General features: G+C 38.6%; 9 protein-coding genes across 14 annotated transcripts in view; 6 read left to right on the forward strand and 3 right to left on the reverse strand.

Moving 5' to 3' along the window:
* The window catches only part of LOC105443495, an 8,458-nt gene extending 8,408 nt beyond the window's left edge, over window positions 1–50 (forward strand). Inside the window, exon 3 of the mRNA XM_030989570.1 lies at window positions 1–50. This exon is cut by the window's left edge and continues 5,466 nt beyond it. The gene's annotated coding sequence lies outside the window, so the exon portion shown is untranslated.
* Window positions 51–7,198: 7,148 nt separating this feature from the next.
* Window positions 7,199–18,142, reverse strand: LOC575998 (secretion-regulating guanine nucleotide exchange factor). Its single transcript, XM_030989573.1, has 10 exons — window positions 18,056–18,142; window positions 14,908–15,037; window positions 13,937–14,086; window positions 13,044–13,132; window positions 12,539–12,710; window positions 11,546–11,623; window positions 11,091–11,255; window positions 10,373–10,548; window positions 9,566–9,602; window positions 7,199–8,560 (listed from the first exon to the last, which is right to left on the reverse strand). The coding sequence occupies exons 1-10, from the start codon at window positions 18,086–18,088 to the stop codon at window positions 8,400–8,402; spliced, it is 1,191 nt and encodes a 396-aa protein (XP_030845433.1). The 5' UTR covers window positions 18,089–18,142; the 3' UTR covers window positions 7,199–8,399.
* A 44-nt stretch (window positions 18,143–18,186) lies between these two features.
* LOC373538 (Nf-Y-A subunit) lies at window positions 18,187–32,106 on the forward strand. The gene is given in 15 exon segments (XM_030989572.1): window positions 18,187–18,279; window positions 20,456–20,618; window positions 21,376–21,445; window positions 21,447–21,524; window positions 23,457–23,513; window positions 24,380–24,478; window positions 24,905–24,950; window positions 24,953–25,066; window positions 25,810–25,856; window positions 25,858–25,906; window positions 26,482–26,562; window positions 28,658–28,740; window positions 29,277–29,450; window positions 30,251–30,460; window positions 30,785–32,106. Coding segments are annotated over 14 exon segments (1,362 nt in total). The 5' UTR covers window positions 18,187–18,279; window positions 20,456–20,499; the 3' UTR covers window positions 30,920–32,106.
* A 3,016-nt stretch (window positions 32,107–35,122) lies between these two features.
* Window positions 35,123–43,811, reverse strand: LOC576632 (forkhead transcription factor M). 2 transcript variants are annotated; one of them, XM_030989574.1, is made up of 7 exons: window positions 43,679–43,811; window positions 40,936–41,803; window positions 40,249–40,337; window positions 39,437–39,589; window positions 38,193–38,418; window positions 37,758–37,871; window positions 35,123–37,073 (listed from the first exon to the last, which is right to left on the reverse strand). In XM_030989574.1, exons 2-7 carry the CDS (start codon window positions 41,744–41,746, stop codon window positions 36,214–36,216), a joined length of 2,253 nt encoding a protein of 750 aa, XP_030845434.1. In that variant the 5' UTR covers window positions 41,747–41,803; window positions 43,679–43,811; the 3' UTR covers window positions 35,123–36,213. The 2 variants fall into 2 exon arrangements, with proteins under 2 accessions (XP_030845434.1, XP_797015.3); XM_791922.5 differs by having other exon boundaries at window positions 39,437–39,595.
* Window positions 43,812–46,839: 3,028 nt separating this feature from the next.
* LOC105443494 lies at window positions 46,840–54,040 on the forward strand. Its single transcript, XM_030989576.1, has 3 exons — window positions 46,840–46,974; window positions 50,534–50,734; window positions 51,652–54,040. The coding sequence occupies exons 2-3, from the start codon at window positions 50,555–50,557 to the stop codon at window positions 52,702–52,704; spliced, it is 1,233 nt and encodes a 410-aa protein (XP_030845436.1). The 5' UTR covers window positions 46,840–46,974; window positions 50,534–50,554; the 3' UTR covers window positions 52,705–54,040.
* A 765-nt stretch (window positions 54,041–54,805) lies between these two features.
* Window positions 54,806–63,255, forward strand: LOC115925529. The gene is made up of 3 exons (XM_030989577.1): window positions 54,806–55,567; window positions 56,303–57,081; window positions 57,740–63,255. The coding sequence occupies exons 1-3, from the start codon at window positions 55,219–55,221 to the stop codon at window positions 61,484–61,486; spliced, it is 4,875 nt and encodes a 1,624-aa protein (XP_030845437.1). The 5' UTR covers window positions 54,806–55,218; the 3' UTR covers window positions 61,487–63,255.
* A 2,151-nt stretch (window positions 63,256–65,406) lies between these two features.
* LOC764183 (mucin-5AC) lies at window positions 65,407–92,007 on the reverse strand. 2 transcript variants are annotated; one of them, XM_030989578.1, is made up of 3 exons: window positions 91,195–92,007; window positions 74,182–74,335; window positions 65,407–69,224 (listed from the first exon to the last, which is right to left on the reverse strand). In XM_030989578.1, exons 1-3 carry the CDS (start codon window positions 91,384–91,386, stop codon window positions 67,942–67,944), a joined length of 1,629 nt encoding a protein of 542 aa, XP_030845438.1. In that variant the 5' UTR covers window positions 91,387–92,007; the 3' UTR covers window positions 65,407–67,941. The 2 variants fall into 2 exon arrangements, with proteins under 2 accessions (XP_030845438.1, XP_030845440.1); XM_030989580.1 differs by lacking the exon at window positions 91,195–92,007 and adding an exon at window positions 81,070–81,190.
* Window positions 92,008–97,570: 5,563 nt separating this feature from the next.
* Window positions 97,571–114,317, forward strand: LOC581516 (twinkle protein, mitochondrial). Its single transcript, XM_030989581.1, has 13 exons — window positions 97,571–97,639; window positions 100,484–100,788; window positions 101,328–101,572; window positions 101,869–102,056; window positions 102,572–102,728; window positions 103,715–103,836; window positions 104,734–104,905; window positions 105,750–105,884; window positions 108,207–108,280; window positions 108,847–108,961; window positions 109,824–110,015; window positions 110,665–110,793; window positions 113,110–114,317. Exons 2-13 carry the CDS (start codon window positions 100,506–100,508, stop codon window positions 113,332–113,334), a joined length of 2,037 nt encoding a protein of 678 aa, XP_030845441.1. The 5' UTR covers window positions 97,571–97,639; window positions 100,484–100,505; the 3' UTR covers window positions 113,335–114,317.
* Window positions 114,318–125,318: 11,001 nt separating this feature from the next.
* The window catches only part of LOC100892229, a 13,214-nt gene continuing 1,918 nt past the window's right edge, over window positions 125,319–136,614 (forward strand). For 2 of the 4 annotated variants that reach the window (XM_003728742.3, XM_011664014.2), the window contains exons 1-7: window positions 125,319–125,414; window positions 127,688–127,898; window positions 129,155–129,325; window positions 129,929–130,031; window positions 131,445–131,570; window positions 134,566–134,755; window positions 136,096–136,273. In XM_003728742.3, the coding sequence (XP_003728790.2) occupies window positions 125,370–125,414; window positions 127,688–127,898; window positions 129,155–129,325; window positions 129,929–130,031; window positions 131,445–131,570; window positions 134,566–134,755; window positions 136,096–136,273 (1,024 nt within the window). In that variant the 5' untranslated portion in view covers window positions 125,319–125,369. Of the gene's footprint in view, window positions 125,415–127,687; window positions 127,899–129,154; window positions 129,326–129,928; window positions 130,032–131,444; window positions 131,571–133,520; window positions 133,708–134,565; window positions 134,756–136,095; window positions 136,274–136,614 lie in introns of those variants that run through there. The other 2 variants (XM_030989582.1, XM_030989583.1) reach the window with 2 other exon arrangements.

A 136,614-nucleotide genomic window follows, 5' to 3' on the forward strand; every position in this document is an offset into this window, starting at 1 on the left:
TAAGTCTTGTGAGAATTAAAAATGCCAAATGAATGTGTAAACAAATCAAAGTTTAGTGTATCAATTCTTTTATAGGGTGTAATATACAAGAAAGTTGCTAGTGTTTGTGAGTGTTTAGTTTTTTTGTTTTTTTGTCTGTTTGTTTGTTTGAGTGAATGTGTGAGCGATAGGGTGTGAAGATGTGTGCGAATTAGTGTAGTATTCCCAGACATATACATGTACTGACTCGCAATGCCAATATTAATAGAAGAAAGTTGCTGGTGTTTGTGGATGTGTTTTGTTTGTTTTTGTTTGTTTGTTTGATTGTTGAGTGAATGTGTTGACAAGATAAATTGGATTACTTTGAAAAAACAGTGTCATTACACAAAAAATTAAACTTTCCCTCCTCTGTTTCATGCTGTGAAAACAAGTAGACAAATATATGCATAAATTTGCATATTTTAGCTTCATTATTTTAATACTTGTAATAAATACATAAGAACATCATTATTTCAAGGCTTACATTCTAAACTGCATTACTCTCTACTCAAATTATCTTTTTACATACAAGAATCATCTTATTCAACTTCAAAAACGTGTACAAAAGCCGAAATCACATTTTTTGCATAAATTAGCATAAATTACCAAATATCTCTTTTATTTGTAGTTTTTGGGGTTGGCAAGTGGAAAAAACAAAATCAGCACCAAAAAGTACCCCAGAATCATGTAATACTGTGTGGTTCGGATTCGTGGACCACGGAATTGAAAAATGGCTCACATTTTCAGAAGTCAGCCTACAGTCTATTTAGTTATTGATCTATAGTGATTAAAGTGCATATATTTCATATAATAATAATAATAATAATAATACAATATTTATATAGCGCAAAATAAACATAAGTTTCTCTTTGCGCTGTACAAGCATATATATAATCACATAAAATGAATCAACACAGAGAAATATACAAATCTTATACTACTAAAATGACTAACTTAACATAGTAAATAACATAATAAAGAGATAGCTAACATGGTCAAAACAAAACAAATATCATCCTCCATCAACATAATAAGGCGATCATGGACAAGATTTGGTGCATTGAGTTTAAGAGTTTAATAATAATAATGATAATAGTAATAATAATAGCCTAATAGTCCACTCCAAATTTTATTAAACCGAAACGGAAATTCTTTTTGCCCAATTGATCGTGAGCCCGGCAGCCACTGAGCAGCGCCAGATCGACGTTGCTCTATCCCTTACTGTTGAACGCCTAACAAGGTAGCAACAACTCTCATCTTTAACGTCTTTTGGTATGACGCGGCCGGGGTTCGAACCCACGACCTCCCGGTTTTGCAGCGGACGCTCTATTGACTGAGCCAACACTCCGGTAACTAGTGATTTCTATCTCCTTCAGCTAAATAATGATATATTTCCTGGTTTTTGTGTGTTATCTGATGCCTAATAAATAGGGTTTCAGTGCCTTACTCTCATCAAAAACAAATTATGCCTGCAGTCGAACTGTAGGTTGATGACAAGTTCAGAATGTTAAGGGGAGCAGGATTATTTATAGGTGTAATAAAAAAAATGGTGTGGAATTACAAGGAAATACCTTTAAATATCGCTTTCTGCTTCTGCAACTTCATTGTTTTCCTTCATTTTCCATGAATTTTGCATGACCATGGTAAGCTGTGTTAATGAAAGGTAGCTAAGCATACAAATAAATAATGACACCTTACAAAAACAAATTTGCCAAAATATATTCTTGTGGTTTATTCATCCACTACATGAGGTTTTCATAAATTCACAATACACCTGACAGAAATAGAGACAATTCCTTCTGAAAACAAAAAAACCTCTTTCACACTTACGACCTAAGCGGGCTAAGTGCAGACCCATTCTGCTTGTTTCAGTTTCCTAAACCTATTTTTAAAAAAGAGAAGAAAAAAATATGTGTGGAGATAATCTAGACTGAAAGAGTATTCTTCTAAAAATATACCCCTTTCACATTTATGTCCTAAGTGGGTTAGGTGCGGACCAACTTTTAGTTCTATCTGCATCTAAAGGCTACCAATACGCATCATTCACATTGCTTGTTTCAGGTTCATGAACCAATATGAAGAGAAAAAATGGAGTGAATCCAGCCTGGAAGAAATTAAGAATGAAAAGGGTTAACAAAGCAACTTAAAATGCAAACTTGGGCGATGCAGGCAAGTGGCATCAAAGCCATGATACTGTATTCATTTTACGGTAGTTTTAATATTGCAAGATTTACACTTGCTAACCTCTGCATGCTAGCTAGTTTTTGACTGAAAAAATGGTATGTGCTCCGCATCTAGTAGATTAGTTACAACTTTCAATACATAATTGACAATTTATTTCTATTTAAAAAAATACACTGTAGAACATATTGCGGATATATCTCAAACTGTACTAAACAGAAGGAAAACTAAACTTGGAGTAAAATGAAAAATGAAACCTTTCCTCTGTTTGGAGCCAGAAGGGCGTTAACTCATATGCTTTAAAGCCCCACTGCACTACTTATAGCTACTTGCGCCCTCTATACAGCCAACAATGCCTAAGCGGTACCCGTTGATCCCCCATGATGCCCTTTTCCTTAAGTGAATTGAGAGCTGATTTGATGAGATGACCACCTGCCAGTGATCTTGCAGGGAGGTCTAATCCCGTCATGCCAAACTAGTGCAGAAGGACTTGAACACACAGTTAATGCCCTACAGGTTCTGGACAGAAGATTTCTAAATATGAAACTGTCAAATGCAACTTGTAAATGATGGTACATTTGATAAAATAACAGTTTTAAGGAGGAATTTGATGATTTAAAAAAAATCATTGTAAAATTAAAGAGATGTTTTTTATTGTATGTTACATTCTCATTTTTGATTTCAGAAAATGTAAAATAAAAATCCAAAACAAGATAAAAAGAATTAATAATTTATGTCATTTCTACATGTACTTTAAAATATTTAATATCTAAACAAAAGGAAATAATGTTATAAAAGTAGATTGTTTAAAAGCATTGACATATATTGACAGAAATGACTAAGATCGGTAATATGTATGTAGTAACATAGTCTTCTATATATGGCAGATAAAGCAATAAAATGCATTAATATATCCATACAAATTGTATATTAATTCATGATCATAAGATATAAGAATATTTCAAGATAAGGACAACAAATTTGAATAATATGAATAAATGTAAAATATGAATGAAGCTAATTTGTAATATTATTGAGCTTATCAAGTAAATCCTTACACATTACAATAATGATGAATCATCATTTTTCTTTCAATTTAACCTTCATCAATACATGATTGTTACATTTTGAACTACTCATATGAAGAGAAAAACAGAACTTGCAATCAACGGATGAATAAAGGAAAACTCTGAAAATCATTAACTTTTGCCAAAACAACTAAATACATGAATTTAAGTCATGTTCCCCAGAAAAAGTGAATTGAGAGTAAAACACTAAAAGTAACGAAAGCTAGTTTCATCATAAAATTATGCAAAATAAGTAACAAGAGAAAACATAAAAACTATTGAAGAAAATATAAAAACCGGAACACAGAAATCAAAGGTTAACTAAACACATTGCTATACTTGCGCCTGGTTGCAACTGCTTCTCTTTTCCATTTAAAACTGAATCTCCCATGTGGTTTCTTTAATGACATTGTAGAAAAATAGAATGGGACACGATTCTTGAAAGATAATTTGTGTACAGTTACAATTGCTATCTTTTTTTTCTTCAAAGAATACTAGCAGTTTAGTGTCACATTTTTAATGTTATATTTCTATATTTGGATCCAGAATGCTGTGAAATACAAAGTGTACATTTCTCGAACAGAAAGGGCAAAAGTCACTGGGAAATGTGAATCCGTTTCTGCGTAAATTGCGCCGTTCATGAATAAGAGCGATACATGTATAATCAACAAAAATCATTGAAGTCTCTAAATTGGCAATGCAGAGTGCAGTGACATTCACAATCACTCTTTTGGTTTTTCAGAGCTTTATCAGGGAAATTCTTTAATTATTCAGCACAATAATTTACATTTCAACTGAAGATTACATAAATACACATCTACAAAATTTATTTTTCTTGTTAAAGAATGAACCATAAACAAGATAATTATCTTTTTCTATGAGTTGTGTTAATATCAATTTAAAAATAAAGAAACAAGACAAAAAAACATAGTTCATAGCTTATTTCACGATAAGAAAATATTCTTAAGAAAAATGTTATCCTCTACTTACTGTATTAGAGATTGGCTGAATAATATGTGCAATATAAAGGGGAAATTTTGAAAAATATGTGTTAATTACTGTTGTTTATATATATGCATTCAGATTTATAATTGATCACAAAGTATCCATGTTTATCTGATATTTGTTATGTGCATTGATATATCCTGCAGTATGAGAAGTCTTACTTTCACAGCACTTATTCATTGCACAGAAAGAGATAAAAAAAGAAGGAAAGGTAAATAAACGAAGAAAAACGGAAAAGAAACATTTGCTAAAAACTCTGATGGGGTACCTAATAAGAGATTGACAAATGGAAGCACAGATGTCAAGAAGATTAAAACAGTTGTGAGGAAAGAACAGAAGAAAAAAGTCAAAGGAAAAGAAGAAGATGGATATGAAGAAGAAGAAAAAAAAGAAGAAAAAAAGAAAAAGAAGAAAAAGAAATACAGGAAGAAGAACTTAATGAAGCAAATACTACAGGGGGAAAGAAAGAGGCAAGAAGAAGTGAGATAAAATGAGTAGCATCAATAATGCATGTTATGTCCAATAAAGCAAGAACTTCAATGAATATACAATGATAGATTTTTCTTCATATTACAAAACTAATAATGATGTGACATATTCTATTCAGCTCAGATCAATATCAACAATTCTACCACTGTCCTGTTTTTCAAGTAACGACCACTTGCTCATCTTACACTAGCTCATCTTCTTCTTTTTTCTTTTTTTTTCAATATCTTCCCGACACTTTCCATTCCTCTGATATAGTTTCTCTGATATATACCTGTACATACATTTCAAAATATATTTCAGCATTGCAATGAAAATAGATGATATTTCGTCACATATGGCAGTTAAGTTGCAAGAAGACAACGACTACAACAACAAAACTCCTGAGAACAACAAGTGTGTGTTGGAGATTTTGTTGACTTAAGAGTTAAGGCTTGTTCAGATATTATGCAGAAAAGGCAGTGCGTTTTTTAAACGTTTAAACAGATGGCAACTGCACGCAACAAAGGACTTGTCCGTATTCAGTGAGCTCTATGTGATGTCCATTACACTTAACGTCATCACGTTTTAAAATCGCTGCAGTTTTAGCCGTGTCACATCTGAACAGGCTTCTATGTATGTTTCTGTATATGCTTCTACAGAAGCATGTGGAGTTAATAAAGCTTTAAAAAGTCTCAGCATCAAGAACAATGACAAATATTTCTTGGTATGCTTTAAGCATAACACTACAAGGTCCGACTATGATCGCTTTAAACAAAACATTTGGTATAGATTAATATTCAAACGTGTAAAATCTTACAGACCAGATTTTTGAATAGTCATATGATTGATAAAATTTACTTTTCAAGGATTTCATGCTTCCTTGAACTCTCTTAAGTCTCGCAACGCGTCTTCTACCTGGTGAAGACATGGCAGGTAACGTGCTTTAAGGATGATGTAGCGTCTCCTCCCCTTTTCCAGAGCTCGGGTAGTAACGAAGTGTTCTACCGACTTACGCTCAAGCTCAAGGATCGCTATATCTGCCTTGGGGGGTCTTACCTCCTAGTCGCCTCTTCGAGCTCTCTACCACGGAGAAACTTGAGGGGGGTCGGCTCAGGTGAGAGTCGAGGAAGCCCTCCTTGAGGGCCAGCTAATAAAAGACCACCCCAAAGCACATTGGTGCTCGATCCACATGTATGTCCGTCCCCGTGGAGAATTGTAGTGACATTAGACCACTAGTTTGATTATCTATGATTTCACTTTTTATTTTCACTAGTAGAGTTAAATGCAGTAAAATTATGGTTGTTAATATATTATCTTTATATAGAACCTAAATCAGGAGGATAGTGGATGCTAAGATTTCCATATCGAATATAACCGCCATTTCTACGAAAAGCGGATTGCTGGAGGATCATGAACAGTGTAGTGTGCGCCAGGTTAAATGTCATATTTTTATTTTCATATTGCCTTTATTTCTATTAATTTCAAGAATCACTCTGGTGTCAAATATTTGCTCTCAAGTCAATTACTAATTACCAAATTCCTGACTGTAATGCTGCATCCAACTCTACCGGAACACGTATGAACCTTGGTCCAGTTTGTCAAGACTGTCAGGAGTCAATGGATATCCCATAGAAACACGTGTTAATAATAAAACACACTTTTCAAATGGGATGTCCATGAAATTAAAGATTTATAATGGTTTTTGAGAAAAAGCCCCCTTACTTCTTACTCAAGCAGAACCCAAAACCGTATCGGAATCATAACTTTAACCCTATATCATTGACAAAATAAAGCATGGGTCAAACGTCGCCAGAGCAAACGTTGGATCTCTGCAGGGTAATGTAGGTGATGCATGTTCGTTTATCCCGGCTGCATCATGCATCTCAGCCTTGCTTAGTCATCCATGAGACTGAAAGTGTAGCAACAGCTACATGGTGAGTTCTTGCCCGTGAAAAAACACCCTTGGTGCTAAAACCAAGCCTTGGGGGACTCCAGAAAATAAGAGCAAGGGTACTGACAGGGGTAACAAATTAGTCATGAATACTTTTAAGCCGCAACATTTACCTTGATCATCTGAACCACCCCCCCCCCCCACACCCCTAAGAAGCGGCAAAAAATATCTCACATAATTTGGACCAATGGTCCAGGGGGGTGTTTCACAAAGATCCTAAGTAGAACTTAACTCTAAGTTGGACTTAAAAATTATGGACAGCCATTGGAGTCTTTAAATGAAATATATTCAAAAGCAGAAATTCAAGTATTTTAGACTTTTTATTAATTCCACATCCAGAACATGAAATCTCCTTGATGATAGAAAATATGAATGATTTCAATAAACAATGAATGCCTTTCAAAATAACTTTTACAAAATATTTTCAAAGATGCTAATGGCTTTCCATATTTTTTAAGTCCAACTTAGAGATAAGTTCAACTTAGGATCTTTGTGAAACACCCCCCCTGATAATGTAGAGGTGTCGTAGTACAGTGGATTCTTTATCGAACTGTGGATCAAATGGTCGTAGTTACGAGTCTGGTCACAACACTAATCAACAATTGCTACTCTCCACCCAGGTGTAATAAATGGGAACCTGGTAGGAATTTAGTCCTTGAATGCTTGGAGTGCCTTAGGCCAGCTGGGCTAAAGCGAGGGTAATAATAGTACTATGTAGGCATCTCCTGGATGAATACATGCACAATCAAAATCAAAATAAGAACCTGAAATGCTATCAAAAATATTGCAAAATGATGACTTACTTATCTAATGATGTTGGGTCTTCCTGATCTTATTCAAACATTTATATCATTGCTAAAGTGAAAAGAACTCAAATTCAAGAATTGTGTAAATAGACCAGTGGCAGTGACTCCTGCACGTTATGTACCTGGTGAATAAGCAAAAGCCAGTCAGAAGAATAAGTTTCATACTCCTTTAAAGCAAACAATTAACTCTCTTTGCTACTGCGTCTAAATGCCTATAAGTGTTTTCATAAAAATATATTTTACAATAAAATCTGTTATTTTACAATGTATCATACATGGATATCCCCGTTTTATGGGAAATATCACACTACATAATTATGCACCTTGCATTGACAGTTAGAAGGGCATTAGCTCAGTGTTAAACAATATGAGTTAGTGCCCTTCTAGCTCTTAGTGGCTGCTTTGGCATGAAGAGAATGTCCTCTTAACACTTGGCCTTGTACACAATAAAACACGTTTTGATACCGGAGTCAGATTGAGTAGGAGGGGTGAAAGGAGACACCCCTCACACCGTAATACAATCCTACAAATACTGAGAAAGCAAAAAAGAGCCCTTTTCTTGTATAAGTGTTATCATCCATTCTTTAAGACACCTCTTCCCAATTACCTACTTCACTAAGTACTAACAAACCCAGATAATGCCCACGTTTTTAAGCAAGACGTACAACATCTCCTTTTCATGTTCTTTAAAAGTTTCAACTCTGAACTCCTTATACTTTAATCAGATGAGGTTAAAAGGGGTGCAAGGAAGTACCCCTTGCACCTGAGTTGGATTATGTTAAATGGGTACAAAGACATACCCCTCAAACTCTTCAAGGTGTTTCTCCTTTATACGATTTCTCGATACCAGTTCATTGTACCCACAGAACCTGAATAGAAACCGAAGAAAGAACCTGAGGAGCATCACTGGCAGAAGGCAAAGCAGTGTCCAGCACCGACCCCTACTTTAGATGCCACCTGCCCATCTAGGCCCTGGACCTGCTTGGGGAGGAAGACATTGGTCTTGGTCCCGTCCGCACACATCCCGTGTTCATTCCAGCCCCATGCAAGCAACTTGTCATCCTCTGAGGGTTGTTTCGGAGAAGAAAAGAAAACAGGAATTATACTTCATGCAAGTAGAGTGGACCAGAAAGGAAGACTGTTCAAATTTCATTTATGTTCATTTATTTCTTATATTTGTACAGGGCCCCTCCTAGGCTCCTAATAAGCTTTAATTTTGTAGGCGTCTTTCCACTGTATTTTTGTAAGTATTCATTATGTTTATTGTTAATTGTTATGTTTTTAATGGAAAAATAAATTGAATTAAAATTGAAATATTAAAAAAGCAGACATTTTGACAAAACACCTACTTTTGCGACAATGTGTAAAGAGACCACTTGTTTATAAAGACTACATTTACTTTTTCCTCTTAATAATGTTTCATTTGAAAAAAATATTATATGGAATATGTATAGAGTATAGACCTGTACTGTCAGAAACCTGTACATAAAGTTAATCTGCTAATAAAGACCACTTTTATTGTCTTCCTTGAGAAATCTTAGGTTGTTACGTAGTTTTAAGAATTCCAATCTTATGAATAATAAATAATGATAATGTATTTTGGAGTATCAGTAATAAACAATGATATCAGAGTGCCATATGTACCCTACAATGTCCAGGGGAGGGGCAGAATCTATCACTTGTACAATGGCTGTGATATATTTGTTGGTTTTTGTTTTCAGAGGGGCAGACATGGAGAAAGAGAGAGAGAGAGAGGGAGAAAGAAAGAGGCATACATGTACATATAAATATAGAGACAAAAAGAGAAAAAAGCAAGATACAGGGAAGGAAAGTGATAAAGAAAGAGAGGGAAGGAGGAGTTTTAAAGAGAGAAAGAGGCAGGGGAAAAGAGAGAGAGAGAGAGAGAGAGAGAGAGAAGGGGGGATGGGGGTAGAGAAAGGCAAAAAGAGAGAGGAGGAAAAGGGTCAGGGGATAAATCAACAGAATGTATCTATTCGGAAATCAACATCCTTCCTCAAAAGATTTTAAACTCAATGAAAGAAACAAAACAAAGTATCATTTCTACTCACTTGTTATGGCTAAACTATGCTCAGCTCCACATACAATCTGAATGATAGAAAAAGATGAAATCTTTAAACAAGAGACGGAAGGATACCTTCACTTTATACCATAAATCAAATCTCTTGACTAAAATCGGTCAATATTGAAATGGGTAAGTTCAAGATACTCTGTCCCGTATGTCACATACCACATTTATCAATATTTATATCCCTTCATTGCATTGAACCCCTGTTTTATCAGCGCTTTTATCATGCCAAATAGAAAGTGAAAGACACACCATTGAAGTCGATTCATGTTAAAAACTCTTCAATACTTTGTAAAGTATGGGATAAAAAATTACCGAATATCCTGGACTTGCCAAAAACAAATGCATTGAGAATTGTACAAATATGAAAAAGCGAACAATCTGGCTTGAAGTTTAAGGGTTATAATAAAGATTTCTTAATATTTATTTAAATGTTTTAATGATACAAACAGGAATTTATGTCATTTTCATTTTTGTGCCCTGTTTCTCTGTATTACAAAGAAACACATTGTGAAATAAGCCCTCGCTCAATCATTCTTGCCTATCATAATTTATCATACTATAGCACACTTGTAACATAAAGGCAAATATTCTGTATCTACTGTCACATTGTGGATAGTTACCATAATGCTGAACTATGATTATACAAGGCCTAAGGGCTTTATTCATGCAGTTCCCCTTTTCATTGTCAAATTTTAAGTATGATTTATTTTGTATTTATATTAATTATATTTTGAAATCGAGAACGACATAGATATGAATATGAATAATAATTTTAAAAAGTAGGTACCTGCTTGGCATTTTTTAGTATGCTTATTTCAGTGGGTACATGGCAGCAATCTGGAGTTGTGGTTGTGGGCGTGGCGTTACTCTCTGACTCTGCGCTTCCATTGGATATCGACTTTGCCGCTGGTCTCCCAAGCTGGCCGTAGTCATTCCGGCCCCACGTGTAGACCGACTCATCCTCTAGAGACAAATGAAAATACATCTGTACTAGTTTGGCCAGGAGGGATTAGACCACCCAGTATGGCAATTGTTATTGAATGTTGTGGTGGTTATTTTACCTGACTGCTATGAAGCATAAATGCTAAATGGTCACTGACAGGTGCTATCTCATCAACTCAGCTCTCAATGAACATAAGAAAAAGAGGTTCATGGGGAATCAATGGGCACCACTTAAGCATTGTTTGCTATATAGAGGGAGCAAGTAGTTTTCTATATAGAGGGAGCAAGTAGCTATACGTGTAAGTAGTACAGTGGGGCTTTAATAGATGAAGTGATTTTGGCTCAAAATGATTGGAACTTGCCTTAAAGAATGAAAGTTTGATGCTTCCATGGAGAAAAGTATTAGACTAATTAAATGTAGCAATTACCAAAAAAGAGATTTCCAACTTCCGGCTTTGTGATGCTGACTATTTCCCATGGGGCATCATGGATTTCGACATGTACATTGCATGCGATAGGTGGCGCACCATTCTGCATATACAAAGAACTAATACGAGACTCACCTGTTATAGCTAGCATGTGTGTCCAGCCACTGTGGATGCCTTTTATCGTGAGACCGTCAAATAGGGCAGGGTCTAACCTCTTGGGCGTCGAGATGGGGTTGGAGGACTTGGGTTGGGCAAGTTGACTCCATTTGTTACAGCCCCATATGTACAGTATACCCATGTCTAGCAGGGTAAAGAATAATAAATCATTGGTTAATTTGTAAAAGCATGAGCAGTTATTTATCTATCTAACTGATTACTCTTACTCAGACTAGGAATCATTCAAGAGTCCCATATATTCCAGTCTTTATTTTAGTAGCAGTAGTAGTAGTACTAGTAGACTACTACTGAATAACATACAGTTCCTGGATAGTTTGGCGAGTACCATACATAAAGAATACCTATGCTAGATATGGAGTTAGGCTTGCTCGATACTGGGGTAGAATCTCATGACTAAATAAACGTGGTCTTACCTGATAAAGCGGCACTGTGATAAGCTCCTGCAGCTACCTGCACAAACTTCACATCCACGTCATCCTCTTTCACAGGAACTAAAGATTGAAACAAAGAACAGAAAAATATGAAATAAATCTGTTTCCGTGTGCAGTAGGTCATATTTTGCTGACACCAAACCTGATGGAAGGACCCTTCATTTATGTACAAGTCTCACGGATAGCAAGCCCATTGTCCCATTAAAGGCATTGTTTACCAATGTTAAATCTGAGATACATGACCCTTCGTGTTATCGGTGTCTGATAAGGTGTGAAATTGAAGCCCTAAAAAATTGTGCTTCAAAATGATCATAAAGTGCCTCCAAAAAATCTTTGAGTGACCGATTTTACCATACTTAGGAAAACAAATTTTTTGAATTTTTATTTCCAATAATATTTTGATAATCAGACAGGTGATCGGCTTGCAAAATTCATGGGGTTCCTGACTGATTTTAAGGTTTATATTATCATTGCAGCATGAGCTTAATCCAAGATTTTATTTTAGAAACTGGGACAAAGTTACCCAATCCCTTTCAGAGGGAGTAGGCAAATTCTCAGCAATCTTTTTCTGATGTGTAAATAACCCCTTGGGTATGCATGCCCCTTCGCTCCGTTATTGCCTAAATCTGACTTTTTTTTTCTCCTCGATTAAAATACCTTTTTGCCTCAGTCACACCTTTGCGTATTGCTGCGTATTTATGGCAAGCCGTTTTAACATTTATTCCTATTTCTTGATATCAAGAAATAAATTCTTCACATCAAGAAATAATTTTCTGTTGTAAAGCAATGGTAATTCTTGATATCAAGAAATGGGAATAAACGTTAAAACGGCTTGCCATAAATACGCAGCAATAACCAAGCCAAATACGCAAAGGTGTCACTGAGGCATAAAGGCATTTTAATCGAGGAGGAAAAAAAAGTCAGATTTAGGTGTAGCTGAGGCATTAGGGGGAATTCCCACATGTCATGGCTTACTGTGTACAGGTTTGTTCCATTGGTGAGGGACCCTCATTTTGCTATCCGTCCAGCCTAGTTGACCCTTCTTGCCGGCTCCCCATGTCCAGAGCTGACCGTCCGTTGATACGGCCAGGGTGTGCCTCAGACCTCCTGATATAGCAGCAAACCTCGGGCAATCAACACCTGAAAGCTATACATAGAAGAAGATGTACTGAATGTTTGTATAGAATGTATATATATTTTACATAACAACCAAACATATGAATATGATATAACAGAATATATGGCATTCAGGGAGAGAACATTTCGATCAAGATTGTAAGAGAACTTTGTGAGAGATAGATAACATAGGTGCATAATACACATACAACACAAAGCCCATGATCGGAAATTAAGAAACATCAATTTAAAAAGAAAAAGGTAACAAAACATGCAAATACGGCAAAAAGGGAACAGTTGGCATCTCTGGTACTTGTGTATTTTTAGCAAAAATTACACTTTTATGACACATTCTTGCTCTCACCTCAATCCTTCTCGGCTTTGTGACAATACTCTCTTTATGTGTCAGCTGGCCGTGTGTATTTGACCCCCAGCAGAGCAGCTCATCATTCTCTAAATACAAACAAACAATGGCAAAAAAGGAGAGAGTCATTAGGAAATACCTTAAAAAGCAAGAAATGAGAACATCACAATTTCCGCAAAAAAGGTCCATAGGACAAATTGAGCAGTATTGTCGATTAAAGGTAAAGACCAGTATTGGAAACGCCCCAATTTCAAAAAATGAAATGGAAGCTCTCATTACCAATCATGTGAAAGAATATGTTTTGACTAATACATGATGATAACAAATTTGCCGGAAAACCCCTACTAATTCATATATTTGGTAAATTTGTTTCTCTCATGGTTTGTGAGAGATATAGGGTAGTCCCATATACATCTTTCTGTGTATAGTGCTTGTAACTTTACGAAGAATGGGCCAAATTTCTTATCATTTTGATGATTCCAGAACCTTGCAGATGCTAGATGCTAGATGATCAACCTTTTCTGATCGATTCCACAACGTTTCTTTCACAATGCAATCGCATGACCATAACTGGTCTTTACTGTTAAAGGGCCACTGTAACCCAAATAACATAGCCTTTCAAAGCATGAATACACCTTTACTTATTGATATTCCAGCCTCCAATTTGGGACTACACGAACATGTGGCATACAAATCTGTCCTGATTTTTATGCTATTACATGCCATATTTAGAATATTAGGGCATTTAAAGAGCCATGCTTTTCAGGGAACATATTTTTTGCTAATGTTCTTCCACATTTGCATAATAACAATGATAACGCTCACAAATCATTTTTCACCTCTTCCCAGAACTCAACCTTCTCTTTAAGTCTGAAAAAAGAAGCTGTATGTACCTGTTATTGCTACTGTATGATTCCATCCACACACGATCTGTTTGAGGGGTCTGAGGTCTGGGACCCGCACCAGTTTGTTGATATCAGAGGTATGACCCAGGCCAAGCTGACCCTTGTTGTTACTGCCACATACATGCAGATCCCCATTGCCTGATGAATAAACATTAAGTGGTCAAGAATAAATCACTTATGGTATGACTGCTCAGGGAATTCTCTCTATTCCAAACACACACAGATATGGATTTACTTCAAACCAAATTTTGCCTATAAAGACCACTTTTCTTGTCTTCCTTGGGTGGTCTTTATAGACAGGTTTCACTGCACTATCAACAATAAAAATAACACAAGGTTTAAATAGATCAGTTTGTTGATATATCTCAAAGGTATTCCCTCATGAATAAAACAATATTGGTCATGAATAAATGAATAAACATTAATGGTAATGAAAGAATGCAGTACCTATTAATCATTACAGAGAACCAAGAAAAGTTTGGGTTCTGGCAAATATGCAAAACAAGTTGTAAGCTCAATCCTTATATTCCATTGTGGAAGAAAATCATAGACGTAAAGTCACATGAAAATGACTGCTCTTGAGATTCCCTCTTATTCCGAACACACACAGATAGGCATGTACTGCAAACTAAATTTTGTAGCCACAAACCTTATAATTTCTACTCATATCCTGCATTAGACCGGTTCACTGACTAATTTAAATGTTATGCATACTTTTTAAACAAAGGTTGTTCTTAACAACCCAAAAGCTTGCATGAGGCTTACCCGACATAACAACAACTAATGTATGCAGACTTGATTCCGAGTATTGTGGTTCATTCAATAATTAAAGATTAATGGACTACCTCGTTACTAGGTCCCCAGGAAAGAAATATCTATAAATTTGAATATATTACGTATAGAATCAGCTGACCCTCATTCTACACACAAAAAATGCTAACCCTCATTCCTTTTGATACCTGTTAGGAAGACTGTGTGACCACCTCCACCCACGATGGTCTTTACATCTTCTGGGAAAGTTTTGAGATTCTCAGGCAAAAGATGATCCTTCTGATGTCCCAGGCCAAGCTGCCCATAACTGTTAGCTCCCTAAAAGAACCGACAGCATATATTTCTCTGTTAATAACAATAATAATAGAGGATGCTTGCAAAGTGCCAACGTCTCTCACACTTTGACACATCTGGCACTCAAAAAGGTTACACTTGAAGATGAAGCTGAAGGGTAGTCCAACCTGCTTCAAATTGTTTTTTAATACAAGCAGAAAAATGAGAGAAACAGGTAGTTGAAAGTTTGAGCAATAGCCACAAAAGTTAAGGTCTATCAAATTTGCAACTCTGTGATGCACCTTATGAGCAACTCTCCCATTTGCTTTGAACTGAACATCAGAAAGGATTAGATCCGTTTCATTTCTGCAATAATAAAAGGTGCTTACAGTCTAAAATTCATAAATGATTTTTTGCAAGAAAAAGGAATATATAGTTGTGGAGTTGCCAATTTGCATTTAAATTCTATCAAAACCTGCAAAAAATATTTTGCTCAAACAGAAAAATGGAGGTCCTCAAAAAATTTGGACCTTCAGTCTTTTAAAACTTCAAAACTTCTCTTTCAATTATTTCTCAGATTTTTATCAAACACTGGTAGGAGGAAGCACGTCATTCCCCCCACCCCCCCCCCCCCCCAAAAAAAAGGGGGCAGGGGAAAAGGGGGAAGGTAGGAATAGTAAGGCTTCTTTGCTTGTCAGAATTTACCTTTTGAAGGTACTATGTGTCCCATCTAGATACAATTTTGAATGAGCGCCAACATTTTAGGGAAAAGAATGGACAGGATTGAACTGTTTTTCTGCATTGTTCAAAGATCAGCTATGCGTGACATTTTCGTGGCTCTGCAACCCGAGGGTATAGTGTATAGACTCCGTTCAACACGTCAGCAACACCGACACAGATTCATGAGACCCAGCTCCAACTCTGACAGCTACAGGCAAATTTTCTTCCCAAGAACACTCCGGGACTGGGATGAGCTCCGTACCAACTTCATTGAACTGCCCTCTGTGGAGAAGTTCAAGGGAGCCATCAGTGCCTAAATCATAGGAGGAACTGTTTTTACTCGTACAACTTGTATATACGCACTAAGCATTAATCAATCATGACCACTATGAGAGACACCACACCACAATATCCTCGTTTAGTTGCTGAAAAGGCTTTTGACGAGTACCAGCATAGACGTAGACGTAGACGTACGTTTCGAAATTGCATGCGCGTCTTGCGCGAGGGTGTTTTTCAGACCCTCGAATGCGTGACGTCACACATATTGCGTGACACTTGGTAGCTCTGAAGTCTAGATACGATTTTGAACGAGCGTCAACATTTTAGGGAAAAGAATGGACAGGATTGAAATATTTTTCTGTAATGACATCATGGAGATGAAAGTATTGAAACTTTAAAGAAAGAAGGTGGGGGCCATTTCTCAAAACAATCTTATAGGTCTAGATTTCTATTTTCTAAGTCTGCAGTGAAAAAAAAATACATGGGGGCTCAGGGCGAATTTGCCCCCAAAATGCAAACTGTCAATGTGTCACATAGATCTACGCGAATTCCAGACAACTCGCCACAAAGACAACCCGCCCCAAGACAACCCGCCACAATACCCTGGACATCTTGCCACAATACCCTGGACAACTCGCCACAGGTGAGTTGTCCAGGGTGGGGTGCCTTTTCGGACAACTCGCCACACTTTTTTCCCCTCATGATTTCTAGATCTAAAATCCCTCATCTTAGATGAAATTGTCATTTTTCATGATTTTCGTGCTTTTATAAACACAGTCATTACAAAGAATAAAGAATAAAGCTGATTTCCCTTGCAACAATAATATATTTTTGACAAACCGAAGGCGTACGATCGCCAGATCATTGGGATAACTTGGTATTTAGATCTAGAGGTCTATAGCAGCTGCATTTTTCTGTCTCAGAAATTGTTTAATGGTAGGATACTGGAAGCAGTGGTGTACTGATGGGGGGGGGGGGGGGGGGGGGGTTATTTGACCCGCGAAATAAAATTGAAATGTGATTTATTTCTAGATTTTCAGGGTTAGTTTCGTCAGAGGCGGCATTCTTCATTGGGGGGGGGGACACTGTGCCCCCACTTTTTCAGGTTCCCCTAAAGTGCCCCCTTTATCCTTTGTACATGTCCTTTTTCCCTTCTGATAATTTTTAATGGTAGGAATTCATGAAAGGGTACTGGAAGCACTGGCCTCCTGATGGGGGAGGGGGCAGTTGACCCGCGAAATAAAATTGAAATATGGTTTATTTCTAGATTTTCTAGGTTAGTTTCGCACAGTCCAAAATAGATTCTTGTTGCGGGTCTTGTTACAAGCGCAAGGTAAATCATCTTTATTCTTTAGAACAGCTCTCAAAATACTCACAATTTCCATGTTTTCTGTCATGACTGTGTTTATAAAAGAATAATGAATACATAAAATGACAATCATGAAGATGAGGGATTTTAGATCTAGAAATCATGAGGGGAAAAAAGTGTGGCGAGTTGTCCGAAAAGGCACCCCACCCTGGACAACTCGCCTGTGGCGAGTTGTCCAGGGTATTGTGGCGAGATGTCTAGGGCATTGTGGCGGGTTGTCTGGGGGCGGGTTGTCTTTGTGGCGAGTTGTCTGGACCCCATCTACGCATAGCTAGCTGCCTGTGACAGTGTGAGACCTCAAGTTTTTAGGCCAGCTGTAATTAATGCATACAATAGTACACAGTGATGACAGATCGCCAAGACATTGACAAATCCATGTTGTGTTCACGTACAACACAACACAACACAGCTCAGACAAGACAGTCACGTATCACTGCACAGCACAGATGTTCATTCAAGTTCAACACACACAAGTCACAACTCAGTCTCAGGCCCACTGGCACACGCACACCACCAAACTCAGTCACATCACAGTCAGTCACAGACAATCAAAAGTTGACACGTTACTCGTTAATGTTAGGACTGATTGAAACACTAGGAAGGTATTTGCAGGGCATCTGAATCCTGAATTCAACTCTACGGTTGTAAAAAGCTACAACAATTACACCTTATGTTCTTTGCCACATAGTCCTTACCCACGAAAAAACTGCTGTGATGGGCGCTGCCATGTTGGATATCCCGTCGACCCTTGCGCGATCACTGATATGGAAATTATATGCTAATTAGTGTGTCGTGGTAATTTACCACTCTGGATTGGCCAGCAATGCGCTTCGCGTACTGGACAATCGCCATAGCGTTTTCCTATTCGTTCATGGCTGCTGCTCCTGTACCTTCGGCCAATCACAGAGTTTTTGCACCTGTAAGTTGTCCATTTTCACTGGATACTGTACCCTTCGTAGTATGAGTGGAGAGAGTGTAGTCCTAGCGGGAATTTAGAAGTTAAAAGAACACGAAATCATGTGTAATTTACCTGAAACGATAGGAAAATGTGTGTTCTTTCGTATGAGAGTGCACAAACTGTCTTTGTAGATATTGCATGCGAATTCGTTGGGTTGCGCTGATAATGGCGCGTCATATAATATGTTTGTGAACGTGTATTGTATGCGACGGCAATCATGGCTATGAATGATAATGTGTGAGTGAGTGCACAGTGTGTATTCTGTTTGTGAGGAAATATGTTACAATATGCCAGATGGCCAGATACCATGCAGACGTGAAACGATTATATTGTTAGAATAACTTAGATGGTTTAATGTGTTGTAAATTTTGAGAAGAGTCTTTTTTGATGATTATGTTCATTGTTCTTGAGTAGACCCTAGACTGTAAAAAGTGTAATAATATCGCGAAGTTGACAAACGGAGATGAGAGAAAGATTTGTTTTGAATGAGAATCCCACTCCGTGATTGGAGGGATACCATGTGTGTTACCAAAATGTCCGGTAAAGGGGTACTTTTCACGCACCAAAGTCCGGCTCGTAGTACCAAAAAGCCTGTTTTACACACCGAACTTGGGGTGGGGGGGGGGGTGTTTTCAAAAGGAGGGAACATGCATAGAATCTATGCGTACCCTAAATAACACTGAGGGGGGTGGACATGGGGGGGGGGGCGGGATGAGAATAAACTAGATCAGTATCATTACTAGTCTAGATAGTGTGACAATGAAATTGGACACTTGTCTCTTGCGCAAAGCTATTATTAATTATCACTTTTTGTCAAAATGTCCAATTCCATATCAGTGATCACCACATTAGTCTAGATCTAGACAGAAAAATGATAAAATCCATTCCATGTCCTTGGACTTTTGGAGAGATTTTTTTTGTTTCATAAAAAAGAAATCTAAGGACATGTAGATCTAATTGACTTCTATTTCTAATTCAAGACAGGGATTGAGTGAAGCCTGACATAGTCTCAGCGGAATTACAATTACAATTTCCCCAAACAAGTTAGACTGATGTTTTTTGGGGTCCAGCATGTTACACATACATGTACACTCACAGTCACAGTCTAGATTAGATCCTAGATGTACTTTACAAATTAATTAAGTTTGTGTTTTATTCTCGACAACCTTTCCATTTTGTTTCCATGGAATGGTCCATTGGATATTATTGCCAATATTGTCCACAAACGCAGATTAAAACTTTATTTTGTTTTCTTTGAGTTTGTCTTTGGCTTAATTTGTACAAATCTAAAAAAAAATGCACTTATTCTTTGAAACGGCCATGTGTATGAGCTCTCATGTCAAGCCAAGTAAATTCGGTATAGAATGAAACGGTTTTATTTAACAGCAGACTTACAATACTTAGTCTTATACCATGATGAATTGATTTTATGATGAAGTGACTATTCCCACACTCCAGCACTCAAACTTTTAAAAATGTTTTAATTGATCCACATGGGTATCTCTTTATCTGCTAAAGATGTTCAATATAATTTACAGCAAATAGCAAAAATCATAATATAGACTAGAATCGGTTGAAATTGGAAAATAAATCAGCATGAAGTTTGGGACATTGTGCGCGATCTCAAAATTTGATGTTAGACGGGGATGGACAAAGTTTACCGGTATACAAAAAAGGAAGAGTCCAAAATTTGTGCACAAGAGTTTACGGAAGATTTATTAAAAATGAGAACCCAGTGCCCATGAATAGTTTGCTAATCACTCAGACTTGATAGTTTGTGCACCATAAATATGGTATAATTTGGTCCATTGATAATATCATGCGCTGAGCCGCGAAGTATCAAATGAATCCATAATTTTCATAATGACAATATTTTTGTCTGTGCAAATATATCAGTAGACTTATGGTAATTTACAGGACAAGGAGTTGATGGTTTACTAGTATGCTACATAAATCCATGGACTACGGTAATTAACTCTTGCCTTTTTGTCAGGGCACAATTTAAACTTGATATGCTGTAATTTAATGAAAACCAGTCTCAATTTTTACTTTGTGTTCTCTAAGAGTAAGGGTTTACAGTAAAAATAAAAAAAAATCATCAAATGTCTCTTTACTTCTTTTCATTGATTTCCATCAGGAATAGGTTCTACGTTAGGCCCAGTCGACGAGGGACTAGGAATTATGGAAGGGAATACAGTAGCTCAGACATTGACCGCTGATCAGCTTGGTCAGATCCAGACCATTCAGACCCAAGGTGCCCAGGCCGGCGGTCAGCAAATCCAGTTACAGCTGCAAGGGCAGCAGGTAAGGTTTGACCGACCACTCACATATTCATGTCCAAGATCATCTATAGCGTAACCTTGTACAGCATACATGTATCACTTGGTAGTGGTGCTATATTGAAGAGCTTCTCTTAAATTCAGTACTGGGAAAAAGGACGAAAAAAACACAATAAAAAACAGCCTAGACATTCCAGTATTTTATTTTTTATTTACAAACTGTTCTGCACCAAATGGAAAAGTTCTCCCTGTGAAATTTGCCAATTATTCAGGTTCAATTACCTTTGCAAAGTTGATTGTGGCAGAAATTGACAAAGCCTCAAAAACAGGTTATTATGTGAGTGAGACTGTGTGTTACTGTTGCATGTATAGCTAACCGCATTTAGCAGGCGCCAGGCGGTGGATATTGCTGTCAAATAGCATGGAATTATTCATGTAATGAGTCGTCCAAATGATTGATTGATTGAAAAGGTTTTATTATAATTGCACTTTGCAGCCAAATGGCTGAATTATGTACAATTTACATGGGCAATAATACATACAAATGTGGTTTGATATTCTCACAAAGTATAAATATACAGTATGACTAAGGCAATAACAAACAAACTGAAGTTAAGTTTAAAATATATTTTGTGAGGTGGCACAAGAGTGGGTCAAAGGATGAGCAAGCAGGCCCTTTGCTCTTACACACTCTCAGACACGTTCTTAACGAACTGCTCTCATTTCGCCCCCCCCCCATACTAATTCTTATATCTCGTCATTCTAATTCTCTATGACCAGCTGGTGCAGGTAGGCGGGGCTGGACAGATCCTATCCGGGGGTCAGCCAATCACGCTGCAGGTCGCCGGAGGTCAGGCTGGGACGACACAGCTCCAGCAACTTGCGCAGACGCTGCAGGTCGTAGGGGCAGGAGGTCAAGTCCAACAGGTCAGTTTTTGTTTCATGTCGAAATCTTGTACAAAGTCCAGGGGGCAGTTTCACAAAGATCCTACGTGGAACTTAACTCTAAGTTTTACTTAACTATGGCAGGCCATTAATGCCACAATTTTCTCTCACCATTTACTGGCATTGGTCACTCAAGGGACATACAAATCATGGTCACAAATCTACAGAATTTACATTTGTTGATAATTCATTATTGAAGGAAAAAATATTATCTAAAGATCAATATTGAGAGACCAATAGTGAGAGCAACAAGTGGCACGAATGGCCTGCCATAGTTACATGTAAGTCCAACTTAAAGTCGATCTTAGTCTTTGTGAAACACTCCCCAGGTTTCTAGGCACATAGCTCTGCCTGTCTTTTCATGTATCCCCAATCAGATAACTTCAGCTCTGAACTATGCATCAAGCTTACCATTCTGCAAGAACCGGCCTTAGTTCAAGTTCAGATTGCACCATACTCCATGTGCCCAGAACAAACAGTAAAGCTATATAAATAACTTTGGAGAAGTGTCGTAGTCGATTGGTTTTAAAAGCCCTTGGCTTGGAATTCAATGGTCACGGTTCGATCCCCGACACGGCACTAATGTCCTTTGGCAAGGCATTAATTTAATTTTGCCACTCAATACCAAAGAGAGAAATGGAGACCTGGTAGGATGACAAAAATATTTATGTTAGTAATTGCCTATGCCCTCAAGGTGACCATATGGTAGGAATACTCCACAGAGAGTGGAGATGGTGCACATTGTGAGTGAATGAATCTAATGACCGGGGTAGTAATATCTGTAAAGCGAGACAGTATCTTGTATTAAGCGCTATATATCCAGATTATTATTATTATTATTATTATTATTATATATACAATTATATACCTCACTTAAGAAATCCAGCCATCTGATTGGTCGAATTGCATTCATAAACTTCAACTGTTCCTGTAAAATTCTCGGTAACCATGCATAAAACATTTCAATATTTTTAATAACCATGGTTATTAAAAAAAGTTGGTCAGCCTCCATGGTTACCCCATAGGTTTACATGTTAAAAAATGGTTTGAGCGATGGAGGATGCCGTATGTGTGCGAAGGATTGGTCGGTAATTTCAATACAATTGAATCTCGATCGATCTTACCGACAATTTTATGTTTGCATTGTTGACATGAAGACGAAAATAAACTTTCAAAAACAAAAAAACAACATCTGCCGATAGATCTTGATCTAAGTTCGTGCCAATATGCATTGCAAAAGTAAAAGAAGAGTCCGTATATGGAGCTTTTGCGAAGCACTCATCACACGCGAAGCCGGTTTCAATCCATTTTAATGTATATATTGGAGAAAACTGCCAAGCATGTTAACGACGGGCCATAGCCGAGTGGTCTAAGCGTTGGTTTTCGGTACACCTCTTGTTGTACGCAAGAGTTCGAATCCCGTCTTCGACAAAATTGATAAATATTTTTAATTTTTTCATTTTTTAGTCTATTTTTTTCGGCATATAAAAGTATTAATGACTGCTTTAATATTCGAGAAATAGTTGTTTTCATACGCTCTCGGGAAGGTTACAATTGGGCTATTCCCCTCGGCAAGCCTCGGGAATAGCACAATTCTAACCTTCCCTTGAGCGTAATAACAACTATTTCTCTCAAAGCAGTCATTAATACTATACTATAAACTTAGCCCCTAATCCAACAACTAAGATAAAAATGAGTGCCTGAGCAAATGGCAGATCATGAGGTGCCTGAAGTCTAAAACTTGAAATAATAGAAAGTTCTTCTGTATTAATTTTGTTAAAGCCACAAAAACAGGATACCTTATGTGAATTGCTAAAATCGTGTGTTGTTATTCAGCCTTTTTCCTGATGTGTAAACTTGTAAATCTAGACGACTCACAGAACTTGTCCTGTGTACATGAAATTTGTTTTACAGATTCAGCTTATTCCAACTCAGCAGCTACAAGGCGCCAACCAGGCAACACAGGGTCAGGTAAGAAGGAGAATTATTAATAAATGAAAATCATTTTTATTTCAGCTCATATCACATCATGATTTAACACTCCTGTTCCCATTCAAAGGTTCAAATGTTTGACGTTATCTCATTTTTTGCTCAGGCAGCTGCTGTCAGTGTATAGTGCAATTTTAGATAAGTCCTTCCAACTGAAGTATCATTTTAACCTGAGAGAAAGATGCAGATAAAATGCCTTGTATGAAGATATATAAACTGGCAAGAGATTTGAAATTATGACTCCTTATATAGATAGGGCTCCTCCCTACCTATCTGAACTCTCAGGCAACCATCCCGGTACTCCCTTCGCTCATCTCAAGGCATCACGCCGAACCATCCGTCTTCCAAGATGCTACCCACACTTAGTGACTGCTGCTACCAAACTGGAAAACCTATTTCTCCGCAACCAGCAATCTCTCAATACCTTCAATAAATATCGTGAAACTCACCTCTTCAGTCGTCCGACTGTGGATCACAGGGTTCGCGATTCGAGTCCCACCACTGCACTAATGTCCTTTGGCAAGATATTAATCTACATTTGCCACTCTCTACCAAGGTGTTCAATGGGTACTGGTTGGAGAAATTCCTTGGCGCTGTGGGCGCCAAAATTGGTGGCCTAGCAGAGCCAGGATAATATCGAAGCGCCATGAGTACCTAGCTTGGTGGATATGTATGCTATATACATGTAGATATTCAATATTAATATCATTATTATTATTAACTTATTTGTACATTGAATTTGAACATGTATATGAAAAATGCACTTTATAATAATTACTTTATTATTATTTGCTATGTAAATACATTTTTATTATTATTATTATATATATTTTTTCCTTCTCTTTCAGACACAAGTGGTGCAGACACAGAGCTCCACTGCACAAGGACAACAACAGCAGCAGCAACAACAGCAGCTACAAGAACAGACACAGCAACAAGCTCAGCAGGTACATACACCAAGAGCCAGTTTCATTAGATATGTTCCTAGTAATGGATTACGCTAATAAGCCAGTATTATGATTACAGTTTGTGCATGTGCAGAAAGAGAGTCATCTAATGACTTGTATTTATTGTATACACGCCATGGTGAGCACACAGGTATGATTTCAGGTAGTGTGTCCATCAAAATAAATAAGCATACATGCACAAATTAATTAAATGTATTCTATCCATTTACATTCAAATTATACAACCCGGCAAGTTCAGACATCAAATCGACATGCCCTCATATGCACTGTTGGATGATATGTTTCCATCACCTTTCGCTACACTTAGTACAGTCCTAGCAAGTTCAAATGCCCACTTAGATTCGCCCCTACCAGCAGTGCACCGACCTGCTCATCCAAAAATTACCATTTATTCTATCCATCCAGATTCAGATCGTACAGCCCCAGCAAGTTCAGGCAACCAACCAGCAGGGTCAGCAGGTGCAACACATCATTGTCCAGCAGCCACAGGGCAACACTCAACAACAGGGACAACAGCAGCAGCAGCAGCAACAACAACAGCAGCAGCAACAGCAGCAGCAGATACAGGTAAGATTATTGCTGAAACAAAATTGTATGTTTGTTGGGAGAGGTGGCTCTATTTTTTGTATAATCATTTTTTTTTTTTGGGGTGGGGGGGGGGGTGGTCTAGTGGTCAGTCTTTAAACCAACTCTGATGGATTCTGGGTCAAATTGAGGTGCATCTTTTGGATGTTGAAGGTCAGCTCCGAGATGTAAGTAATGAGATCTGATTAATTCATGTTTGTAGAAAACACAAACAGCGATTAGATGAAATCAATCAAATAAAAGGATCATAAATAAGTCAACCCCCCCCCCCCCCACGGGCCAGATATGAGGTATGTTTGTTCGTTCTTGTTTCCTTAGATCAAGATAGTTATGTAAAGTTCCTTAATTAAATTAAAATAAATGGCCGTTTCATTAACAAAGGCCAGGTCTTCATCTGTGCAACCCGTTCCGCCGCACTGCAAGATGTGGTCCATCATCTGAGTCTCAGTCGCAGAGAGTATCTCCTTCATGGGCATAGCCCCATCTTGCCATATTGACCTTACACCGCCCCATTCTCGTCCGCATTCGATTTAGCAGACGAGAATGGGGCGGTGTAAGGTATGGGGTATGTGCAAAGTACATATTGTGAGGGAAATTAGTGGGTTGCCTTGGATGAGAAAACAAATGATTCCTTACTCGGGCTTAATTTAGTTACATTTGGAAAATAAGAGTGTCGTTATTTTGATTGATTTTAATTCAGTTCAATTTGCACCCTTTATATCTAGTTGCAGCAGCTTATAACTGCAGACGGGCAGACGATCTACTATCAGCCGGTCGTTGCCGGGGACAACCAGGTCACCTTGCCAGGGACTCAATTGCAAAGTGAGTGGCAAAAGGACTTCATTCACCTTGATTCAGATTTGTTTTCATTGAAATATTGTTCAAGACAATGCTTTGGAGACTAATAATGCCTTATTTATGATATTTGCAATTCTCCACCCAGGTGTTAAATGGGTACCAGTTGGTAGGAATTCCTTGAATGCTGTGAGCACCGAAAACGGTAGCCCAGCAGAGCCTGGATGGTCAGTATTGTAGAGTTCCCAACCCTCCATGAGAATTTGTTTTTTTGATACGTCACTCTTGTCAGAGAAATCGTGTTGGAAAGAGCCATGCACTTATCAAAGTAAAACGCAAGAATGAACAGAAAGCTGAAATCAAACAATATAAACAAAAACCAAACTGAACAAGGCACAAATATAACAAGCTTCCCTGATTATTCCTATTATGCTGTATGCAGCTGATAGAAACCTCCCGATTACTGAAATAACCCTCCCTCCGGTAGCGGAGTGCCTTGAGCGCCTTGTGTAATGGATATGTGTGCTCTAGAAATAACCAATGTTAATATTATTATTATTATTATTTATAAAAGACCCTTCACTCTGACTTTCACTCGACAGGTACCACAAGCGGTACTGGAGGTGGTGCTGGTGATAACAATGGAGTTATGCAGTTACAGACCACTAACCAAGTCCAACAGGGTACAAACCTTTTTTTTCCTCTTTTTTTGTTTGCTCTTCCAAATTTTGATTATACTTACCTGAACTGATTCAAAGACACAAGATAAGAAAAAAAATGTGAAAAACAAGGACATTTTGTTGATTTCTAGAATCTTATTGTCAGTATCTCTTTCTCAGACACAGAATTTGAAATCGCGCTCCTTGAATTAATTAGGGTGTCACCGAAACAACAAACAAATTTCTTTTTCTTTCTTTTTTTTCAACTGGGTACAAACTTCTTGCATTAACATAGCTAATCGCTAAAATTGTAACATTTTTTATGACTTACTTCCAATCACTATGAACATCACTGACAAAGAAAGCGGACAAAATATACAGTTCCTCAGGTAGACAAAGGAACATCCCTTCACTGCTATTATGTAAACAGGTGAATATGCATGTGACACCTGTTTTACATAATAGCAGTGAAGGGATGTTCTTTTGTCTACCTGAGGAACTATATATTTTGTCCGCTTTCTTTGTCAGTCATTTTCATAGTGAATCTTGTCATTTCTCAAACTAACCAATTAAAAAAATAACCTTTCATAAATGAAAGCAATCAAAAGAAATTGCTCTACTTTCTTTCAGACTGCCTAACAATACCATTTTGTGATCCAAAACCTTTATAGAACAGATTTTTTTTATGCCTCCGTTACAAAGTAGCTGAAGGCATTATGTTTTCTGGTTGTCCGTCCGTCAGTACGTCTGTACGTCCCATTCTCGTGATCACGTTATCTCAAGAACCAATCGATGGATTACCGCCAAACTTGAGTCATGTATAGAGTGGTGAAGTGTGATGTCATCAATAATCTATTTTTAGAATTTCTCAATTTTCTTTTCTTCATTTTCCGAAAGAGCATCAAAAATAAATGCCAAAGGTCGAAAGTCATTTGAATATGTTTAGTATTGGCTGAGATATGACCATCTGAACAAAAAGATTTCACATAGGAGCTCAGTGTTTTTTTGCTCTGGTTCATAATGTTATGAATTACTTCCAATCTTGTCATTTCTAACAAATTCAGAAATTGACCTTACAGAAATGAAAACAATCAAACAAAATGGTCTACTATCTTTCAGACTGCCTAACAATACCATTTTGTGATCCAAAACCTTTACAGAACAAAAAATTATTAGTCTTCTTCTTTCTTTTCAATGTTTTTTTTTTAAAGTTCATGTAGGAAATAATGGTTTGCAGATAGCCTTGTACTAATAAAACTAACATTACTCTTTTTTTTAATTGAAGCAATTTAATGAATTTGAATGGAAGCAATTTAATGAATTATAAGTCTGTGCACAAGAGAGGCCTATTGTGCAATATCTATGCATGTGTAATGTGTTATAAGATATTGAAAAGTGAATCAATATTATACTATCTATCTGTCTGTCTTTCCGTTTGTCTATGGACATATCTATCTATGCTGTGTCTATCCTAGGTCTATGGTCTATCTATTTATCATATGTGTCTGTCTATCATTACATCTATGTATATCATTCTATCTATCTATCTGTCTGTATGTCCGTTTGTCTATGGACATATCTATATATGCTGTGTCTATCCTAGGTCAATGGTCTATCTATCTATTTATCATGTGTCCATCTATCTTTACATCTATCTATCATTCTATCTATCTATCCTTCTGTATGTCTGTTTGTCTATTGATCTATCTATATATGCTCCATCTTTCTTTCTATCTATCTATATACATTGTATATATCTTTCTATCTATCTATCTATTTTTTTTTTCTTTATTAATTTAATTTCCACATTTGGGGTGGATTACCCTTTCAACTTAGGTTGTTTTTCAAAGGGGTCCACACACATCTAAAAACAATTACATATCATGTCAACAAACGAGCAAAGAAATAAACAATTAAATACATGAGATAATTATACTAGAAAAATCAGTATGGGTACATTTGGGTAATAATATGTTTCCAGTCAAGGGAGATAATATACTTCTTAAATTGTTGAGCTGTGAGTGTGTGTACAGATGAAGATTTCCCCATTACATTCCATATTTTGGATCCCATATATCCATCTATTCTCATGTAACTCTATTTCTGTTTCCTCCCTTAGCTCCAGCGAATACAGCAGCAGCCAGCGGCAACCAGCTTCTGCAAGTGGCTGCAAACAACGGCACAGACAACAGCATCGTCATGGTGAGTTACACATTGAGTACATTACAGTCAAACCTGCTTTAGTGACCACCCGTATAGTAAGACCACCTGTCTACAAAGACCACATTTGTTGTTTCCCTTGAAAATGGTTTCTCATTGAAACATGTACTAAAAGAACCTGTACTTAAAGATACTATGTCCGTTTTGCAGCCAACACCAAATTCTGTAGAACTTTGCAGGAAATAAGAATATGTCATGTATGTCCTATCTGTGAAATTTAAACATTACATTAGCAGTGTCCTAGTATTCAAATTATTGAAGGAAACCTGTTTACTTTACTAGACTCCACTGTCAGACACTATTGAGTGACTGACTGACATCTTTTTTTCTATGGTAATAACATACATAAATTGAACTGAAACAGGTACATAAGAACTTGTCTACATCAATAACCAACTTCTTGTAATGGCCAAAATTAAATTGATTGAATCTTTGTGCAGCACGAAACGTACGTCCATTCGGTACAGTGGTCATGATGTGGTGTAAACTAACCCTCTTGGATTTTCTATTCACTGTAGATGATACCAGGTAGCGGGGGTGTTCCCACTATGCAGAGAATTCCTCTACCAGGAGCGGAACTACTTGAAGAAGAACCCTTGTATGTGAATGCCAAACAGTATCATCGTATTCTCAAGAGGAGGCAAGCTAGAGCTAAGCTAGAAGCAGAAGGCAGGATTCCCAAGGAGAGAAGGGTATGTCTGAGAATCTTTCAGCGTTTGTTAAATTTACCCAACGCGAATAAGTTTTCTGTCAAATTAACAGTGTTGTGCCAAATAAATATCTTGGAATAAGACTGTCTTTGAAATTTACAGGACCAGGGTAATAAATAAAGAATCTGGGGCTTCTCTCTATCAGACATGCCCTCCGAAAAATGGAAACACCCCATATTTTGATGGATATTCCGTTCTTGTATTTTATCTAGCGATACTGTTCCGTTATTTTGCCCAGTTGCCTTAGCTTGTTGTTTGCTGACAATGGTGAGGTACAAACCTGAAAGCAAGCCTGCCAATATTCACGTCCAAATTTGAAATCTTCCTATTATGTTCTTATAAAAGACCATTTAGAGAGCTTTGATTGAACTAATAAGTTGTATAGCTTTATTGAGGCACTGTCAGTCGGACATCTTTGTAGTCATGTATTTTCATGTATTATACAAGTACTCATTGTTTCATAACTGACCTGGCATAAGTCATGGGTTGCAGGTCATTCTATATTTAGTTACATGCTTGTCTGTATTTGCAGACTCTGTTAACTAGCTATCACTACACTTCCTTCTAGATATACCTCCATGAGTCGCGTCATAACCATGCGATGAATCGAGTCCGCGGTGAGGGGGGTAGATTCAATTCTAGTGAAGGGGAAGAACATCTAGTATTAATGTTCAGTTATTTTGCCCAGTTGCCTTAGCTTGTTGTTTGCTGACAATAGTGAGTTACAAACCTAAAAGCAATCCTGCTAATATTCATTTCCAACTTTAATATCTACCGTCCAGAAATACCTCCACGAATCCCGTCACAACCATGCAATGAACCGAGTCCGGGGCGAGGGTGGTAGATTCAATTCTGGTGAAGGAGAGGAGGACATGATCCCTTCGCCCTCTATGTTGAAGTCCTCTCATCATCAACTCCACCGACAGCAGCAGCTACCTACAATGGTACAGCTACCGCAGGGGATGACCCTGGCTACTGGACCTGACGGACATGTACGTTGATATAGTAGTAGGCCTCATGGAAGACCACCACTAATGGTTAAATGTACTACCCTGACTGTGTAAATAGCAGATATGGATAGATAAATAAATAATTTAATAAATATATAGATGGTTATATAAATAAATTATTAATTGAATGAATGAATAAATGAATGAATAAATGAATGACAAAGAAATAAATGAATAAAGTTATTAATAAATGAGTACATAATAAGATGAAATAATAATAAAAATTGATATATATATATAAATTAATAAATACAAAATGAATTTTTAATCTATTTTGATTGTTGCCTTTTCTTTTGTATGATGTAGGTGACCCAAGAAGGAATGATCAACCTCAGCATGCTGACAGGAGGCGGGACATCCACCTCAGCTCAGGTTCTCATTGGTCAAGGCAACACCATAGCAACATTAGCGGCCAATGGCGTGAGAGGAGTCTCCCAATAGTCCCACGGCAGCGGTCACTTTAGAAAACTTTTTGAAGAAAGCGAGGTTCTCATCGGTCAAGGCAACACTATCACAGCGTTATCGTCCAACGGTGTGAGAAGAGTCTCCCAATAGTCCGAAGGCATTGGCCACTTAATAAAACTTTTAAAAGAACGCAAGGTTCTCATTGGTCAAGGCAACACCATCGCAACGTTATCGTCCAATGGCGTGAGAGGAGTCTCCCAATAGTCTGAAGGCATCAGTCACTTTAGAAAACTTTTTTAAGAAAGTGAGGTTCTCATCGGTCAAGGCAACACCATCACAAAGTTATCGTCCAACGGTGTGAGAAGAGTCTCCCAATAGTCTGATGGCATTGGCCGCTTTAGAAAACTTTTTGAAGAATGCGAGATGTCAAAACAAACCGTCAGTGTGTTATCGTCTCATTGCCTGAAAGTGGTCTCGTAATAGTGTGACAGGAATGGCCAATTTGAAAATCTCTGTAGAACTGCTCGAAAGAATGAACGTGGCAAAGGCAACAGTGTCATCACTGGGTGAGGGGAGTTTGGACGCGACTGTCACCAAAATATGTTTTGAAGCCGTTGACAGCAGTATGGACTGCAAGTCTGCTGACCAAAGCTTCTTGTTGACACTGGCATGAAAGGTCAGATAGGTCAATAATTTGTCCACCTGAAGATAATGATATTTTACCAGGATGGGTCCATTAGATGTTATGAAACTGTTGAAACCGGTATGGACTGCCACTCTGCGAGATGCCAACCAATGCTGTCTTGTTCAAAGGTCACTGATTTGAAAGATCAGCTAAGTCAATACCTTATCCACCTGAAGATAATAATAATTCACCAGTGATAAAACACCTTTATTACTCTCAGACACTATGGCTACTTATGAAATGATAAGATCTAAAGCTCATTGCAAAGTAATGGAATATTGAAAGTATGTACATGTTTAAGAATGTGTAATATATTTTCTATAGCTAGGTCTTTTGCATAAAGATTTGGGTTAGGACACAACTTGAAGAAAACAATAAGCTCAACTTGATTTTCAACCATCAAGGATCTTGCATTTAGGATTTGCATTTAATTTCTCAAGTTGCGGCTAAAGGATACTTTTTATGTAACATGAACGACAAGGGAGGTTGCCTTCAAATGAGTAGGAAAAGCATCTGAATGTTTTTCTTTTAGTTTGAGGCTCGTTATTATGCACTTGACCAATTTCAGGCTTTCAATTTACATTTTATTTATGGCAGGAAATTTGCTAGTGTCTTTTTATCCATGTCTTGAGTTTATGTATTATGTATGTCTCCAAATGTGCACAGTGATGTAAATGTTATACATTGTAAATATGACCTGCACAGTGTAAAAACTCAGTTGATATTCACGTAGGGAATACATGGTTATGACTTGTTCAGATATAATGCAGGAATTTTTTTGTTTTGTTTACATGATGATGTTAAAGACCGTCAATACTACTGGGCCAGAAGGGATTAGACCACCCAGCCAGGTCACTGACTGATGGCTATCTCATTAACTCAGCTCTCAACTAACATGAGAAAAAGAGGATCATGGGGGACCAACAGGCACTGATTGGGGAAGTTTTCTATATAGAGGGAGCAAGTAGCTACAAGTAGGACAGTGGGGCTTTTAGTGTAAGATGCTTCACGTTTTTGTATCTTGTAGCACAGAGCTCAGTGAATACGCCCAAGTCCTTTGTTACAGGTGGTTGGCATTCATTTTACACATTTTTTTAAACACTGTTTTTTTTGGGGGGGGGGTGGGGTTTGCAACGGTTTTCCACCCCATATCTGAACATGTCTTTAAAAGTATTGTATAATTGGCCAAATCCAACCTTATTTGCTCATTGAATGAACGCAGAAAAATTAGAGAAAGAGATTAGGCTTGGTTTGAATGAAATTTGATAAACAACAAAGGTATGAATTTGAGAATAGCCAGGTGGTAGTATGAATCCTATATTTTGTTCCTGCACACAAAATAACTTGATGGTATTCAGTAACTTTGCCTCTGATTCTCTAAACAAATCCTGGATTTAGCTCATGCTGCAATCATAATTATAAACCTTTAGGTCAGAAATGAATCACATGACTTTACAAGCCAATCGCATGTTTGATTATCAAGATATTTTTTATTGGAATTCAAAATTTCAGAAACCGTTTTCCCAACGGTTTTGAATAGTTTCTTATAATACTAGTCTATTGGGGAAAATGATGATGGTTAAAACCGGTCCCTCAAAGATTTTTACTTTTTTGAAGCACAATTTTTTTAGGGCTTCAATACTACACCATATCACAGACTGATAATGCGTAGGGCCGTGCATCTCAGATTTGTAAAATTGGAATAGAATAATGAGAAATGACAATTTTTGAAATAATTTTGTTTAAAAACCTGGCTGTACATGTATATAGATATATGTGTTGCATATTTTTTAATATAAATGAAAAAGAAGATGAAAATACATTTGTGTTTTAAGCACTGAAAACTCGAAACTTGTTGTCCATGTTCTTTCTTTGTTGTTTAATTGATTTGTTTGTTGATATTATTGCTGTACATGTAGCTCGCTATCCAAAACTCTGACTCAGACGGGTCTGGAAATTCATTTAAAAAAGCAGATTAATGTGTTCTTTTTCTTCAGGGGTGATAGTGAGCACTAAAAGAAAAATAGGTTGTTGTTTTTCCCCTCAACCACGCCTCCCTTGAGTAAAAAATAAAAGAGGATTCGCCAGAAAAAATGGCACATTGGGATTTTGAGTAAGAAAAATTGGGAAATAATAAGGAAGGATAAAGAAAATAAGGGAAAAATCTGGAAAATTGGGATAAAATCGGAAGAGAAAGAGGAAAAAAATGGGTTGAAAAAAATCATGAAAAATCACCCCAAAAAATCAGGAAATAGATTTAAATCAGGTTTTTATCAGGCCTGTTTCTTAGAGGGCTAAACAGTTCTAAAATTTCAAGTCCTGCTAAAAAAAAGACGAACTCGTCAAGGAGAATCATACTTTCTATCAATACAAAACAATGACAGAAGAAAAGATAAACACATTTTTCCTTTTTTGCAGACGCTTTTATTACCAGTGCAAATTCTAGATTTTTAAATCACATCAAAATTATATATATTGCTATGTATACCTGTACATATTTTTGTTTACACTTTGTATGTATAAAATATAATGAACACTACACAATACATGGATCCTTTTTACACTGTACATAACAAATTAGCTTTCTTTGTTGGGAAACAAATGCATATGTATATACATGTACATGTGTCAAGCAGGGACTCCTTTAACATAATGAAAATGAATGAATGAAATTTGAAACACTACAGGGCCCCGTTTCATAAAACTTATCAATAACATGCTAAATTTCTATATCAAATTTGCCATCGGCCAATCAAATGCCGCATTGTCAAGCATCAGACATTTATCGACAGTGAAAAAAATACACGGGGGCTCGGGGTGAAATAGCCCCCGAAATGCCCAAAAGAGCCCCCGAAATTTTGCATAGAGCTCAATGCAAAACAAATTTTAGAATGTTATTTTCATGCAGGCAAGCTTGAAAAGTAGCCCCCGAAAAATAAATATTAATATTTTCCCTGCTACTTACTCAAGACAATTCCACTTTATTTAAAGGTAATACAAAGTTTTGGGAAATTTTGAAAATTGAGTGGCTAGTGATTCTTTACAATTTTGAAATATTTGTATGCCCTGTGGATGTATCATAAGCACTAGAAAAAACAGAAAATCAAGAAAAATTGAACATACAAATTTCAAATGGCGCCTACGGCCGTACAATGGTAGCTGCGACCATGAAAATCTCAGAATATGGATTTGTGATATATAATTTCCAAACAGGAATAGCTAATCGGTTGATTTCAGTCAAGAAACATTGTTTTATAGCTTAATTAATATCTTGACCTTGAGAGGGAGCTATCACATAAAGAGTGTATTATTTATAATTTCATAACTTTAGAATCGATTTCAACCGTGACAACGATCACTGAATATTGTAGGATCGCATTTGAACCAAATTCACGACCCCATACCAAAACTTTGTATTACCTTTAATACAGTTGAGCCTCGTCAAAAAGAAAGAAGAAAAGAACTCTCTTTACAACAAGGTAAAATTCACTAGTCTCACTTCTTTGAATTCATGTCTGAACAAGCCTTTAGTGTACTCAGGAAACAATTTTTTTCCTTCATTTTCCCATGGCAATAGTAGAGGTGTAGTGCAAATCCATTTATTTTCCCTCCCTTCAATTTCATCCTAATGTGTCTAATCCCTCATTTCAAACAATTAGTTTGATATCCAAATAAGACTCGAAATTAACCGTAAATCAAACCGCATATTTTCTATACTAAATTATAATCTTCTCATATTTTTAGATAAATAATAAAAAACTAAGCTTCCCATATTTTTCTAATAAACAGCTATCTGTACATAAACCAAGACACAACAAATATACAATGAAATAAACAGAGCTCGAGCACACAACAGATGAAATCACTGTTTAGTTTCCATCTACATGTACTTAAATAATCATGCTCAAATCGTTGATATGTGCAAAATTGTACATTTTCACACTAGCAAATAAAGTGATCTACATGTACATGTACATAAGGAGCAAAATCACGTTGATGAAATAAAAATAGAAGAGGAAAAATACAGTTGGCAAGTTGAAGATAAAAATAAGATCTTTCATAAAATGTGAGTGGTAGCTTAAGGTTATCATGCATTTTTGATGATATGGCACTCCCTGACATTATGACCTTTCTAGATGTCACTGAAAAGAATGATTAAAAATGAGACAGAAAGATAAACGAAGCAGAAAATATGAGTAGAAATAAAACTCTGGTTTGAATATCTAAATACATGTATCATAAAGGAAGAGGCATACACACATACAACGTCATATTTGTAGGCCTTCATGACACATATAACAAACAAATTATCCAAGGCAAAAAATGTTGAGGTAAATGTTTTTACCATTGAGCCCCTTTCAGATATGAAGCGGTAAACGCACAGGGACCTTTTTGTGCACAGTTGTCATTTATTTACACTGAAAGTTGTTTTTGTGGCAATTTACAGTCCGTGTCATATCTGAACAAGCCTTCAGGACCTTCCTTTGCTTCAGAGCACATGTCTGATCACCCACAAATCCCCACCTGGGTGATGTACAAGACTTCCGGTAAATGATTTCATGTCAAGAGTCCTTATGACAGGCATGTATTGTACAAGATCAATGGCGTTTACAATTTTTGGTATGAAATTGTGAATCTATTCAATCTATTTCACAGGGGGTGGAGAGTTGAGTAACCAGCTCATGTTTCCAACATCGATGTTGTCAGGATCTACATCAAAGTTCACATCACCAAACATCTTCTCAAAGCTTGAGTTCAGCATAGAATCCTTCCCGGAATCCTTGCCCTCGACATATCTCTTGGGTGTCATCATCCGCGATTTGCGGGAGCTGCGCATCCCTCCTGACGTGCTTGGAATGTTCCTGTTCACAGGGGATAACATGTGGTGCCTGGGAGTGTTGGAATGTCCCACTCGGTTATTAGGGGTGAAGCCTGTCTTGAAGGGGGTGAAGTTAAAGTCCATGTCCTTTATGGAGAAACCTGAGTCGGGGACGGGGGAGAACCCTCGGATGGGTGACAGCCAATCAGGGCAGGCGCTCTTCGGAGGGGTCTTCAAGAGGTCATCATCAACATCCAACCCCAACCCAAATTCTGAAGATAACGAATTCTCCTTTTCACTGTTGCATTTTGCCTGAGCCATATTTTTCAACAGCTTGGAGTCCCTCACAAGAGAAGCCCTGCCATCATCCCCCACACTGGAATCGGTGCTTCCATACCCAGAGTCCAGTGTAAATCTTCCAAATGCACCACCGGCCTGTTCCATTCTCGTAAGGGGGGTGCTGTCAGAGGAGTTCAGCTCTACTTTAGGACCAGTGCTCTTGGGTGTATTGTCTTCAGTAGGGCGGGGGAGAATCAATGAGGTCATGTCAGAACCTGGAGGGGCGTTGTCCCTGTTCGCAGGAACGAGTTGGCCCGTCTTAGGGTCAGTGGTGAAGTAGATAGGCAGGGGCACCAGGGCATAGGGTGGGGTTCCTTTCGGAAGTATAGGAGGTACACGCTTCGAACCTGGAAAGTGCAAACACACACATAAACAGCACATTCAATAATGGTTCTGAGCATACAGGAATGGACAAGAATACTTAAATGGCAAATGGTATAATCTTGAGGAAGTTGCTGATGTAAAAATGCAGAGTTTAATGATGCACAAATTTAGGCAATAGCTGTGTTATCATTGGTCTCATTAAATCCGCAGACTAATTACACCAAAAAATTTGTTCACATGTACTTCCATAGAAATGCTGAAATGTATATCTAAGAGCCCCTGAGACTGAAATCAGAGTGACAGAAAAGGACCATTTGAGATTTGTTCCAAAATGACAATCATAACCTTTTTTTCTACTTCACCCTTTATACACGAATATGACCATCATTTCTAAAAAATGGAAACGAACTTCAAGCCCTAGTTAGAGTCATATTAAAAGAAAATCATTTAACGCAATTTACGTCCACTTTGTTGTGACAGCCTCTTATTTTTTCCTGGGCTTTGTTCCCTGAACTTCTGTTGGTATTGATTGATTTTTGCTTTTTTTGTCTTCTTCATTCTTGTGATTTACCTGATGAGTGCATATGACGAAAAGCTTTAAAATATCTGTAATTCTGTATTTTCTTCGATTTTGTAGATTCATCATCTGTCTAATAGGTCATTTAACCAGAATTCCAGATGCAAACAGTGAGGAAACAAACTCTTACCTTTTATGATTGGCCTTGAAACCATAGGTGTTGAGGTGAGGACCGGTGCTCTGTTTATCATGGTCCCATCTTGGGCTGATAACATGGGCATTCTGCTAGGATCGCCGACCAGAGCTAGGATCAGACAAAACGTCAAATCAATTGTTATTTTTGTCAATTCATGTTCACGATTCCATAACAGAATTCAATAATACTTGATATTTAGGTATGGGACATATTATGGACTTCCCCAAAATATTTTTTAACATTACATGTACTGTACATTATGCGGATGACAAATAACAACTTTGTTTCGGACTATAGGATATACAGGTACTTATCCGATACTAGACTAAATAGCAATCCTTTAGTCAAAATATCACTCTTGATGGCTGATGCATACTAATATAAAACACATTAATTTAAACAACAAATTTTGCAAATTATAGAATTTACCTTGCATTTGAAGATTTGCCATTGCAGCCATGTCAAAGGAACCTTCAGGAGCAAAGCATTCAGGAATGCCAGCCGGCATAGCCATCTCTTCATGAACTATGACCTTCCTTTCGGGCAGCCTGACCACAGTGCCCGGTCGTAACGTCCAGAAGGCAGGTTGACCGGGACCGGACGGTGCTTCGCGGACAAAGATCTTGTGCAACGAGAGGTTGTGACGTATAGAATTCTGTTCGGGAGAAAGAGAGGAAAATAACAAGAATTAGTAGATATACCACATGTCAAACTAAATACTGAATCCATTCTGATACCTTTGACAAAATGTCTCTACAAGACAACTGTGAAAAGGGAACCCAAATTGCTCTTGTTTGATCCTTTTTTTTCCCCAACAAATAAATAGGTTCCTGCGTGGACTAGTCATGAGATGACTAGGTTTCCATCATATCATTCATCAACTTAATTCAGCAAAAAACTTTTGCAAAATTGCATCTAATTTCAACTTGACCTGTTTTGCAGGTTTTCATTCAAGGCAGCTGGAAAGAAACTATCCACAAAAAACTCCTTGAATAAAAAAAAAAAGGAGCTATCAATAAATTAAATCTATGTTACTTGTTGTAAAATTGTTATACATAAAATTGATGAACAGTTGAACATACATGTAGTAGGGTGACTCAAAGATAAAGTTGAGTTCTGGTCATGCGATTGCATTGTTAAAAAATTTGGTGGATTCGATCAGAAAAAGTTGTTCATGTAAAATGTTGGTGTGTACTGTAAGGTTCTGGATTCATCAAAATGATAAGAAGTTTGGCCCAGTCTTGGTATTAAAAGTAAAAGTGGCCTTTGCGAATAAAATTCAATATTCATCCTAGCTGACTCAGATAGATTGAATGCTAACAGAGCTGGGGGGTGTTTCACAAAGATCTTAAGTCATATTTAACTCTAAGTTGGACTTAATAATTATGGAAAGCCATTAGCATCATTAAAAATATTTTGAAAAAATTATTCTAAAAGGCATAAAATGTTCATTTAAATCATGGGAGATTTCATGTTCTTGATGTGGAATTTATGAAAAATCTGAAATACTTTGTTATGCTTTTGAATATATTTTATTTTAAGGCTACAAATGGCTCTCTATAATGTTTAAGCCCAACTTAGAGTTAAGTTCAACTTAGGATCTTTGTGAAACACCCCCAGGAGCATTAAGCAACAAAGCATTAATCTAGTTTAGATCTGAGGACTAAAATTACCTTCCAGCCAAGTTTGGCTGTCCTGAAGTATGGAAAGTGTGTCTCAATCCAGAAGTAGACATCTCTGAGCGTCAGCTTGCCTTCTGGTGCACTGCTGATGGCAAACTGGATGAGGGAACTGTACGAGTAGGGTGGCCTCTCTTTATGAGGATCCTGTGACTAAATTACAGGTAAAAAGTCGCAAAATCAAAATATAATTTCCTTTTTGAACTGAAAACTTATCAGAATCCTTAACTAACCTCTCCACTATGAAAAATTATCATGACATACAGAGTAAAAAAATCAATACACTTATTCTTAACAGAAGAATGAAATCATTTGTATTGCTCAAGGCACTTCACAAAGAGTTATGCATCAAATTTTGATACATTAAAGGCATTATTAACAATGTTAAATCTCAGATGCACGGCCCTACGTGTTATCAGTGTCTGTGAAATGGTGTAATTTTGAAGCCCTAAAAAAATTATACTACAAAATGAACAAGAAGTGCCTCAAAAAAGTAAAAAATATTTGAGTGACTGGTTTTACCATACTCGTTTCCCCAATAGACTGTAGTGTTATGAAAACCGTTAGGAAAACGCAAAATGTGATTTCGATTTCCAATCATAAATATTTTGATAATCAGACAGGCGATCGGCTTGTAAAAGTTATGGGGTTTCTGACTGACCTAAAGGTTTATAATTATCATTGCAGCATGAGCTAAATCCAGGATTTTGTTTCAGAATCTAAGACAAAGTTACCCAATCCCTTTAAAAGTATTGGGAAATATCTTTGCTATTTAAAAAAAAAATTCTACCGTAATGGAAACTCACCTTGATGTGTGGAAGGGTAATAGGATCAAGATCAGGTGCTGACATTCTTCTCAACCATGTGATGTTGGTCAGACTGTCATCTTGGTTTCCTAAGACAAATACAAGACAGAAATGAACTAAATAAATCAATCAATTGTAAACAAGAATAGAAATGCAGAGTGAGAAAATGGGTTGATAAATCTGATCTAGAGTACCGGTAGACGAATCCTATTTTTGAGAACTTTTTTAAAGCAAATATCTTGCCATTTATTTGATGGAATATAAGGTAGTTATTTAAGGGCTATTAATTATATGGAGTAAAAAATCTAGCACAGCAGCTGAGCAAGAACTAGACTATTATCCTGAAAAATTAAAGAATAGACAAGTACAGGTACTTGCAGATAGCGACAATAAAAAATTTACCCAATCTCTCTTTCTCTGTCATGCTAACCATTCAAAACAAATCTAAATAATTTTGTAACCAATATCGGTCCTTTCTAGAGTCAAATATTAATTAAAATAATGATTGCACAGCCAAAGTATGATTCGCTTTGGAATGGACAAATGATTTGATACTTTTTGTAATTTTTAATTTTTGTTTAGAACTTGAAGTTTGTTTCTAGAATAAGACTACACATGGGGGCACAATCTTGTAACTTTCTTCACATAAATAAGGTTATTCAGATCTAAACTAATGGTAATAATCACCTCTTGCAACAAGACTTATTCTGCTGGTCTGATCAGCAATGTTTAGACTTAGTCCTCCAGGTGTGATCTGCTCAGCGATTCCCGAGTCTTCCCGCAACGCTCCTCCAGCTTCGAATCCTCCAAGACCTAACCCCTGCTGCTCCATCATGCGCAGGTACCTGGACTGGAGAAGCAGGTTCTCTCTCTCCTTGGGTGATAGGTTCTCTCCTCCCAGGAGACTGACCTGCTTTGGGGTCATGGAAAGGTCAGGGGTCACAAACAGGGCATCCTTCAATTGTTTCTCCTCAGTCTTCACATTAACATTGCTGATGTGATGTGGATTGATCCGGGACCTGCTCTGGCTCGAAACTGGGGTCGACTGAAAAGAGTTCTTGAGGGATGGCGTTATAGAGGTTGGCTTTGGCGTTGACTGACTGCTTGGGGTGGGCTTTGACGTGCTTGTTACTCTCGGAGTCGATCCGCCCATCCGCTTCTTGGGCGGCCGCAGGATGATGACTTCTTGGGCATGTCGACGCTTCCTCTGTGATGACCCACCACCAGAGTCGCCTCCAATGCTGCGCTGAAGGATGGAACTTTTCCTTGAAAGTGGAGTATCAGAGCCTTTCTTTGAAGCAGATCTGCTGTTTGGTGTTGTGTTCTGACCAACAGAGAACCTCGCTGTCAAACACTTGGGGCTCTTTGCCTTTCTGCTCCGGGGTGTAGTGATACTGAAGACAGAATTGTTCTTGCGTTCTGGTGAATTGCTCTCATCCAGGATGGTCTTGATGGCTTCCGAGAGCTCAATAGTTTCCATATGATTTGAAGTAGCCATCTTCTCGTAAGTCTCTAGTTGAGATGTTGGCTTGGGCCACAAAGAATCTTGGTTTCACTGAAACGAGTAAGAACAGAAAAACAAATCTTTAGGTTTGAAGAATAATCTTTTAGATTATTGAGTGTCATTTACTTAAGTTTGGGCCAAACTGAAAATCAGTTTACTTGATAGTTCCACTTAAATACTATGATAAATAAATTAACATCTCCTAATGATAGTCAATTATAAAAAAATCTCTGCATGCAACTTAGCCACTAGATCTACAATAAAAAACAATCTAGGTACTATTTGTATAGATGTATCTACCAGTAGATCTAATAATTGGTTGATTTTTAACTCCCTCAAAATATTACAAAATATGTGTTCAAAGTACACAAAAATCTATGTATTCTTTTTATAGGCGCTCAATCATGTCTTTAAAATGTATAAAGATGTACATATTCACACACCAATAACTGGAAAGACATGAAAGAGGAACTAGAAATTAACCCCAGTTCCAATTATCAATTTTCTTTAGAAGCGTGTCACTCAGGGCTGAGCTGAGTAACAGAGTCTATCAAATTTATAAGACAAGCTAAATTGCCCCATTCTCAAGACATTCATTTGGGGCGTCGAGTTAAGAAGCAATTTGACCAGCAATCATGCATCATAATTAATTAATAGTGAGCAACTTTAATAAGGATAAAATCAAGGTTAAAATCATGTAGTGCGTTGTCTGGAAGTTCTGATTTCTGGGCTATATAATGTAGTCTAGCTAGACTACATGTAAATAAGAATTGTGAATATGCACAACAAGCAACATTTGCTCGCAGTCAAAATTTAAAATTAAAATTTGATTTATTTCCCCATGTAATTTTTCTATCAATTCTTCTTTTTCTCCCCCCCCCCCCTTCTTCATTTTCTTCTAGACCTACTCTGTTTATCAGTCTATTTTGTTAGTTATAACGCTTAGAGACTTCGGTGGTAAGCGCTTTATACATGTACATGTAAGTAACGTTTTCATTATTATTATTATAATGTCCTTAATAGAAGAAGAAATTAACGAAGAAGGACATTAATAATAATACTAATAAAAACATTACTTAGACCTAGACCTTCTATATATATAGGCGCTGTGTGAGAGTGTGAGTCAGTCCTCCAAGAGTCTAATTATTTGAGGGAGATTATTTCTAAAAAAGATAATTAACAGTCATTTCTTACTTTTTCTTTGACTTTGTATTTCAATATTTGACTCTTTTGTCTTTGACTTTTGAGATCACTGATCTGCTGAGCTGAGTACGAGTAGATCTTAATGTAATGATACAACAATTCAACAACTGTTTCCCTCCTCAGCTTGGCCTCATCCTCCTTCTTCCATTTAAAATATTAATATTATTTATACCTGGCTCATCTCAGCTCGGCTCAGATCTAGCTTTTTGCCAAGGGGGGGGGGGGGGGAACCAGTGGCAGATCCAGGATTTTCCAAAAATCTCACCGTTTAAGAACTTTAAGTTAGATCTAACCATTCTTTTTTTCTTCACTTTGTCTTTGCCGCCTGCCGAAACCCCCCCCCCCCCCCTAGATCCACCCCTGCAGGTACACTGATATCAGTATTACCTACAGCAAAATGAATCATTAAATTGTTCATGTAGCTCAGCACAAAACAGGAAATAAAAAAATGACGTGTCACGTACTGCACTGAGTTTCTTTCTTCAGGTAGACACTGCACTCGCCATCGCCACTCGCCTGGCCTGGCCGACTGGCCACACACAGACGCCACAAATACACATACGTACACACATCGCATGCAGAAAGCACTGGGGCAAATGAATGAAACACTCGTCAACACTGATTTGTAACGTGTTTTCTCGTCATTTGACGAATGTCTATCATGAAATTTCAGTAAAGTAACAACATTTGATTTCAATAATAATCATAACTCAGAATATTTACCTCTTTGTTCAGCAAACGCTGAGAAATTCAGCTGGAAATATACGGACTTCCTGGCATACTTCGGAGATATTTACAATCAATCGAATTTAAACCTCCAGCCTGTGAATGTTGATTAGCCAATCACCGCCGCGTATTGATCTACCTGTCTCGATATTGTCGCGGAGGGCGACAGACAAAACCTGTGGAAAGGTGAAGTTGGAATTTTTGGGGTCATATTATTTTGAAAGCTTTCAATAATAATATTTTGTTAACAAAATCATGTTTTTCAATGGTTCATTACTTTGTTTATACATGCATTAGTTTCTGAAAGTGGTGAATTTAAACAAACAAGTAAAGCTTTACTTTGACTTTCATAATTATAATATGAGAATAAATCAATATTCGGTAATGAATGATTATGTATCAGCTCTCTTCCCTTCCGATCATCCCCCCATGTAATAAATAAAGGTATAAATAGGCACACTGAAATCTCAAATTGAGCTAGATTCGGATCACTGTGCCTTTAAGTACTAAATCTCTCAATAGTGTCAAACAAATTGCCTACCCGAGATGATGGGCCATTTTTTTTTAAAGTCTGCATAAAATTCTTGTTCAATATTGTTTAAAGTGCTCCATGCATAGTGACTTTTAATTTGGATCTGTTTTGGATGGTATCTTATGATAGGACTCAAAAAAGAAGGGGAAAGGGATAAGAACAGAAAATAAAAGATCCCATCGAACCTTTCACCAATTACTATTTAGTAATTTATTTATTTAGATCCGATCGAGAGATATTGGGGACTTCACTTACGGGTTAAGAGAGAAATGAATAAAAACCTATGAAAAAAAAATGTCGTAAGTACATCTATCTGACATCAATCGTTTATTTATTTAATTTTCATTAAAGTAAAATAAAAGCAAATGAACATTTTTACAAAAAAACAAATGATAATACACAGCAATCAATATCATCGACAATGTATACAAAATGTTTCACTTTTTATAATTTATATAAAACTAAATAAGGCAAACTTTAAAAACGAAAGCATATGATGGCCTTGGGAGACAAAGTTGCCAGTTATGTGTTTAATTAATTGTTATGGAGCATAGATTTAACAAAAAAAGGATACTGACAAAATCGCAGCCACGTGCAAACTCGAAGCCTCTTAAAAAACAACCTTCTTTTGTCATATGTCTTGTGAATAATAATAATAACAGCATCATGATCATGTCGATTTTTCAAAGCTAAAATTTAAATACGATTTCTTTAAGCAAAATTATAGAAGATTAAAATGAGGAAATTGTGCGAGGCTTAAATCGGATTCATTTATAGGCTTGGGCCAGGAATTGGTGTTTAACGAACTTTTTGCTCGGCTACAAATGGGCTCAGTTTGATATTATCTGCACACTTGCCTGTTTTTATTAATCATATTTTATTCGGCATAGCCAAGTTCATCTTCGACATCTGGTCCGCGGTCATAGCCTTCTTTGTAATAATTTTTTAAAGATGAATTGTGAATCTGCAAAATAAACGAAATATAAAAACGTGAATAAATCAGCGATATTCAAGTCCATTCAGTAAAAATTTCATTACAGTGACATGATAAATCATGGCTTTGTTAACAGGGGAAGGGAGTGGTCAGCATTCTTCTCATGCAGCAGGTATATATAAACACATGTTTGGACTAAAGAGTCTTTTCAACATGTAGAAGAAGGAAAAATACCAAATGTGAAGGTTTGAGCACCATTTCTACCACTTTCTGGAAGACAACTAAATAGATAACTTTTTGGCAAACAGCTGCCGCTCGATCGGCCCCGCTGCTCTTTAAAAAAAAAAGTTGTAGCCACGCCCCAGTGACAGTTTCACTCTTTTCATAGAAACATGCAGGGAAAACAGGACTTAATTATTTAAAAAAACGATTTTTGAGAAAGTACACTTTAATATATTAGGGGTAAACCGCAAATACAGCAATTTAGCAGTTTTAGCCGAAACTGGAAGGCATCCACAACTTATTCAAATTGCAATAAACTTTTTTTTTTTTTTTTTTTTTTTTTTTTTTTTTTTTTTTGGGGGGGGGGGGGGGGGGGGGGGGGGGGGGGGGGGGGGGGGGTCACGAAATTTTAAATTTGACATTTTGCTCCGTTGGGGGGGGGGGGTAAGGTCACCTTTTTAGGTCAGCCATTGGCATTTTTTTTTGGTTTTAAAAAAAAAAAAATTTAATAAAAAAAAAATAAACAAAATATATAATATATATTTTGGCCCGGGGGGGGGGGGCACGTCCTTGTTTTTCAGTACATTTTGGGCGAATTTAGGGCTGATTTTAACATATTTTGTTTGGGCCGGGGGGGGGGGGGTGGGGGGGGGGGGGGGGGGGGAACGGGAACCCCCTGTGCCCCCCCCCCCCCCCCCCCCTGGATCCGCCACTGGGCCTACATCAATGAAGTTTAAGACATACAATACAATACATGATCTTGTTTGAACTTGAGATCTTGAATCCTCAGAATTTGTTCCTTCTATTTTCTGTTATTACGTATTCGTAGGGGGAGGGGGTTTTGGGTTAACCCCCCCCCTTTTTTTTTTTTTATTTGTGTATTTTGGAGGAACCCCCCCCCCCCCCTTTACAAAAAAAATTGTTAAAAAATAATGTTAATGGGTGACCTAAAAAAGGTGACCTAACTCCCTCCCCCCCCCCCCCCCCCCCCCCCCCCCCCCCCCCCCCCCCACCCCCCCCCCCCCCCCCCCCCAACGGAACGAAAGGTCGATCCGGCAAATTTTCAAATTTTTGGGACCAAACAAAAAAAATATGACAAAACATAGCTGGTAGGGGTCTCTCCAAATTCCAAATAATTTTCAAAGCATGTCAAAAGCGAAATGAAAGTGCGCCCTCTTTGGATCAGAATTTGCGGTTAATACACCAGTTTACAGTTGTGTGCGCCATTTTAAACAAAGCCAATGACCTAGAAGTCATGTATTTATGCGTAAATTAAGATTGCGCCCATGCAAATTATGATGATATCACTGCCTGCGCGCTGCGTTGTGCGCGCATATCATCATTTGCATGGGCGCAATCTTAATTTACGCATAAATACCAGAGGTCAGAGGTTATTGGCCCCAATTTTGGGGCCAATAACCTCTGACCTCTGTCTGCTCATGCGCACTGATACAACTGTAAACTGGTGTATTCAAAACAAAATCACGGACGGAAGTTGGAAACCATATCAAACACTGAAATATTTACAGATGTGATGCCTAGTGATGGTACTCAGCAATTTCTCCGATAATCCTCAAAATTTTAACGGGTTAACATTCTACTTAGGTAAGAATTGATGATACAATTATGGTCTTTGTTACTTTTTCTGTAGCTGTCACAGAGTTCGGGTTTTATTGTAGGCAGTCCCACACGTTTAAAATGCTGTTGGATTTGTGCCAGCTCGATTGACAAATTTTAGTTTCAGACTCACACTCAGCTCAGTCTCAGAGAAGCAAACAGATTAATTGACTAGAAATTACATTCAGACAGTCAGTATTCCTGATTCAACATTATGTAAATATGTGACTTATTTTGTGACTAACTCTTGATCTTGTGACTTGTCAGAGAGAGAGAGAGATAGATTCTAAATCATTTTTGAATGCCAATGATTTTGACAACAACATGTGCATAGATTCTAGACCTAGATCCTGCAGATTTAAGCATTTGACAAAACCTTTCCCAGTTTTGTTTTTAATTTGAAATAAACTCTTGCCGATGTATGTTTCATTTTCAGTCTGTACTCTGGTTAAATCCTTCCACTCGCCTGACTGTCTGTGACACTGACTAGCCTTAAGGTAGGGTCCCTAATGACCGCATGAGGGCGATATTGCAAAATCACCCTCTGGCTGCATTGGACTCTTTGTCACCAGTGAACATGCTTTTGTGCAGTGTGTGCCAATACGAGGGGCGGATGAATTTCACTTTCTTTATTTGTGATTCACCTCTCATGAATATTTATAAGCACTTACCTTATTTGGAAAACTTTACAAAGCTTCTGACATCAGAATCACCGTCAACCCGATCTGTCTTTGTCTTCAAAATCACCTTTGAGCTCAGTAGTAAGAGCAATTTTGACCGTGTATGAGCGATTATTTGTGCTGTTTTTACGAAATGAACTATGAGACCGGTAGGGACCACCTTAAAGTGTGGTATTATCGGAAAGCTTATGTAATTTGTGATTGAATGTTGACAACTCCAGAGGCCCACAAGCTTTCAGCGATAGAACATACCAGTGCTAATGATACCCTTCCCGCCCCGGCCGGGTTCAATTTTGAGAGATTTCGCGTACGGAAGTGGGCAATTAGTGGCAGTGCCATTTTTGGCAAAAAAAAAATCTCTTTATTGATTAAATTTGTGATTTAGGGTAAGTTCTCAGTGAATTTGCTTTGCATATATGATGTATAAGATAAATCAGTATACATCTATCGCCATTACGGGAATTTTAATTGGAATTTTATTTTTTCATAATTATGACTACTTAAGGCCAGGGCTCTCTCGAAATGTTTTTTTAATGATATTATTCGAGAGAGCCTTAAACGGCTCCCATACCCCTGCACGGAGAGGCATGTAAACAAAACTCAAAAGTGGTCCAAAATCACACTTTCGCGCACCCGACCAATATTGGACAGTGGCTTTGATAAATTTTGTCGTAGTTTTGGTCTTAATTACCGCTTTAATTTCAAAATCGGATCTAAAAATAACAAAATAAGAGCAATTTTCTTACCAGACCGATACAGCTCAGCTCCCTTTTCACGTGTACCGTGTGAATTCACGATGTCTACACAATGGTGATGACCTCTGACTGGCACTTCCGTAATTGTGGGTAAATTGTGCTGCTTCCGTATAATGCGCTGTATGAGTGTTATTCAGCGCATTATACGGAAGCAGCACATTTACGAAGTGCCAGTCAGAGGTCATCACCATTGTGTAGACATCGTGAATTCACACGGTACACGTGAAAAGGGAGCTGAGCTGTATCGGTCTGGTAAGAAAATTGCTCTTATTTTGTTATTTTTAGATCCGATTTTGAAATTAAAGCGGTAATTAAGACCAAAACTACGACAAAATTTATCAAAGCCACTGTCCAATATTGGTCGGGTGCGCGAAAGTGTGATTTTGGACCACTTTTGAGTTTTGTTTACATGCCTCTCCGTGCAGGGGTATGGGAGCCGTTTAAGGCTCTCTCAAATAATATCATTAAAAAAACATTTCGAGAGAGCCCTTAAAGGGAAAGTCCACCCCCAAAATAAGTTTGTTTCGATAGAGGCAGAATAATAAGAAAATCAGGTGAGCGAAAGTTTGAGCAAATTCTGAATGAAAATAAGAAAGTTATGAATTATTGAAGTTGTGATCAATCAAATACAAATTGGCAACTCTGTGACTTATCATACGAGCTCTCCTTCATTTGCTTTGTGCATGATATTCCATAAAATCATGTTTTCTTCGTTATTGATGACGGAATATATATTTGTTCCTTGCAGGGGGAGTATAGAAACATATTTGCAATTATTATATTTAGGGTGCATGTATGGTTGAAATTTTTCTTGAGGGAAAATGAAAATTTTAGATTTTTTTAGTACTGAGCAAATGGAAGTTGAGCTCGCATGATACGTCATAGAGTTGCCAATTTGTGTTTGATTGATCACAACTTCAAAAATCCTAACTTCCTTATTTTTAATCGGAATTTGCTCAAACTTTCACTGACTTGTTTCTCTCATTTTTCTACTCCTATTAAAACTAACTTAATTTCAGGGTGGACCTTCCCTTTAAGGCTAACACTGACAGTGAAGCAAATTCTCTGTTCCAACACTTAGGCCTACTCTTTGTCATAATCTGCCTCCTTCACTCCTGAAGATTCTTGCAGATGAAAGGGGTGTGTGTGTCACAAACAGTAGGGGCGCTGGTCTGAGAATGAGGATCGTCCTCATAAACGCGGACTAAATGTGCGTCCTCATAAACAAGGATCGTCTGCATTTTCGCGGACGGTTTTTTTCATCGGCGCTCTGCGGGTTTGGGGTTATCGAACCACGTGCTGGCAATGCCAAATTTGGATTCCCCAGGAGAAAATAACCCTAGTTGACCGTCTACTTTTATGGGTTGTCCGTCTTCCCAATTTTTTATTGCTCATAATGTGAAGGTCTCTGTACAAAGTCAATGTAAAATGCATCAAGAAAATCATCCTGGAATCCGTTTTTTGCATCGCCAATGTGCCGATCAAAAATATGGAACATCTGCTTTTTTGCAGACGATCCTTGTTTTTTAGGATGCATTGGTCCGCATTTACAAAGACGATCTTCGTTTATGAAGACGATCCTTATTCTCGGACCAGCGCCCCTACTGACAAAGGACGTGAAGTGCTGAGTGTCCTATTTACATAAGGTGCAAGTAAAAAAAATCTTCTAGTCTGGTTCTGGGGTTAGCCACTGCATTTTGTCGGTAGTTGACAAAATGCTTGTACCAATGGAGCCTTTACTATGTCTATTGGTAGAGAGTTCCATGCACGCAAGGTCATCCTCCTGTGTTGTTCAGTTCTGGACCTGGGGAGCTGATACCCTTCAGGGTGAACTGTCCTTGATGGTCTTGTCACAGGAGTGATGTGGTTTGTTCGGCCAAAATCCACAGTCTCATTGTGGATTTTGTAGAAGAGGGCTAGTCTGGAGTGCTCTCTATGGGTCTGCAGAGAAGGCCATCCCATTTGTCATTTTCTCCAACGCTTGATGTGTTATGGTAGCGATGAAGGACAAATCTGGCGGAGCGTCTTGAATTGATTATACTAGTATTACACTTGGCATTCTAATAAAATTGTGTCATCTTTTTATTCTTCTCCTTGCTTTCATTTTTGTAGGGCTATCCTGATGACATCACAATGCCTCGTACACGCTCCTCCAAGAAACCGGGATGCTTCAATCAAGTGAAACCCACGTTGATGTTTACAGAAAGCCCTGCAGAAAAGCTACCCAGACGTCTTTGTAGTCCCACCAATGCAGCTGATAACCCTATCACAGCTCAGGTGCTTTACTTGGAAGATGGCCTAGAAACCACATGGGTAGGTCACCGTAGGCACATGCACATACAGTGTAGCTGCATTACTATCCTGGCTGTGTAGTAAAAACTGTTTAGACGACCTCTATTGATACTCAACATTTCAAACACCCCTGTACAAAACTTGAATGAGTTCCCTTTAAATCGGTACTTTAGTGACAATTGATGGCTCCTAAATAGCAGTAAAATACAATCTTTTCAACTTATCGATGTTAGAAAAATACTTTGAAAATTCAAATCGTGAGTCTACTGTCAAACTTGCCGATCAGCCACTTAATATTCATTTTGTGCATTAGTGTGCCTTTGCTGCCTATTAGCACGTACTACAGCGCTAAAGGTCAATATGCTTTAGCATTGACTCTATGCTTTGCTGGAGTGACCGTAGGTGGATGTGAAAGATAAAATTGAGCAGTGGAAAATATGCAATGGAGCAGAGAGTGGGTTCGCTTGGGAAAACTCCAAAAGAGCTCTCAAAAACTTAATCTGTGCATCAATTTTCTTGCCATTTGAAACTACCTTCATTAAGTTCATTTTACTACATCTGTTCTTTGTATGCGCCAGAGACATACTGTACATGTATGTCTTATCTCACATTATCACTTTTGCTGTGCGCTGTCACATTTCGATAGCAACCTACAATGTATTTGAACAGTGGGAAACAAATATGCATTATCACATGGTGTCATTTGACAAATTAGATTGACTAAGTTTTAGAACCTGTTTTATGGTGTCATATTGCCAACAATATGGTTTTATTTGTTGTCATTGATTGTAAACATCAGAATTATTATTAGTAGTATTATTGTTGTTATCATTATTAGCAGCATCATTATTGTAATTATTATTATTGTTATTGTTGTTATTACTAGTAATAATAATATCATAATCAATAATCATTATTATTATATTCCTGTGTTGTAGGTATCTCCTCAATTTCATCCTGCCATGCTTGACATGGAGGAAGCCCCAAAAGGGAGGAGGAGAAAAAAACAAAATGGAGACATCACTGGGAAATCGGCCATGGAGACCCAGCACACCAAACGGAAACGGAGACCGGTCCGGAAGTCATCATCGACCACGCCCATCCCTAGTGAGAAGAGGTTCCCCAAGGGATTCCAGCCCCTCCATTTTCTTGGCGACGCATCTAGGAATGGAAGGGATGGAGATCAATCATGGAGGAGGATGGTGGTGGAGGATGAGGACGATGATGTAAGAATCGATGATGGAGATGATGATGATGGTGTTTGGTTGGAGGATAGCACAGTATTTAGGAAGGAACAAAGGACGACTAGAAGGGGTTCATCAACTAAGAGTATGTTACAAAGATTTGAGGATGAGGAGGAGATGGAAACAGGAGTACATGATTATTCTAAAACTTTACATGATGCCTCACACAGACTGCGTGACCAGGGCAGGGTCAAGACTGGCAGGAGCTCTGTCACTAGGTCAAAAACATCATCTGTGAGGGGTTGGCATGACAACAAGCATCATTCTTACAGGGATGGTGATGTTGATGAAGGTAACCTTCACCACTCTCGGCTAACAGCTCTGAGAGAGAAACCCTTGACAAGCAATACCCATCAGAGACATCTCACCAGCAATCATCCACATGACCTTTCTGTTTCACCCGATGAGAATTTCAGCAGACTTGACGACATCCGTGACTGGGGCCCTGGCGGAAAGGACACCTATGGCCAGAGTCCACAGTTTCATCAGAACAAGAGAAAAGCAAGAGGAGGAGCCGCGAGGAAGAAACTTGAACAGTTTGCTGCAGAATCGCATCAATTCCTAGACACCGAAGACCAAAACCTTTTTGCAGATCTGAATCGAACTGGACAAGATGGATTAGAAACTAGGGGAAAGGTTCTCGCAGCTGACACACCGGTGTCAGACTATGGGTTGCGTGTCACTTTGAGACGGAGAAGGCAACTGCTACCGAAACATTATACTGAGAGGTTACTCTTGGACTCGTGATAACTGACACACTAAAACTGATTATAAGAAATGTGTTGAAATAATACCACTTTTGTTATATTAAAAATGTTAAGTTATATTAAATTGTATAAATTTTGCAATATGTTTTCTGCATACATGTACAATTGTACGTACAGATATGGTCAGAGCAAGTGAAATTGAATTTGCATTTTCAATGCAGCTGCACAGCAGTACATACTGTATTGACAATGACGGATGGCAAAATACATTTTGAGAATCAATATCAGCAAGATACATCTTTATTAACAAGTTAGTGCTAGAGCCTATATAATCAGGAATATGTTGATGAAAACTGATGTGCAATTTATTTGCTTAAAATACACATGTTAGTTGTGAAAAAAAGAGAGATATTGGAATTAAACTTTTGAATGTGGTCTCATATTATTTCCTTTTGTATCTAATGACAATACAGATTTTATTTGATACATCATTTATTGTGCATTATTAACCAAATGAGAGGTGGAATACAAAACTCCAGTGTAGTAGTGTACATCCTGTTTTAAACCAATGCACAATTATTTTTTTCAGTAGAATTGATTTATGATCCTCCTTGAGCCTAGGTTCACAACTTCACAGAATGGCGCCTAAAATATTAGTTTGGAGTTCCTTTCTATTCTGATTTTTACACAATAAAGATCAAATGTTGTTGTTGTTGTTGACTCGTGGTATCTTTGAAGCAAAAGTTATAGAACAGTATGAGATCTTGTTCAACAAGTTTGGCTTTAATTTCCATTTTGCTACCAGTACAGTAATTTTTTTTTTCTTTAAATAAAGTGTAATAATATGCAAAGCACTCTAGAAGGACATATTTTATTACGCAAAATCGCACAGAAATGCACTACATGTATTACATGATACATGCATTACTTCAGGACAAACTGCACAGTATAGTTCTGTAGATGGACTGCAGTAGTTTTGCATCGGGGGTTAATCCTAAGTTGGGAAAGAATACATTTTCTTTGGAAGTGAAAAGTTAAACTAATTGTTTTAGGTATGTGGTCAAAGGATTCTCTTAATCTGATGGAAATTAGGGAGATCTGATTATTAGTGACGATAAATTTACATGTGATTTGTATTTGTAAATATGTCATAGGACCATTACATTGTATATGTGTATGTGTAGCAAATAATGCTATGATATTAACTCGTGTAAGTCGGTGACTCAAAGGCATTTGTGAATGCAACTAAGTTATAAGTGTACATTTGTATTTCAAAATGTTACTATCCAAGAGAAATTATATTCAGAATATTTTTGCAACGCGATGTTAACTGTGGAAAATTAAAAATATATTAATGGTCAGTGGACATGATGAAATCTTTCTTGATTCATAAATATTTTTTGCTTAGAATGGACGTCTTTTTGTATTACACTGTTAAATGGCAATCCCACCCTGTAATAAGTTCATTTGTATGAAAGCAGAAAAGTAAGAGAAACAGAACGGCGAAAGTTTGAAATAAATTGGACCAATAATGAGAAAGTTTTGAATGTTTGAGATGTGAGATCAAGACATCAATGTGAGTCTCAAATTGACAATTTTGTCAGCGGATTTTGACGCAGTCGTGGATAACTTTCCTGTTTGTCGCTCTGTCTCCTCTTCTCGCTCTCTCTCTGTGTCTGTCTCTCTCTCTCTCTCTCTCTCTCTCACACACACACTTCTCTCTTTCTCTCTCTCTAACTTCTCTCGCCACTCTCTCTCTTTCTGTCCTATATTAATATCTCCCAGAACATTTTTTTCTTCTTTGCCACCCCTATTTTTTTTTGCATACCTATATTTCTATCAAACCACTCGGACTTGGAGACATAAATGAACAGTAGGGTCTCTATATTGACATTACTAAACATGAACGGGAAAGAGAGAGAGAGAGTGGGGGGGGGGGGGCAAATTTAAGTTTAGAAAGGAAGAAAGAAACTCGTTCCCCTTCTAGCATTGAGCTCTCTTCTTTGGGGCTCTTCCCCCTCTCTATCTCCCCCTCTCACTGCTCTCTCTTTATCTCTTTCTCTCACACTCTTTCTTTATCTCTTTCTTTTACACTCTCTCTCTTACTACCACCCCGTTTCTCTGTCTCTCCCACATAGACTGTGGGCTGACACCTGAAAATCACCCGTTTCGTGACCCATCATTTAGCACCACACTTTGTCAGCTGTAATATTTTCTTAAAAATAAGCAAATACATCTGAAACCACTTGCCAATCCCAACTCTTACAAAATAACATGAAAATGAATAAAAACTATCCATGATTAGTGTATATGAATATTAGTGAACAGCATGCATATGGACCCTACACACACACAGCAAGCCCATGTACATATGCATGCATGTTGTGTTGTGTGTACGTGTGTGTAGCTTCTCTATGTATGGGAAGTAGACAGTCCAGTATACAGTGCATGCAAACTGAGCAGGCTCGTACAATGATTCAGGTTGGTTGTCCTACATAAATATTGTATGTGTGCTGTATACATGTAGCCTAGCATGTAAACAACATGGACAAGGATGGATGTGAAGGCTTCTCAATCAATATCTGCTACCAAAAAGGCCTTTTGTTGTATGCATTTATGTTCTGATCAAGATGGAAAAGTCATAGTTTTTCAGTCTAGAGGATGGTCCAAGTTTCTGAACTGTTGCCTTCGCTGGATCAAGATTTCTGGTTCAAGAGAAGCTGATATTGCAAGAAAGACTGCCAATCAATTGAGCATAGACCTTAATAGCCCAAATGTTGAAGATACACCTCTACCAAAAGACTGCTACGCTGGTTATCATCTTGGGTGCTACCAGACTTTTTGTCATGTCGGAAAGATTCAGAGGGCAGAGTCAAGAAAGAGGAAATGTGATGAAAGTGAAGGTAAGTCATACTCCAGTCCAGACTTAACTGTTAATAAGAAGAGTGTGCATGGATGTAGAACCAGAACAAAGGTCGAAAAAAGTTTGCATGATCCATGACTTGAGTTGACTGACAACAGCTCAGAATCATTCAGATCTGAACAGGGTGGCAGTGCAGTGATGCATGTGCATTAGCTTTAGAGTAACCCTTACATGCATATGATAATATTTGCAAGACTTTGCAGTGTTTATGTTTATCTTTCTGATAACGCGGCTGCTGTACTACTACTACTAGAGCTACACTTGACTATTTATTTAGATATACCGTGCACGTAATGTTGCTCGTTAGATGATCGACGCATGACTGAGTACCGTACCTCAATGTACAATGAAACTGACTTAAATTGTTGAAAAGTACTTTAGTATGCAGAATTTTTAAATATTAAATGGTGTATTCTTAAATAATTAGGCAAACATGTAGTAGATCTACATGTACATTGTTTGGAGGCTAGATCAAAACCTGGTTTTCTATGAACTACATTTATCTCGGTCCAAGGTAGGCCTACTGTATGCATTTCTTGAAAAAATGTTATACTGGTGATACATTTTAGGACCTGATTACTCTTCTTGTTATGAGTATATGAAATGTAGAAATTAAATATTCTCATATATGATCCTAGAAATCTACCACATGCTACATTGTAGCTACCTAAAGGCTGAACTTGTACCAATTTTGGTTTAATTTTTCTTTTTTCAGATGCTGATGTTGAATCTTCAACAGAAGACATCGATGTCCCATCGACATCTGCTCCACCCAGGAAGCTTCTACGCTCCAGTGTGTCCCCAACAAAGTCTCGCAATGTCCTTCCTAAAGAGTGCATCATCTGTAGGAAAATGCGATGGCTCACTGACAGGATTAGTAGTAAGAGGTATCCTATCCCACTGGTTATGTGTGAGCGGATAAATGCAGCAAATTTTCTGCAAGCAGCTGAAAAACGGAAACATTCACGCATATTAACCCAGATACGTGGGAAGGACATGGTTGCTGTTGAAGTCCGGTATCACAAACTTTGTTACCGTGAGTTTGTGAGATGCGTCTCTAAAGAAGATCAGCTTGACACGGATGCAGAAAGTATGCACTTGTATAGTGCATCATTCAGTGAACTCGCTTCAATTGTTCAAAAGAGAATTGTTCAAGGCAAGGAACTCCTTCGTCTGACAACTTTGAAACAGATGTTCATTAAGATTGCAAAAAGAGTAGAGGGAGTAGATGTATCTGGGTACAAAACATCAAGACTCAAAAAGCTGCTTAAAGATGCATTCCCTGAGCTTCTCTTTGTGTCACCACGGAAGAAGAATGAGAGCGACATTGTTATGACATCGGAGATGGAGGCAGAAGCCTTAGCAGAACAGGCAGTTCAAGACCAGTCCACCAGCACAAGTGAAGACTCGCAATCATCATGTGATGACGAACCCAAACAGATTTCTACTGACGCCCAACATGGGCAGCTTCGTACACTTTTCCATGCATCACAGGTTAGAAAAACTACTGGTAGTCACTTTGTATTTTTTGTGAACACTTTATTTTCTGTAAAGCATGATTTTATATTTGCAGGTGCTGAGGTGCAAATGAATAAGATGTACGTACAGGTTTTAGGTGCAACATTTTAAGGAGGAAAACAAGATTCCAAACACATGAGCATTTTTTTAAGGAACTGAACATATGATTTTGATGTTGTTCAATAACATAGATTTTTACATTTCAATATTTTTTCATAAATAATAAGTTTTTATGGAACTTTTAACCAAATGTGGACAAAATATTGTACAATACTACGAGTACATGTATATGTATTATACTATAGAAAATAAGCATTTGATTTTGGGGCATCAATTAGAAGGAAAAAAAACATGTTAGTGAGTTTATGATTACCCCTTACAATTACTCTTAACTGTGTCTGGTTTGAAACACAGAGTTATTGCATTAACATGTACATGTATGTATTTGAACTGTTTTTTTTTAATAATTAGGCAGTCAGAGCACAGTAAAACTGAAGCCAAATATACATGTTTTTTTTTTTTTTTTTTAATTTGGAGATTTTTTTATTCATGAACAAATTTACATGTAGCATGCCCTTCCTAACAAATTGCTAAATGTTTTTTTTTCTCCTTCTCCCTGTGCTTTTTTATTTAGATCCTCAAGGAGAGCATTCAGTCTGCATGTACCAAGCATCGAGAGCAAGTCAAGTGGCCTCCAGTTGCAAGTGACCTTTCTCTCCAGTCTGCCGAGGAAGCAACTCCAAGCATGTTATTCAACTTCTTGTCCTGGGTTGTAGATGCATCAGAAGATTTAGAACTGTCAGGTTTTGTAAGAACAGGTGTAGATGAAAAGAGAAAGTTACTATCTATTTGTCAAGATGTAATGTATATGAATTGTAAGGGTAAAGTAATCTTTCCTAAACACTCATCACTAGCCATGACAGTTAGACACATGACAGGGTCAGCAAAGCTGATTGGCATTCTGAATGGCCTCGGACATTGCACGTCACATTCGATGGTCTTAGAGCATGACACTGCCCTTGCCACAAAGCAGCTTTCAAGAGGAGATGAAGTTTTGCCAGAAGGTGTGACACCAAAGTTCACCACGCTAGTCTGGGACAACATTGATTTCTCAGAAGAGACCATATCAGGAAAGGGAACAACGCATTCCACTAATGGTATTCTGATCCAGAGTGGAAAACCTGAGGTAGTGAATGACCAACGCCCATCTGTCCCAAGATCCCATAAACGGTCAATTACTGCCCCTGCTTCATCCCTTGTATCATACTTTGGTTCAGGGAAGAAGGGTCCAGCACCGTTCGGGCAAGACCTGGACATAACAGAAAACCGTAGAGAATCATATCTGCTGTCGGCAAAGAAGAAGGAACTAGCGTTCCGCCTATCTCGCATTCAAGGACAAAGAGGTTCTTTACTCCCAAGCTGGACTGGATATAACACACAGTTGGACCAAGCAAAGCCAAAAATATCCAGTGTATACTATCTTCCAGCCATTGATGCCTCGCCCACTCTAATGGACACGATCAATACAATTCTAGTGAAGAGCGTAAAGATATGCACCCTCCTTCAGCAAGAGTCCATCGTCATTGTCTGTGATCAGGCCATTTACAGTAAGGCCCAGCAAATACGCTGGAAAGATGACCACCTCATGGCTAGAACTGTCATCAGAATGGGAGAGTTTCACACAAGCATGAATTTCCTTGCAAGTCTTGGGAAACGTTTCAGAGATGCTGGACTACAAGACATAATCATTGAGAGTGGACTTGTTGCTGAAGGTTCTGCAAATGGAGTTCTTTGTGGGCGTCAGTATAACAGGAGCATAAGGATGCACAAAATCGTTAGCGAAGCGATGGAACACTTGCGTTGGCAGGCATTCATCAAATCCCATGATGGTGATGAAGAACAAGAGGAAGCATCCAACACTGTGGAAAAGCTGCAAGCTACTTTCCCATCACTCCTCCACAAGCAACTTGTGAATGATGAAGAGTTTGGCAGCTTACAAGCAAGGTACGAAAAGTTTGTAGTGGAAAAATCTTCTTCGCCAACATTTGCCTTCTGGTCCTCCTATATAGACATGGTAGAGCACCTGCTTCTCTTCATCAGAGCAACAAAAGAAGGAAATTGGTTGTTGCACTTGTCTTCTGTGAGAGGACTGCTTCCATGGTTTTTCGCATATGACCACATCAATTACTCGAGATATCTACCAGCCTATTGGATGGAAATGAAGCAACTCCCCGAGACTCATCCATCTGTTCACAATGCATTCCTCGAAGGCCAGTTTGCTGTCGTTCGCCAAGACAGGCATGGATTTGCTGGGATTCCTGGGGACCAGACAATCGAGCAAACAATCAACAGAGACACGAAGACTCAGGGAGGAGTAATAGGGTTTAGTAACTCCAGAGGTTCCTACCACAGATGGGTATTGTCTCATCATATTAGAGCAGCCATACAGCACCAGTGTGCAAGCATGGCTGGGAAGAGTGATTCGTCAGCCGCAGTCAAAGATCTCCAGCAGCACCGTATCAAGAAAGATAACGAGGACATTCAAGCTGTCTGTGATACGATTGAGAAAATGGTAAACCCATTTGAGGAAACCAGTGACTGTTTGTTACATATATCATCCGGCATTGTTGCTACAGAAGAGGTTAAGAATGACTTGCTACTTGCCCATAGCCGCGGTCAATGTGAAACCGAAGAATATCTTCAAGAGAGACTTCAGTCAGGGACCAAAGACCTGTTCATCACAATCAAACAGAAAAAACTCAAAACCTTCACAACAATGAAGAAGAAGGAAGCATCAAAAAAGCTATGTAAACAGGGAAAAACATCTGCCGATAAGAGTATGTTGGCCAAACTGCTTATTGCTTCCCGGAGTCGAGACATTGACATCCAAGATCTGATGAGGTACACACTAACAACTTATCCTTTGGCCTTGGGAACAGACGAAGGGAACTTGGTTAAAACCAACAAAGCCAGTTTGCTTCGACATTTTGAAGGAAAAAGTGTTTCAGGTTCAGATGAACCAGTTATCCCAAAAGGAACAGTTTGGGTGGTTGATGGAATGGCCCTCATTCAAGAAATGGGTGGTCGCATTTCGTCATTAATGACCTTTGGGAATCTTGCTGACTGTATCCTCAAAAAGCTCATAGGATTGGCTAATAATTTGTACTCCAACTCGATCCACTTTGTAACTGATCGATACCCGTCCATTTCAATAAAAGGTGGAGAGCGAGGCAAACGAGCAGCCGGAGGAACAGAGAGGATAAAGATCTACAGCAAAGACCAGCCTATCCCTCTTCAGTGGACGAAATACATCGCATGTGGTGCAAACAAGGAGGAATTAGTGGAGTTCTTGTTCAACACATGGAGACAAACCAGTCCAGATGAGTTTAAGAATGTGGAAGTATTTCTAGCTCATGGAACCACATGCCATTCTCTCTGCCCTCAGAATGGGGAATTAGTCGTTTGTGATATACCAGACCTCCACGCAGACCACGAAGAAGCAGATACTCGGTTACTTCTTCACTGTGCGTATGCATCGCAAAGACAGGCTTCCTCAGAAGATGAGACACAAAAGGCAGTCATTATAAGGAGCCCTGATACTGATGTCTTCATCATTGCCCTTGCTTTGGTTGGAAACATTCAAAGTCGTGTTCTCTTTCACACTGGACGAGGAACTCAGGCTCGAACTATAGATTTGACATCACTCTCAGAGGATTTAGGTACTGATGTTACCAATGCCTTAATAGGGCTTCACTGTTTTACAGGGTGCGACTCTGTAAGTGCATTCTATGGCAAAGGTAAAATCAAAGCTCTTAAGTTAATGTTGGAGGAGAGGAGATTTGTACAGGTATTTGGTGAAGTAGGACAACATTTTGAATTGTCTGGAAACCTGAATGAGAAACTAGAAGAATTTGTCTGTGCTCTGTATGGACGCAAGGAAGAAAAAAGTATCAATCTAGTGCGGTACAATATGTTCAGGTTAGAATGCAAGTTTGAACATTCACTTCCCCCTAATCAGGACTCATTGCATGAGCATGCTAAGCGAGCCAACTACCAGGCTGCTATTCACAGGCGAGCCACAAACAAGTTAATAAATGCCCCGAATCCAACATGTTGTGGTTGGGCAATGGAAAAGGGTGACCTTGTCATCAAATGGGGAAACCTTCCTCCTGCACCAGGAAACTTTCTTGGGCAGTTGAAGTGCAAGTGCAAAAAGAGTCATTGTAGTACAAGACAGTGTGAATGTCGTAAAAATAAGATACCGTGCACTGATATGTGCAATTGTGAAAGATGTGAAAATCAAGTTGCTAACACTGCTGAAGAGCAAGAAGAAGAAGAGGAAGAAGAAGATGAAGATAATGAAGACTCTGATTTTGAGTAAGAAGGAAGGGTGTCATTGTTGAAAAACAATCCAGTGAATAAGTTCATTTAGTTTAATATTTCGACACCTTGTAAATTACTTGTTGGTACATGTATGTTGTATTAATAGTATTTATTATTCATATTGCTTTTGTGTTGCAATTTGATGCTCCACAGCTGCAAATGGGATTAGAAGTTGAAATAATAATACATTTGTTAAAATAGCATATGTTCCACATATCATTTTCATCATGTGAAATTATTTTCTTGTGAATTATTCCAAAGGTTAAATGGTAGAAGAAATGGGGGACTCAGATGATATGTTGTGTCATTGAAAAGGATGCAGCAAAGGATTTTATTAAGTTTCATAAAACTTAATAATGCGTTTATATTGACAAGAAGTGTTGGGTGATCAATACATTTTGATGCTGCATAGCCGGGGAAAAGTAATAGCATGGGCTACTAGTATCCGATTTGGAAAGCATGTATCATTTGCTGTATGATATTTGTGTGTCCCTGATTTATTCTTGTGAATTTTTCAGATTTTGTTTCTCCATAACTTATTTTCATGCATCCTCATTGAACACCAACCTACTTTTGAAGCATATTTTTACAAATGACTGAAATGATTTCACTTAAATTCTCTTACTGCGTTACATTACAGATTGGTGTGTAAATGATTGTTATACATGTACACTTCAACTAAAATGAACTCAAAAGTATGAGAAATTCCTGTTTATACAATAACTGCAGTTACGTTGTATGATGTATTGCAGTATTTTAAAGATACGAATGGGGATTGATTAAATGTTGTTGCTCATGTGTAAAACTCCATTATATAACACAGTGAGACATTCACTTGTAATTTGTGTAGCATTGTATTGAAATTATTTGTCCCCTCTAGATGAAATGGGAAATTTTGCAAGAATGTGAATACGAAAACCCAAAGCAAAGAACAAATATTGTATTATGCTTATTATAACTTGAAATGTAAGTACATACAGTGTTCACTTTATGTCTGAGAGGAAAGTCAATACATGTATTTCTTATTTTTCTTTATTAATCACCTGGAGGAAGTGTTAAATGATCAGATAGTGACAACCGTTCCTAAATGTAGGAGGGCACCAACTGGTGGTATGAATTGGACCTGTGCAAGATGGGTCTTAATAAGAATGTCCAGTATGCTTTTTGATACTAGTACATGTTAACTTATCTATGTATAGGACTTGTTTACACGTATGTCCTCAATCCAGCTACTGTATACAACATGAACACATACTTTTTATGCTAAGATCTGTATATTTCAGAAAAGTTTTTTTGTCAACATTTATGTAAATATCCTCACTTACATGTACAAGTGATTATTAGTGTTTTCACTTGTCAATATGAGTATCTGGTTTGTGAGGTGTTTTTTTTTTCTTCTTCACTAAGTATGCTAAGCATTACAAGTACCGGTATGGAAATTGAAATGCAGTGAACAGTGCAGAGTGCCAAACAGACATCCGTAAAAGACATGTTATCACTTCTCTCAACCTTTTTGTGGGGGGTGGAATATTTTTAACCATTTAAAGTTTATCATCTTTGCTCTTTGCCAAAGATTTTTTTCTCTCTGTTGAACAATCGATGGGACACCAAAACAAGCAAATATGAATCATCATTGTCAAGTATATTACATGTAGCACTGACATAAAATGAAATTATTTTGTTTGTAAAAGAAATTTGAAAGCATGCTTCAAACTCATAAGTCTTGTGAGAATTAAAAATGCCAAATGAATGTGTAAACAAATCAAAGTTTAGTGTATCAATTCTTTTATAGGGTGTAATATACAAGAAAGTTGCTAGTGTTTGTGAGTGTTTAGTTTTTTTGTTTTTTTGTCTGTTTGTTTGTTTGAGTGAATGTGTGAGCGATAGGGTGTGAAGATGTGTGCGAATTAGTGTAGTATTCCCAGACATATACATGTACTGACTCGCAATGCCAATATTAATAGAAGAAAGTTGCTGGTGTTTGTGGATGTGTTTTGTTTGTTTTTGTTTGTTTGTTTGATTGTTGAGTGAATGTGTTGACAAGATAAATTGGATTACTTTGAAAAAACAGTGTCATTACACAAAAAATTAAACTTTCCCTCCTCTGTTTCATGCTGTGAAAACAAGTAGACAAATATATGCATAAATTTGCATATTTTAGCTTCATTATTTTAATACTTGTAATAAATACATAAGAACATCATTATTTCAAGGCTTACATTCTAAACTGCATTACTCTCTACTCAAATTATCTTTTTACATACAAGAATCATCTTATTCAACTTCAAAAACGTGTACAAAAGCCGAAATCACATTTTTTGCATAAATTAGCATAAATTACCAAATATCTCTTTTATTTGTAGTTTTTGGGGTTGGCAAGTGGAAAAAACAAAATCAGCACCAAAAAGTACCCCAGAATCATGTAATACTGTGTGGTTCGGATTCGTGGACCACGGAATTGAAAAATGGCTCACATTTTCAGAAGTCAGCCTACAGTCTAACATACACTCTCGTACTACCACCCCGTTTCTATTTGTCCCCATATCTATATATCACAGAACCCTTTTTTTTTCTTTGTCTCCCCTATTTCTTTTGGATATCTTATCTTTCTATAAAAACCAAAGACTAGGAGACGTAAATGAACAGAAGTTCTCTATATTGACATGATTAATTATGAATGAGAAAGAGAGAAGAAGAGAGAGAGAGAGCGCGAGCAAGGGAGGAGGGGGGCTGATTCCCTTTTTAGCATGAATATCTCCTTTTATTGAGCTCTTTCTTTCTCTCTTCTTTCCTCTCTCTCTCTCTCCCTCTGTACGTTCATGTACTCTTGTTTCAACTCATTCCCTTTCTAGCACGGATCTCTCGTCTATGAGGCTCTTTTCCCGCTCCCCTCTCTTTCTGCCTTGCTCTCTCTCCGACTACCCCTTTACACTTTCTTTCTTTCCCTATATCTAACTGCTTTTTATTTGCCTCTAGTTCTTTTGGATACCTATCTTTCTATCAAATCACTAGGACTAGGAGATGAAAATGAACAGTAGGTTCTCTATATATATAATTGACATGACTAAATATGAATGAGAAAGAAAGAAGAAGAAGAAGAGAGAGAGAGAGAGAGAGAGATAGCAAGGAGGGAAGGGGGGGGGGGGGGGCTGATTCCCTTTTTAGCATGAATATCTCCTATAGGGCCTAAAATAAAAACCTGTTGCATTGCCCTTTAGGTGCCAGAACATGGGTCGGTCGGTCGGAAAAGATTTTTTTAAAAATTTTTTTCCCGCCCTCTTTTGGCTGATATTTCTCAGTTTTTTAGCTGGTGCAGTGTATGGTATTAAACTATAAACACGTACAAGAGGCCGGGGTCTACTTACACTCGTATACTAGGATTTTAAAACTAGTGCAAAAGACGGGTGAGAATTTGTGAATAATTTGATTTTATGCATTTATTTCCCATTTAAACAAACAAAATACATATTTTTGTATTCATTAATATAACAAAATCTAAAAAACGGTAAAAAAAAAAAAAACTTTTTAAAACGCCGACCGTAGATTTTCAGATTTTTGGGTCGGTCGCAAAGGGCAATGCAACACGTTTTTATTTTAGGCCTAGTGCTCTTTCTTTTTCTTTCTCTCTTCCTTCCTCTCTCTCTCTCTCTCTCTCTCTCTCTCTCTCTCTCTCTCTCTCTGTACTTCCCCTCACACTCTCTTTCTATCCCTATAACTGTTTTTCGTTGCCTCAAGTTTTTTTGCGTATCTTTCTTTCTATTAACACCCTTGGACTAGGAGACGTAATAAAGAAACAGTACGTAGGTTCTCGATATTGACGTGACTACATATGAATGAGGTATTAATTTTGACAGCATATGATTATTAGAAGAAAGGCAATATATCAAGTGTACACAACTAAAAACAAGATAATGCATGTAAAATGAAATATAAATTTATTCATTTGAAAGCGAAGCTGTAAAACACATACAGATAATTCATATTCAATAATAATCTTGAGATGTATATAATTACATCATGTACATGTATATATCAAAATAATCTTTGAAAATATCGACCCCAAACTACATATTTCTACACAGAAAATTGAGAAACCCGCGTAACTGATCCTATAAATTTTGTTTAACCAAAGAAACATCAATCCCATCTTTATATTATATTTCCAATTAATCTTTATATTTACCTTTGAAGACCAAGCTCGTAGTCTACTGGGCATTACTGGTAAGAAGTATACTTGGAAAAACAAAAATAGGCACAATATATTTTGGTTTGGATTTTCTAGAATCCGATATTTGACATGTTTTGTCACCAAGAAAAGGACTACATATCTTTTTAACACATGAAAATGATCGTAGAAAGATACGTTAGGCATAGAAGTGCAATTGCTATTCAAAGTCTTATTATGACTATATTAATTCTCTTACCACTTTACATAATAATAATGATTTTGAAAGAACAGAAGTCATAGACCATGCATACTTTAGAAAAAACTGACCCTCAACTAAATCTATATAAGAACTTCATTATATTCTAGAGAAATAAATGTTTCAATTGCCGTGTATATATCACCACCGTATAAAATTGTAATGGCAAGATTTAATTATGCATTTAAAAAAGTCGAGAAGTTGTGATAGATTTCAAAAATGTAAACATCATTAAAATATGGGATATTTTCGTGACTACTGACATTGATCAATTCAACTCAAATTAGGGGATTTTTTTTCTCCTTTCCTTGAAGAAGCAATGAATGGATCTAACATTTCGTAGGAATCCTAATTCTATAAAGAATGTTTCACATATAAAAGAAAGCAGACCTTAGCATATCTGTTATCAAAATGTTTTTACGAGCAAGAATCCTGCATTCATGATTTCAATTGAAATGTAAGTTGTAATTTATTCAAATTTCTACATAAACGATTCTTCCGGTTGAGAAGATTTAAACATGTACGAGAACTGCTTTATAATTATCTGTTCTCCCCAATCCCCATTCAACTGCAATAATGCGGTACAGTGTACTGGGATTTGTATTTCAACAGTTACTAAATAATGTTTGATGTAGTCATAATAACCACTGGCATGCTTGTATAAATCTATGCCACACCCCGTTACGCATAAACAAAGAGAGAGAAAAAAGGAACACTGAACCAACAAATTTGTCCAAAGCAAGATAAACAAAAACCCGAAAATACTAAAACCTTACCAACTGAAGAAATGTGAAACAACAACAAAATTAAAAGTTTGTTCAGTAACAAAATCTCTAACTGTTGATTTGTTTTTTCTAGTAAGCATGTAAATAATTGAAATGATGAGGTATAATATACTTTTCCCTGTATTTTCCTAACAAAGAGGTAGACATGCATTTCTTAACAATGACCACTTCGGAAGAAGCATGTGGTGTTTTGAAAAATTATTTTGTGCATAAAATTACTTCTGAATCGGTTAAATCACATGGATGTGTTCCTATTCCAGCACAGATATTGGTCGGTCTATATAACTAAATGATTCAATAAACCATGCAATGTACTGTTTTTCTAATTATTTGAAAATTTGCATTATAAGAGAGAATGCAAGAGGTCCTATGGTTATGTACGTTTTTTTTTTTTTTTTTAAATATATACACCCGTTTTAATTGTTCATTACACATTATTTGAAAAATTAAGGTCAGGCAAGGAGGTCCGAAACAGAGACACAATGTACTTTCACTTGTACATGCATTAAACATAGATAGATAGAGAGAGAGAGAGAGAGAGAGAGATGAAGAGACAGTGAGATAAATATACAGAGAGAGAGAGAGAGAAAGCAAGTGTGAGACAGAACGATTCCTAGAAATTCTAGAATACTGAAATCATAATGATGGCAATTTGTCACACTGTCAATTAAAAAAAAAAACCAATATGAGCTCAAAGAGGGTACGGTCTATCAAACTGTCATTCTCATCGGTCATATCATGTATTAACCAATCAGAAACTGCCACGTCATGATGTGATGTCTTGATCCTGATATGCTATTGGTTAAAACACTCCAATCTTGAACATGATTGGCTGATACAGAGTTCTATTTGAATGCAAACTTTGGTGATTAATATTGACAAGTACTGCCGGGGTCAAAACATTGACAAAAGATCAAGATAAGTTGAAAAGAGGTAAACCTTTGGGTACCGGTATACATAAGCAAATTGGAAAAAGCAAAGTTTAAAAAACATATTGGAAATTGATTATATCAATGTATTAATAATATGCATAAAAACATTTTGAAATATGCATAAAAAACATTTTGAAAAGGTGGGCTCACTTCTGCAGCTGATGTTTACATAGGGAAAAGATTGCATTTACGATAAATAATAATTAGACAAAATTGATCAATATTCTTGAACCTATTATCCAGTTCTGATTTTGTGCCATTTGTAATATAATATCACTGTATAACAGTGTTTATTTTATTGAAAATGTGTCTTTATAGGGGTTTGGTTTTCATTCGCTTTCGGTCGTTGGTGGAGGGCACATGCTGATCTGCACTAGGGGGTCTAGTAGTACTTTTGTTATTTGATGTTGACAAATCTAGAGCTTGTGATTGGTCGATGGCTTGTAACGTCACAGTCGGGGATGCTATTCTGCCCGGCTGTGATTGGCTTGAAAATTCTGATGGGGTGGTTGGCAGCGTTGCTGGAGGTAACGTGCGCGGATACCCGTACGGGATTGGTTGAAATTGCCCGACAACTCGCATTGTTCTGTAAATAGGAACGAATTTGTAGTAAGGTGACGGGTGAAGCTGACACTGGCCACCCAAATAGGGATACGGTGAGGAATGAGGGTCGGGAGCAGGGGACGAACTGTGTACTGAGCATGATGTAGAAACGGATGCACTCTGGGTAGGCGCAACATGCGTTGTCACCGTGCGTGGAGCAGTGGTTGTAAACGAGGTCGGCAGGGTCGTTTGCAGAGTTGATGGTGCCGGGTGCAGAGTTGATGGTGCCGAGTGCAAAGGGCATGGTTGTACTGTATTTGCCGCGGTTGACGGTTGGCCCGGTGCAGGAAGACTTGGATGCAATGATGATGCTCCGACCATATGGGATGCAGCTGCGTAATACTGGCCGTTTATAGCGGTGACGAGTGCAGACGTACTCGTGGATGGACCCGCTTGCGACGGTGGCAGAAAGGTGGGATCATTTCTTGAGGATGATTGACGAATACCTTGAGTATTCGAAAGGGAAGATGGCCCATGGACCAACGGAGTATTGCTAAGGCCAAACGGTGCCGTGTGCAAAAACGCTTGCAGTCCTTGGGGTGGTTGTGCAGTGTGCAACGCGGGAGGTACCCCTAGAACTCCTGCTGGTTTGCGGTCAGTCCCAGGTTGCCTCCTTAGAGCCGAAAACGGCGCAATCCACGGAGATGCCGCACTGGGTTGAACCAGAGACGAATTCGGCATTTGAGGTGCTCCCGAACCGGCGGGCGTTGGAAAGTGAGGTACTCTACCCGGCAGTGATATATTCCCTTGAGTTGCGTAAGTTGTCCGCACCCTTTGCCGACACGCTGTGAGGTACTGCCGAAGCCTCCTTCGGAAATCTTCGAATAGGATCGCACCGTTCTCGGGTACTCGGTCCAAGAAGCCTTCCCGCTTCATAAGACACAGCGCGCGCCCATTCATGACAAAGTCTGTCTTGTTCACTTGCAAGGCATATTTCGCTGATACCGCCTCCAGCCACCTTCCGACGTGCAATGCCGCCCATTTCCGAGGATCTGAGAAAGATAATGCAAAGAAAGTAGACTTTAATCAGTACACACAACCTTTGCTTTCAAAACACTCAATGTAGGTACACATCGCGAGGAACACGTGAATCTAAATTCAGATTATTAAAGTAAACTCATGAGTTTACAAAATTTATTAAATAGTAGTCAGGTGAAAAACATGCGTGAAAATAGAGATAGCAAACCATCCGGTTAACCGATAAACTGATGATAAGCACAAGTGCCGATAAGTTATTCCTGGAGAAACGTAATTATATTAACAATCCCACGTCTCCAAAAATTCAATGATCATGAAGGTACACTCCAATTGTATAAAAGGTTTAGCTACATTTTCTTCCAGGCTTCAATTTGTAAAAGATATAGGTTTTGGGGTATGGGTATAAGGTTTATATATTTGGTCCTGGGCCCCGTTGCATAAAACTTAGCATTGATGGTAACTTTGCCATTAATGGTATTGTAGATTCAGTGGTAAGTTTTATGCAACGGGACCCTGAATTGAAGATAACAATTCTGCTGCAGGAAATTACCGCGGGGGCATATGTTGAATAACAACCCTCTGTCAACGACAAAGGCTTAGTGTTAGGCTTGCAATTGAATTTTAGATAAGTCTGGGGTTAGGCTAAAGGTATAGACCAGTTTTGGAAACGCCCCTCTCAAAAAAAAATGAAAGGGAAGCTCTTATTACCAATCATGTGAAAGAATATGTTTTGACTAGTCGTGATGATACAAATTTTGCCGGGAAACCCCCTACTAATCGATATATTTGGTAAATTATTATCTATCCAGTCCGGATAGATATAATAATTTATCGAGTAGTTCCATATACATCTTTCTGTGTACAGTGTGTGTAACTTTACCAAGACTGGGCCAAATTTCTTATCATTTTGATGATTCCAGAACCTTGCAGTACACACCAATACTTATATGCTAGATGATCAACCTTTTCTGATCGATTCCACAACGTTTCTTTCACAATGCAATCGCATGACCAGATATGCTCTATAACTTTAAGGGAGAGTATTTGATCCAGAATTAAAGTTAGGAATTCGTTTAGTGTAGGATCATGACTGCGGAGGAATAATCGCCGGAGTTTCTGTCGTACGACCATCATAAATGAGTACGGCCATATCCATACACCGCCATCAAAAGCAATATTACGGATGAGTAATGGTAATTGGTTGCTTCCATGAGAAATTGAGACTTTTGCTCAATATTCCAAGTGTTTACGGATAACCATCATACTATTCAAACTTAAATTGTCTCTGGATTGTGGATTCTACAGTAGTATCATTTTACAGGTATTTTGGGAAACTATGCAACTGCACTTTAAATAGTCTGTGGGCAAAAAAGAAGAAATCAAACTATAATAATAATAATAATAGTGTTCAATCTCTTTCTTGATCTTTTGTAAGGATAAGAGACAAACTTTGAGATATTATTGTATTGTTATGTCACCTCAACTAAATGATATCGTACTATGAAATACAAATAAGTCAATAATCTGCCTACATAAAGCAAACGAGTCGAACGTGGTCGGATTTGTGTAATAGATTGTTTGAATGTGTCCATGCCGTGTCTTTAACTACTCATTCTTCCTAAGTATCATTTGAAATGTTCACATTTGTACAAGCATTGCTTTTTAGTGGACCCCTCTGTTTCCAATATGTATTTCCACATTTTTGATGGAAATTTGTATGATTGATTTGTAATGTTTTGTTGGAAACATAAATAAATTGAAATTATAATTTAAATTGTCTCACACCAAAATGTAAGGGAATGTCAGGGACTCAGGGTGTGTCTATAAATACATACATACACGTTACCAGCTTTGATGCTGAATAGTATTCATGAAGATGGGTCCATACGAGACTTTATTCTGGAATGTATAAAGAACGGTATACGTTGAACAATCATATCGCTGTCGGGAGCAGCGTTACTAGACGGGCTTGGCGATTGCCCTACGATTCCCCTCGCCCCTCCGCCCCAAAGCTTATTGTGCCCCTAACACATTTTGAGAACACCTTTTATTGTACTCCCCCATGCTGCCCCTTAAACTGTGTCGAAATTGCAGTGTGCGATAATGCATTGCATTTCCCGGCAATACATAATCTTCGTATGGACAGCAAAGACCTATTTAAAGGTGAAATTCAAAGAAGATCACAAATATGTCAATTAATGTATCACTAGAAACTGGTAATTAAACTAACAGATGGCCATCGTACAAGTTTTAGGTCAACTACATATCGGGTGATTTATAAAAATACAAATACAACCATCTCCATAGCAGCTGGGATATACGAGAGATTCGCCGGAAAAATAACGATGTTTGAATGACGTCACTATATGGACCAACACTGCCCAAGCAGACGACATCCCATAGGGAATTAACATAATTGCAAGGCTATTGTTTCTTCAAATTATAATGAGTCTAGTGTATATAAATGTAATGGCATGTCAAACCATTCAAAAGGGGATATGATCCGATTCTGACAACTAAAATCTTTTGCTTGTAAATACACAGGATAGGGGTTAATTAACAATCAAATTAAGAAACCAGACTTTCAAATTGAAAAAACTCCGGAATGATATTAAGGACGGCATTTTTTCCCTCTAGAAACGCCGAACATACCCCGATGTGTGCAGCTGAATAAACAATGGCGTCTTATTTTGTTTACAAGCGACAGATTCCTTAATTTTTGCATCGCTGCATTTGTCATCAAAATAAAACCATGCGCGGGGTTTAGAGTGAGGCAATAGATTATACATTTAGCCTGACGGTAATGAAGTAAGAGAAAGAACTCAAGAGAAGATGAAAACACAGGCACGGAAAATGTGTGAGATGTCACGGGACACCGTTTGCTTGTGCAAGTCATGTCCATACTGTGATCTCACAGACTCACACATCTCAGCAGCGTTCGGAGAGCTCTTCAGGTGCTATGCGTTTTGTAATTTATAATAATCATTACTTCGAATGTTTCTAAGCATTGAATTTTGATAACGTTGTCGAATCAAAGTTTCAACTTTGCAATAATGAAAATAAAGTTAGTTTTTAAAATCAATGAATATCTACTTTAAGGAGAGTAAATGTAGTTCCTTACATGAAAAAAAACCAAAAAAAAAAACTCGTATGGACGCCCCCTCCACGTGGTAGATCAAACATGTTTCAATCAATCTACGTGCCGTGTAAAGCAGATACAACTGATTACAACAAATTGCGGGCTTTAGGTTACAGGATCTGGAGCATGATTGATTGAGCAATCAAACACAATACATAAAACATTAAAAGACAAATATTGAAACAACCAATAAAACACCCATATACAAACAGAGGCAGAATAGGAACTAGGGTATAGAATGTTGACTTGTTCGAATAATTTCTAATCTCATGCAAAGTTGTTTAATATATTATTTTGGCATCACGCCTATAATATAAAACACAGATAAAAATGTGCGACGACTGGATCTATGTCAGTGGCGTAGTTCTGATCTAGACAGTTAGGGACACTTGTACCGGGGGGGGGGGGGTCTTCTGTTCATGATTCTCCCGCCCGCCCCTCTCTCCCTCTTTCTTTCTCTCCCTATCCCTCTCTCTGTGACTTGTTCACTTTTCTCAGGTCCACAGAGAGTCAGAGCATCTTTCGGCCGACCAAGCCTTTTTCGGTTCTATTATGTGCCCCAGCGACATCTATTGTTCCCTGATAAAATTCCGACACTTATCACATTCCTACCTTCAACAATAGAAACCTAGAAAAAAGCCCCTTTTAAATTCTAGCGGAATATGGGCCAAAGCCTTTAAACTTTAAAAGAAAACAAAATAGAAACAAATATCGAGGTACCTTTTTGTGTCACGAAATTGGCCTTGCACGATTTTATAGCCACTATCATCAATGCATACATACTCATGCATGGATAAACACAATAAAAGAGGGACATTCCCCGTTTTATGTAAGATTTTTTTTTTTACCACAATGTTTGTTCCGGTTTGATCATGTCAATGACTTATAATGTATGGTCCAATGTATAAAGTATAACGGGATAAATGAGTGGAGATGTCACGATATAGTTAAGTTCGTTCACTTCCTTTCGATGCTATATATAGGGTTTAGGATTCGAATCCCCGCCTGACACTAACATCATTCACTCCCTCTCAATCGAAAGGTTGGGTGGGGGGGGGGGTGGGGTGGGGGGGGGGGGGGTTGAATCCCAGTCCCACACTAACGTCTTTTTGCAAGACATCGAACCACATTTGCCACTATCCACCCAGGGGAGAATATAGCTACGTGGCAATTGCTGGGGTAATAATGCAGGGCACACAGGAAGAGAACCGGTAGTATTAATACTGATGTACATGTAGATACCCTGAGTAAATAAGACCCGATTTAATACAATAATAATAAAATCCTAAATCCTAACCTGACAATGCAGAGTGGAATTTATAATCGTATTTTCATTCTCACTATTTCGTTTAAAGGGGCTGTAGAATGGGAAATACTGGTTGGCGACATCCACGTCTTCTTTTGGACAACTACACGTAAACTAATGGACTTGATTAACTGGGTCAGCGCGCACTAGCGTTCGCGAAACAGACCGAAGTTCTCCTCACACTTTGGTTTCGCGTATGTTGCACGGACGCGAGTACGCAGGCCTACTGCGGTCGCGTCGTACTATACCCGATTTCTCCCCGAGTTCTCCCCGAGTAGGCCTCGGGAAAGACGCATAGTCTCGTCATGATGCTACAACCCCATTAATACATATTTATACTTATATATATATATATATATATATATTTCTTTTAATCTATAGAAGAGTGGAAAACACAAATCGTTGTTGCCGTTTTGAGGAGGGGAAAACTGATTTATTTAGACCTCTAAAAAAAACCTGAACTACCATGGGACTGGGTTAACTAATGCGTAATATCATCATTCATAATTATATAATGTGCTCTCACCTGCGGGAACGTGTGACATAATAGGAAGAGGAGAAGACGGTGATTTCGATGGTGATTTCGACGATCTCCTGGAGTCTGCGTTGTCATGGTTACGTGTTGACAGATGCTTCATCGCGACCCCGTTCCCGTCATTGACATTCATCCATTTCTCCATCTGTCTCACACACAAAAATAAAAGCCCAAAGAGAGAGAAAAAAATTATAAAATGGGTTTAAGAATGTAGTCAATGAGAAGCCTCGAAATGGAATGATGGATCAGGTGTATGTGCATTTTTGTTATTAGGGACTTTTAGATTCGCACGAAGACAATAGGTCTACGCTACGATCGACGTCCTTGTAATGCACTGCCTTCAATGGACGTCACACGCATCAGTCCACGCAAATCTAAAAGTCCCTATTGTAACCATAAGCACGGGGAGTGCATTTTGGTGATAACGAACGTTAATCTTATAAAACAAGTAATACGTGGTTAGCTCGTGCATTGGTGATAATAATGCACTGCACTTGCATGGTTAAGTCACAATGAGACGGACAATGAACTCGCCAAGTCTCGTTCATTACCCTATACTGTGCATATGCACTGATGCACTCACAAACAATGTCATGTATTATAATAGTTAACACCTTGGTGCGTTTCACCAAACTTGTTATCAGTGACAAACGACAGTTTTTGTTATAAGCTACTGAAATCCTTGCTTCTGATTGGTTGTCAACATAATTTTCACTGATTTTTGTCATTTTGTCATTGAAAAAAAGGTTTTGTGAAACGGTCCCTTATGCTAAACGTGTCAACTAGACAGCAAAGGGACATTTATCAATTCTCCACCGGCTTCCGACATGTCCGAAGAGGATTTCACAGAGGAAGCAGAAGAGGGAACCGATTGGAACTTATATGGGAAACTTTTAAATATCAACTTGTCAACTATTATAGCATGGATCATTATTTATCTATACTAATAATCTGGATTTATATGGCGCTTAATACGAAAAACCGTAGCTATCATTACAAATATTATTACCCCGGTCATCGGATGCAGTCACGCACAATGTGCACCCTCTTCACGCCTCTGTCAAATCAGAGTCTGTGCTCGCAGACTGGTTTGGCGGTGTGACTGAGTAATGTCACTATAATCAATGTCCGTATATAATGATCATGAGTTTTGGACTTGCCAGATGCAAGTATGGCAAATGCACTGCTATATACATGTAATTATTAAAGGGCTCAGGTATACATCAATTATAATGTTCACTTTAGCTTTCTTTCATTCACAATGTATAATCAAGAAATTCCTTGCGTTATTTGACAGTTATGTCATCGAACAAAATAATCCATGTCATTGTCATGGTCAAACCATTGTTTCTGACTATCATAATAGTTCAGGCAATGTATATGTATACTCAGGTAAATTGACACACCCATTGGCACATGTCGACGTATTAATTTTACGGAAATGTCGACGCGTCAGTTTTTTCAAGATACTTTCGTTTTCGTCTGCTTTTAATACAGCTGTTTTTCTTTCTTTACTCCCCTTTTTGGCATCGTTTTTAGTTCAGCAATAATACTGTGGAGCCATATCCTTGCCGTCTTTCATTTCAGCATACACCACTGTAAACAGCATAACGAACATCAGTTTTCCATAAAAGAAATACGGTACGAAAAACAGGGAAACAATGTATTAACACCCACTCAAACACAATCTTTGTCTCCTAATAACAGTAGGTTAAAGGTAAACAGTACATCATGACTGTAATAAACTGCCATACTGCATACTTTACGTATAGTATTTTATTAACAAGAGAAAAATAAATTAAGGGGGCACCAATTAAATTTGTATTCGTGTGCGGACCCGGCAATATTCTCCGTCATCCCCGACCCCCCTCCCCATCTCTCTCACTCTTTTCCACTAGCTTCTCCATTTTCTTAACATGGGTCCATGCTCTTAAAAGCATCAGAAAATATAATTCGTTCTCATCGCCAATAAAATAATAGGAAGAAAAATATAGTCGCCATGTCATGTAGCTGTAGGGGCATACATAATAATACACACTTGACTGACAATGATCTCGTTATGAATAAACTCGTATAGAAACGTGTGAAGGACGTGGATAAAAAAGTTCTTTGTCTACACGGTATGTCGATCTCTGTTTTGCAACACAAATGTGTTCCTTTTACGCAAGAAGAAAACAATCCTTCTAACATAAAGATACTCATTATGCTCGCCATATAGTTGGAGGTATACACTTCACAATGAGCTTGGTCTGCAGAAACTCGTTAAGAAACGTACAATGGACGTAGGAAAAAAAAGATGTTCACACAGTGTGTCCATGGATTGTCTCAGGTGTGTCGATCTCCAGTTTTGCAGTAAATTAGGCCGTACGGCGTTCACACAAACAACTTCGCCTTGAAAGGTAACATCGTACCAGAATTCCTCGTCTGAACGTATAGGAGCGAGATAATAGGTAAGGTAAGATGATTCCGTTTAAGATAACACACAATTAATGTTTCCACAAATTAAATGTAAAATGGGAAATTAATAAGTAGTCGCCATGGCCTGCTCTACAGGAACCCAAAACACACGATGTGATACATGTACATGTAGGGCTTTAATACGTGTAAAGTGAGTACCCGACTTGAAGTGAAACATAGTCTGCAAAGACAGGCTGTTTGAGACTTCCGAAGGCGAAATGACTCAGTGGTAGAGCAGTAGTCTCTTACCTGGGAGGGTCCCGGGTTCGAAACCAAGTGGACGTGCTAGTGCCCGTTGGTAAGGGGTTCATCCTGAGTAAAATTATACCCAGTCCCTCGAAGAGAGCTTAAAGCCGTCGGTTCACTGGTTGCTTACATACAGTCACGCTGTACAGCAGGCATACACACACTTTCTCATAGCAGTCGAGTATTAGAATAACCATAACCATTACATTTTTAACAAAACCACAACTCCACAAAGCCTTGAGCCTAGCCTAAATCTGCCAGTCTCTGACTGTGTTGGTATAGTCCCGTCGAAGTCGAGTAATACAGTTGCTGTGGATCAAGTAGTCTGCAAACTGTGCGTAGTCTCACAGTTTAGTCCCTGACATGGGTCTGAGAATGAAGACTAGGTGAAACATGATTGGCTGGTACAGGAAGAGATATGACCTCAAAGAGCAAATTTTTATCCCAGTGGTACGGTCACGAACCCGGATGTGGCTAATGCGTAATTTATATGACTGTAAAAACAAAACAACAACACCCCTCCCCGTTTCCACTTTCTCCTGACAAACACACTCACTCAAACGCCCATGCACAAATACAAACCGACACTCCCTCTCTCTCTCTCTCTCTCTCTGGACCTATATGTACGTAGGTCCATGCTCTTTCTCTTCCCTCCCCCCTCTTTCCCCTTCTCCTTCTCCCTATCTCTACATCCCACACCTTTCTCCAATCCCACTCTCCCCTTTACCCGGTTCCCTCTTGGCCTCTTCCCTAACCCTAACCTCTTCCCTAACCCTAAACCTACCTCTTTCCCTAACCCTAACATATTTTTTTTTGGTTGACGAAATTAAGCCTGGGTTATACGTCGGAGCATTTGAAAATCATACTTTAGTTTAAGCCAGTAGGCCTTCTAAAGACACCCCCCCCCCCAAGAAAAAAAATTAGTGGAGGGGGGGGGGGATCATTACGCGAATCAGAATAATACACGCTAATAATGACATATTGAATCAAGTAGAATAATCATAGTCAAAGAACAATGTAAAAAAAATAATATCTTAAAACAATATGATGGAAGGGGGAATTACGGTCCACTTGCAAATTTCCGGCAATACAACTTACAATGTATTGTTCGCTTCCGTTTGGTATTTCCTCATAGTCATAAGCATACTGACTCATCCGAATATATATATACCCAAAATCTATGAAAAACTAGAAACTATCAAAGAAATTATGCATCGATTTCCTCATTTCCAAGTATTGACATTGTATAAGCCCACCCCCGCATTCTAGATACACAAAATATGTCATGATAGTTGTAGTTTTGTGATTGGTCAAGATAGTAGGGAGTTTGCGCCTTTGAAAGTTTTCTTTTTCAATCAATTATTATGGCACTACATGACTGTACTAGTCTGTGAGTCACCACCACAATCATCATCATTGCCATCACGATCTTCACTATCATCATCATCATCATTATCGTTCTCCACCACCATCATTATCATGAATCTCTTCATGTAACCAGCTGCGAACAATACTTGTTGATACCTGGGCCCCGTCTTATATAATTATAAAGAGTTGCGATTAATCCAAATCAATATATCGGTTTACTAACATATTCAAATTGTATACAAAAGTCGTTCTTGACTACCCAAAAGCTTGCCCGACATAGCAACAAGTAATATATGCAGACTGGATTACGAGTATTGAGGTTCATTCATTAATAACAGGAATAACTCAACACTAGGTCCCCGGGAAAAATTCATCGTAAAATTAGTAAACCGGTCTATAATTGCAAGCCCTCCAATCAATTGCAAATTTGCAGTCTTATATCTCGTATGTACAGTGGTGAAAATTGCACAATATATACATTAAAAAGGAGACACAACATTATTATCGTCACCATTTTTTCAAAATCAGTATCATCATCATCATCATCCTTATATTAAAATGAACAAAAATGACATTCCTAATACTTTTGGAGACCTAGATGGAAATGTTACCTCCCGTATATCAACGAACTCATCTATGGAAGCAGGAGACCGTCAAAAACATGGATATACGTCGTGTCGTAATTCGAATTGCCACACTACCTAAATAATTACGTCGTGTAGTAATTTGAATTGCCACACTACCTAAATAATTACGTCGTGTCGTAATTCGAATTGCTACACGACGCAATTCCGAATTACTGCCCAACGATTTAACGTCATGACGTTAAATGAATTAACTACACGACGTTAAATAATTAAGGTCGTGTAGCAATTCAAATTACTACACGACCTAAATAATTACGTCGTGTAGTAATTCGAATTGCTACACTACCTAAATAATTACGTCGTGTTGTAATTAATTACTGCTCAACGATTTAACGTCGTGTAGTTAAATCATTTAACGTCGTGTAGTTAATTCATTTAACGTCGTGTAGTTAAATCAACCAATGAGACCGTTCGTAATATCGTCGGCCTTATGCCAAAAGGGCCTTAACTGCTTTTGGCCATTCCGAGATAATCGCGTTTAAAGGTTTTGGCCTCTCTAATAATCAAAAGTTTGTGGTCGTTTTTTTGCTTTTGAAGCCAATTTCGATAAATGTGTTAGGTTATTAAGTTTTACATGAAATGTGTTAAATTTGTTATAAAATATTCAGAATCGTACATGCTATGTGCAAAAAACATGTTAGGGCCTTTTTGGCATAAGGCTTGAATGTAGCGTATGTTAGCGTATGTTATGCCAGAAGGGCCGTAACCTACTCGGCATTATGCCAAAAGGGGCGTAACCCACGCGGCGTTATGCCAAAAGTGCCTTAACCTGCCGTTATCGTACGCGTAACTATGCGCGTAACTATGCGCGCGTACGCGCGCATAGTTAGCGCCCTTTTGGCATAAGGAAATTTTCTTGTTTCGCAACACCTTTGGTTTGCCAGAAAGGCCCTCCTAACGCAAATGGATCATCCGTGTAGGTTAAGGCCCTTTTGGCGTAAGGAAAAAGATGAGATACGCGTTAAGGCCCTTTTGAAATTCATAATTATCTTCATAAATAAATCGAATTTCAACAAGTGAAGCACATCATTTTAAAGAGAATGATGAAATCTACAAGGTGATATTAATAACTCAATAACCCCCAAAATCGGGTTAAGGCCCTTTTGGCATAAGGCCGACGATATATGCGATGCGAAGACCGGCCACTACTATAGCGCGCACGAACGCGCATCGTATACATATTTTTGGCGCGCAAATATGATCTTCGCATCGCATATATTACGAAAGACCTCATTGGTTGATTTAACTACACGACGTTAAATTAATTAACTACACGACGTTAAATGATTTAACTACACGACGTTAAATCGTTGAGCAGTAATTAATTACAACACGGCGTAATTATTTAGGTCGTGTGTTAATTCGAATTACGACACTACGTAATTATTTAGGTCGTGTAGTAATTTGAATTGCTACACGACCTTAATTATTTAACGTCGTGTAGTTAATTCATTTAACGTCATGACGTTAAATCGTTGGGCAGTAATTCGGAATTACGTCGTGTAGCAATTCGAATTACGACACGACGTAATTATTTAGGTAGTGTGGCAATTCAAATTACTACACGACGTAATTATTTAGGTAGTGTGGCAATTCGAATTACGACACGACGTATCCGGCGACGTATATCCATGTTTTTGACGGTCTCCTGCTTCCATACTCATCGACACTGTAGTGAACAACAACAACAATAGAAGCAGATCAAAGGAGTTTGTCTAATTTTCTGATCTGCGAATAAAATAAAACCACATTGTAAACGTTTAGTACGACCTCAAAGTGTCCAAGAGAAAGATCCAATGACTTACAAAATGTGCAAGTTACCTTGTGGAAACGCTGGTCATGTAGTTTTCTCGAATGCAATATTCAGTATTTCGGACGAGACACCAACGCCAATACACCTCATAATAAATGTTATATACCTCTCTTTAGAAATCTAGCCCTCTGCCTTACAGTTACACGCACATTGATACAGTATACACGCGACCTATACCCACGTTCTACAGAGCTCGTATAAATATCACCCTGCATTTAAATCAGCTTGTATCCTTATTCCTTACTAAAATAGAATTACGATTTGTTTAATAAAATAAATAAATACACATTGTATGTATATAATGTGCACATTTTTTTAAAAATATGAGCAAGTTTTTATGTTACTTACAGTGATGATGCAAGTATCCCATGTCCTTTGTACACTATTGTAAGAAATTGTAAAGTATACGTCACCGTTTCAAAAACTTCATACATGGTGCGACAGCGACTATTGTGAACATACCTTAGGACCCAAAATCATATACTGTGAACTAACAAAACAAAAATGAACGCAGACGTCAGGATATTGCTATCAAGTCCCCCCCCCCCCCCCCCCCCACCAAACCACATATCCCGAGGCATGCTTTAGATAGCTCCCGGTGTTTTGCCATTTTGGATCATATTGCTTAATCGCGCCGATGAGCAGGACAATCTTCCTAAATAATTTCGATACACAATACCAAACAAACTGATAAATAAATGAAATGACAAATTGAGGTCTTTAAACTTTTATCTCGTCTCACAAAGGTCCAATACAAATTGATAGCTTTACAAAATATCAATGGAATTTACTTTTTAATTTTAGTTGGGGCTTATGCCCAGCCCTAAGGCTTAAAGATCACCTCCAGTACTGGTAAAAAAAATATAAAAAAATTCTCACAGAATCAAACGAAACTTACACTGAATGTTCAACATTACAAATAAATGACATGTGCCAAACAATTTTGGAAGAAAATGTATACTGGCTGAGTAATGAGCATAGAAAGACAAGGAAATCAAGGTAGTACTAGCCCCGACACCATGTGTGTTGTCCCATATATAGCTTTCTATGTGAGTGCTTGTTACTTTACCAAGACTCGGTCAAATTTATTATGATTTTCCAGAACCTTGCAGTGCACACCAATACTTACATGCTACATGATCAACTGTTTCTGATCCTTTCCACACCTTTTCTTTTACAATGCAATCGCATTACCAGTACTAAAGTTTATCTTTAAAGTTAATGACATTTAATTATTATACAAGTCATTTAATTGAGCATGGGAAGGTGCCCCCCACTAAATAAGTTATTGTGAAGAATCAAAATCTTATAAAATTTTAGCACCCCCCCCCCCCCCCCTCACTCGCCAGCCCCTTCTCGCCAGCCCCTGTACCCATAACTCGGGCTACGTCATTCATACTGTCTTAACACGGTTGAAACAGTATTCAGGCATTATCCGACTAGACAACGTCTGCAATCACAGACTACAAAGTTATTCTTTGTTCCCCGTTGGTTGTATTCTCTCACGGGGTCATGTCAGGTCACCGGGCATGCGTCATAGAGCACCTACATGAACGCGGTTTCCGGCGAATTTCGAAGAAACGAGACAATAACATAGCAGTATCTTGCCGTGACCTACACAATGCAAGGTGACCTTTCATACAAAAATAGACGAATGGAGACATTTAGCCAATAGCGAGACCGGATGCATTCAGGTGTAACAAAGTTGTATTCAAGGCGCAGATTTGAGGTAAATAATGGATGCTCCATTATGAATACATTTACCTCGATTCTATTTGTATTGAGTGCCGAAGTACAGAAATACGAAGTCTACATTATTTAGTGATATAAGACAAGCTGGACCTGGAGTAAAGCCAAAACACACATTATTGCCGTGAGAATTATGTTACACAAAGGAGCCTGGTTACACGAATATAACACAGCGATAAATAAGAGCGTTGCCACCTCTGAAATATGAATTTCTCTTTCAGCAGATTTCCCCATTCGTGTTTTGTTACTTGAATGCAGATCGGGTTTCTACTCCACATTGATGGCAATGGGAATATAGAAATCAAATGAATAAACTTTTCAGTCGTTTTACACATGAACTGGGGTCTATATCGCAAGGAAGATACACGTTGTTAGAAGAGTCTCTTTGCGATTTCGTTTACATGTAGTTGCAGATTAAAATAGAGTAAAACTGACAAATGTGAATCAGGGGGTCATGTTTATGCTTATTTCGCCCTTTGTTATTTCGTTCTCTTTTTTTCTTTTTTACATATACGCGTACATACATGTAGGTCAATGTAATATACAAAGTTACAAACTAGTACTATAGTTGCAAGCAAACCGTATAGTTGCGAGTATTAAAGGGAAAGTCCACCCCCAAAATAAGTTTATTTCGATAGAGGCAGAATAATAAGAAAATCAGGTGAGTGAAAGTTTGAGCAAATTCTGAATGAAAATAAGAAAGTTATGAATTATTGAAGTTGTGATCAATCAAATACAAATTGGCAACTCTGTGACTTATTATACGAGCTCTCCTTCATTTGCTTTGTGCATAATATTCCATAAAATCGTGTTTTCTTCGTTATTGATGACGGAATATATATTTGTTCCTTGCAGGGGAGTATAGAAACATATTTGCAATTATTATATTTAGGGTGCATGTATGGTTGAAATTTTTCTTGAGGGAAAATGAAAATTTTAGATTTTTTTAGTACTGAGCAAATGGAAGTTGAGCTCGCATGATACGTCATAGAGTTGCCAATTTGTGTTTGATTGATCACCTCTTCAAAAATCCTAACTTCCTTATTTTTAATCGGAATTTGCTCAAACTTTCACTGACTTGTTTCTCTCATTTTTCTACTCCTATTAAAACTAACTTAATTTCAGGGTGGACTTGCCCTTTAAGCTACGCGTATTACCTCGTCGTATTGTTTTGCATCGTCTCCGCCTACCTATTGTACCCCTGTACGCAAACTCGCATTCCTCCCCCACTTTACCACAATGTTTATAAATCCCCGGTCCATCTGTGACTGGGTCAGGAGCGAAAAGGACATGTTGTTGTTGTTGTTTTAGTCTTAAGGGCGTGTGTCATTCAATTATGAATATTTACGCCGAATTCATAGTCAACAGTATTGTAGTCTTATTTGCAGACACCGTTACGCACAACGACCGACAAGGGTTGTTTGCAGGCAAACCATGGTATCAGTGGCGGATCCATGATTTTCCAAAAATCGCGCCGTTTTACTGTTTTTTCTTCTTTTTTTCTTTCTCACTTGGCCGCCCAAGGGAGAGGGGGGGGGGGCTAAACCGCCGACCCCCCCCCCCTAGATCCGCCCCTGAGTATTGTGCCATATCGTATTCCATTGTGATGATTATGTACATACATGTAATTGTAGAACAAGAATTTAAGGGCAGCTAGGAGAGTGAAGATTCACGACAAAGTCACGTTTTGCGGTGAATCTTTTTAAATTTCATGCAGCATATTTTGGGGGCTGCAAATATTTCACGAGGCACACCTCTATAATATTGATTGAACCAAATATAGCAAACGGATGTGTGAAGAAAAAAAGTTTGCTGATGGCAAACCAAAGCTCGTCTTGGACAATGAATATACTGACGAGTCCAATGTATTTGGTCACTATTTTGGTGTCCCATACGACAAACGTTACCAAGTAAATATACATCAAAAGTGCTATTTTACTAAATATTTTATCTGGGGAGTGTTTCACAAAGACTAAGATCGACTTTAAGTTGGACTTAACTATGGCAGGCCATTTATACCACTGGTTGTTCTCACTATTGGATCTCAATTATGATCTGTAGATAATATTTATTCCTTCAACAATGAACTATCAAAAATGGAAAATTCTGAAGATTTGAGACCACAATGTGTAAGTCACTTGAGAAACCAATGCTCAGGAATGGTTAAGGGAACTAGTGGAATAACCAGCCTGCCATAGTTAAGTTAAACTTAAAGTCGATCTTATTGTTAAACACCCCCCTGATCTAGGTTTTTGTATTATATGCAGGGCTTTTGAAATACAATCATGAGATATACTGAAATCTTTATAGACGTGGTTTGTATTGAATGGGGTGACACGTAACTTTTCGCCGCCGGAGCAGACAATACTTATTCACAAGCTCTTGTTTTCATTTTCATGGGTTATTTTGTATTTTCATTCTAATTGAAAGCAGTGACTCTCTCGGGTAAGGATAATTATACAGAGTAGGCGGGGGGGGGGGGGGGGGGGGGGGGGGGGGGGTCTGGGCAGACCGGACGGGGAGAAGAAATCTACAGAAACCGGACATGCACGAACCAAATCTATTTTCTTTCATATCGAAGGTCATGTGTATTTTGTTTCCTAAATATACATATCCAATTCAGCTTCTTAATAAAGATCTATCAATATTGACCGATTTGCACTGATAAAACGCGGAGGTTTCATACTTCAACACAGAGTAATGCCTGGGGCCGTAGTCCAAACTTCTGAATCCGAAAGAAGCACACGCAAATACCCCTTTCAAAATATACCCTCGAACGCCCAGTTGATTATAAATTTGCTTTTTTAAAGCTCTTTTATAGTTGTTGACGCTGAGGAAAATATTTAATGTTACACATTCATATTAAAAGTTCGACTGATTTAACGGTTCCACATAATATTTTTAATAAAAGTTTGAACAATGCATACAGTCATGTACAGTATACCCTACAATAGATATTAATTGAGGATTATGAGGAATGGACTTTAGATTACAATTACATGTTCATACTTCAAGGCCCATCGATATACCATTGTTCCACATATACATGTAGATAGTTAGTATAACAGTTTGCGCAATCCATATAAAGAGACAGATGGTAAATTACATTGCTTATAAGCGAAGGTTGAGTTCTGGGGGAGAGGTGAACAATCCAGTAATGTTCCCTGAAAAGCGTGGCTCTTCGAATGCCTTTATATTCTAAATACGACACGTCACAGCTTCAAAATTAGGACCTCATTCTTATGCCACCTGTTTGCGTAGTCCCATACATCTTTATTTGTACAGTGATTGTTACTTTTATCAAAAGGGCCAAATTTCTTATCATTTTGATGATTCCAGAACCTTATATACAGCACACACCAATACATGCTAGATGATCAACTTTCCCCGATCGATTCCACACTGTTTTTTTCACAATGCAATCTCTTGACCAGAACTCAACTTTATCTTTTAATAGAAAGGACAATTCCCAAAACATTGCAGGGGTATAATACTTCTTTCTAAGAATGATGGGAATTTTACAGAAAGTCCATATTTCTTTCCGTTTATCCCTAACCTTTGGAACTGCTATACTTGAAATTGACTTGGGTTGTATATAAATATAGCCTTTATGGGAATCAAGTACAGACATATACAGACTAAAACAAAATGACCCTCCATCATGGAATCGCAAAATTACCAGGAAAATGGTTCCAATGTTCCTCCTCCGAGGCACTAATAAGTTGTCTTGTTTGTTCTACAGAGAAAAACAGTCGATAAGAAGTCGTTATCAGTGATTGGAGATGATGAACGGCTATAGAGGTGACAGGGTCTCCCGTATATAGGTTATAACAGCCTACTTCACACGAACGCTTTAAGGGCAATGATTTTTCATTTTCTCTTCTTTTTTTTTGCGGGGGGGGGGGTATTACTATAACACGATCACGAGATTCATGACGATCGCAAATGTTAACTTGAGCAATTTAAAAAGCCTTTTTGAAAAAATGCGAACATAGCAATGGCGTATTACGTAATATTTGGGATGAAAATAATGAACAATCGTGAACAATCGTATTATATACCAGTGTTACATGTTTATTTTTGTGTAATCATATTTGATATTTTATGAACGTACATAATTTTGTATAGGCCTATCTATAAATGTCTGACACGGCTCTGATGGAAACCAGTTTTGTCACTGTTTGGGACTTTTTACCGTGTAAAACTGAATATGAACGAAGGATTCAGTGACAGTCTTTCCAGTCGTATACTTGTAGTTGGTATAATGTCTTTCTTGACGGTATGATCATGGGGATATTACATGTCAAGTCAATGTTTACCATTCTCCTTGAAATTTGAAAGAAATTGACGGGCAAATTATACCAGTTTACAACTACAAGTGAATGTGTCAAAGTGTATTGAGAATCAACGAAAATACAGTTACAGCCAGCGGCGAGCCGTATAGATTTAAAAAAAACTCTAAACCAGCTGTTGAAAACAGCAGAGCATTTGCATGAAAGGTAAGGAAAATTAGTGAAATAACTAATAGAACAAGTATTATCCATCATCTCGCCATGACGCCATCCATGAAAAAACAAAAAGAAAAGAGAACGAATTTGAATCAATCAGTGTCTGCGCAGCAAGACTATGTTCATAAATACTTACATATTATTTACATACACGTGTGTTGGAGATTGGAATCGAAGCAAAAGTAATCACCAGTTTTTTTTTTATCAACCATCGATAAGCCTTACTAAAAAAAAAACCTCTTGTAGGGGTATTTTACACAATGAAATATTTCAAGTGCATTGTTTACTGGGGGAAAAAAAAGAAACATGGGTTACTCGGATAGTTGCAAAGCCTACAAAAGTACGGATCTTGGGACTTTTTATGGGGAAGGGGTGGTAGTAAAGATGAATGTACATTGTTCAAACTGTCCGATTAGAAGGAATGATTAAGAGGGGCGTTCAAAAACTATATAATTATATAAAAACCAAATTTTTCATGCGAATTGAATTGACGGGGAAAGTTCGTATTCGTCGACATGAAACTACATTTCTTGGTAATTGGTCGCGTCACAGTTACCATGCTTCCTTTTCCCAACTCAATTATTGTCTGGTAGAATCGAACTTTATGACGAAACAGTGGTTTTAGGGACATATCCCATTGGTATGCACATAATAGCGGATCAAGGGAAGAGCCTCCCCTCCCCTGGCCAAACAAATATTTTGATAAAAAAGAGGGTAACGTTAATTTTACCTTAAACAAAAAGAAGAAGAAGACGGGCCCCTTCCCCTGATAGTCGCCGCTAAATATTTTGGGGCCCCCTCCTCGCCGCCGACTGAATCCGCCCCTGGGTATGCATAAGATATAGCATGTGCCCCCATTTGACATGATGTATTATTTAAGAATATAGACATTATTAAATGGGGAAGCCCAACCAGATATTTGGTTGGTTTCGATAAAAGCAGAAAAATGAGAGAAATAAATGAGTGAAAGTATGAGCAATATCCCATTAAAGATATAAGGAAATTTATGATTTGTTTAAAGTTGTCATTAGTGGAAATTGGAAAATAAATTGGCATCACTGTGACGTATCTTGCAAGCTCATCTCCAATTTGCTCTGTACAGAAATTTTCATAATTTTCTTAGTAGTTAGATGACGGAATAGATTTGTTTCATACACAAGTTGTATACAAATAAATTTGCAATAATTACATTTAGATCAATGTATGATTGACAAAATTCTTAACGTGAAACATATTTCGTTTTTTAATTGTTTTAAGAGCACTTCAAAATTGATTATTTTTTCTTAAAATTCTTGCATATTCCGAACATGGGATAAAATCCATCAAAAATTAAAGGTAATTGCGTAATGTGAAAGGCAAAATCCACCAATCAGTTGGTATTGTTCTTTACTTACAGTTTAGATGACATCTCATCTCGAATTCTCGATATGAAGATTCCTAGACCCTTGTCGGTATGTTCAAAAATATTCCAAACGCAAGAAAACAGCAAAATTTACCAATCTGTTCATAATTTCACACCTGACTCCGACGAAATATGCGTCTATCGGTAAATTTAGATACCTATTTCTATTGGTTATCTCAGATCTTCGAAATCTTACCGATTTTGTTGTTCTTTATAGATATGAAATTGTCCGCGAATCAAGGTCTCGCGCGAGCCATAATCCAGTAAAGGGTTTGTTTTACAAAGTGATATTTTCCTCTTTATAACATGCGTTTTATGCAGTTCACCATATACGTGTACATGTACATACCAGCATTTTGCACTTTCTCCAATAATAGTGCGTATCATAAATCACGATAATGTAAGCCAAATATAGGATAACATGGTATCTTTAATGACGCGGGGGTAGGTAGGGAGGGGAGGGAGGGGGGGGGGGGGCTGTGTTTGCCCAAACCAGGGACTTCGGAGACATGTCCCTGCCCAAACCTAGTGCTAGTGTACAGGCCCAAACCATTGCGAAACAGTCGTGTCTGAGCCATGAGACTACGCACGGTCTACTGGCTCTACTTGTTTGACACAGTCCTGAGACTGATATAAAAGGCTCATCTCAAGAGTTTATGGAATTGTGTTTTGAAGGGAAAGTGTCAGATAAGTGTCTGTGCTAAAAGACTTCCCATCGCCTGCATTCCACACCTCAAAAACGTTCGTTTCATTTTATCATATATACTGTTTTGTTTTTGTTTGTTTATGGTATATTATTTCCGATACATGTACATGTATTTGTTATTACAAACACTGGTACCCTCTCCTGCAGAAGAAAATAATACTAGACCTATCACTTATGCGGAGCCAGAATTATTTATGATCTAAAACCAGACACTGTCAAAAAGTGTCGATTTACATGAAGTCACATTATTTACAGACTCACTGATCACAGTTTGGGATGCTGCCCCCCCCCCCCCCCCCCCCCCCCCCCCCCCCCCCGTCCCTGGCCACGCAGGCTGCGTTATTTTTTTCTGCGGCACCGATTGGGGCATGGTGCGTGTTGAGCCCATGGGAAGTACGTTCTTTCCCTTCTGAATAGTGTCTGCACGTACGTGAGACTAGGCATGTTCGCTAGCGCATATTAGCGCTGCGAAGAAGTTTGAATATCCATCGCGAACTATGTGTTTAGATAAGATTCCTCTTCGTTACAGTTAATTAAGTTTTATTGACTAATTATTGTGATGTTCTCCTTATTGACGTGCTGCCTCCTCTTCAGATTTCCAATTGCATTTTAATTGTTGATGTAATGATTTTCCATTCGGTAGTGGTCTAGTGGATTACATGTAACACTATTAAAAACAGACCTCTACTACTAGTACGCACACGACCACTATTAGTCTGTAAATCAAGACCCCTTTTGAAAAAAAAGCCCCAATCTGTGCCGCAGAAAAAATAACGCCTCCGGCTCGAGGGCTGGGAGTGCCAACACAAGTCACCAATATGTACGCTGTACATTTACTCGTATATACTACATGAAGGGGTTGAATTGCATCATTTTGATTTGAGTTTGCTGTATTTAATCAATTTATTTATATTTGTAGTATTGCAGGAAGCCAATAACATTTTCCTGGGGTTTTTCTTTATTTGTTCTCTGTTTGTTGTTGGTTTGTTCTCACACTTTCAAAAGGTGTGATGTGATACTAGTAGAGGTGTGTCGAATGGTTTCAGCAATTGACTTGAAATGCAAAGGGCATGGATTCGATACCCGACACGGCTTGAATGTCATTCGGCAAGGCATATTATCTACATTTGCCACTCCATATCCAGGAGGGAAATACAGGCCTGGGCCATGTTACATTTGTCATCAATGGAAACTACCATGGTAACAGGGCTCAACAGCCAATCAAAATCAAGGTTTCCATGGTAGCAACCATTGATGGCAAAGTTATCATCAATGGTAAGTTTTGTGCAATGTGGCCCAGATAGGATAACAAAAGTAATTGTCACAGTGACTATTATGGTAGGAATACTCCCCAGGAAGTGATGATGGTGCACAATGACACAACTACTATGTTAATGATGATGATAATAATGATAATAAAATCAATACTGATATTAATGACAATGATCATGATAATAATGACATTAATGATACTAATAATGTAAATTATTTTCATTTCATTATTAGAACTATATTCATTATCATTATAATCATTATAATTATAAATAGTATAATATGTGTTATAATTAAAATCATTGTTATTATTATTAGTGTTACATGTGTTATTATTATAAATGTCATTATCACAATTTATCATAGAGATCCACACTTGACCACAGACATTGTCATAATGATAAACATATGAAGTCTTCATGTTTGTGATCTGCTAGGACAAAGTGTAGTACCAGCCTGCCTAAAAGTGCCTAGGCCTATATATAGGCTACAGTCCAGCATCATGTGTGTGTATATAAAGCAAATCATACCCTGTATTTTTTCCTATATCAACTTCCAAAATACTGATCTAGAGATCGAGACTTGACTAGACCTACAAAATGTTTGCACTTTACAATTACAGCAATTTGCAAACTGAACAAAACTATTATTAAATATTTTATTAGAAGTCATCCAACAACACAGCTGCATGTATAATACTACCTATATGCCTAATTTAAACCAAAAATAACACAGCACTATGATTTATAAATGAAAAAAGTACAAATACTAATGATTAAAACCAAACACGAACAAAGCAAATGCTACATACATATTGAACAATGGAGTTGACTCACCATTTTCTTACGGTGATGACTGTGTCGTGGCCCCGGCGCGTCCCGCGGACTAGTCGATTCGGTCTCGCTGATGTCATCCGGCTCTTGTTTCACGTGTAATATATCTAGTTTAGCAGATTTGGTGGGTATTTCTCCATTGTGTTGTTCCTCGTGTAAAATAGTGGTAGAAATCGTCATTACTTGGGGCTTCATGTCTATGCCATTAAATATATTCCAATGTAAACGAGTGCGAGTACTGTAACTTGTAAGGTAGTTCGAACGCTAAACAATGCCTAATGGCAATGCTACATGTACGATGCATGCACTATGCATACGATCAAACGTGTACGATGTGGCCCTGAGTTTCTACACGTAAAATTACATGTGAAAAGGCGAATGGGAACTCACTGGGACAAGTCACGGTCATTCAATACACACATCCGGGTGGGGTGTCCACACGTCCAACAAATATCCGCATTCATTTAACGATCGATACGGTAAGCGAACTATTTCCTTTGAAGTACAAGTAGTAAGCTTGACAAAGACAAAGGTAGGGTTATCAAAAGTCCTTTTCGGCCAAACCTTCACCAGACAAAATTGCCTACAAACCAAAATGAGGAAGCTCGGTGGACATTATTGTTGCTTCTCGCCCCCGCGAAACAGTCAAGTGGTCTATAGCTTAATTGTATGACTCAAATATGAAGGAAAAAACTTGCCTTTTTATGTGAGCATTTATCGCGGTGCTTGAGTGGACTTTGCATTATGCCAATAATAGATTTGCCATTTCGAACAAAAAAACAGACGCACTTTTCGGCGTATATGTTTTCGGATGTACGTACAGTACGTGGTAAAGTCTTTGACCGCGATTGACGGTTTCTTTACTTCCAATTCCACGGGAAGTGCTTATTTTTTCTACATTTTTAGACACGTCTGAATTTGGAAAGAAGGGAAGAGTTTATATCCGGGACAAAAATCGAGGATACTGGATATACCAGACACATTATCTGGTTACACTTTCCCTTGTCTGTCTATATTATCTGTCTGAAATGAATATTCTTTCAGCTCTTGGTTATTAATCAGTTGATCTACCCCGCCCCCCCCCCCCTCTCTCTCTCTCTCTCTCTCTGATACCTACTCCACATCCGGTGTTTGATGATCGCCACCGGACCCCTCCACCCCTCTCATGTGTACCATCTAATTAATAAGACAGTATACAACACTCCTTATTTTGCTCTCATTCTCTCTCTCTCTCTCTCTCCCCCCCCCCCCCCCCCCCTCTCTCTCTCTCTCTGTGAAACCTACTCCACATCCGGTGTTTGCATCAACAATAATAACGAACCACTGAGCCGAATAAACGTCTTTTTTCTTTGGTTGAAAATAAATTCAAAGCGAATCCGTTATTGAAAAAAAAAATCCACAATATAAATAGGCTTATATAATTTAGTCAAAATAAGACAGTTCAAAAGAAGAAACCCAACAAAGTAAACAGAGGCCCAACTAAAATTCAGAGAGACAACGGCGCCAGGAGTGGGGGGGGGGGGGCAGTGTGGGGGGGGGGGGAGTTGCCCCCCAATCAAAAAAGTGTGGGGGGAAAACGCATTTTTGCCCCCCCCCCCCCCCAAAAAAAAAAAAAAAAGCCCCGGCCCCCCTCCAAAAAAAAAAGCAGTAAAGGAGTAAACATGGTTTGTAATTTTAACCCAAAAGAACATAACAATAATAAAAACCTGAATTAAATCACATAAACAATTCCATTCAAAGAAAAGGAAAGTTCACAGGAATTGAATTTCATAAACATTGCGCATGCCACCTATATCAATGGAGGTCTTTAAAATAGCGATACGCGCATATCGAGGACATTATTGTGCGAGAATGGGAAAGCGTATTTTTTTTGTTATAGGGGTGAGAAGACATGAGCCCCTGAACGCTGGCGTACTGATGGGGGGGGGGGGGGGGTATATTTCTTATTCGATACCAGCGATTTACGAATATTGCTGTTATGACATGATTTTCCGGTATTTTTTCTCCATTATGTTTGTAAGTCATACCTTTTTATGCGTTTGTTGGAAAATAAGAAATTCCCAAATTACAGTCGGGCGAAAAATACGCTTTAATATTTAGTTTAGAAGCATTTATGTCATAGTCTGCAAAAGTGGCTGGGCTCGAGCCCCCCCCCCCCCCCCCCCTCACTTTTTGAAAAAGTATGTTAAGGAGAAAAAGAAAGAAAGACGGAGAGAAAAAATAAGTGACCTGCCAATGTCACAAATAAGGTAGAAAAAAGGCCCATCTGACCGTAATTAAATGCCTAAAACCCCAGAGCTTACGGGGTCTCCGCCCCCGAGCCCCACCAAGGGCCCTAAGGCGGTCCCCTGGATGCTCATCGGACTGTAATTAAGTACCTCAAACCCCTGAGCTTCCGGGGACTCTGCCCCCTGGACCCCACCAAGGGCCCTAAGGCGGCCCCTGGATGCTCATCTGACCATAGTTAGATATTAAAACCTCTGAGCTTCTAGGGGCTCTCCCCCCTGGAACACGTCAATGGCCTTAAAGAGGGCCCCTGGATGCTCATCTAACCGTAATTAAATGTCTAAAATCCCAGAGCTTCCGGGGGCTCAGCCCCTTGACCCCCTGCCGAGGCTCATGCCCTGGACCCCACGCCAATTTACGCTCTACCTGATCGTTAATACTCCACTTTGAAAAACGTTCCGCGGGACTTGCATGTAACCTTCCGAACGTTTTTTCTCATTACGTCACTGCCCCTGGAAGGTGAGCCCCCTTGAATGCTTGCCCCACCCCCCCCCCGAATTCCAAACTGCTTCCGGCGCGCCTGCAGAGAGAACATTTTTGTAGAGGTATGGGGAAGAGAACAAGCTAGGAGGGATACCACAAGGCATATTATTACAGTCATGACTAGGACAAATTCAATCCATGAATAAGGAGTAAGGAGTATTCATTTTTTTTTCCCAAAAAAAAATTGAGGGGAGGGGGTTAACCCCCAAAACAGCCCCTGCGTACGCGCCTGACCAAACCTTACAACGCGTCTTGGAATGGTCCTTAATTATTTTGAAACAGCATTTGATATCTGCATTGACATTTGTATTATGGTTATTGTATAGGCCTACTATTATGACATGATATGCTATGTAATACAAAATCAATCAAACAAACAAACAAACATAAATATAGGGAAAGAGAGAGATGGAGAAAGAAAGAAAGAGAGAGAGAGAGAGAGAGAGAGAGAGGACAAGGGAGAGAGAGAGAGAGGGAGAGAGAGAGAGAGAGAGCAAGGGAGACAACGAGAGAAAGAAAGAAAGAGAGAGAGAGAGAGAGAGAGAGAGAGAACCGGGAGCCAAAGAGAAGGGGGAGGGGTCAATAATATGTATTTCAGTGATCAAAATAGCACACACACACAAAGGCTTTCAACGCTTTTGGATGCCTCTGTGTGTGTGTTTGAAGAAAAATAATTCTCGTTCTAGATACACTTTTTCACAGGGAACGTAGCGTGTTTTCATTCATAAATGGAAGCATACTTGTTTAGCTTTTTACTTTAGTCTGTTTGCCTCAAATTTTCTTTAAACTCGTCAACTCGTCATTTGTCGTGTTTACCGTCTTCTAATATCTGAATACAGGGGCGGATCTTGTTTTTTGCCAAGGGGGGGGGGGGGGGGGGGGTTGACCAAAAGAAAATCCAAAAATCGCGCCGTTTTAATGTTTTACTTTTTTTCCTTCTCACTTGGCCGCCCAAGGGGGGGGGGGTGGTTAAACCGCCGAAGCACCCCCCCCCTAGATCCGCCCCTTGGATAAGTTCTTCCTTCTATAGCCTTAAAATGGAATGCCATATTGCCATTATGATAGGACAAAGTATGATGGCATTTTCCCCTCCTCAAAGTTAGGCGGAATTCAGTGAGAAAGAAAATGGAGTCGTGCCTGAAAGGTGCGGACATAATATCGTTGCTTCGATAGAACGTATTTCGTTTCAACATGCATGACTTCATCTATCTTGTTTCCGACAATTATATTAGTAGGAGTAAAAAAGGGAATATAGAAAAAAGATGAAAATATACCATTGCATTTTCCTCGAACACCAACGCAAAAGTTTGTGTATATCCATTCCCTAATACTAGCTGGTACTATTAATCTGATTGTCTTCTCATTACTAAGAAATTCTTTCTGTAAACAATTCCCTGCAATACCTTATTAATGTTCAGGGAAATTTGTGTCAACTGTTGATTGCGTATAGATCTGAGATTGGAATCGCTTCCTTCCTTTCTGTCTTCCCTTTTTTCCTCCTTTAATTTCCCTCCAATGAGTACCTTCAGGGTTGTCTATAAAAAGAAACATGGGTATTGTTTCACGAAACTGTCCTAAGTACACAATAACCGGAAGGAAATTAAAGGGGAAAAAATGAAAACAAGGAAAAGGAAGAGATTTCAGTCTCAAATCTGTAAGTTCACCGACATACACGTGCATCATTGGAAACTATACTACTGCTATTACTGCTGCTACTACTACCACCACTACTACTACACTTACTATCACCGCTACTACTTCTACTACTAGTACTACTACCAGGCGCGTACGCAGGGGGGAGGAGGGGGGGGGGGTGGTGGGGGTTGAACCCCATTTAGTTTTTAAAATAAAAAAAATTGTGGTCCTGGGTGACCCCAAAAGCTGACTTTACCCCCCCCCCCCCAGACGCGCCGGTGCAAGTTTGGGATGGGGGGGGGGGCAAACATTCCAGGGGGCTCAGATTCAGGGGCAGTGGGGTAATCACCAATTATTATTATTTTTGTTTGGGGGGGGGGGGGAAGAAAATCTGCATCACCACCACTCTTACAATACATGCAGGCCCCGCGGAACCTTTTTCAAAGTGGGGGTATTAACGATCAGGTAAAGCGAAGCGAGTGGAGCGTACATTGGCGTGGGGTCCAGGGGTGGAGCCCCCGAAAGCTCAGGGTTTTTAGACATTAAATTGCAGTCAGATTAGCATATGGACACTGCAGGTCACTAATTGGCCGGGGATCCAGGGGGCTCAGCCCTATGAAGCTCAGGGGATTTAGGCATTTAATTACGGTCAGATGAGCACATTTTGATACCTGAATTTTGACACTGGCAGGTCACTAATCCGTTCTTTCTCTTTTCCTTTCTCTTTAACATAATTTTTCATAAACTTTTTCGTTTTTTTTTGGTTTTTGTTTGTTTGTTGTTTTCCCCCTTGCCCCCGCACTTCCGCCGCCCCTGAATATAGTGCTTGATAATAATGTTTCTAAGCGCTCTAACATTAATTCCCTAAGTATTCGCCGGGCTACTGATAAAGTGCTTTGGCATTTGAAAATTTTCTTCCAATTACAAACAGCTGAACATCACCTTTCAATAAATCAAATACGAACTCTCGCTATCACCTCTTGTAACCTGAGAGGTAGGAGATTGTATTAATGTCAATATTCTGAGTATGAAACGGTGCGCCTCTGAGCGAGAAATAAAAACGTTGTCATTATTTATACCTCAGAGTCATTCACTGTTTGTGCCCTCTGTAGCAATGTAGGCCTATATCATGCAAATTTAATCGAATCGAATTTGCATGGAAGGAAGGAAAATGATTTCCGCGTGAAAATTACGTTAGTTTTGCTCAGACTTGACCCAGTTTGAAAGATATTACCCAATACTTGTAAAGGAAAAATAAAATTCCCTATATTCTGTAACATGAGTGTGCCTGTTTCATTATATATATATATATATATTTATTTATTTTTTCGTTTTGTTTTTTGTCTGTTCATTCAGGGTTCAAAGCTTGGTCTTTTTTTTCCTCTCTCTCTCTCTCTCTCTCTCTCTCTCTCTCTCTCTCTCTCTCTCTTTCTCTGTCTGTCTGTCTGTCTGTCTGTCTCTCTCTCTCTCTACAGGTGTCTGTCTCTTTCTCTCTCTCTCTCTCTCTCTCTCTCTCTCTCACCCTCTCAAAATCATTTCCAGATAGAACACGATGCTCTTGAAATAAAGGGAACAGAAACAAATAAAAAATATTGCATACGCCTATCCTTGGAGCAAACGTGTCTCGAAAGGGGTCCCAAAGGGGTTAAGTCCTAAGGAAGATCAGATGACTATATAAACCAAAAAAAGAGACATATCGAAAGGAAAGAGAAACAGCTACACTCATGCCTGCACTCATGTGATTCGGCCTTCATTGGTTGTTCAGAATGTTCAGAATGTTAAAGATTGAAGTTTAACTATTGCTGTTTGATGTATAGTCAGGGCAGACATATTAATATAAACAAGGGCAAAGGATTCTCCAGCACTAAACAGAAAGGGGAGGGGCAACATGAGCAGCGCGCGAGAACCAAGCTAGCAGCATGCGAAAGACCCGGAAATGCAAGGTCGCGCCATTTTCAAAACAAACCATAGAACTTATATGGTTTGGCATGGGGACAGAATTTGTTTAGAATTGGAGAGTTATATTTATGTCTTCAAAGTAGCTGTGAGTATGAAAGTACTGATGTAAATATACTCAGTTATATTCATGATCTAGCAGCAGGCAAAATATAAACGTTATTTCCCCAATGTCGCTGAATTCTGAAATGTTGTGAAATCATGTGTTGTAGTTTTTAATGTACAGTCCCACTCGTTAACTGTCATGTCGGTAGGGATACAAATTGTGTGTCAATATTTCGAGAGTTGTAATACATTTCTGATGAGATGAAGATATGTGTGAGGGGAAACCAGTCCATTCACAAAGCATGCACACATTTGAAGTAATTTGTGTCACTGTATCTAATCTAACTCTGACTGACATTCACTCTGAGTCTGAGTGACTCTGCCTCTGGCTGAGCAGGAGTAAGGCCTAAGGGGAGGGGGGGGGGGGGGGGGGGGGGAGTGGGATTGGGGAATTGGGTACAGACGGGCAGCAGTTGCAGTCGTACGAGTAATCTATATGGACCGTAGAGGTGCATGCCATGACCCATTTTAGAGACAGTCTCTCATTTCATATAAATTAACTGAATAAATCTTTCAAAAGAAAACCAGCACCAGCCGTCAATCATCATGCAGGCATCAGCACAGTTATTAAATATTGTTTTTACCAGCCGATATTTTGTTGATTGTGTAAGTAGAGGTCTACAAAAAGTACAAGGACTAAAATCTAAATTGTAATTTGTGTGTGAAGGCTTGAGTCGGTACGGTCGATCACACCGGGACCCGACCGTTGCCGTCGGGTCCCGGTTTCGTTTTTGAGAACCGACGCTCCGAAAAAAATAATGAAACATGTAAGAAATTGCAGTTTTGCACACCACTAAAATCATTCCACCATAAAACTTGAGTATTTAATTGTTACCAATCATATTCTAGCTCATCCTGAATCAATCCGAACTGCTGATATAAATATGGGTTGCAAAGCAGTTCGACCCATGGGGTTGTTGTTGCCAGCTGCTAGCTAGCTACTATACTGGCCGGGTCTCTCGGCAGGATAATTAAACCAGGTTGAAAGAAACATTAATGTTTGAATAATAAAACGGCCTTCTAAAAAGTATTTCTTTGCAACATACCGATCGAATAATTTTTAAAAGACAAAATATATATTTTTTCTTTGATTTTGAACACCGCATGCTTCTTTTGAAAGCTGAAAATTACTTAGTAATCACAAGAAGTTTCGATACGGATAGCTGTTGCAAGGCAAGTTCAGACTAGTCTCGGAAAAATGCGCAGTGTTCCTCGTCGTTAGCTGTAATGCGTGCCAGAACGAACCCAAACAAAGACGTGATCGTAACGAGAAAAAATCATTAAAAACTACGAGAGCACAATTGGAAAGACAACTACTCAAAATTATCGTAAGCAGATACATATCTTGGAGGAAGAATACAATAGTTGTCCAAGAAAAGCCACAGAAACAGTGATATTTAAGGAGTTACTATAGGTACAATCATTATCGGAATGGGCCTTCTGCTCTGAATTACACGTGTTTAAATTGAACACGAGGCTAGATCGAAAACAAATACCGCCCTCTACGGTAAAAGCAGTATAACAAAGTATTCGAGTATTTGCAGAAGGCCCCTTGCGATAAAAATGTACCTAGTTATTCCTCGATTATCACATTTTCTGTGGCATTTCTTGGGCTATTATTGAATTCTTTGTCCAAGTAATGTATCTGATTATGGTAATTTTGAGCAGTAGTTCTCTTTCCAATTGTGCTCTCGTAGTTTTGAATGATTTTTGTTACGATCAAGTATATTTGTTTTGGTTCGGTCTGGCACGCATTACAGCTAAGAGGTGCACTGCGCATTTTTCCGTGACTAGTCTGAACTTGCCTTGCAACAGCTGTCCGTATCGAAACTTCTTGTTGTGATTACCAAGTATTTTTCAGCTTTTAAAAAAAAGCATGCGATGTTTAAAATAAGAGATAAATATTTCTTTGTCTTTAACAAATTATTTGATCGGTATGTTGTAAAGAAGAATTTTTTAGAAAGCCATTTTATTATTCTAACATTCATATTCTTTGACCCGATTTATTCAACCTGCATGAATCAAAATGGCGGCTCGAATGTTGTCTTTATATTTTTGCTCGAGTTTTTTTATTTTTAGAGGCACGATAATGCCACTAAACATCGCCAATCATGGATGAAAAATAATGTCAAATGGAAGAATATACCAGTCTGTGCCGAGGTATGCATGTGTTGATTTATTTGACTGATAAAAAAGGTCACTTTTAAGGGACATACTGATGATATGCGCTTTTTATAGAGGCAAGTGACAGATCCTGCGAGCTGATTTCGGGACACCGGGTCCCGATCGGTGCAAGGCCGTCGGGACCCGGTTTATGAAAATCCCGACATGACTCAGGCCTAGACTGTGAACACAAAACAAACAAAATAAACAGAGAATATAGCCTATAGACCTCATTAATGTAAGACTCCCAAAACGGCTTCCAAAAATCTTTACAAAAGTTTTCTATGACAAAAGGGACAATAAAGAAATACATAGTCCAAATGGAAAACAAGTCAGACATGTGCCTATGAAATAATAAAATGATACTAATGAAACTGCTGGGCTCATGAGCTTTCTAGTTGTATATGTTGAAGTTTGATAAAATTGATTGTTTTTCCTTGTATAGTGGTAACGCATGTTTTTTGTGGAAGGAATGCGTTTTTAGAGGTATCTTAGTTTGAACCAAATTCTATCTATGACTTATTGTATGATCTGATTGATTGTCTCCCCACTCCCAGATGTACCATGTGCCTCTACTGGTGCACTGCCCTGTTTTGAAAAAAACGATGATGCACTAACAAAATCCATTTCATTGAACACTTTTTAAAATTTCTTTTCATCCCAGAGTTTTTGAAATGTGAACAGCCATGGCTACCAAGCTCCAAAGGCTTCAGAGGGGACAACATTTCTTGGGCAGGACACTATTCACTGCTGCAGTAGCGCCTAGGCTGGTGAAATTCAACACTGTAGAAGTGGTCTCCTCCCCTAGCCTCTCTGAGATTAGGAAGTTCTTCAAGGACAGTGGATGCCAAGTTTCAACAGGCTACACATGCCTCAAGTTGACATGTCCCTACTGTGTAGACCCAGAGGCAGAGTCAGAGCGAGGTGCCAAATCAAAAGAGAAGCAACTCTTTGTTAATATGACCACAGGTAGTTACGACAGTCTTTTAGATTGAATATCACATATCGAGCATACTTCGATGAACAAAGTATAGTGTAAGGTGCTTGCTGTTTGTGCTCAATGACTAGGGATTTTTAAGGACTGGTAATATAAACAATATGCTCTTCAACTTTTCCCAAAACACCAAAACGGGCCAATTGTTTAGAATAGGGAAAAAATTATTCAAAAATTTTGGGGGGCTACTTTTCAAGTTTGCTTTCATGACAATAACACTCTTTAATTTGTTTTGCATTGAACTCTACATTTTGAGGGCTCTTTTATGACTTTCGGGGCTCTTTTTGGCATTTTGGGGGCTAATTCGCTCTGAGCCCCCATGTATTTTGACCAATTTGTTTGTTTCATTTGAATGACTTTACTTTCTCTTATGAAGTTCTACACCAAGACCACTAGCCTGTCAAGACATTTACCTATTTTACTGTACTAGACTTATACCCTCCCATATTTGACCACTTCATTTGACCTCACAATGACCTTTGACCTCTGTGACCCCTGCTGTTGATTCCCTCAGGTCACTGCCAATGTCAGTGCAGCCGAGTGTGTAGTTCCTGGTCCAACCTTACGGACAGCCTGGCCATCGCCAAGAGACAGACCAAGAAGAAGAAGAGTGCCCCCAAGCTACCCAAAGAGCAGTCATGTGATCAGGAGTGGAGGTCAGAGGTCAAAAATGCTGAGGAATTGTGGGAGAAGGGCTCAAGTCTGAGCGAGCTACGGAGCGACTCTTTGCGGAAGTTGAAGGACAGATTTGGGGCAGGGGTAAGTGCTTCTATTTTTCTATGTTGAGGGTAAAATTGTATATTTATAAGTTAAAGAAGTGAGAAATTAGATCTTCTACATTTTCTACTTTTTTAAACATAACTCTATAATGGTATTTGGGTTCATGCAAGTTGCTCTTAAAATAACATGATGATGCTCTGTTAAAAGTAAAGACTAAAGTGATCATACATAACATTACGGTTGATTTTCAAGCTTTTATTTATGTTGGACTATTGGTGATTGATTTGGCATATTATTTGCTTTTTATGAAAATATTTAATTGTTTGACTTTACAGTCGCTCTCCACAGAAACCTTCGATAGATTCTGTGCCAGAACGGACGCAAAACGAAAAACGCTGTTATTGCCACAGTATGGACCTGAGTCTCAACACAGAGGAACAAGTATGGTTGAGACGTGTAAACAGGACCCCGATGAGCCTGAAGACTCTCATTTAAACCGGGTACAATCTACTGTCATTCCGAGGTAGGTGGTTTCACAGACCCAATGACAATTCCTTAGGTTGATTTTGTAATTTGACAGGCCATTATGGCCCGAATTCACCGAGGAGGTTTGTCGACAAACCTAGTTTTATGTGCGTCAGAACCTTTGTCAGAACCTTTGTCTGCAACGCTTTGAAACGCATCATATGACGCACATAAACATAGGTTTGTCAACAAACCTCCTCTGTGAATTCGGGCCACTGGGTTTAAAGTATTTATTTATAAAGAATACTGTTTGAGACATTGTGATTATTGATTCTTTGTCCTATTAACACCTGGATAGAGAATGGCAAACATAGATTAATGTCTTGCCACGGACATTAGTACCGGGCTGGGATTTGAACCCTTTACCTTGTGGTGTACAGTCCAGGGACTTATCCACTAGACCACAATAAGCCAGTTCACGATTACAGGTCATTACAGAACAAATTTTGAAATACACGGAGTTAAGTTAAGTCAGTTTAATCGTGATCATGATTTTATTTTTGTTCTTGTCAGGGATTTTTCTCCTGGACTGTTTGGATTCCACCTCGTCCAGCCTCAGCACACAGAGATCATCCTCACGGCCAATGAACTGGATGCTATGGCGGTCAGCGAGGTGATCGGTCAGTCAGCCCTGGCCCTCCCCAGGGGTACGGCCTATCTTCCACAAGAGGTAAGGTGATGTTCTAACATTTGTTCCTGCATATTTTGCAATCATTTATATTTTGTGATTTTGTGGCCTTCAAACTAATGTTATGAACTTTGGATTCCTCACTTTTTTGGGGAAAACATCTGTGTAAAAGATACCGTCAAACCTGTCTTAGTGACCACCTCTCTATAGTGGCCATGTACCTGTATTTCGTCTCCATCAAGATAGAAAAGTGTGGTGTAGAACCTGTCTAGAAAGGCCGCCTGTCTACAGTGGCCACTTTTTCTATATCCCTTGGGTAACCTGAATAAAAGTCAACTGTATACAAAATAGCCTGAGCTCTTAATTTTGTTGTGAGAGATGACTAATTTTTGCTGTAAAAGGTTGGCAGGTACATATACTCCTGTGCCTGTTTGATAGAAATTGCCATATGCCCTTATGGTGACCATTAGGTAGGAATACTCCTTAATAAGTGCCCAGTGTGCCTAAATATATCCGATGACCGGGGTGATAATGTTATCTGTAAAGTGCTTAGAGATATGAAAATCCTGAATCATTACTAGAATTAATACCACCTGTATGGGTTACTGGCGGAGGGTGTATGGAAAACAAATCGGAATAGACTTTAGGAGAACAATTGTTTGAGGAGATGAAGTTAGAGACAATACAAACAGAACTCAAAAGAGATGGAGAGAGATGGAAAGAGATATGGGGAGGGAGAGAGAGAGAGGGAGAGAGAGAGAGAGGTGGGGAGGAAGAAAGCAAGAGAGAGAGAGAGAGAGAGAGATGGGGAGGAAGAGAGCAAGAGAGAGAGAGAGAGAGAGAGAGTGTGAGAGAGGTGAAAATTCCCCTTCCCCAACAACTGGAACAAAAGATATTCGAAAATGAGACTGACACTAGTGTAAAAAGGTAGTTTCTTTCCTCACTGTACATAATGCTACTTTTGATATCTAAATTGGACATTAAAAACAAGCTAGTGCTAATACTTTTTGTTGTTGAAATAATGACAGGTTTTGCCGCTCCTGGAGCAATTCCAGAAGATTGTGCTCTGGTTTGGCAATGACATGAGGTCATGGGAAGCAGCAAAAAGTTTTGCAAGAAAACTAAACCTCAAGAGGTGCTATTTCATCAGGTAAGCTCTCTGTTGCCAGAGAAGTGTGGGATTTATGATACAACATTTGGATAAAAAACACAACCCTAAAGCAAACAAACAAGTTTTATCTTCTTTTTACAAATTATCTGTAGGTCGCACTTTTTAGGGGCTGGTCCATATCGCCATTAACAAGAACAAAATGATAATTAATTGTGAAATTGGAATACCGTATGTGGAAAAGGTACCGGTACATGTATAGCTATTAGTGTTGAGGACTGATTTATTCTACTGAGGCTTCAGCATAGATTTTCTTAGATGTCAAGCCTTTTAAATGTGGACCGATTTATTGTTATTGTTATAGGTGTTTAAATGTTGATAATATAGACCAGCTTTTGATTTTCAGAATTCTCATTTATTTTAATCTAACATTGTGCCTTGATTTACACATAATCATGTACCTTGGAATGATTAATTTAAAATATGTTGTCTTTTATACTTATAATTTTATCGTTTATACAAAATTCTTCTTCAGACCACTTGATGCCAGTCTTGGGCCCCATGCAGGCCCTCACCAAGGGTTTTAGTCTCAAAACTATCCTTCGTCAAGCCAATCTCATGAGACATTGATCCACCTTTCCACCAACATTAATGATGTAGAAGTAAAGGCCAGAGGGACTCTTAATTTACTCACATCATTCACAACTTTAAAGGCCATCTGTACTAGTTTGGTCAGGGAAGATTAGACCTCCCTGCAAGGTCACTGACAGGTGGCTATCTCACTTCTCTCAATTAACATAAGAAAAAGAGGATCATGGGGGACCAATTGTCACCGATTAGGCATTATTTTCTATATAAAGGGAGCAAGAAGCTACAAGTAATACAGTGTGCTTTTAAACAAGAAATATTAAAATATCTTCAAATACAATTCTTCTTTAGACCGCTTGACGCCCATCCTGGTCCCCTACAGGCCCTAACCAAGGGTCTGAGTCTCAAGACTATCCTCCGACAAGCCACGCCCATGAGCCACAAGTCGATCGTCTCCTTCCGTGCTCTCAGGGATGAGGTTCTTGGAGAACTATCCCATGCGGAACAGGTTGCCGGGGTCAAGGTAAGGCCAAATCTGATTTTAGATAGTTTCAGGTATTATTTAACATTGAAAACACATGTTGAACAATTGTCTGATTTCTTCTTTTTCTTCTTCTTTTCGAGTCACTATGCCATAATGTCCATTTGTGATAATCGTGGGATTCATTGCATCGTGCAGGGGGTCAGTTCTTCCAGGTGCAAGGGTCTAGTAGATGTGGGCTTAGTCTACTTAGTTTATGTAACTCACCACTTCTAGAACCTTTCATCACAATTTGTTCAAAATTTACAAGCGTAAAATAAGCTATGTTCATGTTAATAATAATATTAATAATATTGGATATTTACAAAGCGCACATATCCACCATGTAAGGTGTTCAAGGTGCTCCAATATTACCCAGGCTCTGCTAGGCTAAGTGCTTACAACATCTAAGGAATTCCTTCCTGCAGGTACCCTTTTAATACCTGGGTGGAAAGCGGCAAATGTAGATTAATGTCTTGCCAAAGGACATTGTTGCCGCGACGGGCCTTGAACCCTGTGACAGTCAGTCCAACGACATACCCACTAGACCACGACACCTGTACATGTTGCTGGGCTTAGGGTGAAAGGCAATTATAGGGAATCATCAGTCAAATAAAATGACCAATACAGGTGCTCCCCAAGGTTGTGTCTTATCTCCTGTTTTTTTCTCGTTGTACACAAGTAATTGCAGGAGCACGAAAACCTCTTGCAGTTTAATTAAATATGCTGATGATACTTTTGGAAGCAAAATTTCTATGTAAAATTTGCATGCATAGACCAATAAAAATAATCTTGAATCTTTATAGAGCTTTTGCTAATCATTTCTTGTCTTCCTCTTCTTCGACAGTGGAAGCGATACCCGCTTCTCAACAAGCACATGAAAGGTCACAGACGGGGCGAGCTGACCGTCTTCACCGGTCCTACGGGGTCAGGCAAGACCACCTTCATGGCGGAGTATTCCCTGGATCTCTGCATGCAAGGAGTAAGAAAAATTGACAATTTACATACATACAGTTAAAGCCCCTTTAAAGTGTTGGGAGACCCACAAATTTGATGGCAAAATTTCACTCATATTGTATCATAATGTGAAAGAGGATGTCATTAAAGACACACATTTGCAAGGATTTTCAAAGCAAATGTGTTTGAAGTCGAGTATTGATGAAAGAACACAAAATTTAGGTGTTTTTTAAAATCAAAATTAGTCTTTAAACAATTTTTTTTTGGGGGGGTGGGGGGAATCTTTGCAGAAGTGTGTCTAAAGGCCCGGTCCCACTGCACTTACGGATGCAAAGAGGATGGAAAATGTAAAAAAATCTTGCCGTCCGTTGGAAAACGCTATGCATCCGTTGTTTACTCACTGCATATGTGTTTCATACGCTCTATCCATCGTCCACTGTGATTTCATCCACGCAAAAAGTTTTGAGCTGCACAAAACTTTTAGAACGGATGAACTTCCGCCGTGTACGATGTAAATCCGCGACAAATAGAGCAACAAACGTATATGTCCATTATCATCCGTTAAACGTCCGCTGTATCCTCTCTGCATCCTCTGGGCAACCTCGCAACTCACCTCCGCTGCAGCTGAAAACGGAAAGAGGGAGGAAAGATAAGGTACATGGAACGTCTATACATCGTTAGTAGCACGGAAATAGAAAGAATGTAAGCGTATGCATCTCGTATATATAGTATTCAAAGCTGTCATCCACTTCCATCCGCTTTCATCCGCTAGGCTTCCGATGAACATCCGTTTAACATCCCTGCTACATACTACCCACGTCCGATATTTTCCGTTCGGTTTTCGCCAAATTTGTCCATTTCTGGAGTGAATGAAAATGGATGGAGCCACCCCCGAAATTTTGCTCGTCCGCTGTGTCCGTTATGCATACGTTTTGTGTCCATCGGCCAGTGTGACCGGGCCATTAATAACATCTTCTTTCACATTGTTATGATTATGATACAATTTAAGTGAAATTTTGCCATCAAATTTTTGGCGAATTCGGGGCTCCCAATACTTTAGAGGGGCTTTAACAACTAAGTTATTCATACCCCTACCAAGTTTTATAAATTTTAAGTATGTGAACAATTGATTTCTCTAGATTGATGTGTCTTGATAATGTGTCATATAAAAGCTTGCATCTACAAGTATTCAACAAAGTCCACCTTTCATTCTTATGTAAAACACAAAAAACATTAAACTTATAAGGAGTATGAATAATTCAGTTCTTAAAGGTTAAGACCAGTATTGGAAATGCCCCAATTTCAAAAAATGAAATGGAAGCTCTCATTACCAATCATGTGAAAGAATATGTTTTGAGTAATACATGATGATAAAAATTTTTCTGGGAAACCGCCTACTAATTCATATATTTGGTAAATTTGTTTCTCTCATGGTCTGTGAGAGATATAGGGTAGTCCCATATACATCTTTCTGTGTATAGTGCTTGTAACTTTACGAAGAATGGGCCAAATTTCTTATCATTTTGATGATTCCAGAACCTTGCAGATGCTAGATGATCAACCTTTTCTGATCGATTCCACAACGTTTCTTTCACAATGCAATCGCATGACCATAACTGGTCTTTACCTTTAAGATAAGCTTGAGTTCTGGTAATGATAGAAAATAAATTCTTACAGAATCCAACAAAACTTACACTGAATGTTCAAGATAACAAATAATTGACACATGCCAAACGATTTCGGTAGAAAATGTATAGGGGCTGAGTAATGAGCATTGAAAGATAAGGAAATCAAGGTAGGCCTGACACCATGTGCTTAACACAGGTCACTACGTGCAAATGAGAATTGTGGTTTTTATTGAAGATGATTTCCAGCAAGTTTTGTGAGTTTGTTTTTATTTTACTGGTTCAAACAATCGCTGCAGGATAAACAATCCAGAATGAATTATAGCCTTGTTTTATCATTATACGATTCCCATACCAGAGCTCAAGATTTCACCCAATCTTGTTCACTGTTATAATAATAATAATAATAATAATAATAATAATAGCCTAATAGTCCACTCCAAATTTTATTAAACCAAAACGGAAATTCTTTTTGCCCAATTGATCGTGAGCCCGGCAGCCACTGAGCAGCGCCAGATCGACGTTGCTCTATCCCTTATTGTTGAACGCCAAACAAGGTAGCAACAACTCCCATCTTTTAACGTCTTTTGGTATGACGCGGCCGGGGTTCGAACCCACGACCTCCCGGTTGTGAGGCGGACGCTCTACTGACTGAGCCAACACTCCGGTTATGGTAGCAAGAGAGACAGCCTTTCATTGTTTTGTTCTTTCTCTTCCATCAGGTGAATACACTTTGGGGGAGCTTTGAGATCCAGAATGTACGTCTTGCCAAAATCATGTTAACTCAGTTCTCAATGTGAGTAGAATCATTGGTTTATTTTCATGATTTAAAGGGAAAGTTCACCCTGATATTAAGTTGTTTTTAACATGCTTCTAATGAATACATGCATTTTGAAGTTCCCATATTGAAAAGATCAAATCAAAATTAGGCAGTTTGATTTTTAATTGTAAGTCATCTAAGTTGTGCAGATGCTAGATGAGATTGATTACTGTATTGATAATAATAGTAATATTATTGATAATAATAATTATAATATTAATAATAATAATGACCAGGGTAGTATTGATAATAATATTAATGATAATATTTATAATGATATTATAAGAAAGAAAAAAAAAAGATCCTGTCTTTCAGGTGCAATTTAGAGAACATTAAAAAACACACGCTAGGTACGCATTTTACACCTGGATGGAGAGGTGGCAATTGTGGATTGATATCTTGCCAAGAGACATGAATTCCGGGCTTTGGCTTAGATTTGAACCCTCAACCCTTAGATTGAGAGTGAAGTGAATGAACCACTATACCACGACACCTCCACATATCTAATAAGCAATCATTTGATCTCCTGGTTTGTTTTTCAGGTGCAATTTAGAGAAGAACATTGACAAATTTGATCGGTGGGCTGATAAGTTTGAGCTGCTCCCCTTGCACTTCATGACGTTCCATGGCCAGCAGTCCCTCAAGACTGTTATTGATGTGAGTCAGCGAAAAATATTCTCATGATATTGATAATCCCAATATATTAAATAAAACTTTATTGATAGGTAATGAAACATTGATTTTTTTTCCTGGTCATACTCCTGAGCTATTGCTTTTTTGTATCCACCATAGGTCTTGGCCTGCTCTGTTTGTGTTATAGACCAGTTTGTAGTTAGAGTACTGGTATGGTACAGATGACCCCCCAAATAATGCATGGATCTTGAAACATGGAGAGATGCCACTGTGTGCATTTCAGGGAATTCCCTCCTAAATTGATGGAGCTGCTTCGTGAATCACCTTTGCTTCCCCTTTCAAAGAGAATGCTTCAATCTTTGTATCATTGGAAGCACAAACAGTGCCTTAAGTGAATAATGGTTAAATTATATTAAGCTCATTAGCACCTAGCCAGCATTCATCTGAGGGTTTTACAAATTGAGTACAAGTGACCTTTATCTGCTCATATGCAGATTTATTGACAGTGCTATTCTTTTTTCAATCATGGGCCATGTCGAATTCTCTTTACGACAGTCATATTGTTAGATACTGCTTATAAGTACCGGCTTTCATGGTGATGTAGATCTACAGTAGGCTTGAGGTTGTTCCATGTGAGAGAGGTGGGAGGATTGTGGAGACCTGGAAAAGACTCTCTGGAAAGGACTCTCTCCTTAGAACTATAAGCTCAGAAAGATAACCAACAGTCTTTTTCAGAAGTACCAACAGTCCTTTTCAGGACTACACACACTTAAAAAAGAAAGATTACCAACAGTCATTTCCAGGTCCCCCCAATCCTCCCCCTCTCTCACATGGTGCAACCGCAAGCCTACTATATACATTCATATTGTTATCTTTTGCCCCTCAGGCCATGGCCCATTCTGTCTACGTCCACGACATCGAGCATGTCATCCTCGACAACCTCCAATTCATGGTCGGTGTGTCCGAGCGCCAGCTATCCGTCGACCGCTTCGCAATCTACGACAACCTCATTGCAGCATTCAGGAAGTTTGCTACGGAGAACAGCTGCCATGTTTCCGTGGTGATACACCCAAGGAAGGTCAGTTGAATTCCAATCCAATCCTGGGGAGTGTTTCACAAAGGCTAAGATCATCTTAAGTTGGATCTTGAACTATTGCAGGCCATTCATATCTGTTGATGCTCTCACCATTGGTCTCTCAAGGGACGTCACAAATCTACAGAATTTATATTTTTGATAGTTCATTGTTGAAGAAAAAAGTTACTTACATTGTAAACCTAAGTTATATAAGAGACTTGGACTTATACTACAGTATGTGATTTATGCCCTTAAGAAATCTGGAACCAACTGTAAAATTAGAAGGAAAAAACCTTAGAAATTATGAGCTTCAGATATGTTTTCCTTCAATAATTAACTATCACAAATGTAAATTTTGTAGATTTGTGACCACAATTTGTACGTCCCTTGAGAAACCAATGCCAGGAATGGTGAGAGCAACCCGTGGCATAAATGGCCTACCATAGTTCAAGTCCAACTTAAGTTGATCTTAGTCTTTGAGAAATATCCCCCAGGAATTGTGTAGAGCACCAATATCTAGAATGAACAAGCTTTTAGGAACCTGCGGAATAAAGAACGTACATATTAACAAAAAATTGGATTTCATTCAAAATATCTGACCTTCAGAATATGAGACAACAAAGCTGTAACCATGTGTTTTTACTACTTTTAGGAGAAGGAATCTGATGAACTTCAAACAGCGTCCATCTTTGGAAGTGCCAAGGCGAGCCAGGAGGCTGATAATGTCCTCATCTTACAAGACCGTCGTATGACTGCCCTCAAAGGCCGAAAATACATCCAGGTCAGCCATTTTCTATCGTTCTATATGTTTGACAATTATTGTACCTGACAGCTGCTAAGAATGTATACGATAATAAGTAAGCAACCAGGGAACCGATGGCTTTGAGTCCTTTTCAAGGGACTTGAAATGAGTTTTAATGCCTTACCAAAGGGCACAAGCGCCTTGACGTTGTTTCGAATCCGGGAACTCCGGCTGCAAGACCTCAGCTCTACCACTGAGCCATCGTGCCTCCTCCTATTTCATACGAGGGTCTGTTCAAAGCGAGGAGATCACAAATCTTTTGAAAAAATTGTGTACAGCTGAAATCTATGAAATCAACTTGAAAAATCTGTACCCGGAGATGTTATGATCTAGTGGATATGTCACCGTACTGTTGATCTTATGGGTGCGGTTTGAGTATCATGGCTACACTATTCATTCAGTTAAACAGACATTACGTATAACAATCAGATATATAACATGAAATGCACACTCAGAACATATTGGAAAAGGACATAAAATAAACTGAATAGGTTGCAACCTGAAAGGAAACCTAATCCTTAAATAAAGCTTGACCCTTTTTTGTCACGCCTGCGTAGCAAAAAGCGAGACATAGGCGCCGCTTTTCTGATGACGGTGACGGTGACGGCGACGGCGGCGTCAACATCAAAAACTTAACCTATGGTTAAGTTTTTGAATTTTTGATATCATTTTTAATGTACAAGTTCTTAGTCAATGAAACTTTGACTATAGGGTTATCAAGTCTCCCCAATCATGTGAGTAGAATTTCAGGTCACTAAGTTAAGGTCAAAGGTCATTTAAGGTCAACAAACTTAGACTTTGTTGTGGCATCAACATCAAGATTTTCAAAATGCTTCTTCTTCGTTATTTTTCAACCGATTTTGATTCTGATTGTTTCATATGATAGGGCTAGGAGGGGGATTTAAAATTTCTACACAGAATCATGAAATTAATTATCTATGCTAATTTATGCAAATTTGTTCGAAAATCACAAAAAAGGCTTCTTCTCCTTCATTTCTCGACCGATTTTGATTTGGTTTGCTTTATATCGTAGAGCTAACTTTGGTACACTAAACTTCAACACAGAATTTTGAAATTGTTCTCCATTAATTAGTTATGGTAATTTATGCAAATTTATTCCAAAAATAACAAAAATTGCTTTTTTTTCCCTCATTTCTTGACCGATTTTGATTTGGTTTGCCTTATCTGGTAGAGCTAAATTTGGAACACAAAACTTCTACACAGAATTGTGAGATTTTGCTCAATTGATTATTTATGGTACTTTATGCAAATGAAATGAAATTATGTCCCTTCCAGGGCATCAAATTTTTATTTTTTGACCAGTTCAAAAGTGTACCACATAAAATTTACGATATTTGTTGTTGCGAGATGCGGATGAGCGCTACGTCATTGACGTTCTGGTTTATCATATTGCATTGCGTTATGCAGGCGAGAACGCCGAGAGCGTTCTCCTTGTTTAATAATAACACTAATGTCCTTTGGCAAGATATTGATACATTTGTCACTCTCAACCCAGGTGTAGGCAATGGGTACCTGGTAGGAACCTACCGGTATTCCTTGAATGCTTTTAGTGCCTTAGGGCAGCAGGGCTTAAGATAGGGTAATACTACTACTTTGTAGCCACCTTGAGCATCCCCTAGAATGGATACGTGCCCAGTATGAATTACTGGTAGCTGTTACTATTTAATTTTCTCTAGGCTTATGGTAAGGCATATAAAGAAAATAAAGGATAACATACAATGTACTACCCTCTCAATGAAACCAAAGTTTTGCGCCAGCCTTATTCTATGCGAGTGTGTTCGCATGCATCATTGTCAAAATCTATTATTATGATTGTGAGTATTATCATTATTATTATTATTACCATCGTCATCATCATCAATATTATCACTTATCTGTATTACTTGCATTATTATCTTCATCGTCATCATCTTCATTATTAATAGTGTTATTACCTTTTTAAAAGTATAATTGGTCCACTAGAAATCAGATTGAAATCTATGTCATTTTAAATGCCTTTCCTACCAAGTAATTGGATAATACTTTAAATTTATGATAATATGTTATGGAAATATTAAGTTTCGTTATTATATGTACATACATGTATATTATGTAAAAAAAACATTTTGACATGAAGAAATTATTGTTTGTTTATGTTGTATTATACCTTACATTTATATGTTCTTTGATATTCAGTTATATTATATTTGGAAAAAATGCAGAAATAAAATAGAATCAAAGTACCAAGACTCAACAACATTTTTGATTGTCATTTTCAATGTTCTTCACAACCAGGTGGTCAAGAATCGTTTTGATGGTGACCTGGGTATCATTCCATTGACCTTCAACAAAGAAACACTGACCATGTCGCCACCGGTCAAGCAGAAAGCCAAACGTCCGACCAAGAAAGAAAAGGAGGGAGAGGATGCGGAGAAGAAGACGGATGGAGACGAGTATGAACTGTTTGAGGGTATGATGCTCAAGAGTAAAAGTGAGACTGAAATTGGAATCGGCGAGTGAAACCGGCCCCTTGTGTCAGTGCTTGGTCGATGTGGCATTGGGCGGTGTATTTTTGGCCCTGGTTTGCACGATGAACTGATTTTACGTTCTGCTGAAGAGTAAGAACTAGGATGAAATTGGAATCGGCGAGTGAAACCGGCCCCTTGTTTCATTTTTTGCTCAAGATGGCACTGATCATGAACTCTGTATTGCTGGCCCAAGTTGCACAAGGAACATTCAAGGGACGGTAGGATGCTAAAGAGTAAGAGTTTGGATGATCTTCAAGTTTAACTGGACAGGTGTATTGAACTCTGTATTTTTGGCCCTGGTTTGCAAGATGAACTGATTTTCGTTCTGCTGAAGAGTAAGAACTAGGATGAAATAGGGATTGGAGAGTGAAACCGGGACCTTGCGTCAATGTTAAGGCAATTTGGCAATGGACGGTGTATTGTTGGCCCTGGTTTGCAAGATGATCTGATTTTTGTATAGAACTGATTTTTGTTATGCTGAAGAGTTAGAACTCATTTAGAACTCAGATGAAATTGAGATCGGCGAGCGAGATGGGTCCTAATTGGTCCTAATTGTCACAGTATATTCAGTAAGTGTGGCCCGGATTGCAGAAGGAACTGTTGCAGAATGTGCTGATCAAGAGTAAGGATGAGGATGAAACTGGGATGGCCTAGTGAAAGTTTGTAAAACTTGGTCCAGGTCCTGTTATGTATTAAATATGGTACTGTACTTATAATCACAGGCCTAGGTTGCACACGATCACTTGTATGAACAAAACGTCCTTGCTCAAATTAGTCTCTTGAGCTACCTGATGAACCCTGCCCCAACAAAAAAGAAAGAAAGAATGTTGACCGATGTTTATTATTGGAATCCAAGCGAGTGGGAGAGTGCGCTTTAAGCCATCAGTTCATTTATTTGTCATGTGTACATTGAACCATTGAATACTTAACCAAAGATAAGAAGAAGAAGAAGGAGAAGGAGGAGAAGAAAAAGAAGAAGAAGAAGAAGAAGAAGAAGAAGAAGAAGAAAGAGGAGGAGAAAGAGAAGGAGAAGGAGAAGAAGAAGGAGAACAGGAGGAGGAGGTAAAAAGTGCAGCTGGATATTCAATTGATCTTTTTTTGCCAAATAATGCTGTTATCGTCAAATGTAATATTGGGTGACAGATTTTCTTATTCTATAATCTGTATACTACATGTACGTGCGACTGATGAAAATCATATCATATGTTTGGTTCACATAATAAAAAATAAAAACATGAATAAAAATAAAGGCTCAGACTAAGTTTACAAAGAACAGAAATATGATACAAAACATGAGCACATTTTGGTGATGACAAACTGATAATCATACATAATATTGATTTTCGTTTGGTTATGGCTTGTTCCATTTCCTTAAGTTAGATACAAAGAGATTCGAAGATCGTGGGCTCGATCCCCAGCACGGAACGTATGACCTTGAGCAAGGCAATTTTTATCTACAGTACTCTTCTCTACCCTGGTGTTAATTGGGTTCCTGTTATGATGCAAAAGTCATTGTCCTTTGTTTATCATTGTGAGCCTTTGTAGTGGTGCCTGGCTGGATTGCTCCCCAAGGAGTGGAGAAAGTGCATACATTAAATGAAGATTAAGGTGCTTTTTTTATAATTTGCCAAATTGAAGTACTATAATTGCTATCACAGGTCTACTGTTTTATCTCGAGTACTTTAATGTATTTTTTCAATGTATAAGTGAAACGTTCCACATACAGTCAAACCTGTCTTCGTGGCCACCTCTCTGTAAAGACCGCTTCTCTGCAATGGAAATGTCTAAATTGCCATCCTCAAGAAAAATATATTTGTTGAAAAACCTGTCTACAGTGGCCACTTTTTCTGTTTCCCTTGGGTGGCCTCAATAGACAGGTTTGACTCTAGTTCATATTTTTATAATTGTTGTCTAAAGGTATTAACATTTTACCTGTATCATCATTATTAAAGAACATATTTTCATATAATTTTGATTTCTGAGTTATTTATTGAGTTTCTAGTTGTTTATTGAGCTTCCCTCCCACCGAGGTAGAATATTTTTGATTTGATTTGATTTGATTTTTGCATTTTTCCAATTACACTAACTGAATAACAATGAACATGTAAACGTTAGGTATGGTACAAAGATGCACCGATAATAAACATCATGTCCAAATGTGATTTACATATATATAAAAGTGCAATATTGTCCATGTATATTCAATTTTAAACAAAATGTATACATAATATAGTGACACTGCAGAATGAAGATTAGAGACAAGGAAGGTGAATAAAAGAAAGAGGACAAAAAAAGGGGGGGGGGGGGGGTGCTGGAGAAATAGAGAGAGAGAGGGGGGGGGGGGGGTCTAGAAGAGAGATAGTAAAATAAGGTAGCAGCTAGGGTAGACTGTAGAGAGAGAGACAGAGAGACAGAGAGCTAGTGCATATCATGTTGAGCAGTGGGCTTGAAATCCTACTCGTTTACTAATATTGAATTCAAGTATTCTGAATTTGTTTCTCTTGACAACTAAATAGCTTACAGAACTTGCCCGATCTAGCAACAAATATTAATGAGGACAGGAATTGAGAGGTACGGAAGGAGCTTCTATAATCTGACTGACTTAATTTTCATAATCTCTACCGCCGGTATCTCCCCATACTTGCTGCAAGCCGAAGATGACGTGATCCCCGAGCAGACCAGTTTACTAACATATTAAAACTTATGTCGCTTTAAATTAGGAGCACATTTAATTGGCGAAACGAAAAGGGGGCACATGTCCGAAGGTAAAAGGACACTTATCAAAAAAGAAAAGGAGCATGTTATAAAGTAAAAATAGGATTATCAGAGGTGAAAATGGGACACTACTCGCACTTGATAAGGGTCACTCACCAGAGAGGAAAAATGGCACTTACGAGAATGGGAAACAGACACTATAAAAAAAAGAAAAGGAGCGATTATCAGAAGGTAAATAGCACTATATATATATATATATATATATATATATATATATATATATAAAGAAAAGGGGCACGTGTCAAAATAAAAGATAAAAGAGGCTCTTATCAGAGATGAAAAGGGGCACTTATTATGAAGTTAGAGGGGCACCTTTTAAATTTAAAGAAGGGCACTCACCGGAGATGAAAAGATTGAGGCACTTATATTAGAACTGTCAAAAGAAAAGGGCCTCTCAGATTTGAGAAGAGGCAATTTGAAGGGCCATTTATTAGAGGTGCGCAGGAGCATTTCTGATACCTGTAAAAAGGGGCACTAACCTGTGAAGAATATGGGCGCTTATTACAAATGAAAATGGGGACTTGTCGAATTAAGAAAAGAGATTTCAATGGATTCATTGATCAGACGTGTGAGAAGCTAGCGACTTAATGAGAAAGGGAAGTTGCTCTTAAAAAAAAAGAAAAAAGGGCATTTATCAGAAGGAAAAGGGGCACTTATCAGAAAGACAAGGGGACATAGGAAAAGGGCACTTATAAGAATGTGGACTGGGCATGCACCTATTGCAAATAAAAAGGGGCCCTAATATCTGAAGTAAAGGGGGCACCTTTCCTATGTAAAAAAGGGCACTTAGAAATACTTGAAAAAGTGGGGGGGGGGGGGCACTATGCACTATGCGCTATGCCCCCCCCCCCCCCCCCCCCTGCCTGCACGGCTCTGCCGCCTCTACCCTCGACCTCACACACACAGTACTGCGCGGTAGCATATATTGGCACCAAGATTAGTGGCGATATGAATATTCATTATTCCCTACGTCACAGACGTGCGGCGTGCGTTACTCTGTCTATGGATCTGTCTTATACTGTACTAGTACAAGAGTACGTTCGTAAGCATTAGTACATACATTGCTCCGGAGTGAAGGGAATCATTATAAAGGACGAATTACTCCGTGAAGCCAAGTACAAGCAGGGAATTGAAATAGCAAACGTTCCTCGGAGCGGCTATACAATCCCTAATCTAGCTAGTTTTGTAATGACAGTTTATAGGAAAATGGACATTTAGTAGGCCTACTGTTTAGTTGTTCAATAAAATCACTCAGTTTGATTTGATTCGAGATAATATATCTCATTAATAAAACAGTATAAAGGCTGTAGGAGTGCAAATGAACCCTAAACTTGGTGCCAACACCGTTAAACAATGCTCCAAATTTAGTAATACATGCCCTATAAAAGACCCGGGGTTAGATTATCTGGGAGAACGGAAGATTGATATTGTTAAGTTGTTCCATAACATCACTCAGTTTGATTTGATTCGAGATATATCTCATTAATGAAAGAGTATAAAAGCTGTACGAGTCTCGAACGAACCATCGCCACTAATCTTGGTGCCAACACCGTTAAACTATGCTCCATATTTAGTAATACCTTTTTTGTGCCCTATATAGGCTAAAGACCCAGGGTTGGATTATTTAGAAGAACGGAAGATTGATATTGTTAAGTTGTTCCATAAAATCACTCAGTTTCATTTGATTCGAGATATAGTTATCTCATTAATAAAACAGTATAAAGGCTGTATGAGTCTCGAACGAACCATCGCCACTAATCTTGGTGCCAACACCGTTAATCTATGCTCCAAATTTAGTACTACATTTTGTGTGCCCTATAAAGACCCGGGGTTGGATTATTTAGGAGAATGGAAGATTGATATTGTTAAGATGTTTCATAACATCACTCAGTTTGATTTGATTCGAGATCTATCTCATTAATAAAACAGTATAAAGCCTGTATGAGTCTCACACGAACGATCGCCACTAATCTTGGTGCCAACACCGTTAAACTATGCTCCAAATTACCTTTTTTGTGCCCTATAGGCTAAAGACCCAGAGTTGGATTCTTTAGGAGAATGGAAGATTGATAATGTTAAATTATTCCATATCATCATTCAGTTTGATTTGATTCGAGATATATCTCATTAATAAAAAAGTATAAAGGCTCTATGAGTCTCCAAGAACGATCGCCACTAATCTTGGTGCCAACACCGTTAAACTATGCTCCAAATTTAGTACTACATTTTTGTGCCCTATAAAGACCCGGGGTTGGATTATTTAGGAGAACAGAAGATTGATATTGTTAAGTTATTCCATAACATCTCTCAGTTTGATTTGATTCGAGATATATCTCATTAATAAAACAGTATAAAGGCTGTATGAGTCTCGAACGAACCATCGCCACTAATCTTGGTGCCAACACCGTTAATCTATGCTCCAAATTTAGTACTACATTTTTGTGTGCCCTATAATGACCCGGGGTTGGATTATTTAGGAGAACAGAAGATTGATATTGTTAAGTTGTTCCATAACATCTCTCAGTTTGATTTGATTCGATTATATCTCATTAATAAAACAGTATAAACGCTGTACGAGTCTCAAACGAACCATCGCCACTAAACTTTGTGCCAACACCATTAAACTATGCTCCAAATTTGGTTATACATTTTGTGTGTCTATAAAAGACCGAGGCTTCCCAGGATCATTTAGGAGAATGGAAGATTGATATTGAGAAGTTGTTCGATAACATCACTCAGTTTGATTTGATTGCGCATTATGTCTCTTAATAATGGTGTAAAAGTCTCTAAAGAGAAGAAAATAAACAGAGAAAGAGAGAGAGAGAGAGAGAGAGAGAGAGAGAGAGAGAGAGAAGATGTGAAAGGGAAAGAGGAGAGAAAGGAAAAGAAAGAAGAGGAAAAAGAAAAGAAAAAGGGGGAGGGGGCCGAAATGGGCCTTGCCTCCCATGATGTTGCTTCCACTTCCCCCTCCCAGCAAAACAAAAAGAGAGAAGAAGGAAAGGGAAAGCAAAAAGGAAAAGAGGAGATAACGGAAAGGAAAAAAAAGAGGAAGAAGATAAGAAAAGAAGGGGAATATCAGTTACAATTTTTTTCCGCCAACAAGTTGTGGATCCGGGGGGGGGGGGGCAAAAGGCCCTTGCCTCTTCCCCCCCCCCTCCCCCACCGCCCAAAAAGAAGGGGAAAAAGGGGAAGGGAAAGAGGAGAGCTAAAAGGGAACAAAAAAGAGGAAGCGGGGGGGGGGGGGTGGGGGTAAGAGGACACTTTTTTTTTGGTCTCGAAATTTGAAAATTTGACATTTAGTTCCGTAGGGGGGGGGGGGTTGAGGTCACCTTTTTTAGGACAGCCATTGGCATAATTTAAAAAAAAAATAATTAAAAAGGGGGGGGGGTTGCTCAAAGATACACACATAACAAAAAACCGAACAGGGGGAGGTTCAACCCCAAATCCCCCCCCCCCCTTCGTACGCGCCTGCTCTTCTGATTACAGTTTTCGACTCTTAATCCTCGTTTGTTTTCAGTCCCCCCCCCTCCCGCGCGAAGCGCGGAAGCTTGTACATTTCATTAAATCATTAGAGAAAGAAGACGATTCGTTGTACCGTTCTCGACTCTTAATCCTCGTCTGAATTCAGTCCCCCCCCCCCCCCTCCTATCCGCGCGCACGAAGCGCGGAAGACGATTTGTTGTACCGTTCCCGACTCTTAATCCACAACTCCTGCGCCAAGCGCGGAAGCTTTGACATTTAATTCAATTATTAGAGAAACAAGACGATTCGTTGTACCGTTCTCGAAATTAATCCTTGTCTGAATACAGTTTTTCCCCTCCCGCGCAAAGCGCGGAAGCTTTTAAGTTTCATTAAATCATTAGAGAAACAAGACGATTCGTTTTACCGTTTTTCGACTCTTAATCCTTGTCTGAAGTTCGAAAATGTTTTTTGTCTGCTCCTTTTTTTCATACGTCCTCTTCCTCTCCTCTCTATTTTGGTTTGTTTTTTGGGAGGGGGGCCGCCCACACTGCCCCCTGGCTACGTGCCTGCGGTCAGATGAACATCTTTTGATACCTTGTCCGCCCCCGGAAACTCATGGGTTGAAGGCAAATTACGGTCAGATAAGTATTCAGGGGCCCGCCTCAGGGCCCCTGGTGGGGTGGAGGGTGCGGAAACCCCTGAATCTCAGGGGTTTCAGGCATATGATTACGGTCAGATGAACATATTTTTATACTTTATTTGTGACACTGATTTGCGTGAGGTCCAGCGAGCGGAGCCCCAAGAAGCTCAGGGGTTTTAGGCATTACATTACCGTCAGATTAGCATCCAGTAGGGTCTAGGGGGCAGAGCCCCCGGAAGCTCGGGGGTTTAGGCATTTGATTACGGTCAGATGAACATATTTTTATACTTTATTTGTGACACTGGCAGGACACTGATTGGCGTGAGGTCCAGCGGGCGGAGCCCCCAGAAGATCAAGGGTTTTAGGCACTAAATTGTGGTCAGATGAGTATCAAGGGGCCTGCCCAAGGGCCCTTGGTTGGGTCCCGGGGACAGAGCCCCCGGAAGCTCAGGGGTTTTAGGCGTCTAATTACGGTCAGATGAGCAATTTTTTTGATACCTTATTTTGTTGTGACACTGGTAGTTAACTATTCTTTCTTTCTTGCTCTCTTTCTTTCTATTTCTCTTTAAAATGCTTTTCCAAAAAAAAAATTGGGGGGGGGGGGGGGGGAGCTGGAGGCTCCTGATCCCCGCCGTTCAGCGGGCCCTGACATGTAGGCATCTCAAGAAGCATATTTCTTGCCTGGCTGTTAATTTACAAACGCATACAAAAGTATAATTTACTAAAGAATGATGACAAATCTCGGATAATTATGTCATTTTAGCATTATTTGTAAACCACCGTTATGGAATTAGAAATAAACCACGTTTAAATTTTATTTCCCCCGAGCCCCCAACCCGATCAATACGCCAGTTTCCCCCCCCCCCCGATCTACTCTTTGTTGGCGGAAAAATCGCAACTGATCTCCCTACCTTTCTTATTTCTCTTTTTTCTTTCCCTTTCTCTCTTCTTTCCCTTTCCCTTCCCTTCCTTCTCTCTCTGTAAGATTTAATGGGGGGGGGGGGCGAGGGGTAGGTAAGGTCATTTCGGCCCCCACCCTTCTCCACATGTTGTTGGCGGGATTAACTGCAAATGATCTATTTCCCCTTCTTTTCAGCTTTTTTTCGGTCCCTTTTAGCTCTCCTTTTTTCCTTTTCCTTCTTTCTCTCTTTTTTTTAGCGGGGCAGGGGAGGCAAGGGCATTTTGCCCCATCCCCGCCCCGATCCACAACTTGTTGGCGGAAAAATTGCAACTGATACCCCCTTCTTTCTATTTCCTTCCTTCTCTCTTATTTTTTTGATTGGCGGGGGGGAGAGGGGGGAGGCGAGGCTCTTTCGCCCCCCCCCTCGATCACTTCTTCCCCTTTTCTTTTCTTCTTCCTCTTCTTTCTTTACCTTTCTCTCCTCTTTCCCTTCTTTTCCTTTTCTCTTTCTCTTTCTTTTTTTGTCCTCCTTTTTTTGTCCCTTTTTTTCCCCTTCTTTTTTTCCCCCTTCTTTTTTTTTTCTTTCTTTTTCCCCAGGGGAGGGCGCCCGGGCCCCTGCCCCCCTGGATCCGCCACTGCGGCCAGGCACTAGTGTAGGAAAACTTCAAATGTTAATCAGTTATATGATAAAATAACTTGTCTGTGGCCTCACGAAAATGTATATATTTAGTCAGGCCTAAATTGAGTTGCAAAACAATTACTGTGTTAAAAGGAAAAAACATATTTGATGACATTCGCAATACCACAATTGCCGATACAATTGGATTACTCGTTTTTGTTCTTTTTCAAAACTTACTTGCTGAGCCCCATGAAACTCAGGGATTTGAGTCATTTTATAATGACTCTCTTCTCTTTTTTCTTTGGGGGGGGGGGGACCTTATTGTGACACTGGCAGATCACCAATTGTCGTGGAGTTCAGGGGGCGAGGCCCCGGAAGCTCAAGGGTTTTAGGCATTAAATTAGATGAGTATCAAGGGGCCCGCCTTAAGGCCCTTGGTTGGGTCTAGGGGCAGAGCCCTCGGAAGCTCAGGGGTTTTAGGTGTTTAATTACGGTCAGATAAGCATTCAGGGGCCCGCCTTACGGCCCTTGGTTTGGTTCAGGGGCAGAGCCCCCGGAGGCTCAGGGGTTTTAGGTGTTTTATTACGGTCAGGTTAGCAATGTTTGATACCTTATTATTTTGTGACATTTGCAGGATACTATTTGGCTTGGGGTACAGGGGGCGAAGCCCCAAGAATTCAAGGGGTTTTAGGCATTAAATTACCGTTAGATGAGCATCTAAGGGCCGACCTTTGGGCCCTAGGTGGAATCCAGAGGGTAGAGACCCCGAAAGCTCGAGGGGTTTAGGCATTTAATCACGGTCAGATGAGCATATTTTGATACCTCATTTTTTTCTGTGACACTGGCAGTTTACTATTCTTTATTTCTTGCTCTCTTTAATATACTTTTTCAAAAAAGAGGGGGATAGCGAGGGAGCTCGAGGCTCCCGATCCCGACCGTTCCGCGGGCCCCGACATGTAGGCATCTCAATAAGCATATTTCTTGCCTGACTGTAAATTTCGGAATATGTCATTTTCCAACAAACGCAAAAAAAGTATAATTGAATAAAAAGTGAGGAACAATCTCGGAAAATGATGTCATTTTAGCAACATTTGTAAGTCACCGTTATGGAATTAGAAATAACCCCCCCCCCCCCGAACCACAACGTATTGGCAGGAAAACTGATATCCTCCTTCTTTTCTTTTCTTCTTCCTCTTTTATTTCCCTTCCCTTTATCTCCTCTTTTCCTTTTTTCCCTTCCCTTTCCTTCCTTCGCTCATATTTATTTTGATTTGGGGGGGGGGGGGGGGCGGGGAGGCAACAGCCTGGAAGGCAAGGCCATTTCGGTCCCCCCCCCAATCTCCTTCTTTCCCCTTTTCTTGTCTTCTTCCTCTTCTTTCTTTCCCTTTCTCTCCTCTTTCCCTGTCCTTCTGTCTCTCTCTCTCTCTCTCTTTATTTTTGCGGGGGGGGGGGCGCTGCCCCCTGGAACCACGCCTGTGTTGTAGAACAACTTTACAATATAGAAATCTTCCGTTCTCCTAAATAATCCAACCCCGGGTCTTTGCAGACACACAAAACGTATTACTACATTTGGAGCATGGTTTAATGGTGTTGGCACCAAGTTTAATGGTGTACAGGTAAGTTAGTTTGAGACTATAGCTTTTATATATATAAATTTTATTAATGAGATATATCTCTAATTAAATCGAACTGAGTGATGTTATGGAACAACTTTACAATATCAATCATCCGTTCTCCTAAATAATCCAACCCCGGGTCTTTATAGGGCACAAAAAAATGTAGTACTAAATTTGGAGCATAGATTAACGGTGTTGGCACCAAGATTAGTGGCGATGGTTCGTTCGAGACTCATACAGCCTTTATAATGTTTTATTAATGAGGTATATCTCGAATCAAATCAAACTGAGCGATGTTATGAAACAACTTAACAATATCAATCTTCTGTTCTCCTAAATAATCCAACCCCGGGTCATTATAGGGCACACAAAATGTATTACTAAATTTGGAGCATAGATTAACGGTGTTGGCACCAAGATTAGTGACGATCGTTCGTGTGAGACTCATACAGCTTTATACTGTTTTATTAATGAGATAGATCTCGAATCAAATCAAACTGAGCGATGTTATGAAACAACTTAACAATATCAATCTTCTGTTCTCCTAAATAATCCAACCCCGGGTCATTATAGGGCACACAAAATGTAGTACTAAATTTGGAGCATAGATTAACGGTGTTGGCACCAAGATTAGTGGCGATGGTTCATTCGAGACTCATACAGCCTTTATACTGTTTATTAATGAGATATATCTCGAATCAAATCAAACTGAGTGATGTTATGAAACAACTTAACAATATCAATCTTCTGTTCTCCTAAATAATCCAACCCCGGGTCATTATAGGGCACAAAAAATGTATTACTAAATTTGGAGCATAGATTAACGGTGTTGGCACCAAGATTAGTGGCGATCGTTCTTGGAGACTCATAGAGCCTTTATACTTTTTTAATGAGATATATCTCGAATCAAATCAAACTGAATGATGATATGGAACAATTTAACAGTATCAATCTTCCATTCTCCTAAAGAATCCAACCCTGGGTCTTTAGCCTATAGGGCACAAAAAAAGTTAGTACTAAATTTGGAGCATAGTTTAACGGTGTTGGCACCAAGATTAGTGGCGATCGTTCGTGTGAGACTCATACAGCCTTTATACTGTTTTATTATTGAGATAGATCTCGAATCAAATCAAACTGAGCGATGTCATGAAACAACTTAACAATATCAATCTTCTGTTCTCCTAAATAATCCAACCCCGGGTCATTATAGGGCACAAAAAAAGGTAGTACTAAATTTGGAGCATAGTTTAACGGTGTTGGCACCAAGATTAGTGGCGATCGTTCGTGTGAGACTCATACAGCCTTTATACTGTTTTATTAATGAGATAGATCTCGAATCAAATCAAACTGAGCGATGTTATGAAACAACTTAACAATATCAATCTTCTGTTCTCCTAAAAAATCCAACCCCGGGTCATTATAGGGCACACAAAATGTATTACTAAATTTGGAGCATAGATTAACGGTGTTGGCACCAAGATTAGTGGGGATGGTTCGTTCGAGACTCATACAGCCTTTATACCGTTTTATTAATGAGATAGATCTCGAATTAAATCAAACTGAGTGATTTTATTGAACAACTAAACAGTAGGCCTACTAAATGTCCATTTTCCTATAAACTGTCATTACAAAACTAGCTAGATTAGGGATTGTATAGCCGCTCCGAGGAACGTTTGCTATTTCAATTCCCTGCTTGTACTTGGCTTCACGGAGTAATTCGTCCTTTATAATGATTCTCTTCATTCCGGAGCAATGTATGTACTAATGCTTACGAACGTACTCTTGTACTAGTACAGTACATGTACCTGTGTATAAGACAGATCCATAGACAGAATACGCACGCCGCACGTCTGTGACGTAGGGAATAATGAATATTCATATCGCCACTAATCTTGGTGCCAATATATGCTACCCTTTTGGCCCCGCAAAATGTTCGCCTCCTCATCCCTTACGTACGGTTGGCATGCATGGTTGGCGACTGGCGTGGCGCCTTGAATGAGGACTTGAGTTGATCATGTCGAGATCAATTGCAGCTAACCGGGTCTTCAATACATTTAGGGTAGGTAGACTTTCATAAAATTATTTGTGAGACTGTTGCTTTGTTAATGCATGAGTGAAATAACATTTATATAGGCCAGATTTGGTGGCCATTTGAAAACGTGAGCTGATTCGACGAGTCGAGCGATAGAGACTGTTTACACGGCGAGAGATAGCTAGGTCGTGCCCGACGGAGGCCCGGATAAACTGAGTGCCGCGCCGCTGGAGCACCTCCAGCCCACAAAGGTGCATAAACTATCCTGGCTGTGCTGGACTAAAAGTTAAAACGCTGTGCTATTGATTCTCAACATTTGAAACACCACTGTAGAAAACTCAACTGATTTCACTCAAAATCAGTACTTTAGCTTAGTGACGATTGATGACACAATAGCAGTAAAATACAATTTGTTCAACTTTATGGAAACAATCATTTAAAAATTCAAATTGTGAATGTGAGTCCGCTGTCAAACTTGCTGATCAGCCGCATCAGCATGATTGAAAAAATTGTGTGCATCTGTGTGTTATGAGTGTATTGACTATTCATGTATTCAAATGCTGCCTATTAACATGTAGTGCAGTGCTAGAGTTCAGTACGCATTAGCATTGACTCTCTTAGACCGAAAGCTTCAGTCTCTCTAATCGTCGGTTGTTCCACTGAGACTAGGTCTACGTCTGGCTCCACTAGACCTCCGATTATAGAGACTGAAGTCTGGGGACCTCTTTCTGTGAGGCACTGTACGGAACAAATGGTTCGGTTCGACCGGACCGCGATGAATGAGATATGCAACGAGATTTTCACTCTTTACATCCTCATACATGCTGCAATATGACAATAATTTAGAGTCTAATTAAAAATAACATATATATAGCTTATTTGACTTACGATAGCTTGCTCATTTAGATCCTAAATTAATGATTAATCCGAGAAAGTCTCGTCGTCAACATTATCCGTCTTGGTTTTAGTTGATGAATATTCATTTTTTCTTTTCGAACGTCCAATAGCTACCGTAGCTACATACGAGTCGGCCCAGCTTGACCACCGAACTCCCACGAAACGAGTGCTCTGATTGGCCATTTGGCTATGTTTTGGTAGGTGGACCCGGAAATATATCGGTCGCCGGGTAATATTTCGAATGCATGAACGTACCGTTTCACAGTTCGGAAATACAAATTGGATAACTCATATAAATAAGTCCATAAATTATACATTTAATATTAAGTTATCAAATTTTGATAACTGTAATTAGGACAAATGACATACCGACCTAATTTACATCTGATTTAGAAATCAGAAAATTAGATCTAAATAAAGAAAATCGGGGAGAAAATGTTTTGACATAAAAAGCTGCCATTGTTGGCTATAGCTACCCCCACGGTACGAGATCTCTGGGTTGCCATCTGTATTGGGGAATGACAACAAATGTCAGTTTTATTAAAGAAATGACCCAAATCAGATGGTTATTGCTGTCTATGACTCTCTATGCTTTGCCGGAGTGCTCCACTCCGGGATACGCCTCTTTAAAAACCAAACCAAGCCATCCTAGCGCTGCATATTAATAGTTGAATATGAATATTTGAGTTGGTACAGTGTGGTGGAGATCAAAATTAAATCGGCCAGGGGCGGTGTTCTGAACATTGTTCATTGTTGAAAGTTATGTGTTAACTGTTATCTTTTGTTGTATCTTCCAGAGATAACACAGGGCTAATATTGTTGTAAGTTGGTAGTCTATTCTTAAAATCATTTTATCCCTTTGTTATCTCTTGAAGGACAGCCTCTATCTTATCTTGGACATGCCCTGGTACTCCTAAAACTTTTTGAAGAAAATAAGGCTCGTTTAGCTCTATATCTGATCTAAGGCCAGGGGTATTGTTGCATGCAGTTAAATTAAATAATTAAAAAAAAGCAGAGCCTGCCGGGCAGTTTGGATTGACATATGCCCTGTGGTCCAGATGCAGATCACTATCCAGACTTTCAGAAGCCCTGTTCTAGACGGATTATTTCACAATGTAATAATAATAATAATGATAATTCACATTTATTTAGCTTGCTGCAAGCAATAAAGAAGTATATCGCTACCAATTTTCTATCTAGAAATTCTATTCCGAGGCGCACTATTTAATTATCACCCGGGCTTTAGCCTAGCTACCATTACAGCCCTCTAGCATTTCAAGGAATTAATTCCTTCCAGGTACCCATTTACCTCACCTGGGTCGAGTGTGGCAACAACTCGAGAAGAAGTTCAGAACTGATTCTATCCTTCTATATGCATTGTTTCTTTCTCTTCATCATGACAGATATTCAGTAGGAGTGTGTGTAGTGCCGATCAACTTACCCAGTCAAGACATAGTCAAAGACTGTTCAAAATGGAGACGAGTACTGGAGGAGAGAGACAGATGTCTACGGAAGAACCCAGGAGGTTTGCAAGACCTGACGAAGTGGACTATGCCTTGAAGCAGGATATGGGGCAGGGCTACACCAGGAGAACTGTCCAGATCTCAGCCTTAGGTACTTATAGAAACTCCAACCTTAAAGGCATCGTTTAACAATGTTAAATCTGAGATGCACGGCCCTACGTGTTATCAGTGTCTGTGATGAGGTGTAATATTGAAGCCCTAAAAAAATTTGGCTTCAAAATGATCAAGAAGTGCCTCAAAACACTAAAAATCTTTGAGTGATCGGTTTTACCATGCGTTTTCCCCAATAGACTGTAGTGTTATGTCAGCAAATGTCAGATAATGACTTTCATTAAGCCTGTTCGTCATAAAACTGAAGGCTGACAACACCTGTTATTGGATAAGAACCTGAAATGTGTCAGACTCCCGATGAGTCGTTGATAGAAAACAAGGGGTTTAACCAGTTGATTGTATAGGTTTGTTACTTTGTTGTCCATGGCGACACAGATGAAATAACCAATTTAAGATCACATAGATTTAGTGCTCTCATATTTCAAACATTCACAACTCCCTTTATAATATGGGTCCGATTTATTTCAAACTTGTGCCTTTCTGTTTTTCTTATTTTCTGCTTTCATACAAATGAATTTATTACAAAGGTTGGATTGCCCTTTAAAGCCCCACTGCACTTCTTATAGCTACTTGCGCCCTCTATATAGCAAACAATTCCTAATTGGTGCCTGTTGGTCCCCCCATGATCCCCTTTTTTTAATGTTAATTGAGAGCAGATTTGATGAGATAACCACCTGTCAGTGACTGACCTTGCAGGGAGGTTTTTATCCCACCTGGCCAAACTAGTACAGACTGGCTGTAAGGCAATTCATTGTTCATTGCTTCTCTCCACCCAAGAACTAAATGGGAACCCAGTGGGATGTGGATGTTGATGTGATAGGATTGGCACATGCGCGCTTGTAAAATAGGGCCTGCCTGGAATACTCCCCAGGGAGCAGAGTGTGTGCACTGTCATGTGTGGAATAGCATATGAATCCAATAACCTAGGTAATACTCTCTCTCTCTCTCTCTCTCTACGTGCCATATCCTGAGACGTTGGCGACCATAGAGTGTCACAACTCTCTGTCCCATATTCTATGAAGCAGTTCATTCTCCCCGAGATCACTTCCACTTTCAGAAATCCCACTCCTTAAGCCACTCATCCATGGAATCCTCCATCTACCCCTCGATTCTTCCAGTCAGTGCAAGATTTTCCAAACCATTCTTTCATATAACATGACCCAAGAAGCTCAGCTGTCGACCTCTTATAAACTGTATTATTCAGAAGCTTTTGTCTATTATTATTATTATTATAAGGTACCAAATACAACATGGTGTACGGAGAATGGGTTCCTGTTGACCGGCCTGTTGAAGGATGCCCAGCAGTGATCTGTATCCATGGTACGCCAGCAACAGAGGGTGCCTTTCGGCCGATTGGAAGCCGGATCGCCTCTGGCGGCTACCGAGTTTTAGCTGTCAACTTTCCAGGTAGGATTCATTGTTTGTAATTATCTTGATTTGGTCATGACCAGTTTCAAAGGAATAGGATGGATTCACAGCTAAAGGGGGGGTTGCATGACAAGGCTATGTTTCTTTCCCTTGGCCTGCCTGGGGGCCAATCAAGTACAATACGACTACAGACGACGCGGCCGCAGTATTCATGTGCGTATAACATACACAAAACCGACGCATGAGGAGAACTTCGATCTGTTTCGCGGACGCCAGCTCGTGTTGACCTTTATAATCAAGTCCATTCATTTACGTGCAGTTGTCCTAAAGAAGTTGTAGATGGCGTTAAACAGTATTTTATATGCTGCATCCCCTTTAACAGTGTTCCTACCAGCAAGCCACAACAGGCTATTCTTCACCTTGCTTGTTGACATCTTTCAACCAGTGCATGCAGCTAAACGCTACCCACTGACCTATATGAGCAAAGCAGTCCATACTGTGTAAATACTTTCAAAGGGATTGATTGTTTTGTTCTGATATCAGCATAAATTTTGTATATTGAATTTGGATGTCAATGCCCCTTATCACTTACTATGTCGATGTGACAATTGAAAGGCCCGGACTCTCTTTCAATACATGCAGGTATGGGTTACACAGAGATTGATCCCGAGAGGAGATACAACCACACCACACCAGATAAAGCTGAACTCGTCAAGGGTTTCATCACCGCTCTACGGTTAGAAAGGTAAGCTACATGGAAACATATTGTTTGGGATAAAACATGATCAGCAAAAGCTGCTCTATTTTATTCAATTTAATCAAGGTTTATTATTAAAGGGGTTTGGTATCTTTGTCTCAGATTCTAAAAAAGAATCCTGGATTATTAGCTAATGCTGCAATCATAATTATAAACCTTTAGGTCAGTCACGATTCCTATGACTTTTATAAGCCGATCGCCTGTCTGATTATCAAGATATTTATGATTGGAATTCGAAATTTCAAAAACCGTTTTCCCAACAGTTTTTATAACACTACAGTAAATTCGGGGAAACGAGTAGGTAAAACTGGTCACTCAAAGATTTTTACTTTTTTGAGGCACTTCATGATCATTTTGAAGCGCAATTTTTTTAGGGCTTCAATATTACACCATATCACAGACACTGATAGCACGTAGGGCCTGAAAACTATTTTCCCGGAATGGAATTTTACCGGGAATTTTACAGGAATAGTTAAAACCATGACTGCAATTTCGACCAATCAGATGGCTGGATTTCTTAAGTGAGGTATATAATACACCATATCACAGACACTGATAACATGTAGGGCCATGCATCTCAGATGGGAACATCGTTAAACAATGCCTTTAAAATCATGACAGGTTGTACACGTTTTTTTTACAGTTTTTACAAGTAAAATACAATTGCAAGAGTAAGAAAACATAGACTTGCGACCAAAGTTCTTACTAGGTAGTGCATGACGTAACATAGTAGAGGTCTCCTGGTCCAGCGAATATGTTACCAGACTGTGGATCACAGGGTTGGCGGTTCGAGCCCCGCCGCGACAGTAATGTCCTTTGGCAAGACATTAATCTACATTTGCCACTGTCAACCCAGGTGAAGTAAATGGGTTGCCGGTGGGAAGAAATTCCTTGAATGCTTTTATAGCGCCTTATTATGGCAGCTGAGCTACAGCCGGGGTAATGATATGATACTGAAAGGCCCAATACCTTGTATTAGGCGCAGTAGAGTGTGTTGATATAGTAGCTACCCTATTTAGATAGACATATTATTATTATTTATAATAACATACTTGATACGTTCACCAACCATGGGGGATTTCAGATGAAAAAAAGACCAATGGCAAATTATGCCTAACTAGGCTACTGACCAGGGTTGTTGATATTTCAATGCATACTTGCATTCTCACCAGAGCATCACACTTTTTATTCCAACACCAAGTGTAAGGGATTTAAGAATTTTTCCAATTTTGTAGAAAATCTTATTTGATTCTTATTGCAGTGTTGCCATGGTTATTGGTCATTTTCTTGTTGTCATGTAGTTGGAAAGTTAGCAACTGATCCAGACTTGATATGATGCTAACACCAAGTGCGAGGGATTTCAGGAAAAAATGCTTTTATCTTATTTGATTCTGATTGCAGTGTTGCCATGGTTATTGGCCATTCTCTTGGTGGTCACGTCGTCGGAAAGTTATCAGCTGATCCAGACTTAGAGGGCATTGTTCAGTCAGCTTGCTTTCTATGTGGAACGGGGGTCACGCCCCATAGGTAAGATCAATGTTACTCTATAAATCAGGGGAAAAAATATTGAAAAATTTTGGGGGGCTACTTTTCAAGCTTGCTTGCATGAAAATAACACTCTTTAATTTGTTTTGCATTGAACTCTGTGCAAATTTTTTTGTGGCTGTTTTATGACTTTTGGGGGCTCTTTTGGGTATTTCGGGGGCTAATTCGCCCCAAGCCCCCATGTATTTTCCCCTGACTATATTCCTTCAGATATACAAATGTCACAAATAGGAGGCATTAGAGGAAAATGAAACCCAACAAACTGATATCCTTATTAACAATTGTATATAATATGCCTTACCAGCCGGCCCATGTATTGTTTTGTTTAATTAATTAAGTAATTAACGATCACCGTATTTTTTTTTACAGTGGAGCTGAATTGGTATGATCGTATTGGCTAAATTTCACACATTTTGGGGTCTAAAATTACCTTCATAGCAATTTTAGGTTCTAAAAGGGCACTAGAAATGTCATAGATAAGAATAAGAGCAATAACCATGCACTTTGAAGGCATCTGCGGTATGAAAACATAACTCAACTATCCCTTTAATGAGTTCAAGTATCTGAGGTACATTTTCATTTAAGCTGAAGAATTAATGAGTTTCAAGTGAAATTGATAGTTGCCAATTTGATTAGACGGAGATGATTCTTCTTCATATCATTCATGGCACCGTAGAGCTTGCTGTTTTAAAGGTATAGACCAGTTTTGGAAACGCCCCCCTCTCAAAAAATGAAATGGAATACATCTTTCTGTTTACAGTGCATGTAACTTTACCAAGACTGGACCAAATTTCTTATCATTTTGATGATTCCAGAACCTTGCAGTACACACCAATACTTATATCGTTGGTGGGGTGACAAAACCTCGTATCTCAAAAATCATGAATTTTCAGGAGAGCGAAAAAACTTTCCTGTCTCAACAAATTTAGTGCTGTGACATCGTCCTTTCTTTTTAAAACTGGAATATTTATACAATTTCTAATGTAATTGTTGAAATACAGTAAAATAATTGTTTTTATATTTGAAAGTGAGTTACAAGGTTTTTGCATTTATCTACATTGAGATACGAGTTCTTACTTTCAACTCTGAATGAGTTACAAGGTTTTGGTTGAATAAGTTACGAGGATTTGAATACACTAACTTTGGTACTGTTAGGCCGTGTGTGACAGGCCTGATAAAAACCTGATTTAAATCGGTTTTCCGATTTTTTAAATATTTTTCCCGGTTTTTTTCTGATTTTTTTTTTTCTTCCCAATTAAAAAAAAAAAAAAAAAAAAAAAATCCAGATTTTTTTTTTTTTTTTTTTTTTTTTTTTTTACCAGATTTTTTTTCTTCTTCGCTATTAATTTTATCCTGATTTTCCTGATTTCCACCTTATTTTCTCTGTTCTACCCCATTTTTTTCCCAAATTTCCCTATTCTTTCCCAATTTTCTCACTCGAAAGGGGGGAATGTTGTTAGATGCCATTTTTTCCCCGCGAATCCTCTTCTTTTTTTTTTACTCAAAGGGGGCCTGGTTGAGGGGAAAACAAAAAACCTATTTTTTTTTTAGTGCTCACTATCACCCCTGGTGTGAGTTAAGAGGAAAAGGAATTACGTATCTTATGTTACAAGGTTTTGTCAGTGCAGTTTCAAAGGGGGTTAAAGTTACGAGGTTTAGTTTAAGGGTGTTTGTGTGGAATTTGTGAAAAACCGAGAAGGAGGCGTTCCATGGATATATCAGGTGGTGTCGTAGGCCATTAGGTACAAAATTATGCAAAAAAATCAAAATCTCAAAAAATTGAGATACAAGGTTTTGTCACCCCACCGACGATATGCTAGATTATCAACCTTTTCTGATTGATTCCACAACGTTTCTTTCACAATGCAATCGCATGACCAGAACTGGTCTATAGTGCATAGCCAAAGGTCTTTCTTTTTCCTTGGTAAACAGATTATATAAGAAGATTAACAGTCCTGTCGTGTCTCATCTGATGTACAAGATGATGTACTTACCATACATTGGATGGATGGTGATGTACTTCTTTGCACAGATTGTCCGGAGGTGGGGTTTTCGAGGCAGAACCCACGAATCTCAAGCCCTCTGCATCTATGAGGTTGCGGGTATGAACTTTGAGATGGTAAGCGGTTAATAACGCCAAGGGGGGGGGTTATGCCCAACGTTGTACAAGACATTTTGACTATATCCTCCAGCCCATTGAATACCTGATATTCAACGACTTAACTCTCTTTATATGCACCCCTTAAGAAGATTCTAAGCCTCTGATTGGTCGAAACTGCAGGCATGATATTCTGATTTGCTGATTGCTGGGCAGTATTGCAAAAAATATTGACCAGGTATAGTTCTACTTGCCTTTGCAATGCAAAGATACAATGGATGCGAGTGAAGTTTACAATGGAAATGCGCAGTGAAACACGCACAGTGCTCTCAGATAGGTAAATTTCATTGACTTTTTAAATAAATACTTCGACAGCATATTTTTGACAATTGACACGAGGATGCAGTATATAAACAGATATTGACTGCTTATTTCAGGTCGGGGTTAAAACTATAGCTACTTAGTGATCTCAAGACTGCACTATGCCCCTCTACTTCGTCTTGGCGCACAGTACAGTTTCAAGATCACCTTGGGCAATAGTTTTAACCGTTCCCCTCGAAGCAGGCAATATTTGTATGTTTAAAGGGTTGTCATGGAGCTAATCAAGACTGGAAATGAATAATTTTGCAAAGTCATTGTGTTGCACAAAGCAATCCTTACCTCAATTGGTGTCTATTGTTTTATGCAAAAAGGCATGTGTGGTAAATGAGCGACTGTGCAGAGAGGGAAAGAAAGCAACTAAAATGCTAGTAATGTATATTTATACAAGGACTGGAAACTTGTCAAAATGTCTGTACTTCTATCATGGCATCTCCCTTCATTTCTGTTTCATTTCTTTTCAAATTCATTCATCCTTTCATTTCACATTTGTCTATACAGGATGCAGAAACTTAGTACGAGGATACCGTATGCTGCGTACATCATTTATAGGGCATTGTATATTCCCGTTATTGGAAGGATCACACGGTTTATCTGCGCCAAATTCATGCATTATATGGGTCTTCGAGGGAGAACAACAGAGGCGCAGGCCTTGGGTATCTACGAAGTGTACGCCATGGAATTTAATGTGGTAAGAAGATGGTGTTAGAAGCCTAGTCTGTTTCAGTGTTACTTCTCTTGGCTTCTTTTTGTTTGGTTTCTTTGTCTTGTTTTGTTTTTATTCTCAATCAGGCCTAGTGCAGCATGGAGTCATTGTGGTTTATCCTCAAGTTCTCCACCAAGGTGTTAAATGTGTATTTATTTTATTTATTTATTCATGATTTCTTTTAACAGGGTAGTTTTATTCAGTTTCACCCAATGCCAGTGGACCTGCTTTTCAAGAAAGGCTGCCTAATACAATAACATCATAAAAACATAAATATAATAGTACAATCATTAGCCATTGGACATACATGTGAAATATCAAATTAAACATATCTTTTAAAAATGACACTATTTGAATCATACAATATTTATTATCAATTATTATCAACAAAAAAATCATTACATGAACAAAATCACGCCTAAATCAAAAACAAAATAAATAAATAGATTTAAAGATAGAGATCAGTTCTGGTCATGCGATTGCATTGTGAAAGAAACATTGTGGAATCGATCATAAAAGGTTGATCATCTAGCATATAAGTATTGGTGTGTACTGCAAGGTTCTGGAATCATCGTAATGATAAGAAATTTGGCCCAGTCTTGGTGAAGTTACAAGCACTGTACACAGAAAGATGTATATGGGACTACGAGACATGTGCACGATATCTATCAGGTCCAAATAGATATACTAAGTAGGCCGCTTCTCGGCAAAATTTGTATCATCATGTTTTAGTCAAAACATATTCTTTCACATGATTGGTAATACCGGTAAGAGCTTCCATTTCATTTTTGAGAGGGGGGCGTTTCCAAAACTGTTTTTTACCTGTAAGCTTTATTTTAAAAAATTAGCTCACATTCTTCTTTCATTTCTTCAGATAGGAATATTTGGTCACATGGTCTACTAATTTTTATTTTCGAAAGATATACCTCAATGTTGTTTTTGATTCTTGGTTGTCTTTGCATGCTGTACTGAACACTTTCAACTAATGTGCATAAAGCTTAAGACTGGCAACATCTTGCTCCATTTGCTTTCCTTAATATTAATACTAATTTCATATTGTGAGTTAGTATTATGCCCTTATATCACATATGTGATCCAACATTTATTCCACCATCAATTGCTCTAAGGTTGCTTATGCCTCGGTCACAAAGGTTTGTAGGAACGATAATTTCGTACGAATCTCCCTGTTTTTCCATTGTCTTCCCGAATTTCCATTGTCCGAAAATCGTTCGTAAGGCGTTCGTAGCAGTTCGGAATGGCATTTGTGACCGAGGCTTTAAGCTAAGGTAGCCTTTACCGAATTTGTTTTATATCACCACCTACAGTTTGCTCAAAATTTGATGAGAATAGCCGAAAGGAAACTGCCGGTCCTGCTTTTCTTCTCCCTCGATGATACCGTCGTCGAATCGGAACTCCTCCAGGAAAATATAGATGTTCTTGGGATTCCAGACGCAGATATCAAAGACTATGATGATAACGGACAATCAGAATCCATTTACAGAGGTAAGTTTGTCAAATTGGCAAATCAAGGATAGGGGGAAAATGTGTACTTTCAATTTTTACTCTAAGTGTGAAATTTGTGGACCAAAATAGCATGATGTTTAATACCCATATCCTATCCAATAATATAATTTGAGTATTGCCCAAGAGGGAAGATACTTGGGAGAAAAACAGAAATCAGGGATATTTTTGTGCTTGACAAACTGGAGAGTTGTCCGTTTATACGGTACATCACAATCCTCTGACCAATTTGATATTTGCATAGATTCAGTGGTCTCAAATGTCAAACATCTATAACTCTCTTATTATTGGTCTGATTTATATCAAACTTTCAGCGTTCTGTT

This window comes from Strongylocentrotus purpuratus, unplaced genomic scaffold, assembly GCF_000002235.5.
Source record: "Strongylocentrotus purpuratus isolate Spur 01 unplaced genomic scaffold, Spur_5.0 spur5_scaffold_18, whole genome shotgun sequence".
In the NCBI taxonomy this organism is placed as follows: Eukaryota; Metazoa; Echinodermata; class Echinoidea; order Camarodonta; family Strongylocentrotidae; genus Strongylocentrotus; species Strongylocentrotus purpuratus.

Coding starts and splice junctions, on each gene's coding strand:
- LOC575998 (XM_030989573.1), bottom strand. CDS start 18,088: ATGGCAGCGCCCATCACAGCAGTTTTTTCGTGG. Junction 14,087..14,907: donor TCACACAGTCTTCCTAACAG/GTATCAAAAGGA, acceptor TTTATTCATCAG/GCAATGGGGATCTGCATGTA. Junction 10,549..11,090: donor ACACATGCTAGCTATAACAG/GTGAGTCTCGTA, acceptor ATTTGTCTCTAG/AGGATGAGTCGGTCTACACG.
- LOC576632 (XM_791922.5), bottom strand. CDS start 41,746: ATGGCTACTTCAAATCATATGGAAACTATTGAGCTCTCGGAAGCCATC. Junction 40,338..40,935: donor AATAAGTCTTGTTGCAAGAG/GTGATTATTACC, acceptor TATTTGTCTTAG/GAAACCAAGATGACAGTCTG. Junction 37,074..37,757: donor TTCAAGGCCAATCATAAAAG/GTAAGAGTTTGT, acceptor TGCACTTTCCAG/GTTCGAAGCGTGTACCTCCT.
- LOC764183 (XM_030989578.1), bottom strand. CDS start 91,386: ATGAAGCCCCAAGTAATGACGATTTCTACCACTATTTTACACGAGGAA. Junction 74,336..91,194: donor GTCATCACCGTAAGAAAATG/GTGAGTCAACTC, acceptor TGTGTGAGACAG/ATGGAGAAATGGATGAATGT. Junction 69,225..74,181: donor TATGTCACACGTTCCCGCAG/GTGAGAGCACAT, acceptor TATCTTTCTCAG/ATCCTCGGAAATGGGCGGCA.
- LOC581516 (XM_030989581.1), top strand. CDS start 100,506: ATGGCTACCAAGCTCCAAAGGCTTCAGAGGGGACAACATTTCTTGGGC. Junction 104,906..105,749: donor AACAGGTTGCCGGGGTCAAG/GTAAGGCCAAAT, acceptor CTTCTTCGACAG/TGGAAGCGATACCCGCTTCT. Junction 110,794..113,109: donor AAGGCCGAAAATACATCCAG/GTCAGCCATTTT, acceptor CTTCACAACCAG/GTGGTCAAGAATCGTTTTGA.
- LOC115925529 (XM_030989577.1), top strand. CDS start 55,219: ATGGATGTGAAGGCTTCTCAATCAATATCTGCTACCAAAAAGGCCTTT. Junction 55,568..56,302: donor GAAATGTGATGAAAGTGAAG/GTAAGTCATACT, acceptor TTCTTTTTTCAG/ATGCTGATGTTGAATCTTCA. Junction 57,082..57,739: donor CACTTTTCCATGCATCACAG/GTTAGAAAAACT, acceptor TTTTTTATTTAG/ATCCTCAAGGAGAGCATTCA.
- LOC105443494 (XM_030989576.1), top strand. CDS start 50,555: ATGCCTCGTACACGCTCCTCCAAGAAACCGGGATGCTTCAATCAAGTG. Junction 50,735..51,651: donor ATGGCCTAGAAACCACATGG/GTAGGTCACCGT, acceptor CCTGTGTTGTAG/GTATCTCCTCAATTTCATCC.